At 40.3% G+C, this 115,358-nt stretch overlaps 3 protein-coding genes across 4 annotated transcripts; all 3 read left to right on the top strand.

Moving 5' to 3' along the window:
- Positions 1–298: 298 nt before the first annotated feature.
- On the top strand, positions 299–89,371 carry LOC109419481 (group 3 secretory phospholipase A2). 2 transcript variants are annotated; one of them, XM_019693703.3, is made up of 6 exons: positions 299–787; positions 52,704–52,849; positions 53,289–53,458; positions 59,747–59,941; positions 68,010–68,097; positions 80,265–81,094. In XM_019693703.3, the coding sequence occupies exons 2-6, from the start codon at positions 52,704–52,706 to the stop codon at positions 80,533–80,535; spliced, it is 870 nt and encodes a 289-aa protein (XP_019549248.1). In that variant the 5' UTR covers positions 299–787; the 3' UTR covers positions 80,536–81,094. The 2 variants fall into 2 exon arrangements, with proteins under 2 accessions (XP_019549248.1, XP_019549249.1); XM_019693704.3 differs by lacking the exon at positions 80,265–81,094 and adding an exon at positions 89,180–89,371 and having other exon boundaries at positions 302–787.
- On the top strand, positions 42,647–48,139 carry LOC109415410 (uncharacterized). The gene has a single exon (XM_062857814.1). The coding sequence runs from the start codon at positions 42,647–42,649 to the stop codon at positions 48,137–48,139; it is 5,493 nt and encodes a 1,830-aa protein (XP_062713798.1).
- A 16,947-nt stretch (positions 89,372–106,318) lies between the features above and the next one.
- LOC115269384 (phospholipase A2 hemilipin-like) lies at positions 106,319–112,271 on the top strand. The gene is made up of 3 exons (XM_029878057.2): positions 106,319–107,648; positions 111,896–112,042; positions 112,110–112,271. Exons 1-3 carry the CDS (start codon positions 107,173–107,175, stop codon positions 112,246–112,248), a joined length of 762 nt encoding a protein of 253 aa, XP_029733917.1. The 5' UTR covers positions 106,319–107,172; the 3' UTR covers positions 112,249–112,271.
- The last annotated feature ends 3,087 nt before the right edge of the window (positions 112,272–115,358 follow it).

The raw sequence follows: 115,358 nt of genomic DNA, 5'->3' as shown, positions 1-115,358 counted from the left end.
ACACGATCCGCGCGCAGAATCCATCCGCTGGCAGTGGAAGTGAAGATCTTTGTTTATTGTTCTCTTCTGCTTTATTTTATTTTGCCCATGGGAAGATTCAAATATTACGTCCATCGTTTTTCGGGATTTTTAGACCCCCCCTCCCCCCTCTGTCACGCAATTTTCCTATACCCAATACACGTACTGTCACACTTTTCTGAACCCCCCCCCCCCCCTCCCCCAAATGTTGGACGTAATTTTTGAACGTTCCCCATGCAATCGCACTACCGCCGAGTGCCGACCGTGTGGTTGGTGGTCGGTCAGCTTTGGTCGCGCGGATCGTCGCGGATAATGTCGGTGGTGCCGTGCCGAGCGAGCGTTCGCTGCTCTATCAGTTCAGTTGACATTTGACTTCAGAACGGTTCGGTCGAGATTTTGAAAATTTGAACCAGTTTTTAGTCACACGTTTCGGATGACTCGTCGCGCGCCGCTGCTGATCTGTGCGGGGATCTAATCCGTTTTGCTGTGCTCTTGTTGTCGGTTTTGAAGGCGCGAAGGGTGGTTTATTGTGTGACAATTGAATGCATGCTAAATCAAACCATATTAGTGGCATAAATCATTGTGAAAGAGAGTTGCTGGACGGGAAGTGAATCAGTGACGTGAATTCGATATTTCGGTGTGGATGGTACCGAAGAAGATTGATTTTGATTTTTGGCAACCGTGAGAATTGAAGGCCGAAACAATTGCTGAAGTTTACTTTGAATTAATTTATGAATAGTGAATTAACTGTGAATACGTGGCATCAAAGGTATGATTTTTATTTATTTCTCTATGCAGGGTATTTTTAGAGAGAAGAACATCTGTAAATAGCGATTGTGCCTGTTGCACAAACAAAACAAATTATCAACAAGTTTGATTAGCATAGCATTATACCTACTTGACTGTACATGATTTATATGGCGTTTGAATATTTTTTAATCCTTAGTGAAATTAGTGTTCATTGAAACATTATTCTTTTAACTCTTCTGTTCTGGAATCAACTGTTTAATGCTTTCTAAAATTAAAAAAAAATATTATTCCACACATTTGGCGTGGACAAACAGAAGTAATACTCTGATATTTCGCATTGTACCTATACATCGGTTCAGCAAACCATTAAAAAAATATAGATGGCCACTGCCAATATAGATGGGGTCTCCAGTTAGCCTAGTGGTTAAGGCTATGGATCGCCAATCCGGAGACGGTGGGTTCGATTCCCGTTCCAGTCGGGAAAATTTTCTCGACTCCCTGGGCATAGTGTATCATTGTACTTGCCTCACAATATACAAATTCATGCAATGGCAGGCAAAGAATGTCCAATTAATTAATAACTGTGGAAATGCTCAAAGAACACTAAGTTGAAGAGAGGCAGGCCAAGTACCAGTGGGACGTAGAGCCACGAAGAAGAAGAAGAACTGCCCACCAGTGCACAATGGTCCGAATCCACGTTTTAGCAGAAAAAACTTCCTATATCTGTTATCGTTAATTTTTGACGCTTAGTTTCTCCAGAGAAGCTGTTTGCAATTGTTTGTTGCATTTTCACCCACAATTTTTGATTTGGGTGACCCACTTTTTAATTTAATGTCATTGAACCAGTTCTAGGCAAAAACGAATGGGTGACAAAACGTCGAAAGGACAAAACGTCGAAGGGACAAAACGTCGAAAAGTGTGTAAGTGTTCGTAGTTCAGTGTGGATTTTTTTTTCAGATTTTGTGTGAATTTAAAACGATCCTGTTGGTAGCTTGAGAGGGTAGACCCACCAAAATGACAGGATGACGAACTGATTAACGGGGACACACGAACATTGTCTCGTTATCTTGCCATGCACTCCATGATGCTTCAGACCCTTGATGGAACAATGCGTCCGATAATCGCCATCGCCACCCTAAAGGTGCCAGAGGTCTAGCTATACAGGCCGGAAGATGGCACTGGCAGTGTTGCATTTAAACGCGATCAAAATGCGTTGAAGTTCAAATGCGGTACGCTGCGAACAAACATATTAAATATGTTCAAATTTTGAATATTGTTCAGCTCAAAATTTGGAACGCGCGTGAGCTCGAAAGTAAACGCAACCTATAGCAAGAACTGCACTCTCAGAATGCCAACATGGTACCCTGGTACCTGGTAAACTAAAATGGGCATGTTTCTGCCATTTTTTCACCAATTCTTGGGCTGATTCGATTCAGAAACTCACCCTCTATTGAGAGGAGGAACCGGTGCGACCTTTGTGGATTGCGGAAAATCTGGATTTAGGTGCAGAATCTTATTGCCCCATGCCACAATATTCCAGGTCATTGTGGCGCATATTTCCGCGCAATAACGTATGTGTGTGCATGCGTCACAAGTCCTAGTTCAGAACATTGGGCAGGACGCACATAGGATTTGATGACACATTCAAGCTTTTGGACGTTATTTCAGCAGTAGAAGGGACTCCGAAGAAGTAGAGGATAAAGACAGGTTAGAGTAGTGATTAAGAATGTGGAAAAGTGTTGGGAGGAGAAAAGGCCGGGAAAGTTCGCGAAGTTTTTTTTTTACATACTATTGTGCGAATATTCCCTACCCGCGAAGAACTGGACTACATCCATGCCGACCCTGAGAAGTTGTTTCAGGGAGTCTCAAGAAGGCTGCCCCTGTACTAGTTGGCAGATACAAGTGAAAGAATGGGTTTCCTTTAAAATAATAAATAATTCACTATTTGCTTATATTACTCGTTTTCGACGTTTTGTTCCTAAGTAACCCATTTCAAACAATGTTGCCGAAGACACATTTTATCTAGCTCTTAATTTGAACGTTATAGGTCAATTTTAAATTTTGACTTGAAGTGATCCCTGAAAAAACGTTTTTTTTTTAAATGTATTTTTTTGTTTGATTTTTTTTCGAGTATGTGACTTTCGGAACAATTAAAGAGCGTGTAATAACGCATATTTGTTCTGAACAGGCTTCCCAAAAGTACCGCATCATGATAGCATTTTGATGGCTGTCACACTCTTATTCCCATGACAGCCTTGTGAATGCATGGTTCATCACAGCCCACAGAATAAAACTCATGCGACCTACAACATCACTGTCGGGAACTGCTCACATCGTCTGCTTTCGCTGTGCGTTCGTTCGCCGATGAAAACCTCGGCACTAGCCCAAACCGTCTCTCGTTGGCTGGACACGAAGTGACGAAAATCGCTGCGCTCGGCCCGAGCATTTTACTTCTGTTGAACGTGTCGAGTATTGTGGTATATCGCACGCTCAAAATTATCGACGCGTTTCAAATATTATGTATTTTTTCAAATAGAGAATATGTACCTGTAAGTCTTATTGTAGAAGAGTATTTTGCATAGCATTATTTTTTATCGGCATGTGAAATGCACTGCCATGTTTTCAATATAAAAGAGAGTTGAATCTCACATCAATGGTATATTTTAGCCAGAATACAATTTTGACAAACGCTGGCACAAACTTTTTTTCGCCCCTGGGGCATCTTGTGAAAGGCATATCATGTTTGTAAAAAAATATTTATTGAGCACATATTTTGTGAATAACTTTTAGCGTTAAGCCATGTGCTCCCGTGACAGCCTATGACACCCTTTACGCGACAGCTGGCTTGGTTAGCCGAAGATTGTCATCGCCATACGGCCAACAATACTGACGACGTTTCCCACTCGGCTCGATACGACTCGAGTATGCAACTGTCAGGCAAGCAGCCGAAGCAGCGGCTGTTTCAATACATCTTTCGCTCATGCGTGTGCGTGCTGTTGGCGATACATTTCTCACTGATGGTGTTGCACACGGTAAAGAGAGATGGTCTGCACACATAAGAGAGTGTCGACTCAGCCTTGCGCGGGCTGTTGCGAGAAGGATGTACATTTGGAAATCCTGGTTCTGAACATAACATATTGCTAGGCCTTTTTATTCACATGTTATGGGCAATTTTGACTAAAACACAACGTTGTATCTCATGGAGTAGGTACACTAAAAAAATTCTTTACGTTGCACTGTGAAAAGGATAGTTTTAGAGATAATTACTTTAATACTTTTCCATGTAACAGTATTTTGTTTAGCTATATATAATATATATAATATATATATATATATTTTCAAAACAAATACTGGGTATCAGACGGGCTTGGTGGTCTAGTGGCTACCGCTTCTAAATCGTATGCAGAAGGTCATGAGTTCAATCCCTGGCCCGTCCCTTTCATCCTACTTTGAATCTTTCTATCCACTTTCTCTCTCTCTCTCTCTCCTTTACATATACAACTCATGTATATTCATATGTTCATAGCCATCGCTAGAACCAGAAAGGAATTGCAAAAACTCGTTTTTCCCTTCCTTCCAACTTTCACAGCACAGTGTATATAACGCCTACAAGTTATGCAATCAATTCGAACTGTGCCGCTTGACCTTCATAGTATAGCGCATTTAGTTCACCACTGGACTATCGCACTAGTTTTCACGAGTGCGAAAACGATAATAAAAGTGCGCGATTGCATCAAATCAACTCGGTGTCTTCAGAGCACTTGTTCACCATAGATTGAAGAAATAGTGCGCCGAAGACATCAACCTGATTTGATGCAATCGCGCACTTTTATTTACGTTTTCGCACTTATGAAGTCGCAGTTCGCAGTCCAGTGGTGAACTAAATGCGGTATATTAACCACACAATCTATCACCTTACGAACACTATACAGGGGATGGCCAAAATGTTTGGGATAGGCAACTTTTTTTCTCCCTCAAAAAAATTCAACATGCTGTAACTTTTCATGGAGTGCATAAAAAAATCTCAAATTTTGACTGTTCGTCAATCTATTATATGTGCATCATTGCACAGTGGGAAAAATTGAACCCGAAACACGACTAAATTCATTTTCTCAGCTGGGTAATAAGTTCTGCCAACGGCTGAGACCATTTTCGCTTGGAAAAAGTGTGCTGAATCGATTGGTGGGGGTCTCATTGGCCGGAGGCCTCACCCTGGCCAGCTAGAGGGCCGGAACCAACCCGAGTTCCTTACGGAAAGCAAAATCATTGTCATCCAAGAATACTTTCGCGCCAGATATTTATTCTGAAGCCGCAAATCAGAAGTCAACCGCACTCCGGATAATATCAGTTGCATATTATGGTCCAATTGTGGTTCCGGAACAATCCGGGACAACCCGGAACATTAGGGTGGGGCTAATTTAAAAAAAAATCTCTGGGATGTGATTTCCCAAGTGGAAATTGATCTACTAGTCAAAACAAGTAAGCTGTACAAAAATGTGCGATTTTGGGGGTGACGCAAAGGGTTTAGGTGATTTTTTTTCTAGAGCAAACCTTTTGAAAAACATTTTAAACTAAATTTTCAATCATAATTTTTCTAGACTAAATCGGTGATTCTAGAACCTAATTGGGCTAAATTTGTGCTCAAAACTGCGATATCTCTATTGGTTTCTGAGATATTGAAAAACATTGTCGTTACCCAAAAATTAGATACCAAAATATGACATTTTTTTCAAATATCACGGAAACCAATATCACGTAAGGGGCTGCTCATAAACCACGTAGGCTTTTTGGGGGGAGGGGGGTCTGGCCAAAGTCTACGCTCCATACAAATTTCAAAAATTTTGTATGAACAAAAGTCTACGAGGGGGGAGGGGGGGGGGGTGGTTCTGAGATGGCCAAATTTTGGTCTACGTGGTTTATGAACAGCCCTTAATTTTTGACACAAATTTGGCCCAACTGGGTTCTAGAATCACCAATTTTGTCTAGAAAAATTATGTTTGAAAATTAAATTTGAAACGTTTTTTGATGGTTTGCTCTTGCAAAAATTTTACTTAAACCCTTTTGCGCCACCCCTAAAAATCATCCGAAATCGCTCTTTTTAGTACAGCTTTCCTATTTTGACTAGTAGATTACTTTCCAGTTGGGAAATCATATCCCGGAGAGATTTTTTAAAATTAGCCCCACCCTATCAGAATATCCGTATAAGCGGGTATACAGAAGACTTACTCTAATAGATATTTACATTACATTCATACCCATATTGAAAGTATGAATGAAAATAGAGAGGCAGCCAGCTGACAATGAAAGCGGCGAAGCACGAATAAAAAAATGAGAATGTCAATTTTCATTTTGATTCTTCGAATTTTTTTACTCTCTGAATAATACAAGTCAGTTAGAAGGTAAGATGTGGCCACTGATAATTCCGAGTTCCTCTATACTATGTATATCTAAATAATGCTGCAGCTTAATAAATAATACAGAATTCACAATCAATTGAGGTTGAACAAAACTATATTGGTGGCCACTAAACGGCAATCCGGAATGCTTCCGGAATCCCTCAGGGATGCTCCCAGAATTCTTCTAGGTTGGGTCAAGAATCCTTCTGGGTTACTTCCAAAATACTTCTGAGATGCTTCCATATTTTTTATAGGATGCTTCCAGAATCCTTTTGGGATGCTTCCAGAATGCTTCTAGGATGCTTTCAGTTTTCCTTCAGGATGCTTCCCAAGTTCTTATGGGATACTTCCAGATTCCATCTGGGGTGCTTCCTGATTCCTTTTGGAACATTTCCTAGATTTTCGGGAATATTACAAGAATCCTTCTGAGATGCTTCCAGAATCCATCAGGGATACTTCCAGAATTGTTCCATGACACTTTCAGATTCCATCTCGGATGCTTCCAAAATTCTTCTGAGTTGCTCTCAGAATTCTTCTAGGTTGCTCCCAGAATCTCTATGGGTTGCTTTAAGATTTATTTTGAGACACTTCCCGAGTTTTTCTTGGATGTTACCAAATTCCTTCTGGGATGCTTGCAGATTTCTTCAGATATGGTTCTAGAATCTACCAGGGATACTTACATAATCCTTCAGGGATATTTCCTGAAACAATCTGGGATGCTTCCAGATTCCTTCTGATTTGCTGTCTAATTCTTCGAGGTTGCTCGCAGAATCTTTTAGGGATGCTTTCAGATTTCTTTCGAGATGGTTCTCGAATTCTTCTAAAATGTTTCCAGAGTCCTTCTGGGATACTTCCAGAAAACTTCTACGGCGCTTCCAGTTTTTTTTTTAAAGATGCTTCCCAAGTTCTTCAGAGATACTCTCAGATTCTGTCTGGGTTGTTTCCAATTTTTTTCTGGAATTATTTCAGATTTCTTATGGGATGCTTCCAGATTCCTTCTAGGATAACTCCAGAATCCTTCTGGGACACTTCCAGATATCTTCTAGGTTTCTTAGGATCTTTCTGGGATGCTTCCAGTTTTTTTTTAAGGATGCTTCCTGAGTTTTTCTGCGATTCTTCCAGATTCCTTCTAGGATGCTTTCCAAATTCTTCTGGGATGCTTCCAGATTTCCTTTGGAATACTTCTAGATTCCTTATAGCATGTTTGCAGATTCGTTCTAAGATGCATCCAGAATCTTTCTGGAATGCTTCCAGAATACTTTAGATATTCTTCCAGAATCCTTCTGGGGTGCTTTCAGAATACTTATACGTAGCTTCAAGAATCCCGGGATTCTTCCAGATGCTTCCTGGGATGCCACCTGACTTCTAGAGATGCTTACAGAATTGTTCTTGGCTGCTTCCAAAATTTTTCAGGGTTGCTTTCAAACTCCTTATGAGAAGCTTCCAAAATCTTTCTGGGATGCTTCTAAAGTCTTTCAGGTAGGTATGCTGCCAGAATCCTACTATTTCATAATATAAGGGATACTTCCAGAATCATGCTTCCAGGATTCTTCTGACTCTTTTATGAATGCTTCAAGAGTTCCTCTGAATTGCTTTCGGAATCTTTCTGGGATGTTTTCAAATTCCTAATGGGAAGCTCCCAGAATCATTCTGGGATGCCTTCAGAATGTCTCAGTTTTGGTTGCGACTGTGATGGAATGTAACTTGAAAATGGCTTTTTCATTCTCGACAAAATTCAAATACTGCTATTTAATTTCGTCCAACGTTTCGGTCGCATATAGGACCTTCATCAGGGACTCTAAAAATGATTGTTTATTTAATTTGGTGATTTTTACAAAAATATTGGAAATTAACAATTTTTACCAATTATCACAGATTCTTCGTCCAATATGTTCTGTTGAACAAAGGTTGTCCAGCGGAATGAATTTCTGCGATCAAAAACATACATAATTACAAAAGTTATTCTTCTCAATTTTCATTCTTCCCACGCAATTTCCTTCAGTGTACTTACTCCCTCACAGCAGAATTTCTTGCAGATTTTGATGCTTGCAGATTTTTTTGTGATACTTTCAGATTCTGGGAAGCTTCCACAGTTCTTCTGGAATGCACCCGATTTTTTCCAGGGATACTTTTAGATTATTTCTGGGATGCTTCTAAAATTCGTCAGGGATGCTTCAAAAATCCATTAAAATGCCTTCTTCAAATTTAGTTTTCAATGCTTCAAAAATCTTTCAGGTATTCTTCCAGAAACCTTCTGGGATGCTTTCAAGTTGCTTCAAGGATGCCTACAAATTCCTTATGAGACGTTTCCAAAAACGGTCTGGGTTGCTTCCAGAATCCATCTAGTATGCTTCCAAAATCTATCTGGAATTCTAGAAACATTCTTGAAATTAGTCTTGAACCATCCCAGAAGAATTCTGGAAGCATCCTAAAAGGAATCTGGAAGGGCCACTCCAAGGTTTCAAGGATTCTGGAAGCATTCATTTAGAAATCTGAAAGCATCACAGGAGGAAACAGGAAGCATCCCAAAACGAATCTGGTAGAAATCCATAAGGAATTTGAAAGCATCGCAGAAAGATTATGCAAGCAACCCAGGAGAATTGGGGAAGCATCTCCAGGGTATCTACTCATACTCATAAGACAAAATGAAATTCTGTAAGTTTTCCAGGTTTTAACAGGGTTAATTAAACTTATGTTTTGTAATATTTCCAAAATTACTAAATTATGACTGGTATATCCGTTAAATATTTCATCATGAAATCCATCAGAATGGCTCCTAGAGTTTTTCTGATACATGACTTTCTGATACAGGAACTTTAACCGAAAAGTTTTTAAAAATGTGCAATATGTAAGAACTTCTAACAGGGCTACTATATTCTTAAACCAATTGGCTTCTTTAGCGGTGTTGAGATAATTCCATATTCTGAATCTGCATGCGAAACTGAGCCGAAATCCAAATTTTCATGAATTTTGGTGCCCGGGAACCTATTTAAAAATCTATTTGAAGTTTGTATGGGAGCGATTTGTCGAATAACCCCTCGTCGCATTTTGTACTAGGTGGAGCTGTCAAACAGTTACCCAGCTGTCAAAAGGTGATTTCAAAAAATCTCTTTGAAATTGATTTTAGGTATCAAAATAAAACTCTAAAAATCTGAAAAAAATCATAGTGGCTCAGAAATAGGTGCTCTTTCGTATAAAATCAAAAAATCGATACATTTTTCTTAATTTAAAAACCCAATTAAAAAAAAATATTATGATTTGTATCAGGAACATATTGAGGAATTGTCAATGAATTCTAATGCCGAATCTGCAGCAAATCATTCCAGATTTAGACCAGATTTTTTTTTACAAAACGATCTCAAATTACATCTGTTACTCCTTTAAGATGCGTACCACAATTCCGTCAAATTGTCTTGAAAAAAAAAAAGTTGCTTTTCTCCAAGATTGGCCAGAAATATTTTTGGTAATGGTATAATATTGTTTTCCAGTATTACTTTTAGAAGCGCTTGAAAATGCGATTGAAACATTTTAGGTAGTCAGTATTTTCCTGATCAATGCAACTTAAGGCGAAACTGGAAGCATTTCCTCATTTTTTTGGTTTTTGATTTTTTATTAAATAACGAAGCAATATTTTTAAAATCGGTTTTCGTGCACATGTAGAGTATGGATCAGGGTATCTTCTGATTTTTTTACGCGGTAGAAAATGTTTTTCGTTTTTGCAGAAACCATTTTTTAGTGAAATTTTGTTCAAAAATGGTTTCTGCAAAAATGCAAAACATCTTCTACCGCGTAAAAAAATCAGAAGATACCCTGATCCATACTCTACATGTGCACGAAAACCAATTTTAAAAATATTGCTTCGTTATTTAATAAAAAATCAAAAACCAAAAAAATGAGGAAATGCTTCCAGTTTCGCCTTAATAATCCAATTTTGATTATTCCTGAAAATCATTCTGCGATCCAATTTTTCCACGATTTCTCTAAGGATTTGTTAAGAAATTTATTCAGAATGGTTCCCAATAATTTCAGCCCCGAAAAATGTATTTCAGAGATAGATTCAGGGTTATTTTCAGAAACTGAAAATGTCTGATTAAATTATAACAATTGATTTCAAAATTCAAAACGGATTTCTAGTATTTGTTTAATCCGCTACGAAATGTACCCAGAAGTTCTCTAAGTATTACAGGTTACCTGAAGATTCCCGATTTTCAGGTGTTTTCCAAGTAGTAGACACCCTGATTTCATAAGGACTCTGGAGCATCCTACAATTATTCTGGAAGCATTTCCAGAAGGAATTCGGAAAGCATTCAAAAATGAATCTTGAAGCATATTAAAAGAATTCTGAAAGCAACCCAGATGGATTCTAGAAGCATCCCTGATGGATTCTAAAAGCAGCTTATGAAGGAATCTAGAAGCATTCATGTTGCATTTTGCAAGCACACCCGAAGGATTCCGGAAGCATTTAGTAACGAATCCGGAAACATCCTATAAAAAATCAAGAAGCATTCCAAAAGAATTCTGCAAGCATCCTAGAAGAGATTCTAGAAGCATCTCAGAAGGTGAAGTAAAATTTTTGCTACAGCAAACCTTAAAAAAACGTTTCAAATTTAATTTTCAATCATAATTTTTCTGATTCTAGAACCCAGTTGGGCCAAATCTGTGTTCAAAATTGCGTTATATTGGTTTCCGAGATGTTTGAAAAAAAAAATCATATTTTGGTATCTAACCCAAAAAATACCATAATACGACATTTTTTTTTCAAATATCTCAGAGACCAGTAGAGATATCGCAATTTTGAGCACAAATTTGGCCAATTGGGTTTTAAAATCACCGATATAGTCTAGAAAAATTATGTTTGAAAATTTAGTTTGAAATGTTTTCCAAAGGTTTGCTGTAAAAAAAAACACTTAAACCTTTTACGCCACCCCTAAAGATCAACCAAAATCATTCATTTTTGTACAGCTTACTTATTTCGACTAGTAGATCGATTTCCATTTGGGAAATTATATCCCAGAGAGATTTTTTAAAATTAGCCCCACCCTAATGTTCTGGGTTGTCCCGGATTGTTCCGGAACCACAATTGGACCATAATATGCAACTGATATTATCCGGAGTGCGGTTGACTTCTGATTTGCGGCTTCAGAATAAATATCTGGTGCGAAAGTATTCTTGGATGACAACGATTTTGCTCTCCGTAAGGAACTCGGGTTGATTCCGGCCCTCTAGCTGGCCAGGGTGAGGCCTCCGGCCAATGAGACCCCCACCAATCGATTCAGCACACTTTTTCCAAGCGAAAATGGTCTCAGCCGTTGGCAGAACCTGTTACCCAGCTGAGAAAATGAATTTAGTCGTGTTTCGGGTTCAATTTTTCCCACTGTGCATTGGTACAAATTTGGGCTCGATTGATTAATTTTCCGCGAAGTTAGAACCGTTTGGGTAAAACACTATTATTTATACAACTAATTTTTGAACTGTCATATCTCGGAAACCAGTGAATCGAATTGAATGAATTTTTTAACGTTTATCAACAATATATTGATACTTAATACAACGTTATAAAATGTAATATTTTCTCACGGCGAATTAAGTTATACCGGATTGAAATTTTTACCCATATAGAGGAAAATAAGTCAAATTTACAATACCACACAAAAATTACTAAATGTGTTCTTCCTTCAATCTTAATAGGCTCTAATATATCTGATTAGAGATATCTTGAGAACAGAAGTGGAAAATCTTTGGATATCAACACTAAAATTTATTGACATTGATGTAAAAAAATTACATTTTTTCGAGAAAAATCCAAAAAGTGTCAATCCATGATAACTTTTTTCAACGTTTGAAAAGTACCTTTGTTTTAATAGTTTGTTAAACATTTACAAAATTTCATTCAATTCGGTTCACTGGTTTCCGAGATATGACACCTCAAAAATGAGCTGTCTGAAAAAGAGTGTTTTACCCGAACGGTTCTAACTTTGCGAAATATTAATCAATCGAGCCCAAATTTGTGCCAATGATGCACACATAATAGGTTGACAAACAGTCAAAATTTGAGATTTTTTGATGTGCTCTATGAAAAGTTATAGCTTGTTCAACTTTTTTGTGAGACAAAAAAAAAGTTGCCTATCCCAAACATTTTGGCCATCCCCTGTAAATAAATATCCATGGATCACATCACCGACCCACCGGTGACTCCCAGATCTCCCATCCTTTCCGTCTAACAAATACCCCAGTCCGTGCTGGTTGTGGGGATGCAGAGGTGCTCTCGGTCTTTAGTAGCAACAACCAGCACAATCTAACATTCCTTTCCCTTCCCAACTGACTATAAGCACGTGGCGCCGTTATAGATCAAAAATGTATGAGCTGCTTAAATTGCACTTTGAGAATAAGTCCCAGCCCTTATTCATTTGGATCTCAGTGCAATTGGTACCAGCTCAGATCAATCACGGAGAAGCAACCATTGACATGCATAGTCAGATTTGATCGTTGATCGTTTTTCATCCTCCGGTGATACCCCAAAAATTCTTGTTGATATTCCTGCAGGGCTTTATCCCGTACTTTCTACAGGAACTCCTCTTGTGATGTACTCAGAGATTTAGATATTTCTACTATTATGCATTCATCCATTAATAAATCTACGGATAACACAAATTTCCCAAATGGAACAGAATGTGCCACTGGAACCGACCTACTGATAAATAAATCTGGGAATTTTCCTTAACACTTCTTTTCTGGAACTCTTCTTAGGACTTGTTCAGGGATCTTTCTAGGAATTTCTTATATTGTTTCTCTGTAAATGCCTGAAATTTCTCTAGAGATTTCACTAGGATTCCTCTATTAGATTTTCCGAACGGGCCTCCTCTACCAGGTAAAATCCCTACAGGAATCCGTGGGAAATACGGATTCCTAGGGATTTTACCTGGATAACCTCTTTGTATTCCTATACGAAAATCTCTTAGTATTCCTTCTGAAAATCCTTGAGAAATTCATGTTGAAAATTATCTTGGATCTTCTGGATGCTGGAATTTATCAACCCGTTTCTGCTGTAATTCTTCCTGGAACTGCTCCAAATATTTCCCCAGACTGAGAACAACAGAGATTTCTTCAAATATTATAATAGACAGTGAATCAAAATTCAGCCATCGCGCAACAATAATGACAATGTCGCAACCTGAATTTGTTGCGACAATCTACCCAATGCGACATAAGTTTGTCCCAATATGAACAGAATAGGATAAAGATCGAGTACCACGATTTTAGATATTTTTAAGCCTTACATTGTGATTTTCGAGCGGTAAATTCGAGTCGGTAAACACTGCAAGATTGCTAAAGATCTATCATCAAACGGTTTCGATTTTGGGTTAATAATAATTGATTTTTTCACGGGTTGAAAAGTACGCAACGCCTACACAAACAACACCCAAACCCCCCTGTGCACGGGCTTGTCTTCAGGAAAGCCTTCAGAGTTACGTCCCGTAATTCCTCGGATATTTTCTCCAGGAATTCCCCCAAAAAATTCTTCAAAAATTTCTCCAAAAATTTTTTTATAGCTGGAAATTAAAATGGAAAGGCAGCGGCAACGTGGCGAATTCGGGTAGTATGAGTTATGACGTTCTTTTCAATCAGATGTTGGCTTATTTTCACAGCTAAAGCAGGTAGAGCTCTACACCCGCGTTTCAGGCGGGTGTACAGCTCTACCACCGTTCCAAATGTCCATGTCGTCCACAAAGCACACAAATTGACCGGATTTGTGAAAATCGTTCCGCGGCTGTTTTGCCCAGTTCGTCGCACACACCTTCCAGAGCGATGTTAAAGAATAGGTACGAGAGTCCGTAACCTTGTCGCAGTTTCCGGCGAGATTTGAATGCACTGGATAGTTAACTCGAACCCCTTACACAGTTTTGCACACCCCGAGCAGAGGAGAATATCAAATTCATAACATATTATAATTTGTTATTATTAACTTTATCAAAGTATTACTTTTTTATAACATGTTTTGTTGGGCAATCTTATTTTGTTATGATCAAGTTTTTGAGATTCATCCACTAAATAACATTTCAATTATATACTTTGTTGTAGATCAAGTCTAGTTATTATTCTACTATTGAAAATGTTCAAATATGTGTTGAACTATAACACAACAATAACAAGTTTATTAATTCACTGCAAGAATCATTGTTATTAAATTGTTATTGAACCAAGCAAAACATGTTATTAAATTGGTCTTCCAGGAACATTTTTTTGTTATGATTTTTGTTATTTTGCCGCTTGTGACAGGCAAGCTTATAACATAATAAGATATGTTAATAGCATAAAAAATACTGATTCCATTATACAGTTATTATGCCAAAATTACATATTTTATTATGCTGTTGATATTCTCTTCTGCTCGGGACCGTCCATCGTTGCTTTAATAAGTCTAGTCAGCTTCCCAGAAAAGCCGTGCTCGTCCATGATTTTCCATAGCTCTGTGCGATCGATACTGTCGTATGCCGCTTTGAAGTTGACAAACAGGTGATGCGTTGGGACTTTGTATTGACGGCATTTCTAGATGATTTGCTGTACGGTAAAGATCTGGTCCGTTGTCGACCGGCCGTCGATGAAGCCGGCTTGATAACTTCCCACATTCGTTTTAGGTGACAGATGACGAAAATGATCTAGGATAACACTTTGTAGGCTGCATTCAAAATAGTGTTAGAAGAATAGAAGTTCTCACATTCCAAATGGTCGCCTTCCTTGTGAATGGGGCAGATTATCCCTTCCTTCCACTCCTCCGGTAGCTGTTCGGTTTCCCAGATCCTGACTATCATACGCTGCAGACAGGTGGTCGACTTTTCCGAGCTCATCTTGATGAATACAGCTGCGATACCATCCTTATCAGCTGCTTTGTTGGTTTTGAGCTGATGAATGGCATCCTTAATTTCCCTCAGCATGGGGGTTGGTTCATTTCCGTCCTCCGCTGCACTAGTGTCGTCGTTTCTTCCGCTGCCGTGGACTCCTGTGCCTACGTTCTCCACGCCGTTCAGGTGCTGATCGAAGTGCTGCTTCCACCTTTCGATCACCTCACATCTGTCCGTCAAGATGCCTCCGTCCTTATCACTGCATATTCCGCGGCTCGCTGCACGAAACCGTTGAGGGATGCGTTGAGTTTGTGGTAGAACTTCCGTGTTTCTTGGGAATGGCACAGCAGTTCCATTTCTTCGCACTTCACATCTTCCAGGCAGCGCTTTTTCTCCCGAACGTAACGTTCCACGTTCTGTCGGGTCCCTTGCTGCAGCATTACTACCCGCACTGCGTTCTTTTCCTTCATAATCGTTCCGCACTCTTCGTTGAACCATTCGTTCCGTCGATTCCATTCCACGTACCCAATGGTACTCTTGGCTGCATCGTTTATGGCTGCTTTCATTGTACTCCAGCAGTCCTCTAGAGGGGTCTCATCGAACTCGCCCTCGTCTAGCAACGCGGCCTCGAGATTCTGCGCGTATGTTGAGTATGTTGGCATTGTACATTGTGTATGACGAAGAGTTTTCGGCGCAATTTGGCCATCACTAGGTAGTGGTCGGAGTCGATATTGGCGCCACGATAGGTCCTGACGTCGGTAATGTTGGAAAAGTGCCCTCCGTCAATCAGAACGTGGTCGATTTGCGATTCCGTCTGCTGTGGTAATCTCCATATGCTGTGTTGGAAGAAAAGTGCTACGTATGGGCATATTTTTGGAGGCGGCCAAATCAATGAGTCGTAAGTTGTTTTCGTTCGTCCGCTGGTGGGCGCTGAACTTTCCAAACGTCGGTCTGAATTCCTCCTCCTGACCTACCTGAGCGTTTAGATCTCCTAAGTATGATGATCTTGACGTCGTGGCCTAGGCAGCGGTCGTATTCTCGTTCAAGTTGTGCGTAAAATGCATCCTTGTCATCATCAGTGCTTCCGGAGTGTGGGCGGTGTACGTTTATTATGCTGAAGTTGAAGAATCGACCCTTGATCCTCAACCTGCACATTCTTTCGTCGATCGCGCACACATTTTCAACCGAACACGCGTCTTTGCATATCATCCATCACGATGAAAGCTGTTCCCAGCTCGCGTGTGTTGCCACAGGTCTGGTAGATCTCTAAACGTGAGTATGCGGGTGCTCCCAATGAAGTTGAGAGATCGGCTGTTCCACGTACCGAGTTTACAATGGCAAGTCCTTTGTGTTCGCTGGGGTCGTTGCCGTTGGTCTCGGTTCGTATTATTCTGTTGCTGATTTTCCGTTACAATATTTTTTTTACGGCTGCTTCGTAGGGCCTGACACCAACTCCCTACTTTCCGGAGGACCACAGTGTACAGTTTAGCCTAGCCTAGAGTTCTTCCCTGGCACTCGGACGTTGATCAGCCACCCCTAACATGGGGATCAGGCGCTGTTGTGAGCCGCTCCTCCTGGAGAACAGACGCTCAGGTTTGCAGAAGCAAACACACCCCCCCCCCCTTCCCCTTCCCTGTCAGCAAATGATCAAAGTTACCTGATCTTCACTAAGATATCTCGTAGTTTCCAGCGGATACCACGCGGATTCGAGTTGCTGGGCAGAGGGTAAAGGATCACAATGGGATCTGAATTGCGCAACATACCCAGCCTATTCCCATAATTCGTATGAATTGTTGATGACTTCTACAAAGTTCTTTGGAATGTAGGCACCTACAATAATACCAAAGGGTTTGATTATTGAACGCTTACAGCGCCACCTAGTGGCAAAATTCGAAAATTTAAAATTTCTGTACACATTTGGCCAAGTTTTCCCATACAAACTTCAAGCATTTTGAGCGCCCCCTTAGGCTCAACCGATTTTGCTCAAATTTTGAACGTAGCTTCTAAGAGTTCAAAACAACTAATTTAGGAGGTAAGACTTGGCATTTTTCGAAATTTTTGTTTGTATGTGGGCCACCTTAAAGGAATAACAATACATAGCAACAAAATCATGTTGTTTCGCCAAGCAATGCCAACGCTATAACTTTTTTCATAAGCATCAGATCACTTCGTGGTCTTCGACAAAGTTTTTCAGGACACCCTAGACTATATTTTTACTTTATCGGTTACATGGTTTTAGAAAAATTCGAGCTTGTTATAAGAGAAATGCAAAAAAGGGTTTTTCCCATGCAAAACCCCGTACAAACTTCAAACGCGATGCGCAAAACGTAGACATAACCGATCGTGCCCAAATTTTGCACACTTATTTGGGTCCTGAAATGGGATCAAAAAAGCTTTGATCTGATGGGATACTATTGAATTTTTCATTTTTCCATATAAACGATGACCCACTCTAATAACTACATGCATATGAAATAAATATTTATTTGTAAAATTTAATACCTCTTCGAAGCTGACTACAAATTTGTCACCTTCTTTGTTTTTGGTGCTTTTCCGTGCGTTTCATTGGAAGTGGAAATATTTTCTCTATTTTTGATACTGAACAGCATATTTAACTGACATTCAAAATGTAGGTCATTACATAGTTGAATACTTTTCGTGTTCCAATAAAAATTTACCAAAATTTAGTAGATATTATGTGATAAATATCATAAAACTCCCTAGGTGGGCCAAAATACCTCCACTACCCTACCTACTTTATCGACGTCCACCAGTCGGCAAAGAAATGCCTGAATCAGTAACTCTGTAAATTCTCTTAGACCACTAAGCTGTAAGGCAGGCCTTGTCCTGATTACATATACATCAAGTTACGAAGGTAAACTTAGACTACCGGAAGATTTCAACTATATTAGCTAAACTGTGGTCTGCAAGGTGAACTTCAATATAGCACAATTATTTACTCGATGATTGAATCTCACTGTGCAGACCAAACAAAAACCGATAAACGGGTTAAGAAACAGAAATAACCAGTTTTCGGTCTCTTCCGGCTGATCTGCCAATGTTACGGTCAGCTCAAGCCAACTCGGAACTATCAATCTATCTATCATCCAAGTTGTGCTTCCACATCGATCCTCACCTTTGTGCTGGCGCCCGCAAACGGCGTAAACCCAACAAAAAAAATGATCGTCCTCGGATCGATCAGCATCTTTAATAATGTACACACTTTCGATTTCAATTGCCCACTCCGGTGCACATGTGTGTCAGCGGTCAAGACGACGACGTGACGTGCTGGACAGGAGAAGCACCAAAATCGTCGAGATTTGGCGAATACGAAAATCAAAACAAAACCGTAATCTTGCGGAATTATGCGTCGTCATCGCACATGGCCGCCGGTGCATAAGCCGCTCTGGCAAGAAGCTTACCGGTTAAGGTGAAGGCGGTTGAGTGAGCACGTTGCTGGGAGCATGGGGCTTCGATTTTGGTGACCTGAGTTATTCATTGTGGTATTTAGACGTTTGGAATTACTTATTACTAATGAGTTAATAATCGCGCCTCATGGCTTTACGTGCAGGTACGGGAAGGTAAGCATGGGCATGGTAAATATAGACGCCATTGAAGTCATTAGTCTCTTCCTAGCAGATCCTATTCCTACTTCCCTGTGGCACCGACAGCGCAACCTTAAGGAAGATCTCTGTTCTATTTTTTTTGGTTTTATTTCTGTGTATTTTAACTAATGCTAATTCTACACTTCTTGTATGTTGTCCATGTTGTTACCGGCAAACCGGCATGATAGCAAATCGAAAACTCGATTTGTATTCAACAGCAAATTGATATCACATTTTGATACCTATCAGTTTGTCTTGACTAAATTTGATTTCAGATACCTTACCTAGATTTCTAAAATTTGCATGTTCACTAGCGCCGCCTAGTGTCAGAATAGCGAAACAAGTATCTCGTTTTATATAAGTCTATGTGATTTCTAAAATTTGCAAGTTCACTAGCCCCGCCTAGTGGCAGAACTGCGAAACAAGTGTCCCATTTTATGTAAGTCTCTGTATGTATCAGGTATCAGAAGGCCAGCTCTAGAGGCACGTTATCCTTTATTTGGGACATTTGTGCCATCGCCATACAAATAAGCATATTTCATCATTTACCTGAGGGAGAATGGGACAAGGAATGGAAATTTGGAAAGGGAAAGGTGATGAAATTGGAAGGGGTGCCCTAGAAGAGAAAATGAACGCATAAGCGCAACGAGAGCTCATGCCCATACCACAACAGGTTTAATCAATGCCCTGAAAAGAACACTGTAAAACGCATAAGCGTGAAGAGAACCTATAGCTCATAGGAGGTAGCTTGTGACGTCATTTGGCTTTCAATATGACATTGAAAGGCACGTCATTGAAAGCATCTTTAATTCAAGAAATCACCCCAAAACTACGTTTGAGCGAGTGCTTTCTTGAGTGTAAAAGAGTCACGGTGGGCATCCCGAATTGGGAGGCATGTGAGGGGTCTCCAGTTAGTCTAGTAGTGGTTAAGGCTATGGATCGCCAATCCGGAGACGGCCGGTTCGATTCCCGTTCCGGTCGGGAAAATTTTCTCGACTCCCTGGGCATAGTGTATCATTGAACTTGCCTCACAATATACAAATTCATGCAATGGCAGGCAAAGAAAGCCCTTCAATTAATAACTGTGGAAGTGCTCAAAGAACACTAAGTTGAAGCGAGGCAGGCCAAGTCCCAGTGAGGACGTCGAGCCATAAAGAAGAAGAAGAAGAAGTGAGTTCACATGAAGAGGCATGTTAGCCAGACGTACATCATAGATGTGATATTTTTTTTATTATTAACGTACAATGCGTTTCAAGCATTTCAGAAAGAACGAGGTAACCAGATAAATCTGGAACTCATACCTTCTTCATACAATGCACGCACTCTTTCGTGATAAAACTATAGAGTAATTTCACACCATGAAAATACCCAATAAAAACTACAAGAGTTCAAAACATGTTTGAAATACTCAAATCTCTCGGGAGAAAAATAGGACAAAACCTCATTTGTTCCTGGAGATTTGAAGTAAGCAGAGTGCTCACTAAAAAGCTTATATAGCTACAATACTCGGGACAGGAGCTAGAGATTCGTAGCTATCCAAAAGACTGGTTTATCAGAAGATATTTTGAGCTGGAACAGATCAGAGTTCTATTCAAAAATACTTCTTGCGGTCCGCACAGACCACAGAGGAAAAGCTTCTTTTAACCTTTTGTAGCCGATTTGTTTCGTCGCTGTCGACGCAACCTCGCTGGTGTCGAATACGTTTGTTATGCTCGGTTTCATCGCCGGGGGCATATATGACCCCTCCGGCTCCAAAGGGTTAAAGCAATAGTTATGGTATACCACAATGGAGGGCGTTGAAGTAACAAAACCACAATGAAACTCGCTTGGAGTAACAATGGAAGCGAGTTATCCATACAATGTGGTCGCAACAATTAGTACATGTTCCCTAGTTTGCTGAGCAGGGACGCCTGAATACGCAAAATTTGCGAAGGAACACTCAAAAGTGCTACGAAGGTTAAATGGAGACTCCTCATCTGACACATGACAAATTCTGCTCATGCAGAGTTGGGTTAGGTGCAATTCTATGTTAAGTTATCCATAAACTGTACTACCTAAGTATTCCACCAAACTGAAACATCTCAAATTAATGTTTGAGCTACTTCAGATGATATAATCATCGTAGCAATTCTGCCAAATATCAGCGAAAAGATGCTGAAAACAAGAGCTTGGAAAGCATGAGCATGAGCATGAGCATAGATAACCGCACAATTCGTAGTTGCTACTCCGTGATTGACCAGAGCAATCGAAATTGCACAAGGAACCAATGAATAGGGCTTGGGACTAGCTTACTATTCTCAATGTACACAGTTCGAGAGCTCTCAACTTTAATAAGGTCAATAACGGCGCCGGCCACGTCCTTACGGTCATCGAGGATGGGGGGGAATGTTAGTAAGACAAACATTGTTATAAAGACCGCGAATCGCTGCATCTCCACGTTTGTCTCAGGAAGGATTTTTTTGTTAGTAGGGTAAGGTACATTGTCAGTCCGGGAGTTACCTATGGTTGGTGATATGATTTGACAATTGATCAGTATACACAAACCGCCGTTAACAACCGACCACTTTTCGACGCAAAAAGAAAATTCTATCGCGCGTCTCCACTCCACTAGGGAGCAGAAACCTTTGGTCTATTCCACACAGAAATACACTGAACGCGACTCACTTGTCGGCGCCCTGATTTTTTTCTCGACCGGCGAGCCCGAACTAACACTTTTCACTCTTTTGTGTAAATGCAAAAATGAAAGAAAATATTTATTATCAACTAAAAGTGTATTGAGAACTAGCGCCGACGGGAAGCGAAAAATTCGGAACCGACTCGACGCACGACGCGTCCACCGCGCACTGAATTCAACCGCGTCGATTTTATTCTTTCTCGTTCACACTGCAGCGCGATGGGAAGCAAAAAATTCGGAACCGACTCGACCCACGACGCGTCCGCCGCGCACTCCGTGATGAAATTTCCAATATTTGTTAGATAAATGCACAAAAACCAGAGCAGAATTTTATACATCCTTGAGCATTACCGTAAAATGGGGTGTTAAGAACTCATGGGGTGTTAAGGGATTCATCTTTACTCACTACTTTGAAAAATCGCCAAATCCTATAAGAATTGATTTGCTTATTCCTTATTCGCTTCAAATGTGTGTTGGAAATAAAGGCATACTATAAGGATTACCACTCATGAAAATACGTTTTTAACTAGACACTAGACATCAAAAATAGAACGGCATTGCTTTCTCTCAATTTCACTACCATTGAAACATTCATTTGTGAGGTCAAAAATATTATTAGGAAAAATATTTAGGTAATTGTAAGGTGTTCTACAACTCATTTCAATCGAAACTAGGGTAAAATATTTGATGTAACTAAGGTGGTTTTCAAACCCAAACATTTTTTGTGAAAAAAGTTTAGTTTCATAAACTGATGGGGTGTTAGGGGATTAAATTTCTCATATAACTTTTTTGTTTGTATCATGAAGTTTTAAGGCGATTGATTCATTGTATAACAGTTACTATTCTGAATGACGTATTACGGATTTTATTTTTGGTCATAGACATCCCAACAGTTGCTATGGATGATAAATTCAACTAATGCAATATAGATCTTAAAAAAACAAGTGTTAGATTGATACATATAATTAGAAAATTGGTCAAATAATTATTACTCAATGCCGCAGTTGTCCCCTCTTTACAGAAGTTTGTGTTCTTTAGGTGTTTTGTTATGTTTTTACGAAGGTGTATTCTCCAAAATGGATTTTCCGTCTGTTTTCTTATTTAAATATTATTAATGATTGGCGCTAGCTTTTTAAAAATGTGGAATATGCTCACTTGTTTCATATATTTTGTAAACCAGACTGCCACTAACTCTTGCAAAAGAAAGTATTTATGAAGATGAATCATGGCCGCTAAAATATCTCAGAATCTAAAATACGACCTATCAGCGGTGTTCCAGAGTATAAATATCAGCATTGATTACACAGTTTACACCCTGAGCCATCTAATGATGCTTGCATTTAAAACACTTCAATAAAATGAGTTTTTAAGTGCACAAAAAACTGTAAATACACATAGTTTACAACCTGTTGGTCAGCCTGAACTTTTCAATTTGGTTTCTCTAGATTGTAACTATGAATAATGTGTTTGTTGAAAATTGAAGCCACTCAGGAACAATTGACGGTATTTTTCCAAATTTCGAGGCTTTAACAAAAAAAAACTCATACAAAGGTAGATGACAATGAAACTGTCCCTGCACCTTCAGGGCTATGATAATCTTTTTCGGTGATGCTCAAGAAATATTACAGTCACTGTTTACTCTTGGGATCTTTTCGGCGTATTAGTCTTCTCGTAAAAATCAAAAACTACGGTTTGATTTCTTTCTCCAACGTTTCGATCCTTATTGGATCGAAACGTTGGAGAAAGTAATCAAACCGTAGTTTTTGATTTTTACGAGAAGACTGATACGCCGAAAAAATCCCAAGAGTATAACTGCAACAGTCGTGATTAAAGCAATTAAAAGTCACTGTTTACAATAAGTCATTTTTAACCTTTCTTTCAAATATAAGAACTTTTGCATTCATCCCCTTAAATTCCTTAACACCCCATTTTCATATTTTCCAAAGAATCGCACAATTTGTTAAATATCTTCAATTTCTCCAAAAAATCGTCAAATTTTGTAATCTATACACGTAGCAGGCAGCAAGATAATGATCGGATTGCTTTTCCTGAAAGTTTCAAGAAGTAGAACCCATCAATTAATGGGGACGAACAATTTTTCCGTCCCTTAACACCCCATTTTACGGTATTGATTATTTCAATAAAATGGAACGAACTCACAAATAAACATCCTTCGAAGTGTCCAATGCGTATGTGTTGCGGCATCTCCCACAAACTGGCCTCTTCTCCGAACACTGAACCGCTAACCTACACACGGGTACGACGATGTGCACATTCAAATTGACGACGACGACGCCGACGCGGCCGATCCGAATGAAAAAAGCGACACTTCCATTTTGGATTCCCGCAGAAAATCACTCTTAACCCCATACTAACACGGCGGAACGACGACTCGCGGCGGAGGGACAACGAATACTGGTTGGAACTAGCCAACACTTTGGATGCCCGCAGAAAATCACTTTTAACCCCACACTAACACTGAGAGACGACGACTCGCGGCGGAGGAACAACGAATACTCGCTGAAAACAAGAGCTTGGAAAGGATGAAAATACTGTAAACGTTATTCTAAAATATAGCCTGTTCAGGACACGACACTTCATTTATAATGAAAGAAGCAAAACTGGATTCACACGGTAACCTATACAGAAGTTATCCTATGAAGATGAACTTTTTGAAGTAGAGCCACTTGGGCTACATACGCTTTACGCCTCAAATTTGAGACTTAGGAAGGGCAACTGATTATCTCGGAGAAACGCAAGGTTCAATGCACCATTGCTCCGGTTAGCGTAGTAAGGGCGTAATACTGTGGAGGATGCCCATTCTCCACAGGCTCCCTTAGTAATTAGGTTTTTATTAGACCCCCCTAGCCATTCATTCCTTGGTACGGTAAGCATAAAGCCGCATAACACCATGAATTAGGGGTCACCTGTTTAGTGAACGCTTACCACTGGATCAGGCGATTCTTAGGCAATTGAGACAACCGCTACCTACATTACACAGCTAACAAGGCTGATTGGGAAAATAAGTTAACATTGATGGTCAACTTCCAAACGAGCCCGAACAGCCCGAGAATCTGAGCTATGCGATTTCTAATACTTGCAAGTTCACTAGCGCCGCCTAGTGGCAGAATTGCGAAACAAGTGCCCCATTTTATGTAAGTCTCTGTCCTACTGATCAGCTTTGCCGGATACACCAACCTTCTAAATTACCAGGATTCTGAACTGATATTTTTAAAACTGTCATGTTACTAGCGCCACCTAGTGATATCGCAAGAATATTTACAACCCAAACTATCCCATTTTTATAAGGTACTTGCGTTTCCATCCAGCGGAGGGTGGTGACGCCGCAGATGGCTATTAACACCCTCTTCCACACGCAAAACGTGCGTCGTGCAGTGATGCTGATTTAAGGAAGTTAGAAATCATGCGAATAAAATGTTCATCTTTTCAAAATTTAAAAACGCCTTTATCTGAAGTGCAAAAGGGGGGCGCGAATGCTGCAACACCGTACGAGAGCGAATGAGGCACGTTACAGACAGGCGCGGAACAGGCAGAAATCAGTCATCCGGATGAAGAAGCGCCAGCAGGAAGAACGAGATCGCGAAGCGATGGAAGAGCTGTACCGCGCTAAGACACACGAAAGTTCTACGAGAAGCTGAACCGCTCGCGCAGAGGCTTTGTGCCACAATCCGACATGTGCCGAGATAATCACGGGAATATTCTCACGAGCGAGCGTGAGGTGGTCGAGAGGTGGCGGCAGCATTACGATGAGCACCTCAAAGGCGACGTTACAAGTACCGAAGGTGGCGTGGCAACAGATCTAGGAGTATGTGCACAGGACGGAAGACTTCCGGCCCCTGACCCCCAAGAGATAGAGGAGGAGGTTGGCCGGTTGAAAAACAACAAAACCGCTGGAGCAGATCAACTATCAAGGAAGCTTCTAAAATACGGTGGAGAAGCACTGGTGAGAGCACTACACTGGGTCATTACCAAGATTTGGGAGGAGGAAGTATTACCGCAGGAATGGATGGAAGGTATCGTGTATCCCATCTACAAAAAGGGCGACAAGTTGGATTGCGGGAACTACCGCGCGATCACACTACTGAGCGCTGCCTATAAGACACTCTCTCAAATTTTATGCCGCCGTCTATCACCGATTGCAAAAGAGTTCGTGGGGCAATATTAGGCTGGATTTATGGGTGAACGCGCTACAACGGATCAGATGTTCGCCATCCGTCAGGTGTTGCAGAAATGCCGCGAATACAACTTGCCCACACATCACTTGTTCATCGATTTCAAATCGGCGTATGATACAATCGATCAAGAACAGCTATGGCAGATTATGCACAAATACGGATTCCCGGATAAACTGATACGGTTGATCTAAGCGCCGATGAATCGAGTGATGTGCGTAGTTCGAGTATCAGGGACACTCTGGAGTCCCTTCGAATCTCGCAGAGGTTGATTGATTAATTTGTCTATATTAAAGAGATTTTCAGCCCTTGGCTGGTTCGTCTCTATCGATCTCGCAGAGGGTTACGGCAAGGTGGTGGTTTTTCGTGATTGCTGTTTAACATTGCTTTAGAGGGTGTAATTAGGAGAGCAGGGATTAACACGAGTGGTACGATTTTCACGAAGTCCGTTCAGCTGCTTGGTCTCGCTGATGATATTGATATTATTGCTCGTAAATTTGAGACGATGGTGGAAACGTAAATCCGACTAAAGAGTGAGGCCAGGCGAATCGGACTAGTCATTAATGTGTCGAAGACAAAGTACATGATGGCAAAGGGCTCCAGGGAGGAATCGAGGCGGTTGAAGAATTCGTGTACTTAGGCTCACTGCCCGGGTAGAGGAAAAAAGCTCAATAATAGCATATTTTGATATTGAGATCAAAATGTGATATTAGTTTGATTGATATAAGAGATAAAAGATCTGAAAATAATATCTAAAATTTACTCCTGGAACATCATCATCAGATCATAATTAGATCTTGTAAGATCTAATCAATAGCAGCAAGCTATTTGTTTGATCTTGTAATATCAAATTTTGATATTGTTCAGATGTTCCAGGAACATTTTTCAGATATTATTTTCAGATCTTTTATCTCTTATATCAATCAAACCAATATCATGTTTTGATCGTCAGTATTTCACCTCTACCCGGGTGGTGACCGCCGACAACGACACCAGCAGAGAAATTCAGAGGCGCATTGTGGCAGGAAATCGTGCTTACTTTGGACTCCGCAGAACTCTACGATCGAATAAAGTTCGCCGTAACACGAAGTTAACCATCTACAAAACGCTTATTAGACCGGTCGTCCTCTATGGGCACGAAACATGGACCCTACGTGCAGAGGACCAACGCGCCCATGGAGTTTTCGAACGGAAGGTGTTGCGTACCATCTACGGCGGAGTGCAGATGGAAGACGGGACTTGGAGAAGGCGAATGAACCACGAGCTGCATCAGCTGCTGAGGGAGCCAACCATCGTCCATACTGCGAAAATCGGGAGGCTACGGTGGGCGGGTCACGTCATCAGGATGTCGGATAGCGACTAAAATGGTTCTCGAGAGTCATCCGACCGGTACAAGACGACGTGGAGCGCAGCGAGCTAGGTGGGTCGACCAAGTGGAGGACGCAGAGTGCGGAACTGGAGACAAACAGCCATAGACCGGCTGGAATGGAGACGGCTACTACATATGTACAGAAGAGGCCATCCCGGCCTTAGCCTGATTTGTAAGGTAAGGTAAGTATCTGAAGTGCAACCAAAAAGTTGTCTTCTGACAAAGTGTGCACTAATATATGCTCTAAATCTTCAGGGAGGGGAGTGAATTTTTATGGTTGCTTTAAAGTGGCGCTTTCTTCAAAAGTTTGAAAAGTCTACTTTCTCCATACTTAAAAATCAAAGTTTCCAGCTTCAAGTCGATTGCGGACTAGCTTATCGATTTTTTAGAATATTTTTTTTATTTTGCATGGCTTTATTTGGGTCCATTTGCAATCATTTGTGACTCTTCGGGTTTGTGTATTCGAAATTTTGCAAAAATCGACACAGCCTAATGCTATATCGGGTATTAAATTTTTTATTGATTAATCGTAGCATTAAACTTTCTTAATACGTTAGTGGGATGATACACAAATTATGTCACGCAAAAATCGACCTTTTTCAACCCCCCTCCCCCCTATGTCACACTTTTTGTATAGGACCTCAATATTTATTGAATGGGTCGTCACGTTCTGTAATCCCCACCCCTCCCCCCTAAAAGCGTGACGTAATTTGTGCACGACCCCTATTGCGAATTGTACAGGTATTGAGCTTTTACAGAAAAGCTTATGTTAAAATAAACCATCAACTATCTTTAGACCGTAGGTAATCCAGCTCTAAGATCAAACATAGTGAATTCGTTAGCAGTAAATATAAATCCCTATATGCGATGTTGTCCATCCTATTAGCACCTCAGGTCTAATCCCATCAACGGGGAAATAGAAATTGACAATCTGCTAATCAGCCATGGGCTGCTGCAGGCAGCCAACGATGACAATGACCTTGAAGACGGCCGATGTCACCGCGCAGCCTCACCAGCAGTCACCATGTGATTTCTATCCAAGTTTCTACCTCGGAAGATATCAATAAAATACCCCGACCAGCCAGCGCCCGGTACATTTTTACATATTCAGCGATCGGCGCTACTCGGCCGTATGTTTGACGAGAAGTTCCTCTCAAGAGTAGTGCTGCGCGCATACATCATCTCTGTGGCATCTGTCGATTGTTTGAGCATTTGTTTTGGATCCACAGAGACCGGTATTGCCATAAGACCTACTCGATTATTAGACTTGAGCAGCGAAGGTTCAAATGGTTCAGAACTGGTTTGTTTGGTCTGTGCAGTGTTTGAGATTGAGAATTTCGTAACTCGACCCGGCGTTGCCTACCTCCGTTACCTGCCGGCTGAGAACAATGAGAGTCACCATGCCAGTATCCATCCGTTTGAGAGAACGCGTGGCCAACTTGAATTCTTGATGTCAAATAATGGATGCTTTTTCGAATGGTTATACCTTTCAAATGGCTTGTTTGAGTGTGAATTATCATACAGGAAGTGAGTGGTTTCATGATTGTTTCTGAGGCTGAGATATCGATCTTCTCTTGTACAGAAAATTCTTACGCGATCATAAATTTCTCAATGATCTTCATCGGCGATGTTTATGATGTCCTTCTTCATTCTTTATATGGCAATACATGAATTACAATGATGATACCTCGTCGTCATTGAAATGATAGTGCAGCTCTATGCGGGTCAAAGGGTTAACACTGTTGAACTAGGTTTTATACTTCTTAGTTTTTGTGTTTTGAATTTTATTTGAAGGAGCGATATTTTCTAAAAGATTTTAAAAATTATAATTTATTTGTTATGATATTTTGAACACTTTTATGTTTATGTAGTAGTCAACTACTGATCGACATACACTAAATTGATTGGCGATATTTTCTAGGGCATATGTAAAATAATGGTATTATGATTATACAGGGTGTTAGGTTCCTGAGTGCACAGTTTTTAAAGGGTGATAGAGGACCATAAATGGTGAAAAAAATTGTTCTACGCATATGGTCAAATCTCAACCGTTACGTAGTTATTGAACTTTCCATGATTTTGATTGTTATTGCCTTAACTGACTATAACTTGAAAATGATCAAACTTATCGCAGTTTTTTGACCCTTATTAGAAAGATTATTGAATTTTCTATCAAATGGCATCTTTGAATCGATTGGTTTAGTTAAATAGCTAAGTTTTCTAGAGCAAATAGCTCAAAAGTAGTGTTTTAATTTGTTTTTGGCAATTATCTTTGAAACATACGTAATAAATTAAAATTCTTTCTTTGACAAAATTGTGGCTCCTGTTCCACTCTACAATTCGTTCTTTGGCACTAAATTTCTATCTCTTATCATTTTCTTGCAATTTCGATTTAAACATCTAATTTCAGATCATAAATTTGCAACTGTCAAGGTAAGCACTTTTTTACGCACTGTGCCGCACATTTAAATCGAAATTGCAAGAAAACAAAAAGAACTAGAAGTTTGGTGTCAAAGAACGAATTGTAGATTGGAACAGGAGCCACAACTTTGCCAAGGAAAGAATGTTAATTTATAACGCATGCTTCAAAGATAATTGTCAAAAACTAATTAAAACACACTACTTTTGAGCTATTTGCCCCGTGGGGGATCACTTATCCTTTAGATACGGACTCCAAATTCTGGTCTGATTGTTTTCAAGCTGAAACGATCGTTTTGCAATATTGAACTTTTAACATCTCCAACTTTGGCAAAAATAGAGACGGCCTAATGTGGAGTCGTGGGTCCCTTGGCTGCTGAGGAGATATAATTCCCTCGTATGGTCTCGGTATTTGATGCGACGTCCAAGCGATAGGCCCTGTAGGTAGTTGGGCCTTTTCAAAGGTTCCCAAAACCTTTATTGAACTTAGTTATCAGTTTAATGACTCCTTAAAGAAGGCATTGCTTCAAAGAGGGACTAATGCAGATAGACCGACGCCACGACAGCAACGCTACCAGCATGTTCTGAAACGGCATTCTAGCCAAACTCATCCCTATACATCCTCTGGACAAAATTGTCTGAAGTTGTGACCTCCCCGCTTGTGGCAAACATGTGGTCACGCATTGTGCGAAAACGAGGGCACATGAACAACACGTGTTCCGCCGTTTCCTCTAAACCTGCGCAAACCAGACATTCGGGAGGTGGAATGTTACTTCTCCATGGAGCCTGTTAACCCAACTATCTACCCTCGGGATCAACCTGTGGGTCCACCTTCCTTTGGCGGAACTGTTCTACGTGCCATTTGACCATGGAGGCCACTCTTGCAGTCCTGTGAATGCCTCTTGTGCCGCGCATATCGAAGCACTCTATGCCTTCCCGATAAGGATACCGATAGGCACCATACCAGTGATGATGAAGAGTGCATCGTGTGATACGATACGGTACGCGCTCGCAACCCTCAGGCACATTAGCCTATAAGTACTTTCCAGCTTACCACGGTAGCTTTTGGTACTTAGCGCCGTGCCCCAAGCCGGGCTGACATACCTTAGTATGGTCGAGGCTGTGAATACCGGGCAACTCACTGGAACAATCCGTTCCCAGCCATCTTAGCAAACTGCAGTAGAATCACTTGGCATAATACGGAACCTCACGGTGATGGCGTCTTGCTCCGCCAACAGTCCACTCGTCAATGAGGCAGCATCACACTGACGACGACCCCGTCATGGTGCTGGCTGTCACTGATGCTTGCTAGGGGAAATACACGCATGGGAAATGCTACTCAGCTTTGTTCATACCCCACATTCTCCCTCTTCTCCGAAAAAAAAAGTTTTCGACTAGCAGGCTTGTTATTTTTACGCTCAAACCCTCAATTTCATTCTCTTCATCCTTATGGCACCAATGCAACAAGATACACTTCAAGATACAAGAATTAAGACGAATGGCCACATTTACTTTTTTTGTTTAGTAAACGCACTTTTGTTAATATCGAACCTATATCATTTGATTGATAACTTGCAATGCTAACCAATCATCTATGGGGTTTTGCCGAGCTCCAATAAAAATAACTACAACACACGCAGTTGGGTGATGCGTCTTCTCTCCTTCAAGCGCACGTCTCGTTATGTAGCCGGCCCTGTTTTTCTCTCACTTAAATCAATCGTTATTCACGATTGCGAAAATTCGACGCATTCAACGAAAACGAACATATTTTGTAAGAATTATTTGTCAAAAAGAAAAAAAAACAAGAGATTAACGAATTTGAGATTTATCAGACTAAAGATTCCGTATATCATACAACTCCATTTTCAATGCTTCAATGTGATGGTACAGATGGACCATATATAACACACAAATGTCCTTCATTATACGAAAATAGATTCTACAAAACGAGTTTCATTGTTTTCATTGCGTACTTCGAATTTTGAACTGTTTTACGATATGCAATTTTTATGGGCGGTTTTGATTACACGTCCCTGCATTTTCCTCACGCACAGCTTTCGGCAGTTATCATGCAACGCCATTTCCTTAGACGGGTTTCTTTACACATCGCTGCATTTTCCTGATGCAAACAATTTTCGGCAGTTTTTCAATAACATTTCCTTGGACGGATTTCATTTCGCGTCCCTGTATTTTCGTTATGCAGAAAAAATTTTCGGCGGTTATCCAACAACGCCTTTATCTTGGACGGTTTTCACTACACGTCCCTGCATTTTCTTTATGCAGAATAATTTTCGGCAGTTATCCAAAAATGCCGTTTCCTTGGACGGTTTTCATTACACGTCCCTGCATTTTCCTTATGCAGAAAAATTGTCGGCGGTTATCCAACAACGCCTTTATCTTGGACGGTTTTCACTACACGTCCCTGCATTTTCTTTATGCAGAATAATTTTCGGCAGTTATCCAAAAATGCCGTTTCCTTGGACGGTTTTCATTACACGTCCCTGCATTTTCTTTATGCAGAATAATTTTTGGCGGTTATCCAAAAATGCCGTTTCCTTGGACGGTTTTCATTACACGTCCCTGCATTTTCCTTATGCAGAAAAATTTTCGGCGGTTATCCAAAAATGCCGTTTCCTTGGACGGTTTTCATTACACGTCCCTGCATTTTCCTTATGCAGAAAAATTGTCGGCGGTTATCCAACAACGCCTTTACCTTGGACGGTTTTCATTACACGTCCCTGCATTTTCTTTATGCAGAATAATTTTCGGCGGTTATCCAAAAAATGCCGTTTCCTTGGACGGTTTTCATTACACGTCCCTGCATTTTCCTTATGCAGAAAAATTTTCGTCGGTTCGAAACGCCATTAATATGCCCAACCAAAAACCCGAGCAAAAACCAACCCAACCAACCAACGCCGCGAGAATTTTACGGCAACATTCACAATAGTCAAACACCTCTACCATCATGCACATCAACCTGTTTGCATTTACCGTTCAACCGAACGACAACACGAGCATGTACGATCCGAGGAATCAACGAAAGCGCGACCATCCATGCCGAGCAAGAACATGAAAAAAACATGCATGCAATCATCGACCGACCACCTATCCACAGCGTGCTACCAGTCGACAACAAAAATCAACCACGTCACCGCGCCTTTGTTCATGTGTTTGTGCTAGAACCAAGGCTAAAACAGAACGCGGTTGGCATGACAAAAACTTTCCGCGCTCTAGCTTTCGTCAGGAACCGCAGAATTGCAACACCCACTTCACTGTGTTTGCAGCACCACCACACACTTCACACACCAAAACGATTTGTTTTCTCTCACTGTTTTTATGCCAAGTGATTCTACCTATTTTATGATTAACTTGTTATTGATTATGATACACTCCTGGCAGGATCGCCAATGTGAATACCGGGCAACTCACTGGAACAATCCGTTCCCAGCCATCTTAGCAAACTGCAGTAGAATCACTTGGCATAATACGGAACCTCACGGTGATGGCGTCTTGCTCCGCCAACAGTCCACTCGTCAATGAGGCAGCATCACACTGACGACGACCCCGTCATGGTGCTGGCTGTCACTGATGCTTGCTAGGGGAAATACACGCATGGGAAATGCTACTCAGCTTTGTTCATACCCCACAGAGGCGACACTAGCCAGAATCTTGCGCTTGCTGGCATACACCGCAGAGCTATTGGACATCATCCGGGACAGTGCCACTATAGCTGTGGAGACTCTTTTGCTGGCGTAAGCTTATCGTCGATCATCACACCCAAGTGTTTGACGGAGCGCTTCGAAATGATAGTGCAATCGCCTACACTGATCATCGCTTGCTGCTCCGACTTTTGGTTGTTCACAACCACTACCTCAGTTTGGTGGGGAGCCAACTCCAGTTTCCTGAATTTCATCCACTCCTCCACAACCGCGATCGAGTGGGCAGTTGTCAATTCCACTTCTTCGATCGATTCATCGTAGACCTCCAGCGTAATTTCCTCAGCAAAGACGGTGATCTTCACTCCAACTAGGAACTCTCACCTATCACCGGACCCAGGATGGAACCTTGCGGGACTCCTGAAATATTGTGAAGGCGCATCTGACCCACTTCTATGTCATAAACTATTACTAGATTCTGGAAGTAATTTATCCCATACGCAGGAACGCATCGGCAATAGCTGCCCAACTGGCACTATTGAACGCGTTCCTTACATCCTACTGCACAGTAGCGAATCCCCTTTCTCTTACGCTGAAGCGCTATCTCGGTGGTTTTTATAACCGATGGGATAGCGTCTACGGTCGACCTCCTTTTCCACAAGCCGTACTGGATACTTGAAAGACCATTGACAGCATCGGTATTCCTCAATATTCTATTTAGGTTGATCTTTTTGAAAACCTTCCCCGCCGTGTCGATCAATCATTTTGGTCTATATGCCGACGGGTCTCCGGGTGGTTTCCCCGCCTTTGGCAATAGAACCAGGCTCTGTTGCTTCCTAACCTATGAGAAAACTCGCTAGCCCAGGAATTTCTGCATATCAGACCTGAACATCTCGGGAGCCTCTGCAATAGCTACTTATAAGGCCTGGTTCGGAACTCTGTCCGGACCTGGGGTCTTACCTACGCTAAGAAACTTTGCTATAACCGGAAGTTCTACATCGGTGAATTTCTCCTAATCGCCAGTCCCAGTCCTTGGCTGTCATACGAAAGAAGGCTAAGGACTGGGATCATGGCGCGGGAAAAGTCCCTCGATGATGCCCTCCAACATCTCTGGAGATTGCTCTGTAGGAACCATTACACTTCTCGTCTTGGCCATCACGATCCTGTAGGCATCACCCCATAGATTCGCATTGGCACTCTGACAAAGACCCTCGAAGCAGGCCTTTTGCTTGCCCTTATCTCGGTCTTCAGCGCGGCTTTTGCAGCGGCAAACACCATCTGCCGTTCGTTTTGCTTTTCCTCACATCGTGCTCGCTGCATCCGCCGCCTAACATCGCTTGAGTCTACCAGTAAGCTGGTGGACTCCCACTTCTAGGGTGGACTCGCCTAGGCATGGTCGCATCGTATGCACGCGAGAGCACCGCTACCAGCTCGTTTAAACCGAGTAAGTTTCGCTCACGCCGGAGCGCCTCCCTAAATATCTCGTCGATGTAGAATAATATCTTTAACCTACAAGGGCTTGGTCTTAGTCTAGCCGACTCTTCGTCTAACCGCTATTTGCTGTAATTGTAGTCGTATGATACGTATAATGAAGAAACAGTAAGTATTATGTTACGTATAGTAAATAAACAGAAACAGAATCGCCAGGTGATCACTGTGAGTGTAGCCATAGTCTACCCGCCAGTTCGACCTACTTGTTAGGCCAGGACCAGTGTTGGTAAAAACTCATATTCTCAAATCTCATGGTTGAGTTGTTTCACGTGCGATTCTTTACTCGCCAAACTCACCGTCGAAAAAATCATACATGAGTTGACTCGTGATTTCACTCATTGCTGTATTTCTTGGTGTTCTTATTATTTACATCGAAGTTTGTAGGATTGTATGATAGACCAAAAGCAAATCTACCTTACAACAACATAGCATCCCGTTCAAATTGATTTAGATTCATTTCGCAATCAAACGAGATTTCAGCACTTCACTCGTGAGAGCGAGATTTTGCATGAAATTTCGCGCGTGAGTAAATGATTCAGAATCGTGCTTGAGTTTGCTCACGCAGGAGCGCTTCATGAGTGTGCTTTGAGTATAAGTTTACCAACACTGGCCAGGACTACAAAAAGTAGCGTCGATAATCGACTCCGCTCCGACTAAAGATACTCTTAGTATCGACACTAACATAGCCGGTGCTTTCAGCACGATCTGATCCCACTGGTTCATAGAATGGCTTTCCTATTCCACGACCCAGGCATTGAAGTCACCCGCTATTATCACCGGCCTTCGTCCTGTCAGCTCGGTCGTCGTACAGTTCAGCATCTGTGTAAACTGCTCAATCGACGAGAAGCACTCGTAGATAGGTGACACCAACTCGTGGACGGGGTATTTACCCGTCGTTCATCTCGCCGCCATTTTTCCAGACCCATCCGCGACCCAATTGCCGTTGCCGGTGGGAACTCGGTATGGGTCCGCTATGATGGAGATATCCGTCCCCTACTCAGAAACTTCCTGACAAAGCAGTTGCTGAGCTGCGTCGCAGTGGTTCAGGTTCAGCTGCGTTACATGCACTGTGATTTGTCAGCTGCGGCTCGTCTGAAGGCCGGGCACCTTGGAGCTCCCGTTGGAAGGAAACTTCCGGTGGTTCGTGCAAGGTCAGCATACTGGCATACTGACCAGCTCACTTTGAGCTTCTCTGCTTTAATGGACTTGCTAGCGTCCACCGTAGTAAGCTGTACCAAGGCCAACTATGTTACTACCGGGTCCTATCGTAGCCTAACGGCTACGGTGACCACCTACACCTCGCACTGTTGCCGTAGTGCCATGATGAGCTCTTCCGCCTTAGTGACCTCGTCTAGGGGTTTCACCTTCAAAGTCGCCTCCGCTGTAAGAGCCATAATGTCAACGCCCTCGCCAATGACCTGTTCCGCCAGACATTTGTAGACGGCGCCCTTGCGTTGCTTGTCGCGCTTGAGCTCAAGGATTATTTCACCTGCACGAGTACGTCTAATACAGCGCACGTCAGCTCTCAAATCCACGAGCTTGGCATCGCTCCTCAAGGTTCCCGAGTGCTTTGGCTGTTCAGTCTTGATGACGAGTGTTTTGCCCTTCTCGTGTTTGGCACATGCCCTCCTACGTTTTCTAGGCCTGGTGTTCCTACGCTCCTGCACCGCTTGCGGATTCATCTTCCTCTTCCGCTCTACTTTAGTCTAAGGAGCGTCGTCCCCCTGACCCGCCTTATCTTATGGTTGCTGCGGTAGCTCTTCATCAGACGGCTGCCCCACACGCTACTGCGATTGCTGCTCATAAGGATTCGTATCCGCCACACTTTTGAGGCAACTCGCGAAAGTGAAAGCCTCATGGTCTTACTTGGCTGCCATCATTCGTTTCAAAGTCTCAACAGGGACTGATTGAGGTCCTTGTTGATGTTAGACTTTGAGGACGCAAAGTTAATGAAGGAGTCAAAGCTGTTGCGCAGCCATCTCCATCACAGAGAGCCCATCCCTGTTTCTATCTCTGGCCTTCACCAACCACGCACGATCCATGACCTCACCCGAAAAGTTAGCAAGGGAGGAAATAGGGCAGGGGGGAAGCACTAAGGCACTACGTGCGCAGCTGCTTCCTACCGTCACAGATCTCCTCAAATGAGACCTCGTTAACTTACTCCTTGCGAAGGGATTAATCTCTCCACTACCGTTACGTCCGCTGCTACTAGTTTTATGATTATTGTTGTTGCTAATTAAATCCACAAATTGTATGAGAAAAGAGGTCCGTTACGCCAGAGCCCTGCATTAAGGTGAAAAGGGATAAGTTACAGTAGAGGATGCCCCACAGGCTCCATTAACGATCGATCTTTTACGCCCCCTCGATCACTTATTCACGGCACGGGTCGCTCAACACCTTGAATTGGGGTTACCCCGTCTGTTGGACTCTTACCACCGGAAAGGGGACATTCGTAGTGCTTTTCTACGTTAGCCACTACAGAGCCGACTCGCAGAAGGGGTAGAGGTGGCGGTTTCACGAGTCCCTGCTGCTTCATTTTAAAATGCCTTAAGGTAGTGGTAGACGAAGCCACACCTTGAATTTTCATAAGCACAAATCTAAAGAAACAAATAACAAATCGAGCTGAAAAATAGATCGATTGGTCATACCCAGCGAGTAACTTATCTATCAAATTTTTCAGCTCGATTCGTCATTTGATTCTTCAGATGTGTGCTTTTGAAATTTCGAGGTGTGGTTTGTCACATCGTTATCAAAACACCTTCACCTGTCTGAATCACTTTAAGGGCAAGCTCGTTGGAATTCCAAGATGACCGCCACAATGGTCAAATTTTGCACCTACTCACGGTTTTGAGCGCACAAATCTCACAATTCACAAACAACTGAACTAGCGCACCGAGACTTTTTATTTTATGCTTGTTATTGCGCATTGCGCAGTTAAAAGTGTGACAAGGAAGTGCGGAATCTCAAATAAAAGTGCGATTTGGCGTCAGATCGTTTCGGTGTCTTCACCGCACTTATTCATTAGCTCATGATGAATAAGTGCGGCGAAGACACCGGAAGGATTTGATGCAATATCGCACTTTTATTTAAGTTTCCGCACTCTGTCGCAGTCCAGTTAGCAATGCAATAAACTATATAACTGAGCAAGAAATAAAAATTAGACACATAACACTGTTGTTAGAAGATTGATCATTGAGATTTGTGCATTAAAGGTTCTGAAACAATGTTGAACTGGGCTTTGAAGGCGTTTGTCTTTGAAACTCCTTGAAACCGCTTTAAACCCTCTTGTAAACCCCCAAAATTTTAAAAATCGGTGGTAAATTTACGGAGGTTTATTTCAATTGCGTGGGTATCCGGTAGAGATGGGCGAACCGTTCGCGAACGGTTCCGAAGAACTAGTTCTAAGGCGAGAATGACTGAACTGTCGTTCGTTTGAAAAGAACGATAGTTCTCCGTTCTCTAAAATCGAGAAAATTGAATGCCTCGCTGAACTGCTCATTCAGCTTTTCCAATGAAGGAATATTGGGTTCAGAGAGAGCGAATGTTTTAAGTGATCTCTACCCAACCATCTTGCAAAATAGTACTCCGATGGCATGCAGCCGGTTGACAAACGGCAGTTGATTAATACTTGGTCAATGCAGAGTATCAAAAATCCTACATATGTTTGCGAAGACAGATTTGCTTTTCATGTACTCACGTAAATAACACAGCAACATACAAACGTCGAACTTCGGTTTACAAAACAACCATAAAAACTAATGAACGTAAGAACGGTTCCAAAGAACTAGTTCTTTTTAAGGAACTGTTCACTTGAGAATGGTTCTCTTGAAAGAACTGTTTTGCCCATCTCTATCGGGTACCCTGCTGACCACACAAGGGTTAAATGAACTACTGAATACCTTATGGCCCACAGTATTTTTGTAAAATTCAATTTTGGCCCTTATGAACAGTTAGACCTTCTGAAACTCTTCAATTTCTCAAATAGACGTCAGTAAAAATATAAAGTTTATGTTTGGATGAACTCTACATTACGTATTGTCCATAATACCCCGGACAGACATGTGATACGAGTGTGATTCCTATACAACGGTACGCAGTGTCAAGAAATTTTTAACAAGACTGATTAGAACTGATAGAATTTTTAGTATGGCACTCATTTCAAGCGCAATTGTACAGTGATTCTTGTATCACATGTGTGTCATAAGTATAACAAGTGAGTCGCATTCATATATGCGTCAATTATTGGCAGAGTAGGAAACCACTCTTTTTATCTGTATTAACCAGATTTTTTTTTCATCGTGCACCGAACTAGATATTAGTCCTGTTAAACGCCGTAAGATGAACTAGCTCGAAATTGCTGCATACTGCTTTTACTCGTTTGTTGACAAATGAGAGGAGGATGCAGCATTTTCGAGCAAGTTCAACCTGAGTTATTGTACAGGAGGACTATTGAACTCGTCACCCTTAGCGTGGTACAGAAATTTTCGGTTAAAACAAATTACAATGCAATCTTGTTGCTTTGTTTTACTGGATAACATTTCGTTCTAACTGTTGACCAATGGGCAGTGTTATGAAATCGATGCGAGCACATTTTGCTACATCATGCAATACCAAAAAGGAGGGATAAATAACCCGCTGATACCTGTTGCCCACATAGCAGACAAAACAAAACAATACATATTGCTGAACCACGTCCGGCAAGAGGAGTTTCATCTGTCCGAGGGCGGGCAAGCGTCGCTTTCATTAGAATGTATCGGACCGGATTGCTAGACTGACTGGCACCTTCCTCTTGTTTCCGCTATGCGAAATGCGCCTTGCCACTTCAATACAACCGGTGGCGCGGCGCGACCGGACTGTAGCTTGGCGCGCAAAATTTAGCCCATGCGCCGCACGCTCTCTGCTGTGGCGAAATTTTGCGCGCCATCCATTCATCCCAACAACGAAGCCACTAGCGCGCGGAAGCGTAGAGTAATGCCAAAGCGCTCGGATTCCACCATTATTCAATGTGGATGTCTCTCGAATCCAATGGAAATGTTGCAATAACAAATGTCATTTGTGTCACTTTTGAGTTCTAGATATATAAGCAAATCAAATTAGTCTCTTGCTTTAATGGAATTTACGCTGACAACGTTCGTATAACTGACTATACCGAATTGTCATCAAGCATGTTAGTTTCTCGGAATGCCTCGTTCGTTGTAGGGGAACAAAGTCCAAGATCCCAAGGTGGGGTGAAATGGCCCCTGAATGTGATTCGATCATTACTACTGGTGTATGGTATCAAGATATGTCCGCGTAAAACATTCTTCTAGAAAGAAAATCGGGTTAAGTACTGTTTCTTTTATTTCTAATAAGAATTTGCATCTTTCAACAGATGAAATATGTAACTCTAAGGTAGTCTTCAGTGTCTCGTACTTGACTCAACTGGGATATTTTAGGTCAGCTAAACTATTCTAAGGATATTCTAGGTCAGCCAAACTACATTGGAGTTCAGAGTTTCAGATCAACAATCGTAAAAGTAGTCATATCTTTTATCTGAGTAACGTTGCATAATCAATCATGGTTACTGAATCAGTCTGAAGTCTGCTAAATATTATGATTAACCTTTGGGACATTCAGGGTCATCCAAACTGTCCTATAATGAAGTCCTTCAAATCTACAAGAATAATTTAACGTGTTTTCGCCATAAATAATAGCATTGCATAATCTGCTGAGATACGTGAAGCTCTTGAAGTCTAGAATCTCTTTTAGAGACACTATGGGGATATTCCAGGTCAGCCAAACTATCATGGAACTCAAAACTTCGGTCTACACTCGTAAAAGTAGCCATATCTGCTATACCGAGTAACGTTGTATAATCAACCACGGTTACTGGACCAACCTGAAGTTTACTAGGTACAGTAGACGTTCGGTCGGTGCAAACGGTTTAACTGCGATGCTTTTTAACTGCAAGTCCGGTAAGTGCAACAAATTTGCAGTTATCGCACCGCTATCCGTCAAAACGGTGCGCCAAGTTAGCCCAAATGAACAATCGAATGAATGTTTCGTTCATTTAACGTCAATTGATGGGTTGTTGACGCCCATCTGACGTTGCAGTTATCGAATTTTGTTCGCTAACTGAAACGTAAACATGTTGCAGTTATCGAACGTTTACTGTATTTTTATAAACCTAAGGAACATTCAGGGTCATCCAAACTGTCCTATAATGAAGTCCTTCAAATCTACAAGAATCATTTTATGTGTTTTTGCCATAAATAATAGCATTCCATAACCTGCTGGGAGTCGTGAAGTTCTTGAAATTTAAAATGTCATTTAGAGACACTATATATATATATATATATGGATATTCCAGATTAGCCAAACTACCTTAGAGTTCAGAAGTTTAGGTCTATACTCGTAACAGCAGCCATAGCTGCATTGGCGTATCTAGGATTTTTTCCCAGGATGTGTCTAGGGGGTGGCAGTTTTATTGTTTTTTTCAGTTACTAAAGCCGATTCATCCGACTTGCAAAATTTTGGAACCCAACCTTCTAGATGAATGTGAAATGTTTGAAATATCAATTGCACTACACATCAAACGCTTGCAGCAAAGCAAAAACCAGCAAAACGATTTGCTGAATATTCGGCAATATTTTGTTGGGATCCAGCACAACTATCCAGCACCCTATCAGTACAAAGAGCTGCATGTTTCAGAAAATTGCGCTGAATTTCAGCAATTATGTATTGCTGAATTTCAGAAATTTGTATTTCTGAATGCATTCAGCAAGACAAAAATCAGCAAAATTTGCTGGTTAGCTGTCAAAAATGTTGTCAAAAAGCTGTCTAAAAACTCACTAAATCATGGAAAATACTGAATCTTCACAAAAATAAGGTTTATACAGGAGATTTGTAATTTCGTTCCAAACTTCACGATCACCACGACAACCTTTGAGTTTTATTGCATGCAAACAATCATTTATATATAAAAAACTTTCAAGAACAATTATAAGAACTATCAAGTGCAATACAAATCAGGACACTTATTCACATTTTCGGTTTGTTCGTATAACAATGATAGTTACAGTATTTGGGTTCTACTGGTGAACACTACGCGAGCATGAAAATATTTTTACAGAGCAATTGTGATTATGATTCTTAAAAACTACAAAAAATTCACAAAGTATGTAAAATACAAGAAATTTGTAATTTTTCAGAGAATTTGCCCGTCAATTTATTTGGGGATTGTTTTGCAATTTGTTATACAACTTCACGCAGAGAAATAAATTGTAAACACAATTAAACTCCAGTTCAAATCAACCGATTTTTCAGTTTGCTATAGCGACAAACTGATTCCTAGTTTAAACTAAACTGTTCCATTGTTTGATAATACAAATATTGTTAATCTAAATTTGTAAACGAACTTTTCTCAGTGTATAATTTTTCCCCAACCCTGTTTCACTATCTTGAAAGAAGAGTACACCATTGTCAACCGGAAGTAAAAGGCAATTTTTCAGTTTCAATAAAGCTGTCGCGAGAGACAGACGCGTTTTTTCTTAAATTTATACAGTCCACGAGCTAATTTTCGCGCTGAACTATCCGAACGACCATTTTGGTCCATGTCGATCCGGATATCGATTTAGTGCTGAAGAACTGTGAAAAAAATCCCGGAACGTGCGCGGAACGGGTGATTTTCGGTGGTCGCGATCGCCGGAAAAGATTGCCCTGAGTGGCAAAGTGTTTTGATCGTAGCACGAGCTGTTGCGAAGAAAGTGATTCTAGTGATTCCGGAGGGCGTAGCCCCAGAAAGAATATTCGGAACCCGGAGGAGTAGCCCTGAGCGGCAAAGTGATTTGATCGTACCACGAGGTGTTGCGAAAACGCGGTGTTTCGGAGTGATTCTGGAGGGCATAGCCCCAGAGCAAATTGCCAATTACTAGAGAAGATTGCTCTGAGCGGAAAGTGATTTAACTGCAGTACGCGGTAGTGTGAATAGAGTGAATTGAAGGGTGTAAATCAGAAAGAAATACTGCATTCCGGAAAATATTGCTCTGATTTGGAAATTGTGGAGAAGATTGCCTCCGGAAGTTGCGATTCCGGGCGAAGTGCCAGTGTGAAAAACGATCGGCGGCCATCTTGAAGAGTGGCTGCTGAGAAATACAAAATGGCGTTTTCTGAGTGGTGGTGATATCGAAAGATTGGAAAGAAGACGGCCATATTGAAAAGTGATATAAACAGGAAAAGAATAGTGAACAAAAGTGGAATGCTGTTACGGTCTGCAGGTGCAAAAAAGTCGCTGTTTGCTGTTTCACCGGCGGCTGCTTCGCGTACAGCGAAAGTGGCGCATACTCCAACGTTGACGGTTAAGGAACAAAAGGAACGGCAGTCGATGCGAGAAGCGGATGCAAAAATGGCGGAGACCGTTGATGCTCTGGTCCAGTGTTGCCTGTCAACCAAGGGCAAGGTTGAACGGATCAGGAAAGCGATCGATGAGGCAGATTTTGACTACGGTAAGTTCAACATTCATGCTTTGAATTTGTACTTGAAAACCGTAGATTTAGCGTATACGGAGTATAACGATTTTCAAAATCGCATATACATGGCGGATCCATCGAAGAGGCAGCAATATGAACAGCAATTTGTCGACTTCGAAGAGCTGTACGAATTCGTTCGTATATCATTATGCGAGATGCTTTCAAAGTATGAGCAGGATCAGCAGGCCAACCTTGCCTTGGCGGCTGAGGCACAGCAGCAACTGCAAGCGCTAAAGCCTTCACCGGACGGGGGTGCAAGTAGCAGTGGTGTCAATCTCTCGTCCCGAGTTCCGTCCCTTTTGTTACAGAATACGCCTCTGCCAACATTCGACGGAAGATATGAAAATTGGTTTAAATTTAAATCAATGTTCTGCGATATCGTCGACAAGTGTGTCGCTGACTCGCCTGCCACAAAGCTCCATTATTTGGACAAAGCATTGGTAGGCAAAGCTCAAGGTGCGATAGACCAGCAGACGATTAACGACAACAACTATGCAGGAGCCTGGAAGATCTTGACTGAACGTTTCGAAAACCTTCCGATGGTGCTGCATGGTCATGTGATGAAGCTATTGAGCCTGAAGCAAATGACCAAAGAATCGTCGCACGAGTTAAAAGCCTTGATTGATGATTGCGAGAAACGGGTAGGCTCTCTTGAATTCCATAAGCTAAAAATGGATGGAATGTCGGAGGTTATCGTCATTACGCTGTTGACCACGAAGCTGGATCCAGAAACCAGAAAGTGCTGGGAGTCAACCATTGAGCATGGAAAAATGCCTACCTATAAGGATACGATCGCTTTTCTTCGCAAACGGAGTTACGTTCTCGAACGCTGTGAACAGATGTCGAGTGCCCCGAAGACCAAAGCAGCGAGCGAGAAACCCAAGAGCACTGTGATGACGAGCAAGGCGCATTCAGTGGTGGTACCAAAATCCGACGACAGTTGCCCAGTTTGCGACTTGGGTCATACTGTTGAAAAGTGCGAGACGTTCAAAAAATTGAACATCGATGGCCGCTACAATAAAGCGAAGCAAGTAGGCCTGTGCTTCTCTTGCTTGAAAAGGGGGCATCGAACGGCGAACTGTAAGGTGAATGTATCCTGTACATCGTGTACCAAGAAACATCACAGCTTGATGCATCCAGAAGAGCGCAAAACTATGACATCGAATCCTCCACAAACACCCGCCACCAGGAAAGAAGCGACAGGGTCCGATGAACAACCTTTGACTGCAGCTAAATGTATTGTCCCGATTCAGCCCCGCGAAGCAACGAAGCAGATTCTTCTGGCGACCGCCATGATTCAAGTGGTTGATGTGTGCGGTGTGGCTCATCAGTGCCGTGCTCTCCTCGACTCCGGTGCAATGGCCAACTTTCTGTCGGAGCGTGTAGCGGATTTGTTGTGTCTTCCGAAAAGTAGCGTTAACATTCCGGTAGTCGGAGTGAACGGAATGAAGTCCAGAGTAAAGTTCAAGGTCCAGGTTACAGCGAAATCAATAGCGAATGAGTTCGAGTTCAGCTTAGACTACCTGATTGTGCCTCGTGTAACGAGCACCCTACCAGCAGTGAGAATCGATGCTTCGAATTGGCCCATCCCAACCGAGCTGCAGCTGGCCGATAGATCGTTCATGGAACCGAGCCGTATCGACATGCTCATCGGTGCGGAAGTGTTCTATGATTTGCTTCAAACAGGTAAGATCAGAATGTCTAATGATCTTCCGACTCTGCAGGAAAGTCTTCTGGGTTGGCTCGTAGCCGGTCCGGTCGTAGATATCGAACCCGTCCATACCGTGCGGGTCTGTCAAGTTTCCTCCGTAACGGATCCGGACGAAAATCTACAAGAGTTGCTGAAGCGCTTCTGGACCATCGAGGAGCAAGTAGCGGAGTTTGAATCGACCAGTCCAGATGATGATTGTGAATCTCACTTTTTGGAGACGCACACCCGAAATGCGGATGGAAGGTACGTTGTCAAGCTGCCTTTCCGGGACAATGTCAGTAGCTTGGGTGAATCCCGGAAGCAAGCGGAAAAACGATTTGAATTGCTAGAGCGTAGGCTGGTCAAGAATCCGGAGATGAAACAAATGTACGATGACTTTATTGACGAGTACTTGGCATTGGACCATTGCGTGGAGGTTGAACGTAGCCACAAAGATGATTCGGAATTCGTGTATTACCTTCCTCATCACTGCGTCGTAAAGATGGAGAGCTCCTCAACAAAACTCAGGGTTGTATTTGACGCTTCCGCAAAGAGCGATTCTGGACTTTCACTAAACGATGTAATGAAGGTAGGACCCACGGTGCAGAGCAGTCTCTTCGACATCATACTGCGGTTCCGTTCGTTCAAATATACGTTTTCAGCGGATGTGCCAAAGATGTACCGCCAGGTATTGGTGCATGAACAAGACAGGAAGTTCCAAAGGATCCTGTTTCGAAAAAGCGAATCCGAACCTCTGAGGGAGATCGAACTCAAGACGGTTACTTATGGAACGGCTGCTGCACCCTTTTTGGCAACTCGATCGTTGAACCAACTAGCAGATGATGAGAACGACGATTTTCCAGAAGCTAGTAGATTGGTGAAGAAATCGTTCTATATTGATGATGTGTTGACCGGAGCAAATTCCTTGGAAAAGGCGATAGCGCTTCAGAGAGACTTGATTGCTCTGCTTGACAGGGGTGGGTTTGGACTCCATAAATGGTGCGCCAATCACCCGAAGCTGCTGGAAGGCATTCCCATTGCAGCTCAAGAAAGACAGATGGAATTTGAGGATTGCGACATCAACGGTGTCATTAAAACACTTGGGTTGTATTGGAATCCAGCCGACGACCAGTTCATGTTTCGCGTTGAACCGATCAACGAAACCTTGAAGAAACCCACGAAGCGCCAGATCCTCTCAGAGACTGCAAAGATTTTCGATCCGCTCGGGCTGCTCGCCCCGACGGTGGTGATTCCGAAATTGCTTATGCAGCATCTGTGGAGAAATAAGCAAGAATGGGATGAGCAAATTTCGGATGAATCTCTGCAAATGTGGACCCGGTTTCGAACCGAGCTTTCTGAAATCGGCACTGAAAAAATTGATCGACGAGTGACTAGTGATGATGCTGTCAAACTGGAATTGCACGGTTTCGCAGACGCGTCTGGCGTAGCCTACGGTTGCTGCGTCTACATGCGAAGTGTGAAGGAAGATGGGACTGCGAACATGAAGCTGATTTGCGGAAAATCGAGAGTAGCACCAATAAAGGAATTGCAGCGAAATGTCAAACCGGAAGCGGAGCCTGCTGAGATGACTATACCCCGCCTTGAATTGTGTGCTGCTCTGTTGCTGGCACGCCAAATGAAAGCAGTATGCGAAGCGTTGGAGATGAAGTCAGATCAAGTAATACTTTGGTCTGACTCTAGCATCGTGATTAGCTGGTTACGTCGGCTGAAACCTGAAACGTCGGTATTTGTTCGAAACCGTGTAACGAAGATACATCAGCTTCAACCCGACGGTACCTGGAAACATGTGTCATCGAAATCGAACCCTGCGGACGTGGTGTCCAGGGGTTTGTTCCCGAAGGAGCTGATGAATAGTGATCTGTGGTGGCAAGGGCCACGATTTCTACGAATGAATGAGGATGATGGTGAAGCACCAGCTGCAGAGTTTGAAGATGGTGCCGAAGAAAATAAAGAAGAAGATTGTGATGTGATGGCAGCCATAGTGCAAGACAATCAACCGTATAAAGTGATTATGGCTTGCAGTAATTATCGCCGATTGCAACGAGTGTTTGGCTATGTTGCACGTTTTATCAACAATTGCAAAGCGAAAAACTTGAGTGAAAGGTGTTGCGATCGGCGGCTTACATTGACTGAATTGAACAATGGACAAAAACTTATGGTGAAATGTGTGCAACACGAGGTGTATGCTGAAGAATTTGAGTGTATTGCAAAAAATAAGCCAATTAAGGGGAAGTTGCGAAACTTGAATCCAGTGCTTGATGAGGATATGCTGCGAGTTGGAGGTCGCATTCGGCACTCTGACCTTCCTAAGGACCAGAAGCATCCTTTCATATTGCCTGAAAGGAACCACTTCACGGAAATTTTGATCGAGACTATGCATCGTGAACACCTTCATCTGGGCTTGAATGGTTTGCTAGCAACGGTGCGTGCTAAATTTTGGCCAGTAAACGCTAAACAAACTATTCACCGAGTATTGCGGAAGTGCGTAACCTGTTTCAGGATGAAACCGAAGATGCTTGACCAGTACATGGGTGATTTGCCCAGTGTTCGAGTGACTGCTGCTCAACCGTTTTCTCGGAGCGGAGTAGACTATGCGGGACCGTTTTTCCTCAAACAAGGCCGCGGAAGAAGTCCAATGAAGGCCTACGTTGCGCTTTTTGTGTGTATGAGCACTAAGGCTATACACCTAGAATTAGTGACATCACTAACGACAGAAGGATTTCTATCCGCACTCCATAGATTTGTCGGGCGACGTGGAAATGTATCAGATCTGTACTCAGATAATGGTACTAATTTCACAGGAGCAGCGAAAGAACTGATCGAACTAAAAAACCTTCTGAAGTCCCAAGCCTTGGAGCAAAAGGTCAACGAATTCTGCCAACAGCGAGGTACCAATTGGCATTTCATCGCTCCAAGGGCTCCTCACCAAGGAGGCCTTTGGGAATCGAATGTGAAGAGCATGAAGAATCATCTCTACAAATCGTTGTCAGAAAGTCATCTGACATACGAAGAAATGAACACCCTCTTGATACAAATCGAAGCAATACTAAATTCGAGACCCTTGATCCCAATGAATGACGATCCGTTGGATTACGAAGCTCTCAGTCCTGGCCACTTCTTGGTGGGTCGGGAGCTGACATCTGTTGCTGAGCCAAACTATGAACACCTGAAGGATGGAGCTCTGTCACGATACCAGCTGATTCAGAAGCGGAAACAGTCCTTCTGGACCCGTTGGTCCAACGAATATATAACCACTCTCCAAAAACGAAGCAAATGGTTCAAGGAACCTATCAAACTACGAAATGGTCTACTGGTTATCCTGCAAGAGGACCATACGCCACCGCAAAGTTGGAGGCTTGGAAGAATTATCGACACGCACCCTGGGAAGGATGGCATTATACGAGTCGTTACGGTGCGCACCAGTAGCGGCATCTACCGTCGGGCAACAACCAAAATAGCGGTACTACCAATCGACGATAACGTTCAATCGACGACGCAGAAGGAAGATTGAGGTGTCCACCTCACCCGGGGGTGAATGTTAATCTAAATTTGTAAACGAACTTTTCTCAGTGTATAATTTTTCCCCAACCCTGTTTCACTATCTTGAAAGAAGAGTACACCATTGTCAACCGGAAGTAAAAGGCAATTTTTCAGTTTCAATAAAGCTGTCGCGAGAGACAGACGCGTTTTTTCTTAAATTTATACAGTCCACGAGCTAATTTTCGCGCTGAACTATCCGAACGACCAAATATTTTCATTTGACGAATTTTTTGACAGTTTGTAAGTCCAAACTGAGATTTTGTAGTTTCAACATAAAATAATGGATTGTTTCAAACGACAGCACTTTGGCAACTAACAAAGCCAGAATGTGATTGTGTTGGTGACGGCAGCTCCTGCGTCAGCTCGGAAATCTATTTTTAGACACTCGACAAGCGGATGGAAAGTAGACCGGATAAAAAAGAGACAAAAAGGTGAAACCGACCAACGTTTCGTGGATGCTGTCTTGAGTACCTGCGCGTTATCCATCACGGCCAAGACTGCACTTGGAAGTTGCGGTGATGGATTTGCTACGTTGTGGCGAAGTTGAGGTAAGAATTTCAAAGATGTGTGAGTGCTTCCAGGCCCTGTTTGTGGTCCCCAGTTTGTAGAAACAAGTAAAGTTTCTAACGTTATATGGAATGATGTTAATTGGTTGTTTTAATCTATGAACACTAAGTAAGAACAAAGAAATATAACTTTGGAGTAAGTAAATTCTCAGTTTGAAAATCAACCATGCGTTTTATTAATTCAAACAGGCGTCATTTTTCTGCGTGTTTGTTACTTTGAAAAAATTCTCAGTAGTTCTCATAGAATAAGTAATTTGTTCGACAGTTCCTTAGTATTCTGTTCGGACGTTTGAAACTTTCAGCACATCCCTAAAAAATCATCGGTAATTACACAAAAACTTCCACAGCAATACAATTAGGAGTTTATGTTGCTTAATTTTAAATTTATATGGCAAATCCTTTTGTAATTTTATTTAATTTCTCCAGCAACTCCTCCGACAATAATTCTTTTGGGAATTCTGTCAGTAGTGTATAAATATACAGCCATTCCATAGAAAAACGATATAGTGCATCTCCGATTGTCGTGAAATTTGGTGGGCTTGTAGTTCTTCGGAAATAACTAGACCCGTATTTTTTATTTCGGCATTAGGGTGACCAATTTTCATATAGGTTGGTTCAAAAAAATTAAGGTTTTTCAAAACTAAAAATTTTCAAAAAATCGTAACTTTTGAACCAGTTGACCGATTTTAAACTTCTTTTTTTGTTTGAAAGCTATTGAATTGTAGTTTTCAGGAAAAAAGGGGCTAAAATGTAAAAAGTACTTTGAGATATGCAAATATATTAGTTTTTTCACGTTTTTATGGTCTCGGGACGGGACCAAAGAGGTACCCTGGTTTTATATTTTTACCAGAAAATTCAGGAAATTTGGCGTAACATATCAAACAATCAGAGATGTATGTTTTTTAGTTTTTGAGATATGATTTTTTAAAAATAAGAGGACACTTTTTTAAATTTGATTATATTTTGATTCCTTATAATATTATGGATACCAAAACTACCAGGAATCACTTTAAAAAGCAATACTATGCATAGTTTTATGAGAATTTGCAATTTCAAGCAATTTTAGAGTAGCTAGAACTAAAATATATGACTCTCTATATTCAAAAAATCAGATCTCAAAAACAAAACAACATACATTTCTGTTTTTTTGATAGGTTACACCAAATTTCCTGAATTTTCTGATAAAAACATAAAACCAGGGTACCTCTTTGGTCACGAGACCATGAAAATGTGAAAAAACAAATATATTTGCATATTTTATATGTATATATTTTATATGTATATACATACATATAGTGGTAGTGAATAAAAAAAAGATGTTGGCAAAAATGCCGAAGAGTGCTAGTTTGCAGCACAAGTGTCGAAAAGTAGTACAGTTATAATGAAAAAGTAGGCCGTTTTAGCGCTCTTTGTTCAGTAATAAGTTGGCGATTTAAAGATGTTGAGTTGGAAAATACGAATCTGCTGTATTGTGTGTAATTTTATGAATATTTTGCCGTTTTCAGAGTTCATGTTTCTAACAATTATTCTGGAAAATTGTTCACATGTAGTTACAATGGAGGGTTGCGCTAAATGCTATGTTCGAGCTAAAAATACACATTTCCTGTATTATACGCGATTTATAAAGATTGTATGGTCTTTGAATAGAACACCTCCGGGTATTCCAGTGTTACATTTCTGCTCTATAAATTCTAAATTTGTATTAATTACACGTTACTTCTGTAATAATCTCCACAAAAACTTAGGGCACTTACTGAGTCGCTTAATTTGCTACGTAAGCCATGTTTTTCTGCTAATTGTTATGTGTCATGAAATTGTCAGTAAAATAATCAAAGACTCCTTTAGTGATCGCGACGTTTGATCAGGACAATATTTAATCAGCGTTTTACGCTGTTTAGTGAATCCCCTACTTTGTTTTAAGTACTTGCTGAAAGATTGTTTTTGGTTTTCAAAATACAGTTTTGGTAAGATTTATATTGTAAACATTCCATGTTCATCTGGAAGGCTGAAAAAAAATATGGATTCCAAAATTATGCAAATAGCAAATACATTATACATTAGCGTTAATTACCCCGAAATTATTTTATAAACCCTTGCAGTTGAAGTATCCAAAACGTAGATTTGGTACCGTAATCTGAGGGGTAGTTGATCAGCTGGGTGAAGTTGATCACTTTGGGATCCACGTCTTTCAACGGCTGAGGACGGTACAAGTCTATTTCAGTGAAAGAAATGTTGACGTAAATCAATTGGGTGAATATATTTGAAGGATTTTTGAAGGTTTTTATGTCAATTGTGGCATATTTTACATAAAATTATCGACTTCTTTGGATGTGTATTAAACCACGGTAAAAAAATGTCTTTTAAAAAACGCCTCCCATCAACGACTTGTATATCAGATGACTCGCAAAATACTTTAATTCATTCATGGTAGGCTTATTGAACATAGAGTTTAAAGTAATGTTAACATACAAGCTTTATTAGAAAGTAGCATATTTTTGAGAAAAGAAGACGATTTTTCAAGAAATTGCCAACCTTTAGACGTTGAATGTGGGTCGTTCTGTAATAAACCAAAATTTATTTTACTTTCAACACACAAATTACACTAGTTATAAGAATTTTAAGTACTTATTCAGATTCAGCATGATCAATATTATTTAGTGGAATGATTTTCCAATCTTAAAATGTTATGTCATTGGTTGATCAACTTTACCCCGGATTGAAAGTTTTTAAATTTGGCCATTTGAACATTTTTTACAAAATGTAGCAGTTTCTTGTAAGAATTTTGTTTACGGAACCTGATACAGGTCCACTCAGTACATGTTTTAAACATATTTTTTTTAATCATATCACATAACATAAGTAGAACTACATAGTCGGAGCGAAGGAAAAAGTTGCATCCTTTTTCCAGCCCGCGAAACTGTTATATCTTTTGTAAAAGGCGTCGAACTGTCATTTATTTTGGCAAACAAGAAACATCTGATCCAACCGGTATTCCATTCATTTGTGCCATTCATAAATATTTGATTTATTATTATCATGTGAAGTTTTCAATTTTAGGTGACTTTCAATGAAAATTTCTAAGGGGTTCCAAATTTATTCTATGCAATGCCCGGTACCCCTGAAAACCAACCCCCCCCCCTAGCTACGCCAATCCATAGCTGATATACTGAGTAACGTTGCATAATCAATCGCGATTACTGGACCATCCTGAAATTCACTAGATAAATATTACTATAAACATCTGGGACATTTAGGTTTGTCCAAACTGTCCTTAAGTTTGGCTTTTGACAGTAACAGTAGTTATTCTCATAATCAATAAATTGTAACATTACACATCCTACTGTATGTAATCCCCCTGGCATTTCATGAATCATTCCAAGATACTTCTATGATATTCCAGATCAACCAAACTACTCCAGGGACCATAGCTACACTTGTTAACCGTCCAGGACGCTGCATACGACGAGCGAGGTTTTTTGGTAGTGTTGTATTTTTTTACAACAGTGCGCGTTCTGAAGGGTTAAGTAGTGTTACATAATCATTGCATGTTATAATTCGAATTTTTCACTTTGTTCAGTTTTGAGATTTGTTATTGTTGATAAGGCTTATGGGATAATTTGCTTGAATAATCGACAATTATTGATAAAGTACTTGTTTGGGTTCGTACAAACACGTGATGCTAAGCTGAATGAATGATGTTGATTAGTATATTAGAATACCTAGTGAAAAAAAAATCAAATAGCTCTTACAGTAGTGTATTCGGTATCAAAAACATGATTGGGTTCGACTCCTTGAACGGCTCAGCATCTTTTCGTGCTGAATTTTCCATTGACTGCATTCTTGAATACCGTGACGAAAATATTCATTAATAAATCTGTCGAATACTATACTCAGAAATCGATTTTATCACAATCGACACATTGCCATGTAGGAATCAATGCACTTAACGATCTTCTTTTTTCCTTACAGATGAATGTCGAACCAACGTTAACGTTATTACTCACATTACTCATAGCGAAAGCTATGGGAAGTTCAGTGCTCGTGGCGGATTTCAGAATGACCAGAATGGTCGAACTCAGCAGTCGAACGCCGTACTGCAAAATACATTCCGATCGGTAAGATTCGACTCATTGTACTGTACATAGGCTTCCTACAATCACATTACTTCAGCATTGTTTCCTATGTAGACCACAAATCATTAAGTTAATTCATTCGAGATCGGCGTGCGGTGAGCAAAATGCCCTCCGGGGTCGGAATATGACGTGCTTAGCGTCGCATTCACTTGAGTCTGTCGAACGCACGATCAGTTCATTGAACGTTAAGAGGACTACGACACATGATATGATCACCGGCGCACTATTTCTTCCCATTTCTTTCCGTTGGCTTCCTTTACCTACCCTCATCATCGCCTCACCTCATCTCGCATACCGAACCGACCCCATCGTGGTAGTGCAAGGTCGCATAACTGCGAAATATTGAACGTCAGTGATAAAAAATGTTTTATTTTTTTTTCCGGCATGCTTCTTCTCGCTGTGCATCTTTATTCGTGTGAAGAGGCGACATACAACGGATGCTGCTGGCCTTTGACGCGAAGAAGGTGCGGCAGGTGCCCCGCGAATCTGTGATAGCCCTGGAGGAGGTGTGCAACGAGGCGAGCGGAATATCGGGCGAACTTCAGGGCGGACTGGGGTTCATCTACCCGGGAACTAAGTGGTGTGGACCAGGTATGCATATTCATGTGGTGGATGTTGATTTAATAAATCGTCTTTTTTTATCTAATTTTGGAGGCGACACTGGATCATTCCTGAGTTAAATTTAAATTTAGGGTAAAGCTCATCAAAACGCATTCACGAGATGTGTTAGCAAAAAACTTCTGCTCTATTAGAACAAACTAAATTGAATACATAATTACGAGTGGTTTTGAAGCTTTGGGATTTTATGGTGTCTGTCGTTAGCATGAAACAGAGGCAAACGAATTCTTCTACCACCTTGCAAGTATCCAATAATATTTATGTAATCCGCAAAACAGACAATTTGGCCGGATTTTTTGAAGATCGTAACACGACGTTGGGCCCGGCTCATCGCATAACACCTTCCAGGGCGATGTTGAATAGAAGACAGCGAAGTCCATTATTTTGTGCTGTCCCCGTCGAGATTCGAATAATCTTGAGTCTAGACAGTTCATCTGTAATTTTTACATAGTTTAACGATGCTTTTATGAGTCTGGTAAGTTTCATCCATGGTTTTCTGTGCGGTCGATGCTGGTTTATGAAGAGGATGACGAGGTGATGCGTTGGAACCTGATATTAACGGAATTCTTGGAGGATTTGCCCTACGATGAAGATCTGGCCCGTTGCCGTCTAACTTCCCACGATTTTTTTTACTGTAGGTGAAAGACGATGGAAGGTGGTCTGGGATTTTGTTGAGGGATAGCACTTTCCCAGACAACCAGTAATCGTATAACATGTTGCATAAGATGATAATGTGGAGGCCATATGCGTGCATGCCTCCATTTAGGCGCATGTAAAATGTACGCATATCGCGTCCACTTTAACATCTTATGCAACATCTTATACGATCACTGGTTGACTGGGTTGTAAGTGGCATTCAAAATCCGCTCGAAAGTTCTCACACATTAGCTTGTCGCCTTTCTTGTGGATGGGGCAGCTTATCCTTGCATTCCACTCCTCCGGTAGTAAAGGTGATAACAATAATAACAAAATGATAATAGCGAAAACACAGATTACACTGCGAAACAAAAATTAACTATTGATCTGTCTCAAGAGCAAACTTATGTGTCTCCGACGGATTTTGGGCCACTGAATCCGAATCTAAGCTCAGATTTACATCAGCACGTAACAATTTTGTGCTATAACTCTATTTATAGGGTAAAATCAGAGCCGTAGCGTGGTCCCATGGCGCCCTTGGCAAGCATTCAGATTGGCGCCCCACGAAAATTGAACATTGTCAATTTACAAATAAAAATGTGGTCATTCATTTTCTTTTTTCAAGATTTCTTTATTTGGAATTGGTGTTTCGAAGAACCAAATTCCACTTTTTTTTTAAATTTTCTGTGTTTTTTTCACTTGATAGAGTTCCAGAGGTTTTTAGGGATCCTCAAATGACCTATTTTACAAATTTCCGATGATTTATTGAATTGAATTGAATTTTCTATTAACTTTACGAAAGGTTTCTTCTGTAGTTCAATCAAAATATATCTTGGAAAATAAACATTAGACGAATCATGGTCATGGAGAAATAACAGAAGGAAATCCTGAAGAAATCTCAATATGACTTTTTGTTGAAATCTCTAGAAAAAATCCTGCTGAATCACTGAATGATATTGTGCTAGAATCTCTGTAGTAATTCCTGCAGGAAGATCTGAAGGTATACCTGATGGAAACACGAAAAAAAATCAGCAATAATTTCCATTGGAATTTATGGAAAAATTCTTGCAAGAATTCCTGGAGCAGTTCCTGAAGAAATGCCTGAAGGATTTCATGTAAGTGGAAAACCATTGGAAGAATTTCTGAAAGGAGAATTTTTTGAATGAATCCCTGAAAAAGTTTCTTAAGGAATCTCACTGGAGGATTTTTTAAAATAACTCCCTAGTAGGTTTTATGAAGACATACCTAGAGGAATCCAATGGCAGATTTTTAAACAGAATACCTAGAAAAATTCTCTAATGAACATGAACCAATTTCGTAAGGGATCATTGAAAGATTTTCTAAGCGATATGAGAGATTTTCTAAAGGAAGTCTTTGGAAACTGGTCGAATTTGTAAAAAAAAAATCAATAGATGGTTTTCTAAAAACAATATCCTGGAAGAATTTCTGAAGGAATTCTCAGAGACATTTATGAAGGAATCGCTGGAGAGATTTCTAAACGAATCTGCAGGAGTTTCTATAGGAATCCATAGCAGATCCATAATCCTAATCCGTAATCCTTAAAGATTTTTTTTCAGGAATATCCACAAGAATTTCTGAAGGAATCTTTATAAAATTTCTTCAGAAATTCATTGAATACAGGAGAAACCCAGGAAAAATAGTGAAATAAGAATTGAGAAATATATGTATCAAGCCCAAAAAGAATTTTTGGATGAATCTGTGGAGGCATTTCTGAAGGTGTACTTGAAGAAAATTATCTCTTAAATAAGATGTTTTGAAAGAATATCTGCAGAAGTTTTTTTTATGTTTTGGTGAAAGGTAATCAAAAAAACATCCGGAAGAATCTCTTAAATAATTTCTCAATAATTTCTTAGATAACTTCCTGATAGCCTCCCAGGAGAAACTTCTAAGGGAATTCTTCGAGATATTTCGAGATATAGCTCCAGAAGAATTTCTGATTTGGTTTTTTTCAGAGGATTCCTGAAGAAGTTTCCGAAAAAAGTCCAGGAAAAAACCTAGCAAGAAATTCCGAAGAAAAATCTGATGAAATTTATTGGGATTTCCTAAAATTTTTAATTTGTTTTCAGGAAATGAAAATAAAAACTCCCCCCCCCCCACCCCAAGGCAGGGGGCTAACCTGAACAACGGCACGCTACGGCTCTGGGTAAAATAATTTTGGGCTCTTTTTTTTACTGCAAGCCATTAAACATTGTTTTGGCACGGACTTCTTAGTGGACTGAAAATTGAAATGTCCGTCCAGACGCGGGTCTTCAGAGGTCCTTGACCTCTGCCTTCGATCACTGACCTTCTTCCTCAAGAAGCACTGCACTACGACGTTTTTGGGTAGAACGCTTTATTGCGCGGCGTATCTCACTAACAGATGTGTTTTTGTGATCGGAATTGAACTGGCTTTATTTTTTACCAAATCGGGTACTTAAACGATCTTCATTATTCTCCTGAGAATGAGAGATTGTAGATGGCTCTCTTTACGATTGTGATCTAATGAGATTGAGACAGTGGTTCCTAAACGCAACTGGACCGACATATTTTTTTTAAGCAAAAAAGGTAAAATGGTCAATTAACATGTACATTAACGACTCATGCAAAATATTTCGTTTTAATAAATCGAATTTGATAGTTTTAAGCGATTTATGTTAGGTACGGGTACGATATTCCCCATACAAGTCGCCCTCCAAAAGTTGCATGCAAGTTTACTTACTAACATATAATGCGAATTTGATTTGATAAAACGAAATGTTTTGCATGAGTCGTTAATTAAGATATTAATTGACAAATTTACCTTTTGATTGCTTAAAACAATATTTCCATGCCTACTGGCTTGCAATCAAAAAAGTCCAAAATCGCAAATTTTGCCCTATAAATTGAGGTATCGTAAAACGGGGTATCATTGATCAGCGTGGTAACATTGATCGGCTTGACCGACCTCATGAAATGTTCAAACAAGCGTTTTATATTGAATCAGTTTCTGTTATCGAATAATATATCGCTATCTGTTATTATTATGCTATTAAATGATATACATATAAAGACTGCTCCAGAAAGTATGGACGCAAAGAGAAAATGCTGGCATTTCAAAATTAATGATGGCTAGTTTTTTTTTAAATCCTGCATCCTGTTTATTAACCTATTCAATCAGCATTTATGCAGCGGTTCGTACGATTCCAACAGTTTGTTTCAAAATACTTAAACTTTCAGTGGAACATCGTCAAAAAAATGATGATGATGATGATGATGATGATGATTGTGTACCCACCATCAGCGCAAGGATTACCTATGGCTGCAGAGTCATACCGGAACGGAATGATCTACCTGATGGTTTGTTGTAGCAGGGAAAGCTAAATTCACTGGAGACCTTCGGAAAACAACATGATAATTGTTATCTCGTGACAAAGTCTGGCCACCCCACGAACATTTGCCCGGAAACCAGTTCATTTAACTTCCTTAGGCTACCCCTCCGAAATCCCCATATATGTGATGTTCAAATATAAAAAGTAATAAGGAACGAACTCACCGGGTAATCCTGACTAGCTGGTTTTCTATGTTTGGCTTTGGTCTCAGCATGCAAACGGTCCAACCATATTAAATGTGCACTCGTTCACACCGCTCGTTGATTCTCCGATCGTCCATCGAAGAATCCGCAAAAAAATACATAAGCGAGAATACCCGACGCACTGAAAAACAATCTCTTGGATACTAGCATTTCCGAACTCGGAATAACGACGAACACGAGCACCACGATGCGGGCAATGTGGTCTCTTGCCACCGAGCCATCGTCGATCGTTTACACAAAGTGCGAACAAAAAACACAAAGAAAAATACGAAAACGCGGGAACGACGAAATGCGGCAAGTTTCAGCCTCCGCGCCCTGCTTGTCACTGACGACCGTCGACCGTTCACTCTTCCATCAGCGAGTGGAACATCGTCAAAAAAATGTGCACAAATGATGTTCAGAGGTTAAAATGCCACTAAGGAAATGAGCAAAATATGGAGGGAATAAATGAGAAAACCATATAAGCAGCAAACAGGATGCACTGTGGGAAGAACACGTTTGAGAAAAAAACCGTTTAACTTACACAGAGAGGGTTATGACCAAAAATGTTACCATTTCGAATGTCAATGTAATCGTGGCAAAGAACGTTTGAATTTCCGATCATATAGTAAGCAGAAACAGCAGAAACGAAGTCTGAAACAAGAACCATCGACCAGGCCCAGATATCTGAAGACTAGGTGCGTCCATACTTTCTGAGCAGTCTTTAATTTATGAAAATTAAATTTCATAAACATTGAAATAAATCGATTTTTCCATAACTTTACGAAACACAGCAATGAGATACATTGACAAACATTCATGTATGACATGATCAATGTTACCCCAAATCAACAAAATAAAAAATTAGATAAAAATACCTATTTAAATATGTTTTCAAGTTTTATAATTCTTTTTCGAGTAGCTCAACACATACTCAGAGGGCCAGTATTTGTTTTAAAAATATAGAACATGTAACGTTTGCTTAAACATGAGAATTATTCAAGAAAGATCAAAAATTCTGATCAATGTTACCCCGGATTATGGTATAGCTCAAAATTGTGACGTTCTGGAGCAAATCTGAGCGCGGATTCGGATTCAGCGGCTCGAAATCTGTCACAGACACATAAGTTTGCTCTTGAGACAAAAACATGTTGCGCTGTTTTATTATTAAAGTGATATAATTCTGTTATCCGCCTATGCTTGGGAGTTGTATCATATTCACCAGTTTTACAAAATGTTAGCCCTTGTTTCGCATTAATAAGGCCAAAATTAGATGGGTTGATAAGGCGACTTACATTTCATACAATAGTTTAACTGTAAAGAAAAAAAAATCACTCCAAAGTGACATTTTCAATTTTTAGATTTTTGAAAGTGTTCACTTTTTCGAAATGTTTATGTAGAGTTGTTTTATTTTTTTTTTGAACAGAAACAATCATCAATAGAGATCAATCCGAATTGTTACTAAACCTGCAAGATTAACACATTATCGCGATAGGTATTATAAACTGTAACTGTCCGTAGATTGTTCAATGAACTTGCTTCTGCTAACGTCCCGTTAGCAAAATACAAAAGTCATCTAGCTTAATTTAAAGCCTGATAGACGGTTACCAACAAATGTACATTAACGGAATCTTTTGGTGACACATCGCTGCTCTACATTCTTGTACGGGAAATAATCAAAGTACCAGTTCACATGCTAAAATTGTTTTTATCGTTTTATGACGGACGAACCCAGGAATTTGCGATTATATGTATGTCCGGTCCGTACTACATTGAGCTTCACTCCACTGATTCTTTAGGTTCAGGAACAAAAGTTCACTCGATTATACTACATTTGTGGAGTAGAATTTGAACCATGCAGAACCATAGGTTGCTCAATGTACCCCTCTTATAACTAATAAAATAGCAACAATTGTCAAACGTATCAGTTTGCCTCAAGAATATGGTCAATGGCCTCTTGATTTCCCATGCCCGTCCAGACATCATTCGCCACCGAAGCTGAAAAAGATCATAAAGTTCATTATGTGACACATCACATCAAATCAGCGTTCTCTTGTTTAATTTTCCATTTGCAGGAAGTATCGCGGCTAATTACTCAGACGTGGGCAGGTACGCCGACGAGGATCGATGCTGCCGCGAGCACGACATGTGTCCGAACATTCTGCTGCCGGGGGAGTGCCGACGAGGGCTGTGCAACCGAGGTGCCTTCACAAGATCACACTGCGACTGTGATGCAAGGTTTAGAAGATGTTTACAAAATCTCAACACCGGTTAGTATGATCCACGCTAGATGCTAAATACTTAACGTTCAAATATCAATTGACGCCCAATGACGTGCATTGGGTAGGTATGCTTCGAGGTTTCTAACCACTTCAATGCACCATGTGAACAGCGATGATTTTTTTCCCAAATTCAAAGGTTTTTGTTCTGATGTCGTTTGAGCGAAGAGTACCTCTAGAGGTAAAAAATGGTACTTCAATAAGATCAGCTGAACAAGGATAGCGCTTTCTTTCAATACATGTGCCTTAGTAAATATTGAAGTGAGCTTAAATGTTCAAATTGTTATGACATCTGAATCTGGCACATAATGCTATGGTCAGTTAAGAGTTGCTATTAAAGGAGACTCCGCAGCATTTTGAAATTAATTGCGATAGGCCAGAGTACTCTAAAGCTTAATCACGGAGTGTCAACGCGCGCAGAACTAGCCGCACTGCCTTCCGATCACTACTTGCGCACCGAGAACGCACCGAGGTACTCCTTCCGAAATATAGATAAAAGCGAGCCAAAAGGAGCTTGGGGTTTCTTTCCCTTTCTTTAAACCATTGTATTGATTTCATTATTTCTAAGTAGAATCAACGCTATCACAGTTTGTTACTTCATTCCATAGTTCAGTTGCGAAGAGTGAGCATCAAAAGTTGCTCCCCAAATTTGCTTGTTCTCAATAGTTAAAAGCTTGAGCATTGAATTTGTGCTTAGTCAGAGTGGTGGTAATTAGCTTACATTTCTCGAATATTTGTTTCAACTAAGTTTGTGTCATTTAACAGTGCGAATAATCACCACACAGCAGGAGTTGTACCACGGGAAAGAGCATACGTTGTTCAACACTACACAAATCGAAAAAAGAATGTAAAATTCTGTGACATATGATGCACATAATTGGAGCGTGGGATATCACAGAAGTTCACATGACATATCATGTAAAGTTCATGGAATATCATGTAAATTTCCATTGTTTGTCATGTAACTCAGCATGACTCTGAGAGTTTACATGACATATAACACAAATTTACATGATATATCATGTAAACCATCATAACATTAAGTTTACATGAGTAAAATGAAGTTTACATGACGTGTAAATTTCATTATTTTTATCTGTGTACAGTAAGATTGTCGCGATCTCAGTTAGAAGACCGATAGGCAGACTGATTTGTAAGTTTAGTTAAATTCCTCTCAGTTATGAACCTAATTGTGGATTACTTTTATAGCTTTGAAGCATCACAAAAATACAGTTCTCAAACCTCAATTTCGTGCCTTTACTCGATCCGACACGGAGTAATATGGGACCAATCTTGCCCTCAAATACCATACACATAATAATAACTAAAACCTTACAATTTAGTAAACATTATTTTGCAAATGCTCAAGCAGTTTTGCGTAGCTTTTAGGTCTAGTCTCAACTGATAATTTCAGTCATACTTACATCATGTCATGTACAACTAATTGAAGATGTACGAATATCAAGCTTGGAAGATGTAGTAGATAAGAATTACATTTTCTATCCAGTTTGGTTTTAAGGATTATGCAGCCTTCTCCAAAGACGAAGACTATTCGGTTGTAAATTTACAGTAACATTTAACCAAAAATCTGCCATGATCTACGCAGCTCCTAGAGCTCCAGAAAGCAACTAGGGTACGTGTGCCATCAGTAATCTCACGCTCCCATATTCATCCTATTCAAAAACAAGCGATTACGACACCGACTGATTCCGATCCTTTTGTTTTCATGGGTGCTCTTTTCTAACAAAAAATACAAAAATTAGAAACAAAACAAACAGCGCTTCAATCCTTTGTTTTTCGTAGGATGAAAATGGGAGCCACGTGCACAATAAGGGAACCAATACCCTATAATAACTTTGCAACATTCATTTGGTTATCTACATCTTCCAAATTATTTTCTATTTTACCTTCAAGGTCTACATGCTTTGCTCTTGTTTCTTGTTAGATTATTCTGCATGATCATGCTGAGGGTGATGGGTTCGATTCCCGGCCTTTCCCGGGAAATTTTCTTGATCGCCGTGAACATAAAGTATCTTTGTACCTGCCACTCAATATACACATGCAAAATGGTCAATGGCTGTCAGGTAATATTGTGGATTTATCGGCTACTTGTATTCCACCGGTTACTTAATACTTAAACTACAGAGGGGGTGAAAACTACCAAGGGTCCAAAAAAAGTCGGAAGTCCAACTTTGACAAGGCATTTCTCGGCCGTTTTCAACCGATTTTAAAACTTTTTTTTTGCAATGGAACCGGACAGGTGTCAAGATTAGCGTCCATTTTTAAGATTTTAAAATAGATGCTTCTAACCAAAGTTATTATGCAAAACGCACTTCCTAGTTTTTTTAAAGCGCATTTTTGCACACTTTGATCAATAAAATAAAATTTAAAGCGATGACATATGTTTTTTTCGACCCTAAATCATGCGTACAGCCGGAGTGAACATGTTTATGCAAAATAAGTGATTTTTCAGTACACTGATATTTTAATTTACTGATAAAACTTCTAAAATACCCTATTTTTCACATAAAATAAGCAATAAATAAAAATCAAAGCGATGATATATAGTTTTTTTGGTCTTAAATTGTTCGTAGGATTGTAGGATTGTAAACCAAAATTTAAAGCCATAACATGTAGTTTTTTGGACATGATTTTGATAAAAATTGAAGTTAACATTACACTAATATTTTGTTTTATCAAAAAATGTACGAAAATATCACATTTTACACAAAAAAGCCAATAAGTCAAAATTTAAATCAATGACATGTAGTTTTTATATTTTGAATTTATCGTAGTAGTTTTTTTTATTCTTAACCGTAGTGTGGCCAGCAAAAAAAACACCCGTAGAAGGCCGGCAGGGTACCCGGGTACCCACGAAATGGAAATGATCGTATCTCAGCGATTTTTCCACCGATTTTAAAAGTTTTTGCCTCATTCAACTCAGAAACTCATTATCTATCGAGATCGTATTTGGTTAGACCGGTCCGATCACCATAGGTACCGGAAAATCCGGATTTCCGGATCCGTGTTTTTATACAATACAATATACGGGTTTTTCGGAAGGTTAGTAGCAATTTCGGTACCAAGCATCGTAAAATTGCTTTGGCATATTGTATCTAACCGGCATGGAATCATAAAACGTGTTGACTTTGAAACTGTGATTTCGGAACACGCCACGCTTCCCGTGAGGCCATGGTTGACCATAAACACTTTAAGGTATCCTAGCCTTAACAATGTGGGTTTCAATATGGTATAAGGACATGCTCCCAAAAATATGGATTTTCCGAAAACCACGATGATTAGATCGGTCTAACCAAATATTTTCCCGATAGATGATGAGTTTCTGAATTGAATGAGCTAAAAATTTCCAAAATCGATGAAAAATTGACGGAGATATGATCATTTCAATTTCGTGGGTACCCGGGTACCCTGCCCTTCCACGTAATAAAAAAATGCAGGAGCCCCTCCCCCTGCCCCTCCTCACTTTAAAATTTGGTCAACCCCAGTAATAGATGTATATTCACAAGTTCTAAGATCTAACAGAGTTCCAACATCCTAGTCTCAATAACCATTAAAATATCGAGATTGCGCCTAGATTCTATTCTACTTTATCGAACTGGTTGCCTTTCTGCTGCTTTCACTTTTTCTACTTTATACCTAGTAGAATGATGAGCACAAGGATGATGATGGATGGCCGTTGTTCCTTTTCAGTCCGATCGGGGGTCCATTATGAGTAGCAGTTCGCCGATGTCCAGGTACCCGGGTCCGTTTGAGCCACGGGGCTCAGAAGAGGGTCAGTATCAGTTGCTCTCGGGGGAAAAGCAACTGACGAAAAATTGCAAGTACCCGGGGCTGGGAATCAAACCCATGGCCATCCGCATATGAAGCGAACGTGTGACCAACTACGCCACGGGCCCCGGCTATCGTAGTAGTTGAGTGAGTTTATTTGAATAATACTAGTGATATTATATTACACTCGTAGTTTATCTCACTAGAAATACTAGGAAAATACCACATTTTCCACACAAAATAGTCAACAAATAAAAATGGCCATGCATGTGTTTTTTTTTTGCTTTCAAATTATTCGTGAAAGAATACTGGACGTATTTGATAAACAATAGTGACGTTTTATGACATTCTTAACATATTTTACAAAAAATTAAAGCAGTAACATATATTTCATTGGCTTTTAATTTTCCGTTAGAATGTACCAGACATGCATTTGATAAAATTTTGATGTTATCATTACACTCATATTTTGTTCAACTAAAAAAATCACAAATGTGCCCAGAAAATGTTCACACAAAATAGTCAATAATCCGAAATTCAAAACGAAAACATGCAGAATTGTATTTTTGATTTTTTTTTGTACCAGTTCCAGGTTATATATTACATGGAAAAAATACAAAGAAAACCGGGATTTTATTGAACAGGGCAACCTTTTAATTTGTGAATTTTAACAATGCTAAATCTTCGCTGTTATGCGATTTGCTTTCTTCCCGTCCGTTACCAAAGCACTGACTATATTTCAAGATTGATGTAGTTTCTCTCAGTCCTAGGGGTCACCGGTGTTAATGGAAGGTCTAAAGGAAATCCCGTACAAATAAAAAAAAAAGTTACGAACTTTACTACATTAGTGACCCGATTTTGTCAGCCCCTTTTCGGAACACATATTTTGATCTCTGCAAAAACTTAAACAGTTCTTCAAACTTTTTATCCCTCTATGTTCTGCATCTCAGTTGTAGGTTGATGATAAACAATAATAAATTAATTTAACCGTTATGTGGCCGGCAAACTTTTTGCTTTTTTCTACACCGTGTATTTTAAATGGGTGCTGGGTACCCGGGTACCCTGCCGGCCACATAAGGGTAATTTGACTGTACGATATTGAGAGCAAAAAGTTTGTCGCAAAATGGGGCTGACAAAATCGGGTCCTTACTGTAGTATGAATAAAACAAGTTTTCCAAAGTTAAGGTTAGGTTATGTGTCTTTATTTGCGAGATTTTCAGCCCGAGGCCAACCCCTCTGTTACTTTTCAAGAGTTTGTCTAGTGTTTATTTCTTTCGAATATGAGCATCTACTACTTCTTTGTAGTAGGAAGTGTCAAACAGATAGGAACAAGAAGAGGGCTCCTACATCTAGCACTATAGCAGCTATTTTCTGTATGCTGTCGATTTTGATACGATGCCGCAAATTCCATGTAGACATGGATGGGAAGTTGAATTCGATCTAGAAATCCATCTACAAAGATGTTTTCAGAATGCAAAATATTTTTCAGTTTTTAGCTGTTTCGTTAAGTATGAGTATAACGACCACTATTATTTATTAAATATGTTAAGTACACTCTTACGAACATTTCAAGACCAAAAAACTATATACTATCGCATTAAATTTAGATTGTTATTTCCATAGATATATGGTATTTCTGTATTTTTTAGTGCAATGTAATAAGAGTAGCATTGAAAGATCACTGTTGTTTATCAAACAAGTCTAGTACTTTATTACGAACAATTTCGTGACATTGATTGCCTCCAATTTTTATTAGTTGACAACTTTGTGTGAAAAATTCGGTATTTTTTCAGTATTTCGATTGAAATTAGGTATGAGTGTTATAAAAACATCACTAGTATTGTTCATATAAATCCACTAAACTACTACGATAAATTAAAAATATAAAAATTACATGTCATTGCTTTAAAGTTTTAAGTTTGGTTTATTGGCTTATTTGTGTAAAAATGTGAAATTTTCGTACATTTTTTGATAAAACAAAATATTAATGTGATGAAAACTTAAAAATTTAATAAAAATGATGTCCCGTACATTCTATTGGAAATTTGAGGCCAAAAAACTACATGTTATGGCTTTAAATTTTGGTTTATTGACTATTTTGTATGAAAATTATGGATCTCATGACTCAATACTAGTTACAAAATATCAACAATGCTTAATGTAATTGGTTGGAAAGGTAAAGTGAGTAATCTTTAGGTAATTTTCAGTATGAAGTGATGTTTGGCTACTTCAGCTAAAATAACATGATTTAAACACCCATTCAACTATTTACAAAATTTAAAGCCGTCAATTTGGGCATTCTATTGAAATAATTTACTACATCTAGGTTCAGAATAGATGTTGGTGATTGTTTTAGAACGTTCATAAACTGAATTGAACTTTCATCAAGGTGAAACATGACTGAAGTTTCAATAAATGGAAGTCTTGAACAATGTTTGAAATTCACGTGCAAAAAAATGGTTGAATTGAGTTGACATTTGAAAATGAACACGTAACGTATTTAATAAACGATTCATTTCGATTATTTCTACCCGGAATATCGTGAAATGAAAATAAATTATAGAAAGTTTTATGAATTTCAACTGTTGCAAGTTACCCCATAGTGGTTGTCGAATATGATTATGATTTTTTACATTACTTAGTCGATAAGTTTATCAAACTTTAACCGTTCGTCTAAGTTTACTATCAGGTACCCTAACTGAGAGCAAGGTCATCAGACTTATCGCACTTACCATAGGACAACGGTAAAGCACGATTTTCATACTTTTTTTATGACATAAAATGAGCAAACCGTTTTAACAGTGTAGCTGAAAAACAAACAAAGAAACAAAACTGATTTTTTCACATAATTTATTACACATAATATTGTTAACCGAAATGGTGGAGCATACTAGCCTTCATTTTTATGAAAAAAAAGTTCACATTCAATGTATGTCATCGTGTTGCAAGTTACACCGCTGTTGCAAGTAACCCCGTTTGACGGTATTGCTTATTTTATGTGAAAAATAGAATATTTTAGGAGTTTTTTCAGTAAATTAAAATATCAGTGTACTGAAAAATCACTTATTTTGCATAAACATGTTCACTCCGGCTGTACTCATGATTTAGGGTCGAAAAAACCATATGTCATCGCTATAAATTTTATTTTATTGATCAAAGTGTGCAAAAAATGCACAGAAAAAAATATTCATGTAAAATTCAGTGAAAAATCATGCACATAAAGGGAATGCTAGAGTTAGTACATATTTACATGAGATATCATGTAAAATCAAGTTACGGTCGTGTAAATTTCCGCTTATAGACGCGTAACCGGTTGGTGTCCATGATGGTTTACGCGATGGTTGGCGGAAATTTACACGATGGTAATGTAATTATACATTATATCTCATGTAAAAGTGCACTAACTGTAGCATTCCCTTTATGTGCATGATTTCTCGCTGAATTTTAATTACATATTTTTTTTTTGTGCGCGCTTTAAAAAAACTAGGAAGTGCCTTTTGCTTAATAACTTTGGGTAGAAGCATCTATTTTAAAATCTTTAAAATGGACGCTAATCTTGACACCTGTCCGGTTCTATCGCAAAAAAAGTTTTAAAATCGGTTGAAAAACGGCCGAGAAATGCCTTGTCAAAGTTGGACTTCCGACTTTTTTTGGACCCTTGGTAGTTCAAGTGTTAAGTAGCCATTACAAAGTAGCCGTTCGCTGAGAAGCAGACTTGGTCCCAAATGGGTCGTTACGCCATGAAGAAAAAGAAAAAAATATTGGTACCCATGTCGAATAAAACTATATATCAGCCCTTATCTGCATTCATGGGTCATGTTGACTCTATCAGATAAATCAGCCAAGCCTATGAACTTCGTCAAGCATTGGCGTAGCGCCATGAAGGCCTCTAAACTTCAGTCAACAGGAAAGGCTACCGAAATTTTGCAACGAACTGTCATTATTAGTCAATTCCGACGTTTCCATCGGCACCTACATAATGCTGGTGTCTGTTCCACCGTGAGCACCATTAATCAACAAGGGTGATCTTCATGGGCACGGCGGCGTCATATCTCTTAATCGTGAAGCTGGCGTAAAGCTCAAAGCTTGATTTTGGGCAGTTAAATTTGATTGGACCTTGCGTTGAACTTGCTCGCGTGACAGTGAAAGACACAGCTGCAACAGAACTAAAAGAGTGGGAAAGTTTACCTTTAAGCCCTAAAGCCCAAACGTGCCGTGGTGAGGTGAGTGTAATTAGACACTAAAATTTCCGTTTTCTCACTTTCCACAGAAACCGCCAACACCCTGGGAGCCGTGTTCTTCAACGTGATACAGGTGACCTGCTTCAGCGAGAGGCGACCATGCTCAATTTGGCAGAGGTCAGTATGCGCACATTTGGCATTCAGTGCCGGTTTATCTCTCACGTGGAACCGTATAATAAAGCATCGCAAGCTGTTAAAAAGAGTATAGGTATCAATTTTAAAGATACGATCAGGTGTTAAGGGGCCATACACGTGATACCAATAGCGAATGTCTCTTTTTGTACTTGGTGTTCTTCGGTTTCGCTTGTGGTAGGAAAGGCAACCAACGGAAACCTAATCGATGGCTAACCTCTCCTCTAACGGCTCTAGTCCACAGAGGCGACGGAACTCCGTCCTTGCCTACAATGACGTGGGAAGTAAAGAGGGTGCATTTTGAGTGTCGGTCGAACTTGAATCAAGAGATTGAGAAGAGGTTCTTATGGGAAGGAACCAAGCTGGTTTTTATTGAAGTACCCATCTAGGTTATTTACGTTTGTTACGGTTGAATTGCATCTATAGAGCAGTTCTTGCTTGTTGATGGATTGCGACTTTTGTTGTGTTGTTGTGTCGGACTGATTGGATTGTGTAATGGGTGGATAAAGTCTACAGGCATAACTTTTGTTCGAGAAGTACACAGGTAAAAAAAAATATACCAACATTCAGTCATTCTATAGAAAATCGTAGTGGACCATTAAATAGGTGGGCTTGTAGTTAATCGAAAATAATTAGACCCGTATTTTTTTTAATTCGTCATTAGGGTGACCAATTTTCATATAAGGTCATATAATCAACGTAAAACTAAAAAAAATCAAAAAATCATAAGTTTTGAACCAGTTAACCGATTTTAAACTTCTTTTTTTTTGTTTAAAAGCTTTTAAATTTTAGTTTTAGGAAAAAAAGGTGCCAAATTGTGTTCAAATACAAAACATATGCAATTTTTTAAGTTTGTAAAGGGAGGTTTAAGTAAAGGGGTACCTTGGTACTATATTTTTATCAGAAACTAGCAGTTCCGACAAACTTTGTCTTGCCGTCTTGGTGTGATTTGACAACTGTTGAGCTGAAAATAGCACCGCACTTTAGATTGATAGGTATCATTTCGGTCGTGTTGATTTCCTTCCCAGCTCATGGAAAATCAGTTCTTTGTCAATTTGGTTACTTTTCTTTTAACTTTTTGTACATATAAACATAGCCACCACGAATACGAACCGAACCGTGTAAGAGCCATGCTGATCGGTTCATCCGTTCTTGAGTTTTGTTGCCTCAAAGGAACTTCAAACTCATTTATATATATATATATATATATATATATATATATATATATATATATATATATATATATATATATATATATATATATATTTGGCGTAACACATCATAAATCAGAGATGTATGTTTTTTAGTTTTTGAGATAGGATTTTATGAGTATAGAGAGTCATGTACATATTTTAATACTAGCTGCTCTAAAATTGGCTGATATTGTAAATAATCATACAGGCATACCTCGATAGTACGTATACCACCGCTTCGTTTAGTGTACGTACTATAGGGTGTCCCAGAAAGTATGGGCACAACTTTGTATAGCGAAAATACAATCATTTTCTTAACAAACAACAATTTTTATATTTTTGTATTTTTATTCAAGGTATTTCAATTGATACCTGTAAAGAGTTTATACATTAAAAAGGGTTTTTGTATGCATAATGTTTAAAATGAAAAAACATCTTTCAAAACTTCTGCACAAACTACTTTTTTATGGTTTTGCCAAATATTCAAATTCGAAACATTTTTTTCGATTTTTTTTCACATTACATATTTGAAAACATGTTTCCTCAGGTGGTTGATTGATTTTTTTTATAAAAATATGATTTGCTTGTGCGTACGGGTACTTCAGATTTTTTGGAAAACTGGAAAATTCGCCTTTTCTATTTCTGGATAAGACATGCCCACAGACATTCGAGTTTTTAAGCATGTTTTAACGAGAATAAAAATAATTCAATCTACACTTTATATAGCTGAAGCAATTATTTTACTTATAGTGAAATTAAAATGTAATTTTCTGCATGTTGTGGTATATATTTAGAAGCTTGTTTTCATCTATTAGAAAAACGGGTTTTAAAAAATTTCGATTTTGGTGTTTAAATTTATTTTTCAGGTTCAAAAGTATATGTTTTCAATTCAAACTAAGGGTTGTATAATAGATACGCATATGGAAATACACGAAAATATTTTTTGAAATTTTTATCGAGCTTAATTTCATGCGTAGGAAACAATTTGTCATGCGATGTTATTGAAAAATATACCAATTTGTGCAGAAGCTTTAAAAGGTCTTTTAGGGAATGTTCTACCGCTTTCAAACGAAGTGTTAAATGCAAATTTTAATGATTGGCATTTGATGTTAATATATTAAGGCAGGATATGTGTGAAAATAAAGTTTGTTTATGCATCCATTCCCAAATGGCAGAGCTGCAAAGTTGTGCCCATACTTTCTGGGACACCCTATATCGAAACGTACGTACTATCGAATCACAAATTTTTATTTCAAATTTCATTTTCAAATCAAAGAATGTTATTTCTAGAACGTCAAGATTGGCAAAAAATTACATGTGGCCTAAGGGTCCGTTTATTAATTACGTAATTTTGCTTGCTTAGGATCCTATCTTTATTGGAAAAATCTTCTTGTGCTCTGGGGGTGCTTCGTAGAGGCATCTCTTCTCTGGCAACTTATATTGATTTTATTTGAATAATCTTTTAGAACCATCCAAACTGGTCCAGATATAATTAAATTGATCTAGATCAGTTATATCTTGTTATAGAAATATTATAGAATTATTTTCCTGGAAGTCTCGAAAGATTTACAGAAGAAATTCTTGGTAAAGTTTCGGAAGGAATCTCTGGAGAAATCTCTGAAAGAGACCCTGGAATCTCAACAGGAATCGCAGAAGAAACTCTGGAAGAATCCCTAAGGAATCCCAGAAAGAATTCCTGGAGAAATCTCGGAACCAACACTTAGAGGAATTTCGGAACTGAAAGAAACTTGCAACTTGAATAAATCCCTAAAGCAAGCGAGAAAGCGAAATTTCTTTCCCCGAATCCCACATTTCGGATTCACCCAGAAACAATTGAATTGGTACAGCCTATAGGACAATGCAAGCCGCGGTTGCTAAAGATTTTTTTTCTAAGTTTTGATGTTTTGTGGCCGTTTTGTTTACGTTCGGAGATCATGAGATTTCTTCGAGAATTTCTCAAAAAGCCCCCGGAATCCTCCACGAATTTCATCCGAGATTCTCCGAACAGTTTCTTTCGGGATGTCTCCCGATTTATTTTTTTTTTTTGGGCTTCCAGATGGTATTCTTGTAAATACTCGCATTTTCACCCAGAATTTCTCTATGAGTTCTTTCGGAAATTGTATCAGAAATTCTTACCGAGATTCCTTCAAAAACTCCTTGCAACAATCCGTAAGGATTTATTCCTGGAATTTCATACGAGATTCTTCCCGAAGTATCTTCTGGGAATTCTTCAGAAATTTCTTCTAAACCCTTCCAGAAATCCTACAAGATTCCTGACAAGAACTTCATTCAGTATTCCTCTAAAAGCTTCTCCGAGATCCCTCCAGGAACTTCTCCCGGTTTTTTTTTGGAAGCTACTTCTGATTTAAGTATTCCTTCTGGGATTCCTACAATAATTTTACCAGGTAAACTTTCCGGGATTTTTCCAAGATTCTTTCGGAAATTCCTTTCAGGATTCCTCCGTGAATTTCTTCTGGATGACTGCCAGGGATTCCTCTTAGAGCTTCTTCTAGGAATTCTTTCGAAACTGATTCCGGGATTTCTTCGAGAACTTTTTCCAGGAAGCATCTAGGGACTCTTTTTTGGTTTCTACCAAGAGCTTTGTCAGGAATTCTTGCAGACGCTTCTGGAATTCTTTCAGATGTTTGTAATGGAAATCCTCCTGGAATTCATTATGATTTTTTAGAGTATTTTGTTTTTGGAAATCCTCATGTAGTTTCTAAAGGATTTTCTTGAATAAACAAAAAGCAACTTAGTTATAGCTTAGGAATACCTGGAAGAGTTTCAGGAAAAATTACTAAGGTAATCCTGGAAGGAGTAATGCAATGTACAACGTTCTATTGGTAAAGAAAGCGTTTTGTTAATAACTGTGCAAGTGTTTATAGACCACTAAGCTGAGAAGCAGTCTCCCCAGCTGGGATGTAACGCCAGAATGATGATGCCAGATATTATGACTGGCAGAAAAAAGAATACTGCAATCATTACATCAAACGTATTCGTTCATGTCGTTCATTTCGCTACATCTTAAAACTGCTTATAGGTCCCCAAACTTTTTAGGTGCGCGGCCCCCTTTTGTCAGTTGACGTGCTTTCGGCGACCCACCATAGAAATTCCCTCATTTGTTGTCTGTTACAGTCAGGCCCGAATTAAGGATTGTGGGGGCCCAGAGCCCGAGCGGATGTGGAGAACCCTCGGAGAAATTATCTTTTTTTCCTCATTTTCGAACAGTTCTTGAGAAATATGAAAAATAAAGCTAATGTTAGCAACCAAAAAAGGTTTTTGTGGGGGCCCCTAAAATGTGGGGGCCCGGGCCTCACCGCCCCCCCCCCCCTTAGATCCGGCCCTGGTTTCAGTAAATTATTCAATTGACTCTCGCGACCCCCTGGATGAAGGCCGGCGACCCTCCTGGGGGGTCGCGACTCACAGTTTGGGAAACCATGACTGAAAATCCGTGTTATAGGAGTCTGCATAACAAAAATTCATAGTATCGGAGTCTCTGCTATACGTCTACTAATGATTCGAACCCATTTTTGTAGATTAAAAATTAAATAAATTTTGGTGTACGTACTATCGAGGCAAAATGTACGTACTATCGAGGGTACGTACTATCGAGGGTACGCACTAACGAGGGTACGTACTATCGAGGTACGCCTGTATAACTATACCTTCTATTGCTTTTTGAGTGATTCCTGGTGTTTTTGGTATCCATAGTTTTATAAGGATTAAATTTTAAAAAAATGTTTTGTGTGGGAAAATTTGGCCCTTTATTTTCAAAAAATAAATCTCTGACTATTTGATATGTTACACACCAAACGATTTCAGAAATATTTTGCTGAATTTTGCCAAGCTGAAGGAATCAGCAAAATTTTTTGCTGTACTTTCGGCAAAGTTTGCTGAATTTCAGCAAAACGTTACTGGTGATCAGCAGAGTTTACTAAACAAATCAGCAAAATTTTGCTGAATTACAGAACAATGTGTACTGAAACCTTCAGCTCGACAAAATTCAGCAAAATTTTGCTGAAACCCTGGTAAAAATATAAAACCAGGGTACCCCTGCGATCCATAAAAACGTGAAAAAACTAAAATACAGTTCACTAATACTTTACTTTTGCAAAAGAAAATAAAAAATGAATAACTCTTTTAAAGAAAAACTAGAAAGGACGAGCAAATTCCTTTTAATTCTACTACTGTGCTTATCTTCGGACAGATAGGCCTATTTCGTCTGTGACTTACAGACTTCTTCAGTGTCAAGTGCAGTCGAGCACTTGACACTGAAGAAGTCTGTAAGTCACAGACGAAATAGGCCTATCTGTCCGAAGATAAGCACAGTAGTAGAATTAAAAGGAATTTGCTCGTCCTTTCTAGTTTTTCTTTAAAAGAGTTATTCATTTTTTATTTTCTTTTGCAAAAGTAAAGTATTAGTGAAGTGTTTTTAAATTAAACTAGAGTCTGAAGTAACAAGTTCTACTAAAAGCTCTAAAGTAATAGTAAAGTAAAATACAGGTCGGACTCGATTATCCGGAGTAAAATTTTGAAGATTCTCAAAAATATATTTGAGCAACGGAAAGCTCGCTCTGCAAAGCTGAAATTTTGACTGATTACTAATCAAGATCGGCTTGATAAGATGTCCAGCTTTCCGTTCTTTAGATATATGTTTGGGAAGGTTCAGAACCCGACTCCAAAAAATCGAGTCCGACCTGTAGATGCATATATTTTGCACATAAACACAATTTGATCTTTTCAACGTATTTATCCTAAAACTTTAATTCAATAGCTTTCAGACAAAAAGTTAAAATTCGGTTAACTGATTCATAAATTATGATTTTTTAAAAATTTTCAGTTTTTAAAATCCTCGATTTTTAGGACCACCTTATCTTCAAGGAACTTTCAGGGGGATTTCAAAGGGATTCCAAAAGCGTTTGAAGGCGTTGCAGGGTTTCAGATGATATCAGGGATTTATCCTCTGGAACGCCCTTGGGGATATCCACTCTGTGAACACTCCTGGAACACCCTTGGAACGCCCCAGAAACACCATGGAACGGCTCTTAAAGCCAGTGAAATTCCCTGGAATGCCTTAGAACAGCTCTAGAAAGCCTCCAGAATTAATTTAAACCCCCTGGAACGCTCCTAAAACCTGAAACATTCTGAAACTCTTTGGAACGCCCTGTAAGACCTCTGAAATGCCTCTGGAACACCCTGAGACTCCCTGGAACCCTTCTAAAACCCCCTGGCACACTTCTGTAACACCTCTGGAACTCTCTTAAACCCATTGATCGCCCCTGAACCTCCTGAGCCCCCCTGGAACATCCCTGGAATGACCCTGGTACCCCAGAAACCTCCTGAAGCCCCGTGGAACGCACCTGAAGCCCCATGAAGCTCCTTTGAATACCTCTGGAACGCTCCTGAAATCCCCTGAAACACCCCTGAAACGCCTCTCATAAACACCTGGAATCCCATGGAATGTTCCTGAAACCCCCTGCGAGGCCCTGGAACGCCCCTTGGACCACATGAAACCCCCTGAAGCCACATGTAACGCCACTAAAACCCCTTGAAACCCACTGCAACACTCCTGAAATCCCCTGAAACTCCTTGAGACACCCCTGGAACGCCTTCAAAACCCCCTAAATCTCCCGGAGATTCTATGGAACGCCCCCGGAACATGCCTGAAACCCCTGAAGCTCCACGGAACGCCTCTGAAGCCCACTGAGACCACATGGAACACCCCTAGGACCCCCTGAAATCTCGCAGAACGCTCTTTTCACCCCTAGAAACCTGGAACCACCCCTGGAACGTTTCTGAAATCCCCTGAAACTTTTTTTAAAATTCATCTTGAACTCAATGAAAACCCCGGGAACGCTTCTGAAACCCTCTGAAATATACTGAAAACCCCTGGAACGTTCCTGGCACATCCTGAAAGTTCCTGAAATTCTCTGGAACGCCTTTCAAACCCCCTGAACCCCCTGGAACACCAATGGAACGCTTCTGAAATATCCTGAATCCCCATGGAATACTCCTGGACAGGGATGGTATCATTCATTTGCAAAGATTTACATTCACTTGCTACTATCTCAGTTCAGAAGCATACTATCAAAAAACAATGTATGGATGAATTTAACCTTGTGGTTTTATCTGACAGTCTGCCGAATAACATTAGGGTCGCACACGCATACCGAAGTCGCGAGCGAGTTGTGAATGTAACTCTCCACGCCGTGAATGTAAATTACATTCACGCCGTGGAGAGTTGCATTTGCTGCTTTCTGTAGCCTTCAATATTGATGCTACGCTTACTATCGTTGTACTCATTGTTCTACAAAGTTTTCGGTAAAACAAAAATGAAAATGTGTTCCATACATTGATTTTTGCTACGATGTTTCTGAAACAAGTTAACAGCAAGTGAATGTAAGTGATTGCAAATGAATGATCCCATCCCTGCTCCTGGAACGCCTCTGGGAATTCCTGAAAACCCCTGATCACCAATGATACCCATTAAACCACATGGAAAGCCCATGAAACTTCCGGAGATCAATAGAACACCCATGGAACGTTCCCGAAACCCCCTGAGATCCATGCCTATGGAACGCCTCTGAAACTCTCTGAAAGCCACTACTGGAAGGCCCTTGGGACTCCTTAAAACTCCCTGAACATCCCTAAAAATCCCAGGAATGCTCCTGAGACCCCCTGAAATATTCTGGAAGGCCATTGAAATCCTCTGAAACCTCTGGAACGCTTCTGGAACCCCCTGAAGCCCAATGCACAATGGTCCACGAAACTGATTTACGAGGAAAGATGCATTCAGCGCCTTCAAATGATTTTCTAGGTTAACCCTAAAAGGGATACCTTCATGGCCTCAGTTTTGTCACCTCGCTGAGTGTGTTCCATCAAAGACGAGCTCTGAAAGGTGCCTGGGGTCCAATGGACCCCAGGTATTCCTTTTAGGGTTAATATGGTCTTCTACAATGTTGTTCCTAAAAATAAGGCCCTCTTTTCACTATATATGACAATTAGGGTGGTCCATATTTTCAAAGAAATTGGGAATCAAACCTTTTTATTTGCAAGAATAACTATATATATTCTTCGGAAAAGTTGTAGATCTATCAATTTTGCAAGTTTGCTGTAGCTTTAAAATTGACCGATCTAGAGGTATTTTTCTGAATAAGCTTAGGGTGGTTAAAGAAAAACCGGTTTTCTGGCGTTAACTTTTTCAGTTTCGATTTTTCATCAAAGTTGCACTAGAAACACTTGTAGAGCATTTGAAGACGCGTCGTTTCGTGTGCTGAGATGGTCGTTATCTCTTTTGGTTCAAAAGTTACAGGCATTTTTCTTAAAAAATCATAGTTTTTTAAAAAGGTGTTATGATGGGTTGGGGCAAACATAAGAAATATCTTTTGCCCGCATTCAAAAGAAGAAATGTTGTTATAAAACATATCACACAACACAGGGTGTTATTTTTGTAACTCAAGTGAAAATTGCTTGAAAGTGCCTATTTTTTCTAGAAAATCATCAATATCTTTTGAACGGAATGACGTAGCAACATTCTCAGCGCACGAAAATGTGCGTTTTTTAAAGCTCTAAAAATGGTTCTTTGACAACTTTGATGAGAAATTTGAAACAAAAAAGATAAAGCGTTTAAACTGTTTTGACCAAATTTGGAGCATTGTCCCATAGTTTTCATAGGGTGGCGCTAGAACAAATCGTTTTATTGCTTTATCTTTTTTTGTTTCAAATTTCTTGTCTAAGTCGCCTAAGAACCACTTTTGGAGCTTCCAAAAACGCTCATTTTCGTCCGCTAAGGAAGTTGCTACGTCATTCCGTTCAAAAGATATTGATGATTTACTAGAAAAAATAGGCACTTTTCAAGTATTTTTCACTTGAGTTACAAAAATAACACCCCTCTAATTATTTGATATGTTTTATAACAACATTTCTTCTTTTGAATGCGGGCAAAAGATTTTTCTTATGTTTGCCCCAACCTATCATAAACCCTTTTTAAAAAACTATGATTTAAAGAAAAACGCCTGTAACTTTTGAACCAAAAGAGATAACGACCATTTTAGCGCACGAAACGACGCGTCATCAAATGCTCTACAATTGTTTCTTGGGCGACATTGATGAAAAATCGAAACTGAAAAAGTTAACGCCAGAAAACCGTTTTTTAACCACCCTAAGCTTATTCAGAAAAAATACCTCTAGATCGGTCAATTTTAAAGCTACATAAAAAGTGTCTTCAGCAAACTTGCTCAAAATTGATAGATCTACAACTTTTCCGAAGAACGTATACAGTTATTCTTGCAAATAAAAATGTTTGGTTACCAATTTCTTTGAAAATATGGACCACCCTAATTTTCATGCACATTTTAAAGAGTGCCTTATTATTAGGGACAACTTTGTAGAAGACCATATTTGCCTAAAAATTCATTTGAAGCCGTTGAATGCATCTTTCCTCGTAAATCTGGTTCGTGGACCACTGTGCAATGGCCCTGAAACCCCTTGAAACCTCTTGAAACACCCCTGATACACACCTGATACCGCATGAAAAGCACGATTAGGTAAATTGAAAAAAAAATTTGGCAGCCATGCTAACAGTTTAGGCTATGCGTGTGACAGTGTTCAACACTTGGGTAATGGATGCATAATAGAAGTATGATAAATAATATTTTTTTAATAGGGGTACTCACTAAACAGATTAAATTGCTGCGTAAGCCATGATTTTCTGCTTATTTGAAATGTTTCATGATTTTGCGAATGAAATAATCAAAGATTGCCTTGGTGATAGCGACGTTTAATCAGTTTCATCAGTTTACGCTGTTAAGTGAATCCCCCTAATAAAATGACAATGAAAAGTTAATTGAAACTGATATGTGTAGTCGGTTTGCCAGCAAAGCTTATTTCGCAATGAAATTAACAAAATTCTTAAATTAACAAAAAGAAATGTACAGTTTTCTTGTCATTAACTATACAAAACTTTTAATGGAAAATTTTTAATTTTGTATTAAGTTATTTAGTGTATTTAGTTACGGTACAAAATCGTGACACTTATTATGAGATTTTAAGAAACTTTTGAAGATTAGGGCAATTGACGAATCACCTTAACCGTGTGGCAGACATCCCTGATGCACCTTGGTACACCCTAACCTCCATTAAGGTAGAGTCCGTTTAGGTAAAATCTATTTAAGTCCCTCCATTTAGGCAATTTTACCTAACTGGAATCTACTGGAATCTAATTGTGTTCAGAGCAGTTGGAGTGTTTTAGATTAGGGATAAGGTAGGTTTACGGGAAATAAGTAGAGAGTTGAGTTAAGGGGAGTCTAGGGCGTCTTCAGGGGGGAGCGATGATGAGGGGTTGAAACTGTTTAAGGTTTTCTAAAAACTTTCTTGAACATAATTCATCGAATCTACATGCATAACCTGTGTGCTTGAATGATTGAATAAAATTCATGCTTGCATAGTCTCATGCAACTGTGTGCTGACAAGTGGTAAGTTCAATGTTTGTTTAAGAATCTCTAAGAGTTCCCTTGAGTATAGGTCATCGGATCTACAATCGTAAACAGTCTGGAATCTCCCTGAAGTTCACTTAAGAGCAGTGATCCAAAATTTATTTTCAGAAACTGTAGGCCCTCTCAACCCCCTGTAACGCCCCTGAGACCCTCCAAAACCCCCGTAAACGTCAACGTAACGCCTCTGAAATCCGCCAGAAATCCTCTGAAGCTTTCTGAAATGCCTTCAAAATCCCCCTAAAACTCCCTTGAACCCCATGTAACGCACCGGAGACCCTCAGAAGCCCCCCAAAAACGCCTGAGTAACGCCTCTGAAACCCGCCAAAATCCTCTGAAGCTTTTTGAAATGCCATCAAAATCTCCAAACCCCTATCAGATTCCATGTAACGCAACTGAAACCTTTCGAAACAAGCCCCCCCCCCCCTCGAAAATACTATTACCCTTGACTCTGGCCGCCCCACTCCTCTCCCGAATCTCCCTTGAAAGCCCTATGAAACCCCGCATAACGCTCTTTAAATCTCTGAGCCACTCGCTCTTCTTAAAATTCTTTGCAATCTTCAAATCAATTTAGGTAATAAACTGAATCCATTTAGGTAGAAATTATATTTAGGCAGTCTGACTCATTACCTAAATTGAGGTTTGGGTGTAATGCTTTCGAATGCCTTGGATACTATCCTTGGCAATTTAAGGATTCGGTTGTTAGAATTCAAAGATGACCGCCTTGCAATCCATTCCAATTTTCAAGATTACACATCTGCTTATCTAGCAGTTCAATAAGACTAAAAATGCTACTTGTTGCTTGCTCATTTGCTAAGAGCATCGAGTAACATTTTCAGCTCGTTAGATTCGATTAAAACAAATTGAGTAATGAATAACTCAGTATAGACGTATATTTGGACATGATACACTACATGCAAACTTTGACAGCAGTTAATATATATTTTCATCTCCTTTCGGATTATCAGTCACCCTGTATGAAGAAACCAGACCTCGAAATTCAAATCTAAAGAACCAAAGTTAGACATAGGAAAGAAACTTCGAAACATATGTACGCAGCAATTATTTAAAATTCAGTTGCATGGACTTCTACTTGTATTTGAACGCTCAAAAGTTCATTTCGTTTGAAACTAGAAAAAAAAGTTACATGTTTTTGAAAAAAAAAAAATATGATGCAGCTTGTTTCAAAACTGCCTACATATCAATCAATCAATCAAAAAGGCTTGGTGCTTGACAAGAGCAGCACAGCTTTGACCAAATTCAACACTATTGGTGCCACCACCTTGAACTTCATCGACGATCTACGATTTGATAAGCAGCTGATCCACAACACATCTTCTGATTAACAGCATGTTCACGGTCAGCGGTCAATGTGCCTCTATGACAGATGCGACCACCGCGCACCGCATCAGCTCACTAATGAATTCAGTTTCCCATCTAACCCTTCCTCTACCCGTGTACATTTCAGCGCCGACAACCACCTGATGGAGTCATGTTCATTGCAGTTTGCTCCTTCCGATTACTATGTGCCGCCTTATCTTCAGCCAGGCTATTACTACCATAAAAATTCGGTCAAACGATCGTTCGACAAGAGCATCTACGACGACATTAACACCCATCATCTCAAGAAGGAATCGTTGAACTTGATTTCGAGGAATTTGGTTAAAGATGTTTTCGTTCGACCGCTGAACGGTTTCATCAAGTACTATCTCACTGCCAAGTCCGTTGTCTATGGTTAAGGTCAACGACGACAACAGTCGATGCACGTTGAAGATGATGGCTGGCTGGATGCAAGCGTTTGAAGTTGTAGCAACTTTTTGAGTACAATTGAGACTGATCTGTCCGACCAACACTGCCAATAAGAGCGATAATTTCGTGCGAAGTGATTTAATTTGAAGGCTTATGCCCACGTAGGTACTAGAAGCTCATCCAAAGGTGAAGCATTTCCGTGCAAATGTTTAACGGCAATTGTTCACAGGTTTTATAATGTTTTTGAGCGTCACTTTGAAAATTTTTAGGAATTTAATTAACTCACCTGCCTTAATGTGACTCTGGTATCATCTTCACATTGATTGTTGCTAAGTGCCGCGCCGCGCCTTAGTATTGGTAATTTGGAAAATATGATTTTATTGAATATTTTAACTGGCTTTCTCAGTCTAGGGAAATTCAAGACGACGTTTCAGCCTTGTGTATTTGGCCTTTTTCAAGTGTAAAACTGTCTGTCGTTCTTCGTTACATTTATATATGCCGCAATTTCCATGTTGGGCTTCTTGTATGGGAAATAACTATTTGATTTTGTTTGAAGATACTGGACTGGACACACCTATTATCAACGACCTGGACTGTACAATTACCAGGTCGTTGATAATAAGTGTGTCCAGTCCAGTGTCCCCAGAAAATCCAAATAGTTATTTCGCATACAAGAATCTCAACATGAAAATTGCGGCATATATAAATGTAACGAAGAACGACAGACAGTTTTATCCATGAAAAAGACCAAATACACAAGGCCGAAACGTCGGGCAATGCAAAACTAGTCGTTTTGATTTGCCCCAGACTGAGGAAGCCAGTTAAAATATTCAACAAATTTCCAGTCGAAACTTACGTTATGATTTTATTTATGAATTATTACTGTTGTAGTTTTTGATATCCAAGTAGACAACTAAAACATGTGTTCCATGGACAAATTGAAATTAAAATTGCAAAAAAAACACACGTTCTCCTGTGGGAATCAAACCCAAGACTTCTTATTCGATAGACGAGCACTTCTTTTTTCTCCAAGCTACGGAGCCACTCGCTACAATAATGTATACACGGAAAAAATCAAGTACTAAAATTTTAGAACTTATAACTTACTTTTGAAGTAGGTACTTCGTCGTACGGGATCAAATGTCAATTACCCACTTCAACAATGCTTATACGAACTCATATTTGGGTTCGCACACGCAGCCGCGAAGTTGGGTGAAATGAATTCATATGTATGTAGTTTGGTTTCTCCGTGTAACATTTAGTTGAAAATACTTTTCGTCGAATGGACATTTGGTCGAAAAGCATTCGACTTTGGCATTACATAAAAGAATAGCTTATATTTAAAAGAAGAAGAAAACTCTGATGAAAATTATTATACTTGAAAGAATAGCATTTGTTTTAATGATGTACATATATTTGAAAAGTCAGCAGCTTCAACATCCATAAAAATTGTGAAGCTTGAAGAAAAACCTGTGTCCAAAAAAGGTGAAATCTTCGATGAGTTAGCAACAACTTCAATGCCTAACAATGCTAAGGTGAACTACACCTGGTAAACATGTTATAACATAAGCAATTTTAGTGATAATGTACCTAACCTTATGACTCAATTTTTACTCGACCAAACATAATTTAGACCGAAATGTTACATAAATAGTTGAAACAAATTTTTAACTAAATGTACATTCAATCAAATGTCCTTTCGACTAAATGTCCTAAAGTCGATTACGAACAATAAAAACCAGTGGAAATCGGTATCAGATCCTCGCCACCAGATTACGAAGAAATTTATCCCTCTATTGCCTGGTGGAAAAAGCGGTGCTAAAAAGTCATGCATTCGATTCCCACCAAGGCGCTAAGACTTCTTTTCGGAATTGATGGAGTAGATGATGTATACACATTGACAAAAACAACCTTTCAGCTGAGCATTCTTAACCCTCGAGCAGTCGCGTCTTTGACTACCTGCAGCGACGCTGCGCTCACGCTGTGTACCACATGCGTGCATTTTTCATTTCGATAAAAAATCTGCACTCTGATATGAACAGATTGGCACTTGAATTCGCACTACTGTCCAAACAGTTTGTTATCATCTAAATATCATTTAAAAGAACATCCAATGCCTCTTCAGTTTTACTGGAAGTGCACTTCAATTCATTGTTAACGATATTTTGATTTCAAAATAAAAAATAAAAAGGCATATCCCCGCAACACCAAGATTCGATACCATGACCTTGAGATTCACGGTCTTCTGCTTTACCACTACAATACTTTACATCTGATGCTGAGGTGCGAATCGAAGCGAAACACTTTCTACTACCTGTCATCTATATTTACTTTCATGCCCAAAACAGTCATTACAAAATCAACAGCTTTTCACTTTCGATTGTATTGCTTTGTACATTAGTGCAAATCGAAGTGATTTTCAGTTTATTTCTTCGGTGGGTTTGTTTTGGTTCTCAAATCAAAACTGACAGCATTGCGATTTAAAAGGAAAAGAATTTCTAATCATGTTGATTGAGACGTTGAATAGTTAAGGGATTTTTCCCTTCCATCCAGCGTGCAGAATTTTTACCGTTTGGTGCGTGTACTCAGTACACGGCGCGACCGCTCCCGGCTTAATTTTACCTGCAAGGGTAAAGCATACCGCTTTCGATCAAATATTGATTTATGTACATAAATGGTTTCTGAGCTAAGCTTAGAAATTAGTGTAAAAATATTCTAGTCTTTATGAGCCCAGTGTCGGAGACCCAGTAATTACAGAGTATATTGAAGTTTGCTAAGCTTACCAAAAAATAGAATGCTGAATTTTTGCTTATACCGTCTACCCCCGTTAGTTTGAACGACACCTCATGCAAACCAACGGGGTTCATTTTTAGTTTGAACTTCTAGTTACCCTGTGGGCATCGAAAAACACACTGATGGTAACCGTTTTTGCTGTTCTGTTTTGATTCTGCGTTCCGTTTCACCCCGTTCCATGAGCAGAAGGACGTTTGAACCATTTTTAGTTTGAACGATATGCAAAGGGGGTCAAATTAAAAAGTGTCCAGATTAGATGCGGTCAAACCAACGGGGGTAGACGATAGCATTTAGTAATTTCAATTCAGAGTATCATCATATGTTATACGGAAACGAGCCTTGATATAAGAATTTGACATGAACATTTTAAAATGGGTCTTGAATATTATTCAACAATACATTTTTTGATAATAGATAAAGCTTCTTTTTTCAATTTGGTGTTATCATAAAAAGTACCTCTTTCGATCTTTGGTTTGGCTTCGCTTTACCGTTACGTTGGTCGGAATAACGATAAAAAACGGTTTTCTCCCATGATACACTTCGACCTTATTTTACGTAAATAAACGCCGAATCAGTTTACGTCCAATTTTTTACGTCCAAAATGGACGTTAATTTCAATCATTGTTCTGAATCACGAATAGTTTTTTAAACATAAACATGTAATATTCAGTGAAATTCGAAAGGATACCAAAGATGATCCGGTGATAGCTTCTGATATTGTTATGTCTTCTGCTAGATGGCAACACTGTTTCAATAGAAACACCATAGAAAACATAAGGAATGTATGGGAAATTAACTGTAAATGTTCAAAATAGTCTATCTCGAAGCATGGTTGGTCTTTTCATTCCGGTTCTTCTATCAAATCTTCACAATTTAGTTATGTTTGGTACAGCCTGAAGAAATTTGCAAAATGTTTAGTTTTATTGAAAATATTGTTCAATGAGTACACTACACAAAATAACAATCTGTACAAAATGCCATTTATTTTTTATTTTTTTGAACGTTTCAATAATTTGTAGCGTAAAACAAATTGTACGGAGAAAAATCTGGAAAATAATTATTATTACTAGCAGTTATCTACACGTAACATATCAATACCTAGCTCAAAACCAACTTTTAAAATTCTGATTTTCGATAGCAAAGCCCTTAACATTTATAAAATGGTCTATTCCAAAAAAAACTATGTATTAAATATCTTATAAACTTACGTTCTCTGGTTAAACTACCTCTTCAAAAAATTTAAATATACATGCCCAAATGAAACAATGCGAACTTACAACTATATGTATTTTTTATTTACGTAATCGTTTTTAGAGACCCAGAAAAACGAGTTTTTCCAAAAATGGCCTTTATTTCATTTTTAAGAATTGCGCTTAAATGCGGAAGAAATTTTTCTTGAAAAAAAAAAAAAAATTTCCTATATCATGAGCATTTTCAGGGGGATGACGAAGGGCCAGAATCATCTACCCAGCATTCAATTCAACATGGCGTCCAATGTTTTTGTTTTGATTGCTTAATTCATGGAAAAAATGCGCTGGAAACATCGACACTGCTTCGCTGCTACATATAATATCGTGCAAAGTGATAAGGAAAGAGAAACAATCATCAAAAACAACGATTTCGTTTGAAATGTGTAATTTCTGAAATAAGCACTAGCAACACACGAGCCACACACCCGAAAATTAGGAGCAAGTTAGGGTAAAGCGACCAGAAAGTGGGTACCAAAACGCGCCGTACCAAAAATGATGTTGGTTGCAGCGGCGATGTACCGAGTTTGACAGCCGTGTCACCCCACTGAGCATTTTGGAGAAGAATATATTTGCGCAGAAATAGGAAAAATTTGAATATTTTCCCACACCTTTCGCAAATTAAATTTTTTAGGAGGTGTATAAAATTTTAAAAACATATGTGTAATCTTGGTCGAGCTATGCAATCATCGCGAGCCGTTATAGAGGTGGCGATAGTGTTCGGCTATTGTTCATCATGGCGTCGCGGACAATAAATTTGAATTTATTTGTTCTAGCTGTCACGTCGGTTCGTCGGTGATAAAAGTCCAAGTTAAATGATTATTTTCAGAAAATTAGAACTGCCATTCTTTTTTTCAACGATTAACCCTCTTATACCCAAATTTTTGATTTTGATCTAAATATCATTTTTCGTCATCTAAAATCGATTTAAACATGTTTTGAAAAATGATTCTTTTTAATTCTTGATTTTGTGAATTTCAGTTTTTGATTTTTCTAATTTTTATTTTTGAACATCCCCACACTTTTATATTTTTCCTGGAAGCCTATTTGGGGAACGGATTTTTTGAGATGAAAACATTTTGAGATTTTGTGATTATTGTTGAAATATTATTGTTTTAATTTTTTTTCATAGAAAATTTTATTTTCCGTGTATAATTTTAAGGAAAATAATTTTAGAGTGTATTCGATTCCCTTAAACTATAAATCAATAATAGAATGATATGGGAAAAATTTAAAAGTTGTTAATTGTAGCGATTCAATACAAAATAAACAATGACTTCTAAAAGGTGACTAAAACATCAATTTTTCCATGAAAAAATGTAAATACGCTTTAAAATACACTAAAAACCATTTTGAGATATACAGAACAGTCCTAAATATCAGCCAAAAATATAAAAATTTTGATTTTCCACGAAACAAAAATTACAAAAATGCTCAAACTATACCCCGTCTAAAGGCGGGATTGGGTATTAGAGGGTTAATTATATTATAGTATCTCCAAAAATAAAGTTACGGTTATTATTTTAAGATTATTTTTAAGGCTGTTGTGAACATTTCCAGGTAATTTTCGATACACTCCATAAATTTTCTTTCAAAAGCTGTGTAAGAATTATACATAATTCAATATCTCAGATCTGATGTGATATCGAGTGTTCGATAATGTTGTAGTCCACATTAAGTGCAGTACATTGTTCCACATTGCGACACATACATTCTATAATTTTTGGCAACACTGATCATGAAATGAAATTGGACAATTGGCCATGCGGAATTCAATTATGCTCAATATTTCAAAATTCATATATCATTACATATCATACATCAAAGTTATTTTAAATGTGTATAAGTAAATCAAGATCCCCAGAAAGATAAGTCGAAATCTTTACTAGATAACTAGCGCAACCTAGCGGCGGAATAACCAACTAATTAGTGAACCACCAGAAAGCATATTGTGAATAACTTTGCCTATCTCCTTTGGGTCCCGAGATAGAGAAGTTCAGAAAATGTATTTGACTACTTAATGGCGAAATTACCAACTAACTGGTGAATCAACTGCATATCCTTGTCGTTTTCTGAGGAACTTTGCCGAAAACGACATATTTCTTTCTGCTTTGTATTCCGAGATAAACAACTTTGCTGAAAACGATGCATTTGTATCTCCTTTGGATCCCAAGATGCAGAAGTCTTATATTCTACTTAATAAGTAGCGTTACCTAATGGCGGAATTACCAGCTAATTAGTAAATAAAACCAAATGTTCTTTTCCTTCCGAGCAACACTGCGAAAGACGACATTTTACTATCTACTTGGATTCCGAGTAAAAGAAATGTAAAACTTTGGTAACTAGCCACCTAGCGATGAAATCATTAGCTAATTGGTGAATCACCTGATCGTTCTTGACCTTCTGAACAACTTTGCTTAAGAAACCATTATTCCAAATTAACTAGATCTTGAAACATCGCATGTGATAACTTATGAAAACTTTATGTTTACCGCTGTATTGAAGCTACACTCCCACCCCCAGTTAATGGATCATTTTATTTAGATCGATCAGCGTTGCCATGTGAGGTTATTATTCCAAATAATGACAGGTCACTCAAACTTTGCTGTACACATGGAGAAGGTAAACCAGTATCTAGTACTTGTATTTTGACGGAAGTAAATAAGTGCTGGGGTTTTTAAATTTAATTCGTACCCCGCTTATTCGACACCAGTCGAATTAAAAAGTGTTCAAATATCACATCGCTGTACACTGTAAATGCAAAACAGTTTTATAATGCGCTTATACTCGCACCCGCAGCAGCTCTTCTTGCAGCAGCTAATTCCGGAAGTTCTGAGTTGGTGCTATTCGACACGCATACCGACTCGAGACCAACCGGAATGAACTGAGGATGGCAACAAGCGTAGAAAGAACGAGCTATTCATTCGTACCATGGCAATATCTGTTGAAATTCTGTTTCATAACAATTCCGCAAATCAAAACAATAACAAAAATAGAGTTGCCAAATTTAAATGAGCATAGTGGTCTAGGGTGACCAGTTTGTCGAATTAAAAGTTTACCCCGGTTATTCGACAACAGTTGGTGTCGTATTAGCGGGGTAAGATGTACCAATTATTCGCCATAGTTGATTTTCATCCTTTAACGACATAAATCAACGAGACAAATTTTGTGATCAACAGATCACGTTCCCAAAAGATGGTTGCACTCATTTAAACTCAAATTATGGTAGAAATAAACCATGTTCCTTAAAATTTCGGTTATGGCCAATCCAATAAAGAATGCATGCAAATAGTGCGAAAAGGAACCGAAGTTAAAAAATGTAACTATATTTTTCCTGTAAAGTATGGAAACTAAGCTATCTTTTAACATATTGATGATATTCGTTGGTCTTGTCGTTATTTTCCTTTTACGATACATTTTCTTTCAAGCACTTTTAAATATGGAGTTTTTCCTCTCGTATATGAGAAACTGAAGGCAGTGTCGCTGAATATTGGATCGACCAAATTTTAAGATAAGAGCAATAACATTAACTAAGTGCTATCGGCTCCAGTTAGCCTAGTGGTTAAGGCTATGGATCGCCAATCTGGAGACAGCGGGTTAGATTCCCGTTCCGGTCGGAGAATTTTTCTCGACTCCCTGGGCATAGAGTATCATTGTACTTGCCTCACAATATACAAACTCAAGCAATGGTAGGCAAAGAAAACCCTCCAATCACAGACAAACAGACGTAACACCTTGAACGATTTTCATGGAAATCCATCGCCCAGTTCACACTACCACCACCTGGTGGAAAAGATGCACGAATCACTGTGTTGTGCAATATCGTCAACAGAAGGCGCTAGTGTGAAACGTCAAACGCATAGAAAAACGATGCGCGCGCCTCTGGTTGTGAAAGCCACAACTATGAAAATTTAAAATGATCGTTAAATGCGTGGTCGATGGAAATTTCGCAAGTGTTACGTCTGTTTGTCTGTGCTCCAATTAATAACTGAGGAAGTACTCAAAAACACTAAGTTGATAAGAGGAGGCAGGTTATGTTCCAATTAGAACGTACTGCAATAAAGAAGAAGAAGAAGAAGAAGAAGAAGAAGAAGAAGATTATTCCTAAATTATGCAAATCAGATGAAAAATGGACTTGTAGGGAGTTGAAGTTTAACCTACCAACTGTGCCGTTCCTCCAGGCAGTAGGTGTGTCAGCCCTCCTAGGATGTTAGGTTTTTCGAACCACATTATTCACAGTACAAAAACGTCACAAAATCAGCGCTTACAGTTCAGGTACAAAATCAAGTTCAGCGATTCCTTCTGAGAATTCTTCCGTGAATCAGACAAAATCATCCTTTTTCTTTCATATTGAAAGCATATTTTAGGTTCCTGGTATCAAGATAAGGAGCACATATGGTAAGCACACGACTAGTTAAGTTTCAAACGTCTAGGGAGGTGGTGGTTTCTCTAATAGAAAACAAAATGTTTCGCTTTATTTTCCAAAGACTGCACTAAACAAAGAGTAGCCTTTTCCAGGTTAACTAATAAACACATTGAATGTGAATGTACATTTACTGTTGATATTTACTTACGGAAAATCTATTTCTTGCAGAGTCGGATTCAACGAATCGGTTGCAGATGAACTGTGCTCCCGCTGGAAATATCGTCCAAGCGAGAAATACATACCAATTATGCAACAGAAGTCGCATAATGGATGATGTATTTCTTTTGATAATTTTAATAAAAAAATACACCAGTTATATGCACAAGCAATAAGTAAAAACAGGAACTATGTTAAAAAAAAAAAACGATTACGTAATACTAAGATTTTTTTCAAGAAAAAAAAACTTGGAATTACATTGCTTCTGTGGAAACCAGGGCCCATAAATAATAATACTCAAATAACAACTAAAAGTCCAATTAGTCTTGGGGAGGTTCTGAAATCGTCATAAGACCTACATTATTTTATTTGGATTTTATAATGGTTCGAAGGTTCTCCTCAAATCTTTTAATGTTACTTGAGATGTTATGAACACTGCAGCATGTAAAATTACTGTTATTTACTTTATGAATATGTATAAATATGTTTTTAGTAAAAAAAATAGCAATATTTTCAACAATATATCACATCCTTTCTAGTTCTCAACGCGATTTGATTAGATACTTTTGTTACTGTTCAAAATCACTTAATTTTATCTACTATTCCACTTTTGCAACTTTTTGTTGACTTGAAATAGTCCCACCACAGTCTGCTCTCACCTTGTAGGGGACAGGAGGTAAAATGAGAACAGTAGGGGAACAGAGCCCAAAATGCCAAGATGGGGTAAAATGGCCCAACTCATAAAATCATTCCTGAATGGTACATGATGATTGCTATAGGTTGTCAAGATATGTTTGCTTTAAACATTCTTCTAGAAGCTAGGCCGCCAAACCTACGGAAAATCTTTTAATTTCCCAATGAAAAGTGGCAATTAAGGTTTTCGGGTGATTTTATTACCAGCCAAGCGTTTCCAACGAGATTGAGGCACACATGGAGGCGCATGGTTGTTGATGTCTACGCTATCCATGTTAGGGCTCATTCAAATATGACGACCAACGTTTAGCGGGGAAGGGGGTGATCCTCCATGTATTGAGTATACGAAAAAAACATGACAGAGGGGTGAAAGTGAGTCGAAAATGCCAGAAAACTGATGGACGTAATTTTTGAATGTTTTCATGAAGTGGCATCTTACCTTACGGCAGATGGCATTTTGCACCACTTCCGTTTTACGAACCAGTTTTTGAAATCGGTAAAAATCGATGAAAATGCAATAATTTAGTGAATAATTTTGATGAAGCATCGAGCAAATATTGTCTAGTTGCTGTTACCACTTTGAAAGCCTAACAAATGAGGCTATATATCATTGAAAACGATGAAAGTTTGAAAAAATGACATATAACCCCACTTTCCGCTAAGCTTTCCCCTAACTGTTTGTAGTGGTCATGAGGTAAAATGTTTCTGTTTTACCGAGCAACATGGCAGACAGTAATATGCTCGAAAGATCTTATAAAGACTGCAGTTCAGGTATACCTTTTGTTTCTTTGCACGGAGAATATCGGCGAGGGTAAAATGGGCATGTTGTTGAAGAGCTTTTCCATTCGAATTCGATGGCCGAATTTATCTAGTATTTGTTTTATTTATCTCAAATTTTCATAAGTATTTTCATGACCCGGACTTACGCCGACCATATGGAGAATTAATGCACTGTATAAAAAGTGGTATTTTTTATTTAAATAAACTATCTTACAAATTGTATCGACTTTTCGGACACTCTAAGCAGAATACCCTCCTTGAATGAGAGTAATCAGTTTTGTACTTTTATTTAAAATTTTATTTAAAAAACACAAAGCTGATGACATTTATCTCAAAAAGTTTTTATTTTATTTTTTTAATTATTTTTTGATATGTTATTGCGGACATATAATGGAGTTTCTTCTTCTTCTTGGCGTGACGCCCTCAGTGGGACAAAGCATGCTATTTAGCTTAGCTCAGCTGAGCACTTCTACAGTTTTTAACTGAGAGCTTCCACTGCCAATGACCAGACCAGTTTGCATGTGGAAATCGTGTGACAGACACGTATACGTATAGTTACTCTATGCCCAAGGAAACCAAGAAAAGGAATCGAATTCGTCACCCTCAGCATGGCCATGCTGGTTACTCACGCTTTTACAGCTGTGGCTATATAGACCCTACCATTCAGCTTATATGAAGTCGAAATTTGCAACGAACATTGAAGAAATGAGCTCCTAATGAAAGTACCTTAACCTAAACGAGATGAGTCGGAAAAACATACCGTGCCGAGCCGACTTTTTTATGACGCGTTTCAGTCGCCCGGCACTTATACTACCAGCAGTGCTGAGCGATTTATATGCATTATACTTTTCATGCTTTGCTTCAACACGCTTTCAAAATGAAGCTTGCTTAGGCCAGACTTTCAGTCAACGTTTTGTAGCTGATTTATGGCCACCTGATTGTGTCGTATTATTAACATTGAGTTGAATGTTATGCTTAAAATTTTCAACGAAGGTGAGTAAACTGGGCAATTGTACCACAAGTGAGTAATTTGAATTGAAACTGCAATGAAATATAATGGAATAGGATGAAAACTGAATATAATATAATAGCATTGAATGTAATGGAATAGACATATAATGTATATAGTAGAATGAAATTATAGTGTAAAATAATAAAATATATTATAGTAGAACAAAATATTATGCAATAGAGTGAAATATAATAAATAAAATAAAATATTATACAACACAATCACGAATACAATGGAATAGGATGGAATAGGATGGAATAGGATGAATAAGATGGAATAGAATAAAATCCCAGGTCACCAATAAGCAGTTAAAATGGCATTTAGTTAGCACTGTATGTACCGTGGATCCACAGTTATGGATCACACACGGTTACGGATAAATTCGATCTTTACGATAGTATGTTGCAGCTTAGCATGGCATGGAGTGGCATAGTATAGTGTTTATGCTATGAAGACTATGCTATGTTATGTCATGCTGTGTAGTGAGGCGACATTTGACCGTAAACATCGAATTGATCCGTAACCGTGTGTGATTCCTAACTGTGTATCCACGGTACTAAGCATAAATCGCAGAATTCTGTGATATTTCACCGAAATCTCAACAACAGAATTTTCGGTTAACCTTTCATAGTTTTTTTTGATTCACCGAACAATCTGTGGAGATTGAAAATGATCATCTGTCAAATTCACCGATCGTTTCGGTGGTTTGTTCCACTGAATTTCTGTTAATAACTGTTTATTTTTATTGGTTTCACAGAACTTTCGGTGAATTTTCTACATATGTACGGTGATTTTGTTTTCGATTATTTCAGTTCACCGAATTTTTTGGTATATTTTTTAGTTTTCTCAAATAAAAATCACATTGAAATTTAATTTCTTTTATATTTATTTAAAACTGGGAAGTTTATTTCGTTGACACACGAATCAGTGGAACAGGATCTGCTTGTTCTTCTGGTGGTGGTGTTAAGAAAAGGAAAACCATTACTTAATGTAAATGTCACGGACTACCTTTGAAAAATGCCAAATGATATTTACCGTGAATATCATTTGCATTTTTGGAAGGTAGCCCGTGACATTTACCATAAATATTCGAAAAATGGTGGTTTTTCCGTGACTTTCTTGCAGAACTGGTCTAGCCGCACAAGTTTTTCATATACCATATTCTCTGGTTCAGCTTCTAAAATGAGCTGTAGGTGATTGAATTTAGATATGACGAAATGATTTTTTCAGCACTGCTAATAACCTTCGGCCGAATAGCCTGACACCGAAAAAATTAGGCTTAAATGGTAAACCTTCCCAATACATCACGTTGGGAAAAGCTCGATGACGTAGTGCACGCCCGTCGTGGGTCAAAAATGATCCTAATGCACAAGAAGAGTTAATTCTACAAACTGGGTCGATACTAAATTTGTATAGGGAATTGAGAAAACTAATTGGTCTCCTAAAGTGTTAAGTTAAGTTAAGTTAAGTTTACTGAAACCCCATTTCGTATTTTTGTGAAAACCGGGTAGAAAAAATCGATTTATCGGTAAATTTACCAAAAAATAGATGAAATTAAGTTGGGAAGATGCAAACCAATATATTAGAACATACAACTATGTTACCGGTAATACTGTTGACCGCGAAAAAACAGTGAACCCAGAGCGTTCATTATTAGCATAAAAAATCATGATTAATCAATGATGATTAAAATTCCAATTTCTGTGTTTAATAATTAATTTGATTTTTAGGATGATTAATGATTAAATTTGGTTTTATCTGTCATAGTGACTATGATTAATGATTGATTGGCCAGAGATTCCCAGGAAGATCCCAGAAAGTCCATTGAAAGGGAGTTTTAAGGATCTTCAGAGGCGTTTCGGGGGGTTGTTTCAGGGGATTTCAGGAGCATTTAAGGACATTCGTTGGGTTTCCTTGACGTTTTAATGGCATTATGAGGATTTTATGGGCGTTTCAAAAGCATGAAGGGGATTTTAGGGACGTTTCAAGTCATTCTAGAGACATTCCAGCGGCATTTCAGAGAGTTTCAGGGTCGTTGGGGTTTAATGGAATTTGTTTTTCAAATTGATTATGATGATTTCAAGGGCGTTTCAATGGGATTACGGAGGTTACAGGGGCGTTTCGAGGCATTTCAGGTAGGGTCATATCAAGGAGGTTTCAGGGACTTTTCAATTGGATTACGGGGATTTCAAGGGCATTTCAATGAAATTATGGAGATTTCAGGGCGTTTCAAGGCATTTCCGGTGCATTTCCTCGGACCCTGTGTAATGCACCTGAGACTCTCCGAAGTCCAAAAACGCCTGCGTAACGCCTCTGAAACGCGCCGAAAATCTTCTGAAATTCCCCCAAAACCGCCCCAGAAACTTGCTCCAAATATCAATGTCCCCACAATCTCACATTTCCGGTTCTCGAGTTACCCGCATGACTCTTTCGCGATTCTCGGAACATTTCGGAACTACTGGAACTCCACGTCTACATACATTGCGAAACTGCCATTTATGCCTGAAACACTATACAAGCCCCTGAAACGCCTGAATCTCCCCTGGAACATCCATAAAATGCTCATAAGACCTCAAGGTACCACCACTGAAAGGCTACAACAGGCCATAATTTCTTCGAACGCTTATGGTCAAATTGCCACAAACCTGCAGCATACCAAAGGCAGGTATCATACCAAGACAAGGTATTGGTCAGGCCGTGTCGATTTTTGCAAAATTGCGAATACACAATCCCGAATAGCCATAAATGGTTGCAAATGGACCCAAATGAAGCCCTGCAAAATTTAAAAATTCTAAAAAATCGGTAAGCTAGTCCGCAATCGACTTGAAGTTTTATATGGGAATTTCAATTTTTCAGTATGGGGAAATCCAACTTTTCAAACTTTTGAAGAAAAAGGCACATTAAAGCAACTCTAAAAATCCGCTCCCCCCCTGAAGATTTAGTGCATATATTAGGGAACATTTTGTTAAAAGACAACTTTTTAGTTGCACTTAAGATAAGGGCGTTATTAAATTTCGAAACAATGGACATTTTAATCGCATGATTTCTAACTTCTTTAATTGGCATCACTGCACGTTTTGCGTGTGGAAGAGGGTGGTAACAGCCATCTGCGGCGTCACCACCCGTCGCTGGATGGAGACGCAAGTACCTGATAAAAATGAGATAGTTAGGATTGTAAATATTCTTGCGATATTGCTTTATAAAAACTTGGTATCTTCGGCAAAGTTGTTGGCATGGTCAAGAGCTGTCCAGTGATGAACTAAATCATTGGCAAATCCATCACTGGGCGGCGCTAGTGTGCATACAAACTGCATGCAAAAGTATTAACGTATATGCGTGTATCTCAATAACGTGATAATTTAACTGGATGGTGTCTTCGACAAAGTTGTTGGCTGGGCCACGGGCTATCCAGTGACGAACCAAGTAAGTAGGAATTCAACCGATAGGCGGCGCTAGTGTGCATACAAACTGGATGCAAAAGTACAAACTTATATGTGTGTATCTCAATAACGTGATAATTTAAGTAGGTGGTGTCTTCGACAAATTTGTTGACTGGACCACGGGCTATCCAGTGACGAACGCAATACAGTCTTGACTCCTACTACACGGTTAGTTCGGGGGTGCAGTAGGAATCCGTGTTGTAGGAATCCCAGAGCTTATGGGATTTCGCCTAATTGGGGGTGTGAGCGAATATATCAGGAGTATTACAAGATAGCACCATACTTTCTTTGGCAAAGTTGTAGTACTAGAATAGATCTACCACACAATGCGAACTAACATCCAATTAGTTGGCAATTTGGCCGATAGAGGCGCTATGTAGAAGTGGTTGCTTATGTTCACTCGCCAATAGAAGCACTCATAAGTTATCGCTTGCGATATCTCAAGATCTATTTGATTTGGGACAATGCTGTCTTCGGCAAAGTTGTTCAGTAGGTCAAGAACAATTTGGTGGTTAACCAATTAATTTGTGATTTCGCCGCTAGGTGGTGCTAGTTGTCAAGTAAAATTTCAAACTTCTTTAGCTCGCGATCCAGATCAGCTAGAAAAGTGCCGTCTTCGTCAGAGTTTTTCAGGAAGTAAAAACCTATCTGGTGATTCAACATTTAGTTGGCGATTTCGCCGCTAGGTGCCACTAGTTTTTAAGTTAAATTTCAAACTTCTTTAGCTCGCGATCCAGAGCAAATAGAAAAGTATCGTCTACGGCTAAGTTCTTCAGGAAGTCAAGAGCTATCTAACGACTTAACATTTAGTTTGTAATTTCGCCGCTAGGTGACGCTAGTTGTCAAGTAAAGTTTCAAACTTCTATAGCTCGCGATCCAGATCAGATAGAAAAGTGCCGTCTTCGTCAGAGTTTTTCGGTAAGTAAAAACCTATCTGGTGATTCAACATTTAGTTGGTGATTTCGCCGCTAGGTGCCACTAGTTGTTAAGTAAAATTTCAAACTTCTTTAGCTCGCGATCCAGAGCAAATAGAAAAGTATCGTCTACGGCTAAGTTCTTCAGGAAGTCAAGAGCTATCTAACGACTTAACATTTAGTTTGTAATTTCGCCGCTAGGTGACGCTAGTTGTCAAGTAAAGTTTCAAACTTCTCTAGCTCGCGATCCAAATCAGCTAGAAAAGTGCCGTTTTCGTCAGAGTTTTTCGGGAAGTAAAAACCTATCTGGTGATTCAATATTTAGTTGGTGATTTCGTTGCTAGGTGGCGCTAGTTGTTAAGTAAAATTTTAAAATTCTTTAGCTCGCGATCCAGAGTAGATAGAAGAGAGTCGTCTTCGGCAAAGTTCTCCAGGAAGTCAAGAACAATCTTGTGATGTAACAATTAGTTGGTGATTTCGCCACTAGGTGGCACTAGTTGCCAAGTAAAGTTTCAAACTCCGCAATCTCGGGATCCAAAGCAGATCGAAAAGTATCGTCTTCGGCAAAGTTCTTCAGGAAGTCAAGAGCTGTCTAATGACTTAACATTTAGTTTGTAATTTCGCCGCTAGGTGACGCTAGTTGTCAAGTAAAGTTTCAAACTTCTCTAGCTCGCGATCCAGATCAGCTAGAAAAGTGCCGTTTTCGTCAGAGTTTTTCGATCTGGTGATTCAATATTTAGTTGGTGATATCACCGCTAGGTGGTGTTAGTTGTCAAGTAAAGTTTCAAACTTATGTAGCTCGCGATCCAGAGCAGATAGAAAAGTGTCGTCTTTAGCAAAGCTTTTAGTAATTCAAAACCTCAGTGGTGATGTAACATTTAGTTGATGGTTTCGCCGCTAGGTGACGCTAGTTTCTAAGTAAAATTTTAAACTTCTCTAGCTCGCGATCCAGAGCAGATAGAAGAGAGTCGTCTTCGGCAAAGTTCTTCAGGAAGTCAATAGCTATCTAATTAAATAACATTTAGTTTGTGATTTCGCCGCTAGGTGGCGCTCTTTGTCAAGTAAAATTTTAAACTTCTCTGACTCGCTATTCAGAGCAGATAGAAAAGTGTCATCTTCTGCAAAGTTCTATAGGAAGTCAAGAGCTATTTAGTGAATTAACAATTAGTATGTGATTTCGCCTCTAGGTGGCGCTAGTTGTCAAGTAAAGTTTCAAACTTCTTTATTTCGGGATCCATAGCAGATAGAAGAGGGTCGTCTTCGGCAAAGTTCTCCAGGAAGTCAAGAAAAATTTGGGATTCAACATTAAGTTGGTGATTTCACCGCTAGGTGGCGCTTTTTGTCAAGTAACATTTCAAGCTTCTCTAGCTCGGGATCCAGAGCAGATAGAAGAGGGTCCGTCTTCGACAAAGTTCTTCAGGAAGTCAAGTGCTATCTAGTGATGCAACTATAAGTTTGTGATTCACCTAGAGGCACTAGTTGTCAAGTAAAGTTTCAAACTTCTCTAGCTCGCGATTCAGAGCAGATAGAAAAGTGTCGTCTTCGGCAAAGTTCTTCAGGAAGTCAAGAGTCTTCTGATTAAAAATATAGTTTGTGAATTTGCCGTTATGTGGCGCTAATTGTCATGTAAAGTTTTAAAACACTATCTCAGGATCTATAGCAGATAGAATAGTACTGTCTTCGGCAAAGTTCAACAGGAAGCCAGGAGCATTCTGGTGATAAAACAATAAATTGGTGATTTAGCTGCTAGGTGATGCTAGGCTGCTCGGAATCCATAGCAGATAGAAAAGTGTAATCTTTGGCAATTTTCTTCAGAAAGTATAGACTATAGAACAACCTGGTGATTCAACGATTAGGAGGTAGTTGGCAAATAGAATTTTAAACATCTCTATCTTGGATCCAGACCAGAGTTGACAATCGTCGTGCTCTTCACCGCCGCGACAAACACAACATTGACGACTAGCTTTTTCATTGCCGGTAAAGGGTTCCACGATGAATCCGAGGATGCACCTCAATGATAAATAGTCGCCAACCAACGTTTTTGTCATCCTTTTTGTTCCTTGTAAACGAGCGGTGACCGGCCAAGGAAACGCCACCAGGAAGTAGAGTTTATTTGGGTTTTTCAGCGCGTATGCTATTGTTGCACCAAAATAGTTCTGCTGCTTAATAGTAATCCCAAGTAACACATAAGAGCGGAACAAAAACCTGCTGCTGTAACTTTTATGTGACAAGTGCGTTACTTGGGGAGGATAGACAATTCAGATGTCCGATGTTTGATCCCAGATGCAAACTTGTTTGTACATATATTGAAATTCATATTTGTGTGTTACTGTGTGACAAAAGTTATGTCTGTTTGTCTGTGCTTCGTTGCTTAGCGCACTTGACAGAAGAAAGAAACAAAACGACAAAAGATTTAATTTTTCTTAAAAATGCAAGCTCTTCATGCTACTAATTGTTGAATCATCAGATTGCTCTTGACTTCCTGAAGAACTTTGCCCACGACGACCCTCTTCTATCTGCTCTGGATCTCTAGATAGAGAAGTTTGAAGCTTTACTTGACAACTAGCGTCACCTAGCGGCGAAATTACAAACTAAATGTTAAGTCATTAGATAGCTCTTGACTTCCTGAAGAACTTCGCCGAAGACGATACTTTTCGATCTGCTTTGGATCCCGAGATAGCGGAGTTTGAAACTTTACTTGACAACTAGTGCCACCTAGTGGCGAAATCACCAACTAATTGTTACATCACAAGATTGTTCTTGACTTCCTGAAGAACTTTGCCGAAGACTACTCTCTTCTATCTGCTCTGGATTGCGAGCTAAAGAAGTTCAAAATTTTACTTAACAACTAGCGCCACCTAGCAACGAAATCACCAACTAAATATTGAATCACCAGATAGGTTTTTACTTCCTGAAAAACTCTGAAGAAAACAGCACTTTTCTAGCTGATCTGGATCGCGAGCAAGAGAAGTTTGAAACTTTACTTGACAACTAGCGTCACCTAGCGGCGAAATTACAAACTAAATGTAAAGTCATTAGATAGCTCTTGACTTCCTGAAGAACTTAGCCGAAGACGATACTTTTCTATTTGCTCTGGATCGCGAGCTAAAGAAGTTTGAAATTTTACTTAACAACTAGTGGCACCTAGCGGCGAAATCACCAACTAAATGTTGAATCACCAGATAGGTTTTTACTTCCCGAAAAACTCTGACGAAGACGGCACTTTTCTATCTGATCTGGATCGCGAGCTATAGAAGTTTGAAACTTTACTTGACAACTAGCGTCACCTAGCGGCGAAATTACAAACTAAATGTTAAGTCATTAGATAGCTCTTGACTTCCTGAAGAACTTCGCCGAAGACGATAATTTTCGATCTGCTTTGGATCCCGAGATAGCGGAGTTTGAAACTTTACTTGACAACTAGTGCCACCTAGTGGCGAAATCACCAACTAATTGTTACATCACAAGATTGTTCTTGACTTCCTGAAGAACTTTGCCGAAGACGACTCTCTTCTATCTGCTCTGGATTGCGAGCTAAAGAAGTTTAAAATTTTACTTAACAACTAGCGCCACCTAGCAACGAAATCACCTACTAAATATTGAATCACCAGATAGGTTTTTACTTCCCGAAAAACTCTGACGAAAACGGCACTTTTCTAGCTGATTTGGATCGCGAGCTAGAGAAGTTTGAAACTTTACTTGACAACTAGCGTCACCTAGCGGCGAAATTACAAACTAAATGTTAAGTCGTTAGATAGCTCTTGACTTCCTGAAGAACTTAGCCGTAGACGATACTTTTCTATTTGCTCTGGATCGCGAGCTAAAGAAGTTTGAAATTTTACTTAACAACTAGTGGCACCTAGCGGCGAAATCACCAACTAAATGTTGAATCACCAGATAGGTTTTTACTTACCGAAAAACTCTGACGAAGACGGCACTTTTCTATCTGATCTGGATCGCGAGCTATAGAAGTTTGAAACTTTACTTGACAACTAGCGTCACCTAGCGGCGAAATTACAAACTAAATGTTAAGTCGTTAGATAGCTCTTGACTTCCTGAAGAACTTAGCCGTAGACGATACTTTTCTATTTGCTCTGGATCGCGAGCTAAAGAAGTTTAAAATTTAACTTAAAAACTAGTGGCACCTAGCGGCGAAATCGCCAACTAAATGTTGAATCACCAGATAGGTTTTTACTTCCTGAAAAACTCTGACGAAGACGGCACTTTTCTAGCTGATCTGGATCGCGAGCTAAAGAAGTTTGAAACTTTACTTGACAACTAGCACCACCTAGCGGCGAAATCACAAATTAATTGGTTAACCACCAAATTGTTCTTGACCTACTGAACAACTTTGCCGAAGACAGCATTGTCCCAAATCAAATAGATCTTGAGATATCGCAAGCGATAACTTATGAGTGCTTCTATTGGCGAGTGAACATAAGCAACCACTTCTACATAGCGCCTCTATCGGCCAAATTGCCAACTAATTGGATGTTAGTTCGCATTGTGTGGTAGATCTATTCTAGTACTACAACTTTGCCAAAGAAAGTATGGTGCTATCTTGTAATACTCCTGATATATTCGCTCACACCCCCAATTAGGCGAAATCCCATAAGCTCTGGGATTCCTACAACACGGATTCCTACTGCACCCCCGAACTAACCGTGTAGTAGGAGTCAAGACTGTATTGCGTTCGTCACTGGATAGCCCGTGGTCCAGTCAACAAATTTGTCGAAGACACCACCTACTTAAATTATCACGTTATTGAGATACACACATATAAGTTTGTACTTTTGCATCCAGTTTGTATGCACACTAGCGCCGCCTATCGGTTGAATTCCTACTTACTTGGTTCGTCACTGGATAGCCCGTGGCCCAGCCAACAACTTTGTCGAAGACACCATCCAGTTAAATTATCACGTTATTGAGATACACGCATATACGTTAATACTTTTGCATGCAGTTTGTATGCACACTAGCGCCGCCCAGTGATGGATTTGCCAATGATTTAGTTCATCACTGGACAGCTCTTGACCATGCCAACAACTTTGCCGAAGATACCAAGTTTTTATAAAGCAATATCGCAAGAATATTTACAATCCTAACTATCTCATTTTTATCAGGTACTTGCGTCTCCATCCAGCGACGGGTGGTGACGCCGCAGATGGCTGTTACCACCCTCTTCCACACGCAAAACGTGCAGTGATGCCAATTAAAGAAGTTAGAAATCATGCGATTAAAATGTCCATTGTTTCGAAATTTAATAACGCCCTTATCTTAAGTGCAACTAAAAAGTTGTCTTTTAACAAAATGTTCCCTAATATATGCACTAAATCTTCAGGGGGGGAGCGGATTTTTAGAGTTGCTTTAATGTGCCTTTTTCTTCAAAAGTTTGAAAAGTTGGATTTCCCCATACTGAAAAATTGAAATTCCCATATAAAACTTCAAGTCGATTGCGGACTAGCTTACCGATTTTTTAGAATTTTTAAATTTTGCAGGGCTTCATTTGGGTCCATTTGCAACCATTTGTGGCTATTCGGGATTGTGTATTCGCAATTTTGTAAAAATCGACACGGCCTATTGGTCAGTTACCCAGGTATTGAAAATAACTTTCATTCATTTATTTAGTTAATATCAAATTCATGATAATACTGAATCAACAATTTGCCACCATAATACTCGATTTACAGCTGCAGCTCTCCAACGTCGGTCACGCCCAACACTTGCCAGATCACGCTCCACCTGGTCCGCCCATCATGCTCTCTGCGCTCCACGCCTTCTTGTACCAACCGGATGGTTATCAAATACCAACTTTGCAGGGTTGTTGTCTGGCATTCTTGAAACATGCCCTGCCCACCGTATCCTTCCGGCTTTGGCCACCTTCTGGATGCTGGGTTCGCCGTAAAGTGCAGCGAGCTCGTGGTTCATCCTTCTCCGCCACACACTGTTCTCCTGCACGCCGCCGAAGATCGTCTTTAGCACCCATCGTTCGAAAACTCCGAGTGTTTGCAGGTCCTTTTCGAGCATCGTCCATGTCTCGTGTCCGTAGAGAACCACCGGTCTTATTAACGTCTTGTACATGGTACATTTGGTGCGAGGGTGAATCTTTTTTGACCGCAGTTACTTCTGGAGTCCATAGTAGGCACGACTTCCACTGATGATGCGCCTTCGTATTTCACGGCTCACGTTATTGTCAGCCGTTAGCAAGGAGCCGAGGTAGACGAATTCTTCTACCACCTCGAAAGTATCCCCGTCTATCGTAACATTGCTGCCAAGGCTTGTCCTGTCTCGCACAGTCCCACCTACCAGCATGTACTTTGTCTTAGCCGCATTCACCACCAGTCCGACCTTTGCTGCTTCACGTTTCAGGCGGGTGTACTGTTCTGCCACCGTTCCAAATGTTCTAGCAATAATATCCATGTCATTCGCAAACAGACAAATTGGCTGGATTTCGTGAAGATCGTACCCCGACTGTTGAGCCCGGCTCGTCGCATAACACCTTTCAGGGCGATGTTGAATAGTAGGCAGGAAAGTCCATCACCTTGTCGTAGTCCCCGTCGAGATTCGAATGAACTGGATAGTTCACCCGAAATCCTTACGCTGTTCTGCATACCGTCCATCATTGCTCTTATCAGTCTAGTCAGCTTCCCGGGAAAGCTGTTCTCGTCCATGATTTTCCATAGCTCTGTGCGATCGATACTGTCGTATGCCGCTTTGAAGTCGATGAACAGGTGTTGCGTTGGGACCTGGTGTTCACGGCATTTCTGGAGGATTTGCCGTACGGTGAAGATCTGGTCCGTTGTCGACCGGCCGTCGATGAAACCGGTTTGGTAACTTCCCACGAATTCATTTACTTTAGGTGAAAGACAACGGAAGATGATCTGGGATAGCACTTTGTAGGCGGCATTCAAAATGGTGATCGCTCGAAAGTTCTCACACATTAACTTGTCACCTTTCTCGTGGATGGGACAGATTATCCCTTCCTTCCACTCCTCCGGTAGCTGTTCGATTTCCCAGATCTTGACTACCAACTGGTTTCAACAGGTGGCCAACTTTTCCGGGCCCATCTTGATGAGTTCTGCTGCGATACCGTCCTTACCAGCCGCTTTGTTGTTTTTGAGCTGGCGGATGGCATCCTTAACTTCCCTCAGTGTGGGAGTTGGTTCGTTCCCGTCCTCTGTTGCACCAACATAGTCATATCCTCCGCCGTCTAGGTCCTCCGTGCCTACATTCTCTTCGCCATTCAGGTGCTCGTCGAAGTGCTGCTTCCACCTTTCGATTACCTCACGTTTGTCCGTCAGGAGGCGCCCGTCCTTATCCCTGCAGATTTCGGTTTGCGGCACGTAGCCTTTGCGGGATGCGTTGAGCTTCTGGTAGAACTTACGTGTTTCCTGTGAACGGCACAGTGGTTCCATTTCCTCGCACTCCGCTTCTTCCAGGTGGCGCTTTTTCTCTCGGAAGAGACGGGTCTGCTGCTTCCGCTTCTGTCTTTATCGATCCACATTCTGTCGGGTTCCATGCTGCAGCATTACCGCCCGCGCTGCATCCTTCTCCTCCAGAACCGCTCTGCACTCCTCGTCGGACCAATCGTTTCGTCGACTCCGTTTTACGTACCCGATAGTGCTCTCGGCTGCGTTGTTGATGGCTGCTTTGACTGTACTCCAGCAGTCCTCTAGAGGGGCCACATCGAGCACACCCTCGTCCGGCAACGCTGCCTCGAGATTCTGCGCGTATGCGGTGGCGACATCCGGTTGCTTCAGTCGCTCTAGATCGTAGGTGGCCGCCGGTAATGTACATTGTTAATAACGGAGAACTTTGGGCGCAGTTTAACCATCACCAGGTAGTGATCAGAGTCGATATTAGCGCCACGATAGGTCCTGACGTAGATAATGTCAGAGAAGTGCCGTCCATCAATCAGAACGTGGTCGATTTGCGATTTCGTTTGTTGTGGTGATCTCCAGGTGTACCGATACGGGAGGCTGTGCTGGAAGAAAGTGCTACGAATGGCCATGTTCTTGGAGGCGGCGAAATCGTTGAGGCGTAAGGCCATTTTCGTTCGTCAGCTGGTGGGCGCTGAACTTCCCAATCGTCGGTCTGAATTCCTCCTCCTGGCCTACCTGAGCATTTAGATCCCCTATGATGATCTTGACGTCGTGGTTTGGGCAGCGGTCGTACTCGCGTTCGAGCTGCGCGTAAAATGCGTCTTTGTCATCATCAGTGCTTCCGGAGTGAAGGCTGTGCACGTTTATTATGCTAATGTTGAAGAATCGGCCCTTGATCCTCAACCTGCACATTCTTTCGTCGATCGGCCACCAACCGATCACGTGCCTCTGCATGTCGCGTATCACTATAAAAGCTGTTCCCAGCTCACGTGTGTTGCCGCATCTCTGGTAGATAGTATGATTACCTCTAAACGTTCGCACCATAGATCCTGTCCAACACACCTCTTGCAGCGCTACGATTCCGAACCCGCGGTCCTTCAATATATCGGCGAGTATGCGGGTGCTCCCGATGAAGTTGAGAGATCTGCAGTTCCACGTACCGAGCTTCCAATCGCAAGTCCCTTTTCGTCGCGGTGGTCGTCGCCATTGGTATCGGTTCGCATTCTTCTCTTGTTGATTTTCCGGTGCTAGTCTTTTTTACGGCTGGCTCGCAGGGCCTGACACCAACCCACTAACCCAGGGACCTGGGCTTACCTTCCCGGAAGCTACGGGTTCTGCATTGGCATTTCCTCCAACTACAGTGCTAGACAAGGTTGCAACCATTCATTTGCAAAGATTTACATTCGTTTGAAATTATCTCAGTTCAGAAGCATGCTATCGAAAAACAATGTATGGATGAATTTAACCTTGTAGTTTTATCTGAAAGTTTGCCGAATAACATTGGGGTCGCAAACGTATACCAAAGTCGTGAGCGAGCTGTGAATGCAACTCTCCACGCGGTGAATGTAAATTTCATTCACGCTGTGGAAAGTTGCCTTCACAGCTCGCTCACGACTTTGGAATGCGTGTGCGACCCCAATGTTATTCGGCAAACTTTCAGATAAAACTACAAGGTTAAATTCATCCATACATTGTTTTTCGATAGCATGCTTCTGAACTGAGATAATAGCAAATGAATGTAAATCTTTGCAAATGAATGGTTGCAACCTTGGTGCTAGATAAAGCCTGTCCACGTTAAATTTCGGACACCTAAAAACTGCAGAATCTCGAAAACGGTGTGACAAACTTCATATCCAATACCATTGTTACATACAGTTATGGTCGTAGAAAAATTGAAAAATGTACATTAGGTATATCTTTAGTTTATGGCATCAGTAGAGGCATTATAGTGATTTGATCGAAATCTCAAATTTAAGGACCCTATTTTCCAGCAAGTAAATGCTTATTCTCACAGATATGCGTTTTCTGGCATGTTTTTTGTTCTTGAATGTTTCTCATAGCTTATACTTTTGATTCCAATAGAAAGAGTTCATATAATCATAAATATAGTATAATTATGCAAAATTCAAAATTCATGAAGTTTGAACTTTTTCACTCAATATACAATAGATTGACGTGATTCGATAGATTTTTGAAAACTCACAGCGATAAATCAAAACATGAACATGTTTCGGTACAGGAAGGCTGGTGCTTCTTCAAAGTGGCAATTTTTGGTACTAGAGATTCATATTCTTGCCATACCATCTCTGGTTTAAGAGGCATACGAAAAACCGCTTTCTTTATCATCCTTAACGTGCAAACAATAATGACAATCTTGATTCTGGTTGTAAAAATTAACACCTTTCAGCTCGTAAGTAAAGCGACAGGACTAGTACTTCAAAATAAACCCACTTCAGGAATCGTTGGTGCCACAATACAATTTATGTTTGATGATACAGAACCACACTTTCTTATGTTTTTATGACATTTTTACAAAATCCATTTTCATCACATTTTTTCAAAACGTCATAACTTTGCCGCACATCAACCGATTTGAATGAACTAAAGCTTTTCTTCTAGATTAAGGATTAAATTAAGCAGGAAGCACCGACATTTGCATACTTTGTCACTGGATTGCTTGTGATACCAACGATTTGGTGTCCGAAATTTATCGTGGACAGGCTTTAGCTGGGCTCAAGCGCCAAAATAACTTATTTTGGTATTTTGTAGGTATCGATAAAATACCTCAACGAGTTATTGGTTAGGTGTTGAGGACTGCTTGAGGTATTATTCAGTTATGGAAAAATCGCTGTTTGCATGGAAAAATTGCTGATTATTATTTAGGTATTGGCATACCTGATGTCATTATTCACGTGTTATGCACACAATATACACCAAATATTATTTAGGTATTTTACTTCTTATGCAGGGCTTTTTAATACCTCATTCAGGTTGTAGGTATTCAGTTTTCCATACCTGAATTTGATATTTTTCAGCTATTTTCTTCTGCTCGGATGGACAAGTTGCATTCAATTTTCGGCTTTTCTGTTGACCAGTGTAATCAAGCTTACTATCATTTGATTACATTACTCAAGTACACTTAAGTCCCGATTGATAGTTTACTGAATGAACTAATGTATCTACGTGGTTTTGTTCTTTCAAAGTTGAAATTTAAATTTTGAAAAGATATCGCACCGGCTATGACCTCGAGGTAGACCATCAGCTGTCTTCTCAAATCAACACATTTCACCGAAATATAGACGCACCACCAAAACCTTACACGCCACTTGAACCCACGAAACCTGCGAACTAATAAGCCAAACACATCTCGCGATTTCAGTTGGCTGGGAATAGAGACTTATCTGTAGAGGAAATACGTTCTTACATACGTAGGTACCTGCCCGCGCTCGTGCCAGGGAAGAACAGACGCAGCTCGGCCGGCTGTAAGGTGCGACTATAGGGCTACAGCTCAATAGTGATTAATTCATAAATGTTGATAAAACTGCGAGGTCTTCCCGCAGCGGAGGCCGGTCTGGTGTAGTACCTATAGGTACACGCTTCTGACGGCCTGGGCGATGAATTTTGAGTGAGCGACAATATTTCTCCAGTCTGGCGACGCTTGAGTAGCTGAGGAGACAGCTGATTTGTGCAATGTTATAAAAGCTGCCAGTGGGTAATAATTCATATCAGTTCATTATCACATGCGGTATAGGTTGTAAACGTGCTTACATTGATTTTGGGGAAAATGCAAATTATTTTATTGATTAGTTCAATTATAGTAATTGAGATTTTTTGGATTGGCAAGGCGGATAGGAGTTATGAGACAAGTGAAGAATTTGAAGACCAGTTGAACTACTTTGGAAGTGTGGAAATTCTCAACAGTCTTCTGCAGGACTACGCGTCCGTTGAAAATCAGTGGATCACTCCAGAATATGAGCAATTTGACCGAAAAGTGATAAACTCACTGGAGAACCTTGTTGCTCAGGCCTATGAGAATGAATCTTATAATGATCCAGTGAGGCAATCGAGTACGACAAAAGTGTTAACAAACTTCTGCGGGCCTGGTAATTGGTCTATCAATGGCGAAGTTACACAAAATCCATACTTCCGCGATATTGATTTATGTTGCAAGAAACACGATGAGTGTCCCGATTACATTGTGAAAAAGAGGGATTACGAAAGATATCCAGGATTGCCTTTCAAACCGCAGTTGTTCACACGGTGAGTCACATGGTGAGGGGCACTTAGTTTTCTATTATAGTAATATAATGTAATATTTCTTATGAACAATGGATTAGTGTTCTGTCTTTTCGGTTCGAGTCTTCTACTCCAGTTAAACGAATGTGTCATCCTGTGTTTTGAAGTTAAAAACATGCAGCATTACGAGAAAACTGTAAAAAAATCTGCTGTATTAGCTTTTCAAAGGGCCTATGGAAGAAGCAGCAGAACGGTAAACACTTGATCAATTGTCCAAGGGCGCATTCTACGCGTAGCCAAACTAAGACATCAAAACCGTCATAAAAGACATTTGCCGGACATTGCCGGGCGAGGGTTAGCTCGATATAAACCCTCTACTAGATTGCTGGAGTACAGTAAAAGCAACTATAAACAGCGCAGCCGAGAGCACCGTCTGATATACGTAAAACGGAGTCGGTGGAACCAATAGGTAGTACCTCGGCTACAGCACTAGGCTTCGCGACTCCGAATCACAGAAATGACTGGTACGACGGCGAATGTGAACAGTTGAAAAACGAGAAGAATGCAGCATGGGCGAGAATGCTGCAACACCGTACGAGAGCGAATGAGGCACGTTACAAACAGGCGCGGAACAGGCAGAACTCAGTCTTCCGGATGAAGAAGCGCCAGCAGGAAGAACGAGATCGCGAAGCGATGGAAGAGCTGTACCGCGCTAAGGACACACGCAAGTTCTACGAGAAGCTGAACCGCTCGCGCAGAGGCTTTGTGCCACAAGCCGACATGTGCCGAGATAACCACGGGAATATTCTCACGAGCGAGCGTGAGGTGGTCGAGAGGTGGCGGCAGCATTACGATGAGCACCTCAATGGCGACGTTGCAAGTACCGAGGTGGCGTGGTAACAGATCTAGGAGTATGTGCACAGGACGAAAGACTTCCGGCCCCTGACCACCAAGAGATTGAGGAGGAGGTTGGTCGGTTGAAAAACAACAAAGCCGCTGGAGCAGATCAACTACCAAGCGAGCTTCTAAAATACGGTGGAGAAGCACTGGTGAGAGCACTACACTGGGTCATTACCAAGATTTGGGAGGAGGAAGTACTACCGGAGGAATGGATGGAAGGTATCGTGTGTCCCATCTACAAAAAGGGCGACAAGTTGGATTGCGGGAACTACCGCGCGATCACACTACTGAGCGCTACCTACAAGATACTCTCTCAAATTTTATGCCGCCGTCTATCACCGATTGCAAGAGAGTTTGTGGGGCAATATCAGGCTGGATTTATGGGTGAACGCGCTACAACGGACCAGATGTTCGCCATCCGCCAGGTGTTGCAGAAATGCCGCGAATACAACGTGCCCACACATCACTTGTTCATCGATTTCAAATCGGCGTATGATACAATCGATCGAGAACAGCTATGGCAGATTATGCACGAATACGGATTCCCGGATAAACTGATACGGTTGATCAAGGCGACGATGGATCGAGTGATGTGCGTAGTTCGAGTATCAGGGACACTCTCGAGTCCCTTCGAATCTCGCAGAGGGCTACGGCAAGGTGATGGTCTTTCGTGCTTGCTGTTCAACATTGCTTTGGAGGGTGTAATAAGAAGAGCGGGGATAAACACGAGTGGGACGATTTTCACGAAGTCCGTTCAGCTGCTTGGTTTCGCCGATGATATTGATATTATTGCTCGTAAATTTGAGACGATGGCGGAAACGTACATCCGACTAAAGAGTGAAGCCAGGCGAATCGGATTAGTCATTAATGTGTCGAAGACAAAGTACATGATGGCGAAGGGCTCCAGGGAGGAATCACCGCGCCCGCCACCCCGAATTCATATCGACGGTGATGAAATCGAGGCGGTTGAAGAATTCGTGTACTTGGGCTCACTGGTGACCGACGACAACGACACCAGCAGAGAAATTCAGAGGCGCATTGTGGCAGGAAATCGTGCCTACTTTGGACTCCGCAGAACTCTACGATCGAATAAAGTTCGGCGTAACACGAAGTTAACCATCTACAAAACGTTGATTAGACCGGTCGTCCTCTATGGGCACGAAACATGGACCCTACGTGCAGAGGACCAACGCGCCCTTGGAGTTTTCGAACGGAAGGTGTTGCGTACCATCTACGGCGGAGTGCAGATGGAAGACGGGACTTGGAGAAGGCGAATAAACCACGAGCTGCATCAGCTGCTGAGAGAACCAACCATCGTCCATACTGCGAACATCGGGAGGCTACGGTGGGCGGGTCACGTCATCAGGATGTCGGATAGCAACCCGACTAAAATGGTTCTCGAGAGTCATCCGACCGGTACAAGAAGACGTGGAGCGCAGCGAGCTAGGTGGGTCGACCAAGTGGAGGACGATCTGCGGACCCTACGCAGAGTGCGGAACTGGAGACAAACATCCATGGACCGAGTGGAATGGAGGCGGCTCCTATGTACAGCAGAGGCCACCCCGGCCTTAGCCTGACCGGTAAGGTAAGGTAAGGAACCAATGGTTAAACGAAGAGTGTAGAACGATTTTGGAGGAGAAGCACGCAGCGCAGACGATCATGCTCAGGTTGATACTCGATAAAACGTGGAACAATACAAACAGAAGCGAAAAAAGCATGCCCTGCTCTTTCGGGAGTAAACAGGGCGTCTGGGAGAACCAAAGTGCAAGGAAATGGATCTGCTGTGTCTTCCTCAAGAAATACGTCACTAGCAGACACTCAACGTATTCCGCAACGTGCCACGAACCGAAATCTGTAGTGATAAAAATGGGAGCCTCCTGACGGATGGACTGCGGTGACGTGATTGAAAGGTGGTAGCAGCACTCCGATGAGCCGGCTGAAAACCCGACTGCTATCCCAGATGGAGGGAAGTTATCGAGCCGGCTTTAATTATTGACAGCTGGTCGACAGATCGTCATCGTACGGCAAATCCCCCGGAAATACCGTAAATATTAGGTTCCAACGTATCGGCTTTTCTGGGAAGCTGACCTGACTGATCAAAGGAAATATGGACGGCGTGCAAAACTTAGTAAGGGTTTTGGGTGAATTGGGTACTGCGATAAGGTGACAGATTCTCATGCCTACTCTTCAATATCATTCTTGAAGGTGTGATGTAACGAGGTGAGCTAATGACGATCTGCTGCGGTGTGATGGAGAGTTGTGTGTAACGGCGAAGGATAAACAAGAAGGTCTTTGCTCTCTATGGCGAACTCAGCATACAGAAGGTGATCAAAGATAGAAGGATACGGTGGGCAAATAAAAATGGCCGGGGTTCGTGACGTAGTTGGTCTCACGTTCACTTCATAAGCGGATGGCCACACAAGTAACATTTTGATGGTCAATTAGTCTTTTAGAGATTTTTAGAACCGTCATAGAGCTTAACACCTTGGTGGAGGAAGAATAAAAAGCGTGCAAAGTTTGTATTTGTATCAGATCCAGTTGGTACCTACGGACCGATAAGGCACAGTTACAGGTGGCGCAGATAAACATTAACACCTTTTATTTGGGTTTTATGATTCTACCTAAAACCTCTTCAAGTCTATTTGACTAAAAAAAGTTACTAGGACATGGATTTGATTACCAGCTCTTGCAATTATTTCTTCAGTTTATCTACCCCTCAGAGCGACTAACACTGAACCTCCTGAACGACTACTCTCAATGGACCCCTCAATCGGACTGAAAAAGAAACAACAGCCATGCATTAACATCCTCGTGCTCATCATTCTACTATGAAAAGAGTAGAAAAGTGAAGCAGCACAAAGCAATCAGTTCGATATAGTAGAATAGGATACATTCAGGCGTAGTACAAAAAGTGAATGCTGCCAATTTTAGTAATTGCTCACGTTGTTCGCTAGTGGACAATAAAGCTGTAAAATGTAAGTGAGGAAGTGGTGGAGGAAGAATAAAAAGCGTGCAAAGTTTGTATTTGTATCAGATCCAGTTGGTACCTACGGACCGATAAGGCACAGTTACAGGTGGCGCAGATAAACATTGCGAACCACTAGTTGTCTCTTTTGTTCTACCCCTCATCTAATGCAACTCAATTAGTGATATGTTTATTTGCGCCACCTCATTGCCTACGGACTATGGAACTACAGCGTCATGGAAGATGTAGAGCAGCAGCAACAGACCGTGTATTGTGGATTATAAAATGGTTGATTCTTTGTTGAAATTGAATGCTTTTACAAATTAATTAAGATTTAATAACTGAAGATTTATACAACGCTTCTAGATTAAATTATATATACATGATTCATCTCATCTTCGCATAGGTTACGATGCAGTTGCGATGCGCAGTTTTTCTCCTGTTTGCGAGATGTGGCAACGTTTTTCTCTTACGCCGTGTCGTGGATCTACAGCAAAGCCCAAGCGTTCTGTTTCGAACATGAGTACCCGGTGGTGAAATGTACCCAGTCTAGGTATTGATATGTGCACGTATTCACTGAACAAGACATTATGTTACGGCTTGTACTTCTCTCATTTCAGAAACGATGGATTTATTTCCACAACACGGTGCCTTGAATATCTAGTCGACAACTCAAGTCCTAAGAGCTGGCAATGGTTCAACATACCTCATCTGAGTGCAAACTTGACTTGTTTTCCTAGCGTTGTAAATCAATATTAATATGAATATTCAAACGAATGAAATTATACTTACTTTTAGTTCTGTGCGCCAAAGGGAATGATCACCATCCTGGGCGATAGCCCGTTATCGTCTTGACCTGTGGCTTGGTCAAGTTTCTGTCAACTTCTTTTACCTCTTTGCTGAGGTTACGCCGCCATGACTTCTTGATCTACCTTTGCCGCAATGTCCTGCTGGGAACCAATCTAACGCTTGCTTGTAGATTTCTTTCCCGCCCCAAGCCGAGTGTGGCCGACCCACCTCCAGTTTTGTTCCCGAATTTCTATAGCCAACGGCTTTTGATGACATCGTCTCCATTTTGTGTATCCAGTTCCGCACTCTTCGCAGGGTCCGCAAATTTTAGTCGGGTTGCTATCCGACACCCTGATGACGTGACCCGCCCACCGTAGCCTCCCGATTTGTGTGGTGTGGACGATGGTTGGTTCTCTCAGCAGCTGGTGCAGTTCGTGGTTCATTCGCATTCTCCAATTCCCGTCTTGCATCTGCACTCCACCGTAGATGGTATGCAGCACCTTCTGTTTGAAAACTCCAAGGTTGCGTTGGTGTCCTCTGCATCTTTCGACAACCGGTATAATCAGAATTTTGAAGATATTTCACTTCGTGTTACGGCAGACTTTATTCGATCGTAGAGTTTTGCAGAGTCCAAAATAAGCCCGTTTGCCTGCAACAATGCGTCTCTGCATTCCTATGCTGGTGTCGTTGTCGGCGGTCACCAGTGAGCCCACGAATTCTTCAACTGCCTCGTTTTCAACGGACTTCGTTAAAATCGTTACACTCGTGTTTATCTTCGCTCTCTTGATTATACCACGCCATTGACACGCCTATATCTATAGCATGGAGTGACAGTAGTGACATTAGGGGCCCAATTTCGTTTGATCAACACATTTTGGGGCCGTTTTAACAAAAGAGATGTTGACAACAATGCCTGTCAGTGGGTTGGATTATACCCTCTAAAAGTCTAAAGCAATGTTGAACATCAAGTACGAAAGACCATCACCTTGCCGTAACCCTCTGCGAGATTTGAAGGGACTGGAGAGTGTCTCTGATACTCGAACTACGCACATCACTCGATCTATCGTCGCCTTGATCAATCGTATCTGTTTATCCGGGAATCCGTATTAGTGCATAATCTGCCATAACTGGTTTCGATCGATTGTATCATACGCCAATTTGAAATCGATGAACAACGTTGTATTTGCGGCATTTCTGCAACGCCTAGCGGATGGCGAACATCTGGTCCGTTATAGCGCGTCTAGCCTGATATGAGCCATTTTACGAGACGTTTCGGATCAGCTGATCGCTCATTTCATGAATGAAAAATTGACAGTAGGTTGCGCCCAAGCCTTGGCCCAAGCCCGTGAGTGTTAATATCAATATCAACACTGTTGTCGTTTCGTAAAATAGACTATTGCCCCACGAACTCTCTTGCAATCGGTGATAGACGGTGGCATAAAATTTAAGAGAGTATTTTGTAGGCCGCTCTCAGTTATGTGATCGCGCGATAGTTCACGCAATCCAACTTGTCGGTTTTTAGTAGATGGGACATACGATACCTTCCATCCATTCTTTCGGTATTACTTCTTCCTCCCAAATCTTGATAATGACCCAGTGTAGTGCTCTCACCAGTGCTTCTCCACCGAATTTTAGAAGTTCGCTTGGTATTTGATCTGCTCCAGCGGCTTTGGTGTTTTTTCAACTGGCCAACGTCCTCCTCAATCTCTTGGAGGCTAGGGGCTGGAAATCTTTCGTCCTGCGCACGTACTCCTAGATCTGTTACCACGCCACCTTCGGTGCTTGCGACGTGGCCATTGAGGTGCACGTCGTAATGCTGCCACAAAATCTCGACCACCTCAAGGTCGCTCGTAAGAAGATTCCCGTGATTGGCTCGGCAGAGTCGAAACTATATTCGCACTGTGGTATCAGTGGATATTCGTTATATCCGAGAAGAGTTTACCGTCGATTATAACGTGGTCAATTTTGTTTTCTGTTTGATATTCGGGTGATCTCCAGGTGGCTATGTGGATATCTTTGCGGGGAAGAAGGTGCTTCGGACTAACATACCACGGGAGGCTGCAAAATTTACGCATCGCTGGCCGTTATCATTCGATACGGCCTGCAGGCTGTTTCGCCCGATTACCGGCCTGTACATTTCCTTCCTTCCTACCTGTGCGTTCATGTCGCCGACAACGATTTTCACGTCACGCGGCGAGCAACCATCGTATGTTTGCTCTGCGCGTAGAACGCTTCTTTCTCGTCATCAGGTCTCCCTTCGTGTGGGCAGTGGACGTTGATGATGATGTAGTTGAAGAAACGGCCCTTAACTCTCAATATGCTCATCCTTGCGTTGATCGGCTGCCACCCGATCACACGTTGTCGCATCTTGCCGAACACTATAAATCCTGTTCCCAGTTCATTGGTGGTGCCACAGCTTTGGTAGAAGGTAGCCGCTCGATGCCCACTTTTCCACACTTTCTGTCCAGTCCAACAAAGTTCCTGCAACGCCACGACGTCGAAGTTGCGGGGATGTAGTTCGTCGTAGATTATCCTGTCACATCATGCGAAACCTAGTGACTTGCAATTCCGTGTTCCATGTTTCCAATCGTATTCCTTATTTCGTCGCGTGGGTCTTTGCCGATTGTATCGAGTCTTTTTTTTTTCATGCAATTCGTAATGGGGATTTTTACGGGTGGCTTTTTACGCCGACACTCCTGTCTCGTCGGAGGATCATCGTGCAAGTTCTGCTTAGCGTTCTAACCAACACTGGGACAACTACGCTGATGGGGATCTCACCTTGGGGGGATGGGTGTGATGCAGCATTTCTTAGTCAGCCGCTGGATGCCAGAACAGACGCTGTTTGAGCCGCACCTCCTTGGTGAACAGACGCTCGGGTCGTACCTCCTCAATCTAGCTGAAGTCAGAAGGACAACAGAGCCCAGGCTGCACTACCAGCGAAACACACGACTCTTAGCTGACGCTCTTTGTCATCGCTTGACCCGTGGAAGCATGGGGTAGAAACTCGTGTTTTTTTTTTTGTTAAACGTGAAGTAAAAGTTTGAAATTGATCATTTGCTTCAAAAGAATACAATCGTGCT

The sequence above is a fragment of the Aedes albopictus genome, chromosome 3 (genome assembly GCF_035046485.1).
Source record: "Aedes albopictus strain Foshan chromosome 3, AalbF5, whole genome shotgun sequence".
Lineage (NCBI taxonomy): Eukaryota > Metazoa > Arthropoda > Insecta > Diptera > Culicidae > Aedes > Aedes albopictus.
This window is presented reverse-complemented; position numbering and strand designations above follow the sequence as displayed.

Excerpts from the sequence above, each read along its gene's own strand:
- LOC115269384 (XM_029878057.2), top strand. The coding sequence starts at position 107,173 with ATGCAAATTATTTTATTGATTAGTTCAATTATAGTAATTGAGATTTTT. Across the intron at positions 107,649-111,895 it reads AAACCGCAGTTGTTCACACG|GTTACGATGCAGTTGCGATG; the intron begins GTGAGTCACATG and ends ATCTTCGCATAG. Across the intron at positions 112,043-112,109 it reads GTGAAATGTACCCAGTCTAG|AAACGATGGATTTATTTCCA; the intron begins GTATTGATATGT and ends CTCTCATTTCAG.
- LOC109419481 (XM_019693703.3), top strand. The coding sequence starts at position 52,704 with ATGAATGTCGAACCAACGTTAACGTTATTACTCACATTACTCATAGCG. Across the intron at positions 59,942-68,009 it reads TTTACAAAATCTCAACACCG|AAACCGCCAACACCCTGGGA; the intron begins GTTAGTATGATC and ends CACTTTCCACAG. Across the intron at positions 68,098-80,264 it reads CCATGCTCAATTTGGCAGAG|CGCCGACAACCACCTGATGG; the intron begins GTCAGTATGCGC and ends TGTACATTTCAG.
- LOC109415410 (XM_062857814.1), top strand. The coding sequence starts at position 42,647 with ATGCTGTTACGGTCTGCAGGTGCAAAAAAGTCGCTGTTTGCTGTTTCA.